Source organism: Anser cygnoides, chromosome 1 (genome assembly GCF_040182565.1).
Source record: "Anser cygnoides isolate HZ-2024a breed goose chromosome 1, Taihu_goose_T2T_genome, whole genome shotgun sequence".
Taxonomy (NCBI): domain Eukaryota; kingdom Metazoa; phylum Chordata; class Aves; order Anseriformes; family Anatidae; genus Anser; species Anser cygnoides.
Window position 1 is genome coordinate 201,223,949 of NC_089873.1, and position 144,179 is coordinate 201,368,127.

The following is a 144,179-nucleotide window of genomic DNA, read 5'->3' on the forward strand; positions in this document are numbered from 1 at the left end:
TTTAATTTCATCTCACTGTACTCATGAATGTAGGTGGACTAATAAAATCTCACAGCACGCCAGTGAGAGAGGCTTCTACAAGCACCTTCAGTTATTGAAAATGGGATTGATACATGAGTAAAATCTCGGATTAAGGTCAGCATAAGGGAAAGGGATTGCTTTGGTTGGCAGTCACAGGAACTAAGTTAGAATAGTAAAAAAACATTAATAATTTTCCATTGCCTATTCTCCCTTCCTACCTTCACAGAACCACAGAATGGTTGAGGTTGGAAGGGACCTCTGGGTCCATCTGGTCCAACTCCTGCTCAAGCAGGGACACCCAGCACGTTGCCCAGGACCACGTCCAGGCAGCTTTTGAAGGTCTCCAAGGAGAGGAGGCTCCACATCCTCTCTGGACAACCTGTGCCAGTGCTCTGTCAGAGCATTCCTTCAGGCATTATTGTTTGAGTGGTGGATAATGTGAAGATTTCTGAGCACACGCGGTGTGTGGACCCAGCACTACCTACACCATGTGAAGCAGAACAGCCCCAAACCTGACCTTCAGAGGTTCCTTCCAACAGGAACCAAAAAGGAACGGAACCTGAATCAGTGCCTATGCACTGACAAACAGGAGTGTGCATGCAAGGAGAAGAAGTGGTGGCTATTCTTGATTGTATCGCAGTGGTGCAGATGGCCTATTGCTTGCTCGCAGATTTAATACATTATGCAGGCAGAAACAGGTCATCAATCATTTTCTGAATTACTCACACCGGGTCTGGCTATAAAGACAATGTGTGTGATTGATTTTTACCCTGTTTAATAGAAAAGAAATTTAATAGAAATTCTGTGGATAGAAGGACAGCTTCTAAATGCTTCCTGATGTGTTGCTGAACCTGAATTTCTAAAATAAATGCCAAAGGGTAGACTTTTTAGTTTTCATTGAACATTAAATAAATCTAAGAGCAGATGAAAAAGAGTTGGATCACCATGTTCGCTGAACAAATCAGTGCTACTGCAAGTCTTGTGCATACAGACCAATTTCAGAACAGGGAATACTGATCCTGGAAAAATTCTATAGATGTGCTCACTGCAGTGCTCAGTTGTCTGATTATAGATTTCCTAGGATCTTCCTGGCTCTTTCCAGGATGCACTAAATAGTTTTTTGATTGTTTTGTTGTTTGATTGGATTAATTTCTTCCTCTGAATTAAATGGAAATGATATACATAACCTTTTTTTTTTTTTTTTGAATTTCTACTATTTACGTTTCCTGTAGCTTTAAAAATATTTCCATTAACATCTTTTAATCACTAACAGGCTATGATTTTACGGTGTCCTCCAACTAGTTTTACTTCAGGAAGCTCAATAAGGCAGATAATCCTCTCTCCCTTCACACTCCACTTTGAACGCTACTTCAGAGGAATATAAGGGCCATGAAAGCTGAAGGGAGAATTCCCACAAGACGCATGAAAGGAGTCCCCGCAGTGCACGTGGCGGTGTGGATTTTCAGTTGCTCTGAGCTGTAGTTCTCTGGAGGTTTTCTTAAATTAGAGCAGACTCTAAGAGAAATGTTTCGTGCCATAGGCTATGCTAGTTCTCAAAGCAGACACGAATCATAGGAGCACGAGGGTGGCTGACAGCCACCCTGGGGCTCTGCTGCTGGACCACGTCTCCTTGTGATATCACAGCCGGTGCCTACAAAAGAGTTCTGGGCTTATGTATTGTCTAGCTGTGAAAACTAGGAATAGTGGAATTCCCTTTTAAAAAGGGAGAGATTTGTCTTACAACACCGTGATTCCTTTTCTTTCTTCTGTCATCTATTTTCCATTCCTGTATATGTATTAAATGCTCAGGGAACACTGCATGAAGACGTGTGGGCTGCTTGAAAGTGCAAAGGCTGCTGGAGTAGTGCTGGGGGACTGTGGAAACAGGGATTCTTGTCCACAGTGCTTTTTCGGAGCAGTCTTTAAGGGAACTGTCCCTTGAACAGTCCCTGGCCGTAGTCTTGCAGAACTCTGATTAGAGGTCCAGAACAGGGCCACAGAATAAGACCGTCCTGACCACTTTTATTAAGGAGCATGGATGCTCCCAAGATTAGAGTAGTACAAGACACAACCTACCATAAGTTGGAGACCGATGTCAAGGCCTAAAGCATCTCTGGCTATGTGCAAGATTTTAGACACCTAGGTAATTTCACAAGCATTAAGGTAGGTCCATACAGATGTTCAGACTAAACAGTGTTATACTTCTGGACACCTGCAGAGTTCAAGCACTGCTCTTCAGATTGTAAAAAAGGTAAAGGTAGTAGGATAGTGTGGAAAAGCGTTACAAATCTGAGAAATTACCCCAAATTATCACATGATCTCCTTTAGCGTGACTTAGTAAGTTTGTCATGCACTATATCTGGTTATCTTTATTTTAAATAGTTAAGATGAATGATATAAGAACTTACAAAGATTCACAAGCATCTAAACATCTATGGTATTTTCCCAAGTGACCTACTTTCTTCTCAGAAAGAGCAGTCAGGCGTCGGGACGGGTTGCCCAGGGAGGTGGTGGGGTCACCGTCCCTGGGGGTGTTCAAGGAAAGGTTGGACGTGGTGCTTAGGGACATGGTTTGGTGGGTGACACTGGTGGTAGGGGGATGGTTGGACCAGATGATCTTGGCAGTCTTTTCCTACCTTAATGATTCTATGATTCTATGATACTTATTGAAGGGATGCTGCACTTTGACTTTGACCTGTACTGAAAAGAAATTGACAGTGGCAGCCCACTAAGTTAAAAAACAAAAGAGAACCTTGACGTTGGCAATGCTTGACTGATAAGTCTCAGTATATACAGATACATATGAAAATATAGATCTTTTATTTTCATTAAGTGACAGAAAAATATGTTACTTAGGCCACATGATGATGATTCACATTGGGATAAATCCTGGTGGCTTTCTCATATGTTTCTGATATTTGAACTGTGCTGAGAGTTTCTATTTGAAGTGTGAACCACCAACAGCACTTTTGACAGCTGCAGCATCTTCTGTAATCATATTTATTCTTCATCAAAGCTTAAAGAGAATCAACACACACCAGGCTTTTAACAGGCTTTTTGTTAATCAACAGCTGTATTTTACAGTGGGCTCCATCTAAAACGTTGTGTTCATCTCAGCTGTAGCAATCAAACGTGAACAGCAGTTTGGGAGTTTTAAGCATAGCTGTTGACCACAATGGTCCTTTTAAGATTTGTGTTCTTAACTGGTGACATTGACAACATGACTGCAATCTTCAGCCACAAAGTACTTCTTGTACTACTCCTCAGTACAAGAGAGACCTGGACATGATGGACAGAATCCATCAGATGGCAACCAAGATGATGAAGGGCCTGGAGCACCTCTGCTGTGAGGAGAGGCTGAGGGAGCTGGGACTGCTCAGCCTGGAGAAGAGGAGGCTCAGGGGATCTCATCTCAATGTCTATAAACACCTGAAGGAGGGTGCACAGAGGCTGGAGCCAGGCTCTTGTCAGTGGTGCCCAGTGCCAGGATAAGAGGTAGTGGGCACCAACTGGAGCACAAGAGGTTCTGTCTGAATATCAGGACACTTTTTTACTGTGAGGGTGATCAAGCATTGGCACAGGCTGCCCAGGGAGGTTGTGGAGTCTCCCTCCTAGGACATACTCAAACGCAGTCTAGATGTAGTCCTGGGAAATTGGCTCCAAGTGGCCCTGCTTGTGCAGGGTGGTTGGACCAGATGACCCCAGAGGTCCCTTCCCACCTCAACCACTCTGTGATTCCATGAATCTATTAAATGCAATGGAAAATCAACCTCCAGACTTTCTTTCAAAAATCTTTTCATGTTGAAGGAAGGCAAGCTGTTCCATGCATAGCATGAAACTTCATAGCAAGAAGGTGTAACAAAGTAGTCCCTGAGACAACACACATCAAACTAACTCCCCCTAAAAACTTTAGTCTGCTATCTATTACTTTTTTTTTGAGTAATACTGACCTTTAAGATGCTGACATTTTCAGACAGTTTAGGATTTTCAGTGCTTGATATTTGTACTGAGAAAAAGCAAAAATAGGAATCCTTGGAAATGGGCCTTCACAGACCAGAACAAAGAAAGTAAGGAATTTATATGAAAGGAAGCTCACGTTTGTGACCAGGGAATTTGAAAAAGGTAAATATATATATGTATATATATCTTTTTTCAGGTCAGTGATAAAATGACCAGAGATACTGGTTTTTGAGACATGGGTAAGCAATAGGCTATTTGGGATCTAGTGAAATGGGGACGCAGTATTCGTATTCAAGGTGATTTCAAAGTGTGCTCTTAAATATGAAACAGTGATATGAACCTTGGAGCAATGCCAACCATTTGCCAGTCAGACAGGATTATAGTCCACTGGCAAACAGATGGCAACATAACAGAAGGCTACCAATGGGTCATTAAAATATCATGCAAAGTAATCGCCTTGTAACTTAGTACCTGAATAAAAGTTAAAATGTGAACTGTCATAAAAAGAAGTAAGAAACAGTCAGATGTAGGTGGAAAGCTTTTTAGTCTGTTTGTATGTTTGCGCTTTTGACGTCCCCAAATGAAAATGAACACAGAAGATCTAGAAAAGACAGAAGAAAGGGACAAGAATAATCAAAAACACTGAATGGCTTCTCTGTGAGAGGAGGTTAAATAGACTAGGAGTCTGTCTGAAAAAGATAGGAGAGAGTACATAACAGTTATCTGTAAACCAAGAATGACTTGGAGAATGTAAACAAATAATTATTTTTTACATTACTAAACTACAGGTTAGCAGTTAAATATCAGGTAGCAGGCTCAAAAGGACACACATTTTTGCACAATGCATAATTAAACTTTGGAACTTACTGCCATAGGGGTTCTCAAAAAAAGATTCCATGAAGAAATGGGAGAACAATCCAAGACTTAAGAAGTCCCTAACCTAAAGCTAGCTGAGATCTGTGTGGAGGCATAAAAAAATAATATATTTCTGTCTATTTGTTCTGTTCTTATATTTTTTTTTCCCCTAAAAAAGTTTGGAATTTCAGCCAAAAATTAAATGTGGGTTTAGAAAGACATAGCAGAGCAACTATTCTAATAAAGAGCATTTAGTAGTCACAATTCTTCCTGAAAACATACTTTGAGGATTTCAGGGTTAACTTTGAATAAAAAATTTAAAACCCCAAGAAGCTGCATATCCTACTCCACCCAGCCTTGTTCTGAACCAACAAAAACAACATGAACAGAATCCGTGATTTCTAATAGGCAAATTTTATAAGCTATTCAGAATATGAACTTAGGGTAAATAAGCATTTGGTGACTGCAATATTCACATCATGAAGTAAATTTGCATTGATGGATGAATGACTAGAAATAAACCAGATGTTTGCATTAAAGCAAATCTTCCTGTCCTTGTTAAAGAGAAACAAGACAAATATTACAAATTCACGAATATCCATCACAGCATAGACTCGTGAATTTTCTGAACATTTATTGATCACCACTGGCTGCTCAGGTACTTGATACATTTATTGGAGCATACTACAAAAATCTCCCTGAACAGATCATAAACCTCTTCCCTGAGGAATGATCTCTGATGCAAATAGTGGCAAGTAGTAGAAACAAATGGTTTTCCTCTGGATAGGATGTGAAATAATGATGTATTATGTCCTTAAATCTTTTCAACACATATGAAGGATTTATTGTGTGCTAAGTCCTGAAATGCAATGACAAAGTAGAAGGAATGAACATTCTTAGCTGAATACACATTTTTAATATAAATTAATGATCGGATACACTTTTCTGCAGGCAACAAACTTTGGTGGTGTTAGAAACAGCAGAGAATATAGAATGTCCATGAATATAAACAAAAAAAATATATACTAAGTAAGTGATTGACTCAAAAATTGTAATTAGTAAGTCAGTTCCTTAAATCAATAACATGCAATCACAGACTGCCTATGGAGACCCCTTTCCAAAATAAATTTGAGGAAGCCAACAGCTCACATGCACAGTTCATTTTTGTAATGAAACTTTGGAGAAGCATGATACTATGAAATAAACATAAAACTGAAAAAAAAAAGAAAGTCAATGTTTTTCCTACTGGAAGTTATACTTTGTAGATAATTGAATTAATGATGCTTGTATGAAGATAATTGAAGCTTCTTGGAAACTTCAGAAGATTCTTGCATTTCTCCTAGGTAGGAAAGAAAAAACTAATTATTTCATTGTACACTCCCATTGCAAAAAATAGTGCTCTGATTTAGGAAACTGACAACTGGAAACTTTATTACTTAAATCATATCAGGCATAGATACAGGCAAAAAGTTGTGATAAAAAAATACCAATGGGTTATTCTGGGAGCAACTAGCACAAATGCTAGTTAAAGTATGGGAGCCAAATTAGTGGGAGATCAGTCTCCAAGTGTTGAAAAGTGTCAATAGAGTAAGCTTGACTGGAGAAGGTTTTATCAAAGGCTGTTCCTGTTAGGCTAGACAGCATAATTTCAGCTGAAAATCATTGGAGCTTTGTGTGTTTCTTTTAGGTAAAATACCATACCTTCCATTCCCTTCTTCTCTTACTTCTGTATCCTCAAATAGCATTATATTAAGGTCTTCAAACCATGGAAATAAAAATTCATGGAATTATAGAAGCTTTTATTGTACACTGCTTAAAATGCTTAATTTCAGAGTAAAGGTTCAGGGAGCAAGGATTCTGAATATTACTTCAGAGTGACCTGGAGTTCTGATTACATCTTTGATTACAGACTATAGTTGAAATTTGTTTTAACACCTTGAAAGACTTGATTTCCAAAGATTAATAAATAAATAAATAAATAAATAATGCTAGTTTGTTTGGACAATGATAAATATTACAGAAAATACTTTTTTTTTCTTCCCCCCCCCCCCTAATATGGATAGAAACATTTGCTAATAAGCACAAGTTTTCCTAAAGTGCGCTGCTTCAAACTGTTTCACTTTCTGTTTCCCTGAAGTTTATTTTGCTTATTGGTGAAGCTCTTAGGAAATCATACTTGTATCTACAGGAGAGCACAGAGAAAATGCAGTATTGCTGTGGAAGTTCAGAAAGTGAGGAACTTCATAAGAAACAACTGCTTATAAATAACGTATCATATCAGAAACTCTTTTCTTGTTCCAGCTGTTGATGCATAATTAACTGTGATTATTCCAAATATCCTTTTTTTTTTTTGAATAGTTTTTTGTTTTCATATAGGGAAAACAATTTGAAATTGTTGGAGCTGGTGTGCTTTCAGGAAGCCAAATCGCAAATCACCAACAGATCTGTTAAGCATTACCGAATTCTTGACTCCCACCTTGTGTTCAGTCTTTGCTTATTAATTACGGCTTTGTCACGGCAGTGCCTTGCCTGAAGCTGGGCTCCCCACCCTCACAGAGGGTGGCAGATGTCACCGTCCCTGGGGGCGTTCAAGGAAAGGTTGGACGTGGTGCTTACAGACATGGTTTAGTGGGTGACATTGGTGGCAGGGTGACGATTGGACCAGGTGATCTTGCAGGTCTTTTCCAACCTTAATGATTTTATGATTCTATGCCAGCGGGACTTTATGGGGTCACCAGACCTGGGACTGCAGCAGACACAAGAACCATCAGGCAGCCTGTGCTGGCTTAAGAGCAGCTGCTCCTGAAAGATATAAGGAGATTAAAGTGGATGCCAAGTTAATTCCGGTAGCAATGGAAGGCAAAAGTGTACTAGGCATTGCGTACACAAGGGGCGAGCTTTGCCTTGGGCTACGCGACCCTGAGGGCTGATTACAAGGTGGAGGCAGGAGCTCCCTCACCACAGGGTGCTGTGGGGAAGCCACGGGGAAGCTGTGCACAGCCACCACAGGTGGCCACCCTGAGAGGCCCGGGAGGCTGAGGGAAAGGCTGGGCCAGCTCTGAGAGCCATGAGGGGAGGCCTCCAGCAGCACTGACCCTGACCTGCAGCACAGCCCAAGCAGGGACAAGCCCCACTTGTGCAAATTGGAGAAACTCGAGTATTTGAAAGGGCAGGAGCTTAGCAGGGCAGTCAGTGACAGGACCTCATCAATGTATATAAATATCTGAGGGGAGGGCGTCGAAAGGATGAAGCCAGTCTCTTTTCAGTTGTGCCCAGTGACAGGATGCGAGGCAACAGGCACAACCTGAAGCACAGGAGGTTCTGGCTCAGTATGAGGGGACACTTCTGTACTGTGAGGGTGACAGAGCACTGTGACAGGCTGCCCAGGGAGGTTGTGGAGTCTCCTTCTCTGGAGATATCCCAAACCCGCCTGGATGCCATCCTGCGCAATGTGCTCTAGGTGATTCTGCTCGGCAGGGGGTTGGACTGGGGGATCTCCAGAGGTCCCTTCCAACCTCGGCCATTGTGTGATTCTCTGACTGGTGCTGTTTGGGACACAGGGCACTCAGTGAAAGGAAGGTGTTGTGTTGGGGCACAGACACAAACTCCAGGCTGAGGAGGCGCCATCCCCCTCTCCCCCCCTCAGCTCTCTCCCTTCCGCCGGCTCTCTGCGACTCGCCCCCGCTTGCCAAGCGCATGCGCAGCGGCTGTGGGCGCCGGCCGCCTCCACCGTGGCGGAAGGAGAGGAGGCCGGCACGGAGATGGACGCCGCCGGCAAGGAGGAGCTGGGTGAGCCGCGCCGCGCCGCCCGCCGACAGGGCCAGCCTCGGGGCAGCGGGGCGGCAGCGGGCCGCGGGACGGAGCGGGGAGGGCTGCGAGGAGCCGCCGGCCGCTTTCCTCCTCCCTCCCCCCGGAGGCGGAATGGTTCGGCCCGCGGGGGGCTGCGCTCGGCGCGGCGGGGCGGGCGGGTCGAACCATCCCACCCGCGGCGGGGGGGGGGGGGGGGGCGTCGCTGCTGGGTGGCGGGTTGCGGGAAGGGGCTGAGGGGAGGGGAGCGGGGCTCGGGGGGCTTTGGGGGCTCGAAGGACTTTGGGGGCTCGGTTCCCGCAGCCAACAGCCGGGCTGAGCCGGTGGGAAGGAGCCTGCGGGGGTGTTAGGGGAGCAGGCGAAGGGGTTGGGAACCACTGCAGGGGTGTGAAGACCCCCAGAGCCTCCCCTGCCCTAAAGACCCCGTCCCCAAAGCCTCCCCCCCACCAAAGCCTCCCCCCGCAAAGCCCGACTCCCCCCCTAAACCTTCCCCAGCTGGTTTTGGAGTTCGTTAAGAGGTTACGATCTTGGCTAAAAGTTTATGGAAACCCTTTCCGTTCACTGCTTTAATTTTTCATGGCAAAATCCGTGTCTCGTGTGTCCGTGTGTGGGTATTTTAGCTGTATTTCTTGCAGACTGCTCCTCAGACCTACTCTCAGTGTGCGTGGGTACCTGTATGTTCACCTCTTTACTTGTATGTTCGTCGATGGAGCTGGTTTAGTGCCCGGTATTGCTGAGTTTTGGCTGGAGTGGGGGTCTCGCCTCAAGTGTTTCACTGTAATCCGAAGAGTTCCTCCTGTCCAGGGCTGCTGGTGGAAGCAGGAGGCTGACCGGATTTTATGTTCCCTCAGGCTGATCCGTCTTGCAGCGAGCGATTGCTACCTAGGGACTAAAGCGAAAGGAGGAAATTTTAGCTTCCCTGTCAGCTGCTCAGGTTCACAGACCTGCCGGAGGTCGTGGAATACCTAGAACCAGATTATTTTTATTTTACAGGATTACCTGTTTAAAAATGCAGATAAAGACCTGATAAGATTTCAGAAGCTTTTTACATGGTTCTGTCGTATTGACGACTTAAATTAAGTTCCTACTGATAAACTATCAGTGAACACGCTATCAATCAGACCGTCAATTAGCAATTGGCAGTGTGTTAATCATGTAGAAATGTGTAGTTTGTTCTGGACAGGACAGTGGATTATTTAAGACTAATCTTTTTCCACATAAATGATCCATTGTTGGTTGGGGTAGAAATGTTTCTCTGAGAGAGAAGCAAGTATAACAAGCTAGGAAGACCTTTGGTTTTATAATTCAAGTGTCTTGTTCTATTAGTCTTCTGGATTTGGGGGGTTATGATGCAAAAGCAGACAGCTCTTCCTGCTTACTGAGTGACATTATTGACTTCTCAACATTTATTAATGTTGATAACTTTTAGTCATAAACGAATGCTATCATAAAGTTGGATAAATTGACTTTATTACATTGCAGTCTGCCATAATAAAACATTGCAATAGCTTTAGAGTTCATGGCAAAGAAACAAAGCCAACGAAAGGTAATGTGAAACAGTATTTTTCTGGAAAATATATCTAGTGGTACTTTATAGCAACTAAAAAAAACCCACATTTATTTTAAAACAGATGAGATTTCCTTTTTAATTTTCGTTCCGGAAAATGCATTTATTTTATTTTATTTTTATTTTATTTTTTTTATTTCTCTTGCATCCAGTAGGAGTTAGAGTTGTGGAAAATAAGAGGGAGATGACTTGTGTGTGGTTGAATGGGATTATCTGTTAGCTGCCCCTTGAACTAGAAATAGACTCAAAATACTTCCAATCCAGGCAGTCCTGCCCCTGGCACTTCTGTTCACTGTCACTTCATGTTGATCAGGAGTTTCTGCGTCCGCTGTGGGAGCACATGACTGAGTAACTGGGTACATCCCATGGGAGTCCAGTGTTTGGAGAGTACTTTACAGTTTGGCTTCTGCAAAAAGTGTTGTGAAGGTTCTTCACAGGCTGAAGTTTGGGGAGTGGAGGAACGTATTTGTGGTTAAAGGATTAACTGAGGGTTGTGTTGTGAGTTGCTTACTGAACCAGCTGCAGATTCTGGAAATAATGAGTGTTTCTTTGGAACTAAATTTTTAGAGCCTCGGTTCAGACTGCTGAATCGAAGACCTCTTCCACAGCTTTAAGATGATAAATTTACCACCTGTAAACTGAACGGGGTTGCTGAGCAAGCCAAGTGCTTGTCATGATGGTGGCTGTTGCCTGATGTGGGTGTGTTTTCTGTGTTAAAGACCAGGGGAGCTCACTGCAGGGCATCAGCTGCTCAGAGACTTAGTCACGAATCTTGTCCCGTAGGAGAAGCCTGCAGGTTTGGTTAGGTGACAGCACCTCTAGGCATGCTTGTAAGTTATGAATATGGCACTCTACCCTGCGAGAAAATACCAGCATAAAACCCTGTTGGGGCTAATATAAAGATTAAGTGGGTCTAATTTTCACTTCTGTGCAGCAGTCAAGGCAACAGCAAATTAAATTGGGTCTGTGTCCCTCTTACAGAGAGAGGTAATAAAGCTTTCACGGGACTGAATCTTCTGCCCTGTTTTTGGCCATGTTAGCATGTTCTTGTGTAGAAACTGTGACTAACTGAATTATCTACAAGCCCCCCTTTGGTTAATGCTTTAGCAAAGCATTTTGCACGTTCAAAGTGCTGCTCCAGCAAGATCTGTCTTCCTTCTCCCATAAACGGAGCAAAACCAGCTGGTGTAAGTGATGATAAGCTATATCCTGTCCCCCAAGCACTTTATACTTACATGTCAAATCCAGTTCTTTGTAAGATTGTACTGACTTCAAAAGCCCTCAAGGAAAAAAAGAAAACAAATTGTTAAATTGGATTTAGAAAACAGGTTTTAGACAGGAATTTGCTTAGGAGGTGACCTTCTCAGAAGGAACAATGGCAGATTGTATTTGACTGTTTTTAGTATTTCCTTTGTCTTTAACTTGTGAGGCAGCTGTGGTGAACTGCTTCATCCTTTTGTCTCCGTTTCAGCCCGAAATGACCAAGCTTAGTTCTGTCTTGTGTGGTGATAATAGGTTCAGATAATTTTTGAAATGCTAATTGCTTGAGCAGTACAGAAAAGCTGAAGTTCTCAGTGAAAATTAATTTGCTTGCAGAGCTTTCCAACCAAAGGGTTACTTGAGTATGCTATAGCCAGCTTTAGAAGTAAGTACGTTTAGTTACAGTTCAACAATTTCTTTGTCAGTATGTCCATAAATGTTGGCAAGATGCTGTCAAATATACTTGAAGATATGAAACTGGAAATGTTGGTCAGAACAATTTAAACACTATAATTTAATCCCCCACTATATAACGAGTGATTGACTTGTGACTGAAGTTCCACAAGACGTCTTTGAGGGTAGAGCGTTGTGTGATTGTAGTGTGACACGTATTTGTAATGGATCAGTGATTTCTCCAGTGCGTTAAGGAGTCAGTGTAACGTTGCAGTGCTAATTCTTGGAGAAGATAAGCATTTTGTGTCGCCTCACTGATAGTAGTGGTACTTGTAGAGCTTTTTTAGCATCCTTCTTAGGTGGGTGTTCACAGAAGAAAGCAGAAACAATGACAGATATTCAAATAACTGGTAAAGACAGTCTGGATGGGGTATGTTGTCTGAAAAGAATTTTGTGGTAGCACAAGGAGAAGAGAGATTTGTATGGGGTGATGGAGAGATGGGGTTGAAAATCGCTTGGTGCTTTGGCTAAGTAAAAACAAAAGCATGCATGTGAGTGAGTTGCCTCATTCTGAATTGTGGTGAATCATGAAAGATGATGCAAATCATGGAATCATAAAATGATTTGGATTGGAGGGGACCTTAAAGATCATTTATATCCACTGCCATGGGCAGGGACACCTCCCACCAGACCAGGTTACCCAAAGCTTCATCCAGCCTGGCCTTGAATGCCTCCAGGGATGGTCCACAACTTCCCTGGGCAAAATTTTCGGTGAATACCGTAACTGGACTGGATCTTTAATAGTGCTATTTGTATACGTTTGGGACAGCTTGGTGGAGCACGGACCTAAGGTAGGCTAAGGTGTGTGCTTTGTGAGACAGCAGTCAGCCAGCCTCACCTCCGATTCAGGTATGGCATGCTTGTGCTGCTCCTGTGGCTGGAGTGTCATACCCTATTTATGCACACGGGACCTTTCTAGGAAGAAACCTACGTGAATGTGTGTATTCCATGCTGGTTTTCTGTCCATGGCTGTGGACTTCACAGAACAGAAAGTTTCAGGCTAGATCCAAGGATGCAAAGCACTTGCTCTTCTACTTTGTGGGTACGTACCTCCTTTATGGGGCAGAGAAGCCTTCAGCTTTCTTGGCTGGCATGCTCTGGACCACAAGGTTGAATCCGTTAAATCTGGATGTTATGCAAATCTGGATGTTATGCAAATCTGGATGTCAGTGGGAGTACAGATTGTGCAGCTGGGACACAGCTGCAGTACCCAACAGTTGAAATCTATTAGCAAATGAAACCCATGCTTAGAAGTTGCATGATTCAAAATTTATATAATGTCTCACTACTGTTACTGTTAACTGGTTCACATATTTTAGGGCCGGGTATATGCTAGCCATGGGATAAAGGAATAATGATGGGGAGAAGTAGTAATTCAGGAACGTTTTTATTGTCTAGAACAGTAGCCAAATATTGTTGGAGTGCTTTACGTAACATAATATTCGAGGGAAACCTGTAATAGATGTCATCATCACAATGTGAGTTGGTGTTACTTGCCATTACCTGGGTTTTAAATCTCTTCTAGTGGAATTTATTCTCGAAGGAGTTACTATATTAGAAGAGGACATGAACTGTCAGCTTGGGTGTACAGATAAGAAACAGATGTTGAGAGTTCTCATTTTAGCTATTTCTGAGAACGTGGATGAATAACTGACTGGATGTACTGCAGTTCTCTCAGTATCTGTTGCCCAGGAGTGGTATGCTAAGGGGTGGTTGAAGACACTTCAGTGTACTGTTATCATGGTTATGCATGGGTCCCATGAGACAAAAAATATACATAAATGTACATAAATAGATGTAGATTGGAAAGTGCTAATTGTTCTAATTGTGAGTTTTACAAACAATGTTTTAGTGGGTGCTTACTCTACAATCTGATTCTTCCACTCGAGAATTTTTCAGAGGTTAACCTGTATGTTCTGGATCTTTATTTATTTTTTTCCTCTCACATGTAAATATATGGGAGATTTTTGTGGCTGTACACAATTTCTCCAGACTTCCCACAAGCTATATGCATAAAGGACATACAACTTCAATGTCTGTTGTATGGGGAAGGACATTTAATGTTAGTAACATTTTTCTTGGTTGTCTACGTTGCCAATATCAAAGTTGTTACTTTTGACTTCTTTTTAAGAAAAAATTCTCTGTTTCCAGGCATGTGCTTAGGCTAATAAATGTCTGCATAATAATAACTGGGTTAAAATGTCTCGCCTCTGGTAAAGGGAGGCCAGTCATAGAGGGTAATTAGTTAAAGCCTCCTACTGTGCTCTAGTTGTGTGCAATCTTCCTGTTCTTGTGACCAGCTACCAGTGGCCGTGGAGCTTTGGAAAGCCTAGTTTTATTTTTGAGATGCGTTAGATGAACTATTTCTTCTTTTTAGGATTATCTGTTTAATCAGCATTTAAGAAGTTTTGTTTAGTACAGCAGTGTGGCAAACTAATATCCAAATTAGTTACGCAATGCAAATAGTATGAAGTGAACATCAGCAGATACTATCTGCAGGAAAGAAACATATACAGATGTTTGTTTGATTTTAATAAAGCTTTACATTTGTTTTAGTGGGATATTTGGGAGAATATCGTCTTCTTTCTGTGGTCAAATAAACCTATTTTCAGTGTTCAAGGTGAAATCTCCTCCTTTCTCTAGAACAGCTGGTGCTATATTCTTCAGGTAAAGAAAATCTGCATAAGAATACTACTCTGACATGTATCAGCTTGGAACGTGAATGTTGGCTGGCTTTTGGTGTTTGGATGTGTTTGGAAGAAGCGCGTTTAAAGAAATGTCTAACACCCCATCATTCTGTTAACTTCTATTGACATTCAAGCCTTCCTTCATTTCATCTTCTATAATTCTTCAGTGATGATGGACAACTTAGCATGAGGTATACTGAAAGCAGAGTGTAGGTGATGTATTATGCAGCAGAACGTGCTACGTATGCAGAAGAAGTTTGGTTTGTTTGGCATCTTGCGACTGCAGAAGAGCAACCTCTCCTTGCAAACCAGGTTCCGTGCTATTGGGACTCAAGTTTTATGTGAAACTTGTTGCGCATCAAGACACTTTGTAAATAAAACTTTAATGTGGTTTTCAAAGTAAATATTTTTTTTTATGATGCGTATCTTTTCTGTTATCAGCAGTAGTTCACAGCCTTCTCTTGAGAATGCGATGGACTATGAAATTGGGGTGTTCTGTTGCGTAAGTGACGTGAATAAAATAGCACAATAATGCGGGAGAACAGGTTCTAAAAAAACCTGTTGTTTATACCTCCACAGGATTTGGAAATAAATATTGAAGTCACCATGATAAACGTATTTACACATGTTTACACACCGCGTTTTCCCTGAAAGGATGGTCACGTTCTTTCCCCAGGTAGTTAAAATCTGGGGGCCGTATTAATTTCAGTGTTGCCTTCCTTTTGGGTTCAGATGATTGTGTACTGTGGAAGACTCTGCAGTGATGAAGGAGCGCAAACTCGAAGCAGTCTATAAAGTTGGAATAAGCTAATATGCTGAGACCACATGCTTACAGTCGTTTGTTTTGCTTATGAGGTTGTGTGCTGTAGTTTAGAGAATTCAGCTGTGAATGTTGGCAGTTTGATGGGTCTCGAATCTCATCAAAGAATCTTGAAATGGCAGATTGGCTGGAGAAGTAGGCTCAAGTACAGAACGTGTACTAAAAGGCATAGGGAGAACTTACAGAGCAGATCTTAAACACATTTGTAGGGTATACAGTACAAATTCAGGAAAAAAAAAGTATTCAGAAAAAAAAATAGTACTTTTGAAGCTGAGGAGAAATACGTTGTCTTGGAGGGAAGTGCACAAAGGTGAAAATAATCTAGGGACTGGCATGGAGCTGGGATAGGGGAGGGTCAGGCTGGGTGTTAGGAGAAGGTTCTGCACCCAGAGGGTGGTCGGGCACTGGGACAGGCTCCCCAGGGCAGTGGTCACGGCACTGAGCCTGAGAGAGTTCAAGAAGCATTTGGACAGCGCTCTGAGACACAGGGTCTGATTTTTGGGTGGTGCTGATTGGAGCCAGGCGTTGGACTTAATGATACTTGTGGATCTCTTCCAAGTTGGGATATTGTATGATCCTATGAATCAAACCTGAAGTATTTGTGTTGTTTTGACTTGGAGATAATTTAATGGATCCAGAAGAGAATGTCTGCAAGAGAAAAAGAACATGTTGTCAAAGTTGTCCATGCTTGAAGATCAATAATATGGAAAATCTTTTAATGAAAAGATTAGGAAATAGCATGATGAGAAAATAATCCATAGCAAAAATTCAGCCCCAGAGGCTCTCTCCTGCATCATCCCCAAGACAAGGGCTGTACGGTCACATCTCTCCTTTTTGGACAACGCGACACCTCCACCTCGCCTGCCCTGCCTGTCCCTCCTGAACAGCACTCCAGTTGTGGGACTCATCCCACCAAGTCCCACTGACAGCAATGGTATCATAGCTCTGGGAAAGGACCAAAGCTTCCAGTTTGTCCCATTCATTCCTCATACTGTGTGTGTTGGTATACAAGCGTTTTGGATGTGCCCCTGAACCCTCAGCGCTCCCTGGAGCATCATAAATGCTCCTGTTAGCCTTGCCACCCTCAGGCAGTGCTGCACCAGCCCTTGGCTTAACCTCGTTTTTCCTAATGGCATCCCCTTCCATCTATCCTAGTTTCAAGCTCTCTCAATCAGTCCTGCCAGGTTACGAGCCAAGAAACCTTTCCCTGTTGAGACAGGTGGGTCCCCTCGGGCCCCAGCAGGCCTGATGTCTTGAAGACTCTTCCATGATTATAAAACCCCAAATTCTGATGGAGGCACTGGTCTTGGAGCCAGGCATTGATGACCTGAGCTCACCCGTTTATTTCCTGTCTCTCCCCATTACCGGGAGGGTTGAGGAAAACCCTCTCTGTGCTCCTGAACCCTTTAGTCATCTTCCCATGGCTCCAAAATTTCTAGATAGACCCCAGGCTTCCTGTAGCTGCCTCCTTGGTACCGACACAAAAGAGGAGAAGTGGGTGATACTCCAAGGGATGTTGCTTGCTAACAAGTTTCCTGGTAACATCCCTGATCCGAGGCAGCAGGCTCTGTAAAGAGGCCAGACCTCCTGCAGGTCCAAATAGCAAAGATTTTTTTTTTCCCCCTTAGAATTACTATATTGGGGGTGGTGGTGCATGAACAGACTTAAACGTTTAAGTACGTGAGGGCAATGTGAATGGTGTGAAGGATGGAGAGGCAGGAACAGGATCATCAGCTGGGAGAGGCTGATGTTTCGGAGTGGGTCATTGGTGTAAACTTTACAGTGTGAGCTTTCTCCCTGCCTCTTTCAGAACGCTCATCTTCTTGTTGCTGCCATAGTACCAGTCCTGAATGAAGGTAAGGTAACCCAGACAAAGAACAGATGAATCATTCTGGAGAGTCAGCACCTCCATTTCACAGATTATCTGTCGTCCTGTTCTTCTGGGGCTTCCATGGCAAATGCAGTGAATTTAAATAAAAGGAGACAGTATATTTTGTATGACCTGCATATATCTTCCTTCTGTTCCATTAATTCTTACATCTAAAAAAGCTTTGCTCGTTGTCAATATCAGTCAACGGCGGTGTGGGACAGATGGGTTTGTGAACAAACCTGGGGAATAGAAAGGTGGCTGGGACACAGGAGCTTAAGGCTCGAGCAGAGGTAAGGTCGGCCAGGGGAACAGAAGGGTTGGTGTCCGCTACAGACCACCAAGAGAAGAAGAAGAGGTGGATGAAGCTGTCTTTAAACAGCTGGGAGAAGCCTTCTGCTCGTAGGTCCTGGTTATCGTGGGGGACGTAACCACCTAAGACCTGCCAGGGAGGCAATTTGGCAGGGCCCAAGGAACTGGAATTGCTTGTATTGCTTGTTGATAGAGATTTTGATACTGAAATCTTACTCTGCGGTACTTTAAAAATGTTTTAAGATGTTCCTGGTGTGAATTAAATTACCAGTTGTTGCAAATATATGTATCTTGCTTTGGGCTTATTTTGTATGATATTTCCTGTTTTTGTGGAATGTACTGAAATAATCATGATTTTTTTTTTGTTTTTTACATAGATGATGAAATAAAATGTAAAAAAATCAAGGATTTTTTTCTTTATTTTTGGACCATCCTTCAGTAAGCTACGTAACTGCATCACACAAAAAGTTAATGATGGTTAAGAAAAAAATCCTAGCTAGACTGAAGGTAATTAGATTCTAAACTCTTTAAGGCAAAGGCTTTTTTCTTTGTGTTTCTGTGGAGCGGTTGCTGGCCCACAGTTAGCAGTCAGTTACGCAGTTATCAGAGCTTTGATAGTGGTAACATCGACTCTGAGATTGCTTTAGGCACGGACAAACGAATTTTCGAGGGAAAAGCTTGTTTTAGAAAAATTCTCATTTAAAAAATGAGGGGAACACTGGCGTATGTCTAAATCTGTTCTTAGTTAACTGTGTTTGCAACCAGAAAAAATAGTAAATTGGGAGAAAAGTGAAATGGGATGTTTATAAAACTTGCAGTCTTCTGAGAGGGATCCCAGAGAAAGTTACGTGGTGAGCACTGTGTGTGCTCATCTCTGAAGTTTCGGTGTCAGACTGGAATGGAAGAAGAGAAATTCACTTTTCTCCCTTGACCGAGCAGTTCCTGACATTCAGCTGTGCTGCTGGTCCTGAAAGTCATGCTGGCATCTGGAAGGTAGAGAGGCAGAGCTGCTTACACCAAGGGTTTGAAAGATGCTTGACAATACCTGAGCCTAATACGTATATATATATATATATATATTTTTTTTTATTGGCATACAATACAGTGTGTAGCCAAAGGTTAAAAATACAACTATAATTCATGCAGATTGAAGTGTTCCTAGCTGCAAGGGGATATCCAAGAGTTTTGTGTTGTCTCAACACCAAGATGAAAACATTGCTTTGTGCTGCTCTTCTGCCTTACTCGTGGGTGATCCCTTTACCGTAGCGTGGCAGGCACAGTGGATGTAAATTAGCTTTTGGTTGCCAGAGGTGTTTCTTTCAGGATTACTGCGAAGGAGTGGGCTTCTGAAAGTACAAAAATACTGTTAGTTAATTACAAGTCAGGTGAGCTTCCTATCGACTAGATGTGTTTCCTCAAGAAGGGTGATTGTGGCAGCATTGTTCCTGAGAAAATAAGCGTTAATGGAAGTTGGTTTGAAGAGGAGCATCTAGCAACAGTCTAGGAACAGAGGTGGGGAACCCAGATTGTGGACTTCAGAGGAACAAACATCCTGTCCAGCCTCCTCCCAGGGCTGTCTCAGGAGAACCTCCAGTGCCCTGATCCAGATGTGAAGCCAGTCAAGATGTCAATGGGAGTGGCTCAGAGGCTCACCTTTTGGATGTGTGTGCACGAGAAGCACCTCCAGGCTCTGGTTACTGGAGAACCAGGGGATCAAGGGCAACTCCTTGAGAGAGAGACCCCCATGAGGCCTGGGGGTCAGGTGCCTTGGAGGCTTTTGTGCTTGGTTATCAGTGACTGGGAAGACTGGGATGAAGGGGCAGCCGCTGGGTAGGCCGTCTGAAGCCAATTCTGGAGAGATCCACATTGAATAACCACGTATTTCCCACTAGTGGACCTTCATCCCGCTCAGCCAGAGAGGGGAGCGGGATGAGACTGGTGCTTTTTGTATTTCTGCCTGTGTAGTCAGCCATGTGCACGTGAATATGTGTACAGTCTCCATTTTTCCACAGCGCTGGTTGTGGAATCACATCCTCAGCATTGCCACATCCTCCTAGGAAACGTGGAACCTGCACCAGAACTACCCAAATCCTGGTATTACTAGTGATCAATAGCAGCAGTGTTCCCCATCAGTAGTTTTGCTAGATTTCCTCCAGGCGTCTGCTTTAATTGTATCGTACAGGAGCACGATACAGGCTGTTAGGCACCTTTAAAGTGATGTAGCAGGGCAGCACTGGGGGGCTGCTGTTTGCATCCTCCCTTCCCGCAGTGCTTGGAGGAGCAGTCCTAAGGGAGGCTACCCCCAAAACGGGCAGGCGGTGGAGGGGGAGAGGCAAAAGAGACGCGGCAAGACGATGGCATTGCAGCAGAGGCTTCTTGATGAAAGCAGGTATTCAGCCGGGCCAAAGAGATGATCAAAAGCAAGAAATTCTTGCAGGAGATCCCAGGGGTGATGACAGAGTTTGATGCCATCTGGAGCTGCTAGAAAGAAAGTGAAAAAAGGCTTTACAAACGCTTTTATCATTTTTGGTTTTATCCAACCAATTCTTAGTTATATCTCTTTTAAGAAGCAAAGTAGCAAAGCGTTCTCGTGATCCTGGCTTGTGAGTTGAAGAAGTCTTCCCTGTCTTTCTGGGGTGCTTGATTTGAAGAAGAAAATTAAAGCAATTCTATCTCAACACTGTTGGGTCCATCATACTCCTAGATAGGAACCTTACTTGCTGCACACGCTGTCACTATTGCTTAACTTTGCAAACACTGCTACAAAATGTAAGTCAAAACAGGAGAAGTAAATTAATGATGATTTCTTCTGTATATTGTTGAATCTCATGTTGTCACAGACTTTGCACACTTTTAGTTTGTTCTGTTCCGTGTCAAAACATTTAATCTATCTCAATTTGTATAATTGGAATATTGCTGAGTGTAAACTTGATTTACGCTGGCCTTGCCAGTTGGGTCTCTGACCTCTGATGTTGTATTCCACTGGGCACCTTTTGCTTTTGTCAAGTGCTTTCATTATTGGCTTTCAGCTTTATCGAAACTTAATTCAGATGACCTGTTGCTGTCTTTAGTATACTTTGATCTATCTACTGGATAAGCCTTCTTCTGTTTTATAGGATATATAATGCTTGTTTTGTGGTTGTTCTTTGAAGTTCCTATTGCTTACGATTGTATTCAGTGCCTTGCTGCTGCGTTAGACATCGTTAAGGTTTCATAAAGACCTTAAGGATTTGTTGAACACCCTATTTTCAGCGTGTTCTGCATTTCTGATCAGGTTTCGTGCACATAACTTGTTTCCACAATAAGTAGTAACTTTATTAGTTTGAGTATAAAAAGTCCCCAAATAAGCATTGTATCTGCTGCTTTCTTTTAAATGCTTCTGCAGTCTCACTGGTGTTAAAAATTTCACGCATGTGAAGTGAGCATCCCTATTTTTCTTATGAAGTGAATAAGCTTAGCATGGCTAAGGTATTTAAAGTTCACTCAAACTGTGTTGTTTCTTTTTTTTTGCTTTCTTAAGTGAAGCATGTTTTAATATAATTAATGCTTATTTAATGTGTTCAGAGTTCTGTAATTAATGCGGTAAATTAGTAAGATGTGCTGTTGCATTCTTAGAAATACTCAGTAATTTTTAAAAATAAGTAGAAAAAGGCAGCGTAAAATCACGTAAGAATAGGATTTTCTTGTGTGTGTGAAAACCGCAGAGGTTGAGATTTATTCAACCGATTTTATGAATGGGTACTGCAGAAGGCAGGTAATCTTTTTGGTTTTGGCGAGATTTGTTTTACAGAACTGTAGTCATTTAAAAATGGTTATAATTTAATCAACATTAAATTGCAAAAGCTGCAAGGTTTGCCTGAAAGCCAGTTTTGTTCATTGCTTGCTGTTGCTTAGCTCTTTTATTTAGCTGGATAGCAAGGCTGCATTTGTTGACGGCAGTGGCAGTTTATGCTACTTAAAAAAGTTCATGAAATTGCAGCTCAAGCATGTAGTATAAATCAGTTATCTTGGTTTTCTTACCAGTGTTTGGAGACATCTTCTGTTGTACCTCTCAGTTTTAGGATGGGATGGCTCTGGGGGGTGCCCTTGCTCTCCACTAGTAATAGGCTAAGTGCTTAGCATTGAAACAGCTAACAGCACCTAAGATGAATCTCATCCTTTCCTAACACTGGATGACTTTTCCGTTTGGCTGTATGTTGTATTAGCTTGCAAAATGGTCTAAACCATCAACATTTTGATGATACAAAGTTGTTTTCCTTAATGGCAAGCTTTAGTGTTTGACCGTAAACCAGCCTGTTTTGAATAATGTGAATGTGTGCCCCTGGAAAGCGAGGCAGAATTTCTTGTGCAGACTTGTGCTGTAACTGTGTTTAAATCAGCTTTATATTTAGTAACGCAAATAAATCTCATGAAATGGCAAATTATTTCAAAATCACCTTTTACTTCTAAACTGTACGTTTGTTTCTAACACTAAGTTGTGTTAATTCCGTTGTATAGATTTGGAAGTAATGAAGCCTTTAATTGATGAACAGAATTCAGACGAAGTCTCAGATGAGGAGCATGAAAATGACATCCTGCCAGTTGAGAAGCATTACCAACTTGAGAATGAAGAAGGCATTACGTATGTATTACTCCTAAGTATCAGCTTGTTAAAAGTCCTTGCCTCCAACTTGTTTTTCATGAGTAGTTTACTGAACTCTCAGGGGGGTTACTTGCTACCATGGTATGGTGTTGTAGGGCTTTGCATAGTTCTAATTTAGGGCTTTGCATGCGTCTACCAAAAAACAGCACATTTTGAGTAGGTTCTTTGGTTTTTGGAAGCTTGACAATATACTGGCTGTAAAATATTCCAAGGTGACCATTTATAAAGTGATTGGGTCGCTCAGAATCCAGGCATTGTTTACAAAGGGGTTTGATTGATTTTATTTTTTAATAAAGGAACTTAAGACTTTGGAAATAGATTATTTGTTACAGTTGTATTTGAAAGAGTTGGTTTTTTTTTGGGGGGGGCTAAAGCTGTAGCTGTCAGAATTGTGTTTTGTAACTGGTAATTATTTTGAATGTTATTGATTCTAAAATAGCATTGATGAAACTTTGACACTTTCTGAGGCAAAAAAAACGATAAAATTGCACAGAAAGTAGCCTTTCACAAGCTGGGAAAAGGAGATGAAGATCAATCAGACTTGTACGTTCCATTTGATGGAACTCATATCTAGAGATTAATAAGAATGTCCTTTGAATGTGCGGGACCAGTTCAAAGTAGTTACTGCTCACAAATTGTTCCTGTATGTTAGTGAATTATAGAGGGTGTGCTTTTAATGGGTCTTTTTCTGTTTTTTTCATCAGGTTTATACAAACACTTACCCACCTCCTCAAAGGAAACATTGGAACTGGGCTTCTTGGTCTTCCACTTGCAATAAAAAATGCTGGCATTGTGGTAAGAATGCAGTTGTTTTTCTTAGATTAGAAATGTTATCTAGAAAGATATACAGATATGTGACTGAGCCTGAAAAACTAAATTCTTGATGCCTGCTGGTTGTACCTACCTACTTTGAATTGTGTTGTATTTTTTCTTTTCAGTCTGGTGAAGTTATTGCTGAAGGTTGAGACAAACTAAAACAAAAACAAAAACAACAACCAAACCTTTTTTTCTTTTTTAACTATGTCATTCTGAAGACTTTATAGAATGTTTTGTATTTTTGCTTAGCCAGAGCATTTTTCTGTGGAAAACTTTTTTTTCTGAAAAAAGAAAGTTTTTGATTCAGTCAGACTCCTATGATGGCTCATAGGATTCTTTTTTGGGTTTATTTTATCTTTGCCCAGACGTCACTATAGCTGGATAATGTCATAGGATGCACTGTCATCTTTTTAAATCAGTCTTTTGTTTCTGGGGCAACAGTCTAGTTTATACAGGCATATAAACAAAGCATTTCCTAAGGCAATGTAAGTTTCATTAAAAGAATTTTTAAATTTAAGACTAAATAAATTTAATTCTTTATTACAGGATGTTTAGTTTAAGGATGAAAGTTACAATGTAAAAAGCAAGTACTTTCTATGAAAACTTTTGGTTTAACTTCTGTTCTAAAACAAATGATTTAATTCAAAAGATTATCTGTAACTTGTAAAAGTTGTCAGGGTAGTGATTGTGGCTTTTTTTTCTTTTTTTTTTTTTTTTTTTTTTTTTTTTTTTACTATACTGAACATCATCAAATGCTCTAATGTAATGGAAAGAAGCTTTTAAAATGACAGTGTTGATGACAATGAAATGGTCCAAACCATTGCTTAGAAATGTGCGGTCTTCTCTCATGACAATTTTTTGGCAAATATCTTAATGAAGATGCTCTGAGAGTGAAGTTGTGCATGTCCACTTGCTATTTACTGCTTGATCACCCTTGAGAAACCTTCAGTCGAGCCATCAATTAGAAGTAAGGAATGCAGCAGAAATCTGTAGTGAATCCTCCTCTGAGGGGAAAAAAGTTGCATAAAATTTTAATTCCTATAATTTATGTATGTGCTAAAATATGAAACTTTTGCATGTAAAGATTTTTCCCCGGAATGTTTTCATGAAAAAATCTGTTTACGTGACTTCAGTTGCTTATATCCTTTGTTCTCCCTTTTTTCTCCACACCAGATTGGACCAATCAGCCTTGTGTTCATAGGAATTATATCTGTCCATTGTATGCACATCTTGGTACGTTGCAGCCACAGTCTATGTCAGAGGTAAATGTGGAACTACTCATTTTGTTGCTGAGATTTTTTTTTCTGAGTTTTGGCCTACAGAATGACCCACCCAGTGCTGTAGCAGTTGCTTCAGGTCAGAATCTTGTACTTCAAAGAAGGAATACATGTTCTTATGGAGCAGCTACAAATGATAGCTGTGGTTTGAGTAACAGTATGTTAATACATTGAAAAAGTATTTCTTTTCTGGTTCTACACAAAAATAAGTTGGTTTAATTTGTATTGTCCAATGTCCTATTCCCTGTCGTAACTGGGAAATAATCAGATCTTTCTCAGTGCAGTTTTAATTGCTTAGCTTCAGTCCTTAAGTCCTTTTATATCTTCATAACTTTTGAATCTTCATAGCTTTGAAAAACATTCAGTTTATAAATTGCCAGTTTGTAAGTACTTTATAGGACTACAGAAACAACCAAGAATTGCTGTTAATGTCTTTTGTGATTGTCTCTTTGGATTGTGACAACTTGGTTCTTAAAAAATGTGGTGCTAAGGAATGTGGTAAGATGATAATAGTGAGCAGATTCATGTTAGATAGTCTTTCAAGTGAGACGTACAATAAAAGTGCAATAAAAGTTCTTTAAAAGTGCAATAAAGTTGCTGAACTGAACAGTAACATGAAGCTGTTAGTGTCCCTGTAGCTGGAAAAGCTATTATTAAGAAAAAAAAAAAAAACAAAACCCAAACCAGACCTGATTTAGTACTGTTGAATTAGTGGGAAGCAATTGTGGTTTACATGCTTATAGAGTGCTTCCCTCCAAGTGCCCTTCCTCCAAGAAAGAAGCCCAAGAAGCCTAAACTATACTTCTAAAATTCAGCAGCTGCGGAATGGTGTCACAGATGATTCTGTATAAGCCTGTGTAAGCATGTAAGCCTGTATAAGCATTTTCAGGGTAGAGATGTAGGCTCTGATAGTTTCTAGTAACTCTATTCTTTCTTCGCGCTTTGATTTCAGGTTGAAAAAGTCCTCGCTGGGGTATAGTGATACAGTTAGTTATGCCATGGAAGTGGGGCCTCTGACTGCTCTTCAGAAAAAATCTTCCTGGGGAAGGTAAGTTTGCAGTCCAGTTTTGCAGTTAATTATTAAAATTGATGTCTACACTTGGAATGGTTAGGACATTTACTTTTTACTAAGATGTTACTAGTTTCCAGAGTATATTCTCTGTGCTTGAAATAACAAATAGCACCGCATAAAAATGTTTCCTGGGGTCAACTTGTGACACTGGGGAGGACTAGGGAGTGTGTGTGTCTGTCAGGAACTTCAATTTTCAGGTCTACAGGAGCTGTGAAGAAAAGAATTCTCTTCTATAATATAGGAAGAGATGTTGTATAACCAGAAGTGCAGTCTGTGTTGTGTAGTATAAGTTTTTGTCAGCTTTTACTACAAACACATCTCACTGCATCAGAGTTCACTCTCTAAGCTGACTGATACTGCAAACACAAATGACTTTATTTTTTTCTGAAAGGAAACAAAGCATTCTTTGATTTGTTGAAATACCAAGTATAGATCATGGAGAAATATTTACTAGATTTTTGCAATAATGACCTGCAGATATTAATAGCTTGTTGTAGCTCTTAAGTGCTTTATCCATCTTTTAAAAAAGACCATTATGTGTTTTTTGCCATCCGTTGCTGTATAGCTGTTTATGGAGCTTACAGTATGACTACATAGTGATGAAACTGAAAACCTGAGATGTTGTTCAATGTTAACTTTAAAGTGTTTTTTTTTTTCCCTCTCTTGAGGAAGAGAATATTTTTGCCCTGTTATTTTCAAGGATACAGCATCTTGTGTCGTTTGTGGTTATCACTTGGTCTCAGATAAGAAAAAGATGAGCTAATATTTTAAGATATTTTCTGATGACTTCGTAGGAATGGACTGGAGCTGTACTAGAGGGAAATTTTTTTGTTTGTAGGGAAGTAGAATGAAAATACTGTAATGCACCAAAGAGTTATAAGCCACAAATGACAATTCTATTTCCCGAGGCATCGTGCTGCAGCAAGATTGTTCTCTGGGGCAGTTCTCTGTTGTATGTTGGACTATCGAGAGAGTTTCATTATGGTGCATCTTCAGGTCACCATCATGTGTATTATTTTTCAAAAACAGTATGAACCATACTTCAGAATTTTTTTTCCAAGAGATACAGTGTCTGAATGTGTATTTGGATACATTCACATAGAGCCAGTTAGCTGTGAAAATGTTTGTTGTCTTGAATTGCTGAAACTTAACTGTGTGAGACATTTCATCTCTGGTCTCAGTGGAAAATGGCTATGCTAAAGTGCTAAATTATTTCAGCAGAAGTTATTTGCACATTGAGTATATATGTCCATTGTTTATAGTTGTACCATATTGCTGTCTTCGAATTTCATTTTATGCCACTTTAAATGTGATATACCTTTTTTCTGAGAAACTTTCATACCTATTTACTGTTACCTTAAACAAAACACCAACCAACAAAAAACATAAAATCACCTTATTTTGACAGGAGAGCAACTTGCATTCCAGTGTTCATGAGATTAATGTGATATTTGAATCTAACATTACGACTAGTATGACAAGGAGTTGTAATTGTGTATTAGGTAGAAATGGATTAATAATTTGTATCCTAAGTATAATGTATGTTTGTTTATTTTTTCTTCCTCAGGTATATTGTGGACTTTTTCCTAGTGATAACGCAGCTGGGATTTTGTAGTGTTTATGTTGTGTTCTTGGCAGAAAATGTGAAACAAGTGAGTAAAGATATTGTATGGAGAGTTACGGTTTTAGATTTGTTTTTCCTTACTTTTTTGTTTCCTTGTAAAGTGCAAAAGAACTTGTAGAACATGAAGCTGAGAGATGCACAGAATAGGTTCTGCCATGATTTACACAACAGAGCTCTTGGAAAAAGGAGCAATGTGCAAGGTGATCTAAACTCACATCTTGCGGAAGTGCTTATAGTTTCATTGCCTTCTCATTTGTTTGTTGAACTTAAAAATTAATTGCAGAAATTATAGGAAACAAGGTTGAAACTGGTCTGGGATCCAGTTGTCAACGAACATTTCTTTTTGCCAGGACTTGCTGCTGACTTTTTTATTCCCTGACCTTCTGAGAGTATTTTACCCTTTTTGTGTCATGGGAATCTTTCTTTTGAATATGTTCTTGTTTAACCTCTGCCACTTTACAGAATTGTCTCACAGTTACTCATCAGTGATGGGTCTCTCGGACCCCCAGAGTACTGTGTGCAGTTTTGGGTGCCACAGAATAAAAAGAACGTAAAACCATTAGAGAGTGTCCAAAAGAGGGCTACAAAGATGGTGAAGGGTCTAAAGGGGGGCATGTATGAGGAGCAGCTGAGGTCCCTTGGTTTGTTCAGCCCAGAGCAGAGCAGGCCGAGGGGAGGCCTCATGGCGGCCTGCAGCTCCCTCACGAGGGGAGCGGAGGGGCAGGCGCCGAGCTCTGCTCTCTGGAGACAGCGACAGGACCTGAGGGGATGTCATGGAGCTGGGACAGGGGAGGGTCAGGCTGGGTGCTAGGAAAAGGTTCTGCGCCCAGAGGGTGGTCGGGCGCTGGGACAGGCTCCCCAGGGACGAGGTCATGGCACTGAGCCTGCTGGTGTTCAAGAAGTGTTTGTACAGTGCTGTCAAATATACGGTCTGATTTTTGGGTGGTGTGTGGACCCAGGAGTTGGACTCGATGATCCTTGTGGGTCCCTTCTGACTCAAGATAATCTGTGCTGTTCTTTTCTGTTTTGACAATGAATATGGATCTTTGTCTGAAAACGTGTCTCTGTAATTAGTGAGGCAGGTGAGGAATAAGGTATGGCATGTTGCCAAGCATTAATCATCCATATGGACTTCTACCCGAAAGGTAGAATAAAGGTGTCTTTGAATAGCTTAATTTATGTTATTGAGGAAGAAGTGTCCCCATTGTCAGTTAGTATATAGTAAGCACATTTTTTTTTGCTCCCTGTGAGGTATTTGTATTATATTTAAAAAGTATTCCAAGTTACAAAAACGTCAAGGTGAGAAGAATCCGTGTGTAGAGAAGCCGGACACTCTGTAATTTGTGTACTGGGAGGTTATGACAGTCCCATTGTCTATCTCAGTATCTGAAAATCCTAATTTATATATGATGTCCTTTTGCTGGCCTTCTGAAGCAGGAATTTTTATGGCATCCTTTGTAATAAAAGTTTGAATTGAAACCTTTCCCATTGAACAAATATATGACCAACTAGTCATTATATATATGTTTCGACCTTAAGCAAAAGCAAAGACTTATTTGCCCTGACTTTTATAAATTTTGGAAAAAAATGAAACCTTTTCAGAAAACCCACTGTTGCTGTCTTGAAGAATTGAAAGCAGGGAGCAGAACTTACAGAGAAAACAACCTCTACAAAAGCAGTAGCTGCAGAAACCCATGGCATGTACCCTGTGAATGAATTGAAGTCATTAGCAATTCAGAAGAGAAGTCCTATTTGCAAGTGTATTTGATTTACATTGCCCTGTGCTCTTTCCTCTGGGAGGTAGGTTCTTTCCATCTGGGCAACCTTATATTGCAGGAATCTGTCCCGTAGAGGGCACCAAAGAACACAAGTTGGTACAGCTTTAAATCTGTTTTGGGTAGTGGAAGGATGAGGCATATGAACAGAGGGAATGAGGGAGTGGAGAAGTAAGATAAAGGAAAATCATGGTAATAATGTTAGTAAGCTTTTCTAAAGGAATACTTCCCTGGCTCACCGAAGAAACTCAGGTTTGTGTAGTTCTGGATATGGGGTCTTATTTACAAAAAAAAAAAAAGGGGGGGGCGGGTCTTACAGGTAAAAAAGACTAGAATTGGAGAAGAATGAAGTTGGCACAAAGATCTGCAGTTTGGCTGCAACAAGATTGGAGCAGGATCACAGTGGGGTGGACAAAGGAACCTGCCCAGAAGATGGTCCCCTTTCATGTCATAATTACCTGACTTTTGCTTCCTGAGGAGTAGGAGATCTTAAGTCAAGAGCCTTGGCAGCTGTCTACTTGTTCATGAATATTTGCTGAGTTCTCTGAAAATGCATCTTTTTCTCATTGTTTGCTGGTAAAGCTAAAATATGAAAACATGTTCTTGCTGTGTGGGAGCACTTTATTACGTCTTTGACACTTTGAATGACCCATCAATAGGATGCTACATAATGGAATTTTTATTTTTCTAGGTTTTTTTATTCTGTAAATTCTGAATTTTTTTTATTCTGTAAAAAGCAGGGGGAGGGGGAACCACCCCTAAAAAAAACCAAACCCGCCACTTAGGCAGTCGTACTCAGACACGGAAGTGTTTGTAGTTTGCAAAGTTGAGTAATAATGAAATACCAGAACTAAATGAAGGGCGAAACGTGCTTTGACCTTTTCCTTCATAATTACAGGATTACAGTATAGTCCCATATACAACATACACCTGATTACACACTGTTTTGGTGCTCGATTGGGCCCTGTGTTGTATGTTGCTCTGAGTTGAATAAGGAAGGAGTTACAGGAACCAATCAGCTCCAGGACTGCTATTTTGATCCTACTAGATAAAAAGTTTGAAAAGTTTGCAGACTATGACAGAAAGAGTAGGGTTTGAGATGTAGGCAAGAGTGGACTTGGCTGAAGGGACTAAGGAAACTATTCTTTGTTGCTTCTGATGTAGTTCTTGAATGAAACAATTTTCTGTGTGCCTGATATCAGGAATCTGATAACCAGATTTACACAAATGTGTTGTCTTCATGGATACAGCTGAGGGCAGTGGATGCTGTGCTTGGGGTATATAAATGAGACATTAAGTGAAGCACTCCTGTAAAGGAAGCTGTTTCAGACACCACACCATCATGTGAATTAATGCTTGAATGACTTCTGATGAAGTCACTCTGTGAATTCACTAGTCTTTGTAGTCAATATGCAAGTAGTAGTCACTACTTGCTTTCTGAAACTGTAGTGATATTTCCTTGTGGTTTAGGGAAATGTTTGTGGAACTCCCAGGTACAGTTATGGTAGTCACAGAACAAAATGCATATAATGTATTCAGATTAGAAGTTGCTCAACGTACACTGAGCTCTGTGACACAAAGAAAAAAGTACTGCGTAGCAGCTCATGAAGTCCTGCACAGACTTTATTACATCTTGGTTTTTGTCTCTTTTGTAGTCAGAGTGAGTATAGGCACAGTAAAATTTAATGACTGTTCTCTACAAATCAGAATTACTTTTATAGGAAGACATTCTCCGTTATGGTTAAGAGAGGAAGCCGTGATTCTTAAATGGCAAATGTACATTTCCATGTCTCAGATCTTTAGTGGGAGGATCTGAATTATGATTGTTTATAGAATGTGTTTTTCAAGCACAGATGTATTGATTGAATAAGTGAAAACATTTGTCTAAGTTGTCTGATATTCAGATAGTATTTCAGACTGCTTTGCTTTCGTTAGAGGAGAGAGAAACAGCATAAGAAACGGCTTTTTATTTTTTTATTTTTGAAGACACTTCTGCTGCTTTACATTGTTACTTGTTAGAATGGTTTTCAACCTGATAAAACTTTTTTAAACCTAATAAAATACTTCAAAAGTGATAGTAATGTTAGCTTGCATCTGAACAAATGAGTATAATTTAATCTTCATTAGATTTTTCCATTGCTGCTCTTTAGCATCATACCTCACACAATCTACTCACAGGCAGAATTGTATTTTGGGGGGGTTAATTTTTGTATTTTACGTTCAGACTTACTTTTCTTCCACTCATCAGTCTCTCTTGCCTGTTTTTTAGCTCTCCCATAAGATCATCTGAGATACTTCTTCTGAGCCAATGTACAGAATCACTCTTCTGTCATGCCTCAAAATCCACCTGTGTGGAAGTTCCCCGTGGCCTTGCCTAAACCCTTAAGTGGTGCTGCCCTGCCTGACACGGTGGTTAAAATAGAAACCTGTGCATAATGAACATAATAAAAATGGCTTGCCAGTCAACAGTTGAACTGAAATGTTCAAAAGTTTTTTTTGTTTTCTTTTTTTTTTGTTCCCCCCCAAAAATCTTAGAACACCTTGGGTTGGAAGGGCTCTTAAAGATCATCTAGTTCCAACTCCCAATTATATGTTTCTTAAATAACACAGCAATTTCAGACCTGAGACAAAGCAAAACTTGAAGACAGTCAAGTATTGAAACAGGTTGCCCATAGAGGTTGTGCAGTTTCCATTCTTAGAGGTTTTCAAGAGAAGCAGCCTGGTTTGACTTCATATTGATGGAGCTTTGGGTAAGCAGCTGGACTATGTCATGAGGTCGCTTCTAGCCTGAATTATTCTATGGTTCAGTGAATCCAAACTTCCATTTTTGGATAATGTAATGGAGAATATATCAGGAATATAATGTTTCTCTTAGATAAGAGATGACAAGGTAAAGTGACTCAAATGAGAAATGGTGTGGAAGAGGAGCTTTTCAGTTAAAAACATACCAGAAATAGGTGCTTTTTGTAACTGGGACTAAGACAGCTGTGACTGCAAATCTGTTTACTCAAAATATAAATCTGAGTGGAGCAGGTTCAGAATTGCCTTTTTATTTTTTTGGGTCTTCCAGCTGGAATGTTTTTGCCCTGGCTTCTGCCTTTCAACTGTATTTCACAAAACAGGACCTGATGAGACTCTTGCACATAATAACATTTTAGAGAATTTGTTTAGCTTCTATTTCCTTTCCCTGGTGAATACTGGGCCAGGGAAGAGTGTGGCAAGAAAGGGTACCATGCTCACTCTGTTGTAAAGTGGACTACAGTGTTGTAGTTTGTTATAGGAATATAACTCATGTTTGAAGCATGCAAGTGGAAGGTAAGAACCTAGGGTAGGGGAGTCACATTTTGATAATTTTAGCTGACTGTTTTTTACAGACGTCTGTCACCTGATGATGGTTGTGGAGAGTTTATGAGCAGGCATAGTATGTTCTGTCTCAGTGCCTTCCTCAGTATTTTTGTGAAAATAAAACATAATTTTAAAGGCTACGTATGACCACTCTTTACTTAACACAACCTGGAGGTGTGAGGTGATCATCCTGGCAGCTGTAGAGATCACAGTAGATCTGAACTCAAATAGAATTCTGACCACAGAACTTTTTAAATAACTCCCTCTACCTTCTGGAAGTCTCACAATACAAATGATCGCTTGGTTGCCTACTATATCTCCAACTTGTCCTCTTCTCTTCTTCCTCAAGCTGGAAAATTAATACCCTGAGTTATTGTGACGTATAAAATTAAATAGATGTCATAAGGTATTGGTAATTGTGCTGTTTGCTCAGGACTCTTGTGACTACATTTAAATTTGCATGTAATAGTAATACTTGGCCTTTTTATTGTAGCAGCTTCATGTGTTTGACTTTTTAAAAGAGGATCTATGATCTTGTTATTTTCACTTGCACAGATAACAATGGACATTTTGGAGAGCAAACCACATTGAAATAATTGCCCATAAATTAATCGGTGTCAGTATTTAGGGGTCAGAATATCATCTTAACTTGCTTTGATATATATTGATTTCCCATTTTTATTTAACCACTTTATACTGCAAAGAAGCAATTTTTTCCCACTGTCTAGGTATCTTTTCTCATCATGCCAAAGGCTTTCTGTAGCGTGAACAAATTAAACGCAGTCATATACTGATTTATAAGATGGCAAATACAATCAAAGGGAAAAAGAGTACACCTTCCTAGGGAAAAGGCATAAGATTTAAACAAGTGGATCTGAACTGTTTTCATTTTGCAGCAAGCAGAATAACCACGAGCTCTTGATGTTTTGGTCATGGTGTACACACAGCACAGAATATGTTTGCTTAAAATAGTTTTCAGCAGTTATCATAGAACCAGAGAATATCCCGAGTTGGAAGGGACCCACAAGGATCATTGAGTCCAACTCCTGGGTCCCCAAAGGACCACCCAAAATATCAGACCCTACGTCCGAGAGCGTTGTCCAAACGCTTCTTGAACTCCGGCAGGCTCGGTGCTGTGACCACTGCCCTGGGGAGGCAGTCCCAGTGCCCAACCAATTATAACCACATTAACATTCTTCCAAAAGATCCAGTGAGAGCTGTGAATAGTCCCAAGCTCAGTCTTCTGAACTGCACTATGGGCAATTATGGTAATAATATGTACAAGATATTTAATACTTTTACACATTGTGTACTACTATTTATCTACCAGTATGAATTTATATTGATTTAATGTATACAGCTCTATGTTTTATTTATTTTTATTTTATTTTATTGTTGTTTTTATTATTTGCACAACTTTTACAGTTGAGTTAAAGTTGATTAATGGAAAAGTGAAGTTAAGAATAAAATAATTTGAATTAAAATAAAGACAGATGAATATTCTACCATCATTCTGTGTGTATGCTGACATGATGTGGATTGCCAAGGCATAAGGTTATTAGGCACTGAACCTTCAGACAATTAATAGTACTTGGTCATATGAACCCATTCCTTACTTTAGGAAAATTCACGCTCCAGTGTTTAGGCCTAAATCCATCTTGCCCACATTTGTTTGACTGAACGCTTGCTTTCTAAAAGGCAGGCATCTGATCTAAACTGATCATGTGGATTTCCTCCTTAGTCGGTGGATTAAAGACAAGGTCTTTTAGGGCCTGATTTCATCATTTCACAAGGATGAAACACTTGCTCAGTGCCTTGTTTTCCTCTCTGCATTGAGAGTATAGATAAACCAAAATGCCTGACATTCAGCAGGTAAAGTGAAGAGGTGAATTCCACCCTAGAGAAACAGCAGTGTGTCCATGTACAGACACTCAGTGCTACCAGTATTTATTTATTTTTCTACAGGTCCATGAAGGATTCTTGGAAATCAAGTCTGCTTCTATAAATGTCAGTGCCGCCAGCAATTCTTCTGAGAAAAGGAGTATGGATTTACGAGTGTACATGCTGTGTTTCCTGCCGTTTATGATCCTCCTGGTCTTTATTCGTGACCTTAAGAGCCTGTCCTTGCTTTCACTGCTTGCCAATCTGTCCATGGCTGTCAGCCTTGTGATCATTTACCAGTATATTGTTAGAGTGAGTATAGCAAGTTTATAATTTGTTTTAATGTGATGTCTTAGTGGTTGCTTGGGGTAGTTGGTCTCTGAAACATACTGATTGACAATGGCTGAAAGTCAGAATTATCTTCTAATTTGAGGTAAGGAGATGTCTTAATAGTTGAGACATGCTTTAGAGAGACCTTTATGGTATTTTTGAAAGAAATGGCAATATTACTGCACTTAAGATACGGAGCATACAAATTTTGAAGTCTCTGAATCCTTGAGTAAGTAGAAATCGCTCCCACAAGTTCAAAGGCTTCATCTGTGGCCAGTCATTTCATTGCAACAGAAGAACAGTTTCAACAACAATGTTTGTTTATAGCATTTTTCCAGTACAATCAGGGAAAAAAAAAGATTTATCTTACATATTTAAGAATAGATATTGCATACTTCTGTCTCCTGAGAAGTTGAATAGTTTTTACGTTTTCTGGGTTGCTGCTGTTTTTAACAGTTGGAGGCATTTCAGAACAGAACAAATTGAACTGAAGGCTGAAAAAAAAATCACACCCAGGAACTTCTACATTTTTTCATTCTTACAGCTTTTGAAAAGTATAAATGGCAAACTCTGCTGCATGCACAGTATCTAGATATATGGTCTGCACTGATATTATTTAGAGGTCTCGGCTATGGGAGGAGGTAGAAGTTACACAAAAGATATTGTGGGAGTTGAAGAGCAATTAATTGTTCTGCAGGAATTCAGCTTGTGTTAAAAATACTTTTTTTTTTTTTAACTATCCCTTATGGTTATGAAGAATACTTGTAAAGTATGAAGAATAAGAAAATTGCATGTTCTCAGGAGAGCCTAATTTTTTAGAAAGTTAAGCCTGAGTCTTTCATTTTAATTGATGCTCACTTATATATGCCAGAGTAACACTTTAAATATGAAAACTTCTAATGTCAGTAACAAGAACCTAGAATAAATACATCTGCAAGTGTCTGTGAGTGAGTGGGAAGGAAGCTATAGTTGCGTGTAAAGGACTATAAGCTTGTGGGGAAAACAATGGAGTATAACTAGCAGTGTATACTTCGTTGTCAACACCTACAGATTTTTCTTTCCTAGACAGCAATTAAAATTGTAGGAACAGCTGACATTCTTTAAATAGCACTGTTTTGCTTTGATTTCTTTAGGATATAGCAGATCCTCAAAAACTGCCTCCTGTGGTTGGCTGGAAGAAATATCCTCTGTTTTTTGGGACAGCAATATTTGCTTTTGAAGGAATCGGTGTGGTAAGTCTTTATCATTGACTCTTCAGAATACCTGGGTTTGTGACAGATGATGAAATATAGGCAGTTTTTAGTTTGTTGATACTTAGTTTTTTCTTGTTGAAGCACTAATCTCCCAGTCATGAAATGTGTTACTTTATCTAAGGCAAAAGTTGAGGACAGAACATCCTTGTCAAAGGGTATTCTAGTGAATACTGATTGCTACTTGAACACTTAGCACCTTCCCAATTACAAGGATGTCAGTAGTTCATCGAAACAGATTAAAAATAGTTTTAAAATAGATTAAAATCATAATTCACTATTCAGCTAATAATATGATGTTTCTGTAATTATGATGATTCAGCAGCTCAGTCTGAAGTGATGAGTGAAGAAAAAAGAAACATATTCAGCATCTTTCTTTTCCTTTGGGATCACAGAGGACAGAAGTGATTTATCAAAAAAGTATTATTCTTTCTGCCTCAAACTTGTCTATAGACATGGCTTCATAGCAATGGTGATAAGAAAAAGGCTTGAAATTCCAGAATATTGTTTTGATTCATAGACTTCTGACAATGAATTTCAGTTCCTCATTGTTTCCTGAAATGTCAGTTATTTATCACTCCTAAAGTGTTTTTTTTTTTTAATGAATCTTTTTTTAATCTCTTTTTAATCTCTTATATTCACATCCTACTGCATCTAAGGACTTTCTGATTGCGTCTCATAGTAGCAAAGTTTGCAAGTTAGTTAGCACTTTTGTTTCGACGTTACAATTTTAAAAACAGCCAAAGAAGCATCTGGGAATGGTAGGTTATAATGTCTTTAAACTTTTGGGAAATTACTATATGCACTTTACTTTTTACTAATATAACCACATACTTCAGCAGGTGTTATTATGTGCTTAAAACTAAAGCTAAAGCAACACAACAAAACCAAACAAATAAACCAAAACAATGCAACCCTTCCCCTGCCCCCCAAAATGTTATACACCCAAACCAGCATGCACTTTGTCTGAAATGATTACTGTCTTTCATTGGCATAACATGTTTTGAGATTTCAAATATCTTTTCATTTCTGGAACTGTCAGCTCTGAATCAAGGCACTGTATTTGATCCAGCTGCTGTATTACTGCCAGAAGAGCTGAAAAGCAGAAGTCCTAACTCCTAGTATGTTACAAAAGTGTTTTCACAAACAGGATGTGTGGGTCTAGTGACAGTGAATCTCCATTTCTCAAACTGTTTTCAGTGGTTTCTCAGACTGTGAACTGACGGATGTAGTGGTTTAGCTACCGTATATTTAGTAGTCGTCTGAAAGTGTGTGTGTGTGTATATATATACACACACACATAAATATGTATATTTATATATATATACACACATATATATGGAAGAATATTTGGTCATCTGGAAGTTCTTTCACAGGAAAATGGCTTGGGCTCTTTGATGCCTGTAGCTCTTGGGCAAAAAAAAAACAACCAAACAAAAAACAAACCCAAACCATGGTCAGTGAATCTGACAGGTTGGGATGTGTTAAACTTGTTGCTCTTAAGTTGTATGGTCTGTCTGTATACACAGTTTTCCCAGACTGCACTTACTGTGTGTGGCTAAATGCAAGGCATATACAGTAGGTCTGATACATTTATAGTTGTATTGGATTTGTTGTTGATGATCTGCGTAGGATGTGGGTATGTAATTGTAGTCAGGAAATGTGTGAGTCCCTGCAAATCTCAGAAAAATGTGGAAGGCTTATTATTTGGTAGCTGTAGCTTACAGAATTACAGATAGTGAATGGATTTATAATAATTATTTTTTGGCAAGTTAGACCCCACATTAGTCAATTCCTTAAATTTACATCAATAGTAATAACGCTGACTACTAATGTAAACCTTTAAGGAGCTGCCTGGAACGTTGTGCTTGATTGAATCCCTGGTTGTTACCAATGACGTTCTTAAGAGCTGTGGACCTTTTTCCTTTGTTTATTCAAGAGTGTGGTTCATTCTTACTGTATTTCTAAAACATGAAAATATTGCTCAATATTATTAGATATTAGCATTGCATAGTTTTTGAGTATATTTCTGTATGGTCTGTCTCACTTGATCATAATTTATTTTTCAATGCAAACAAATGGTGCATTTTAGTTCTTTCACTTTGTTACTGATATTTAGAAACCAATGTTCATGTTCAGTATAGTTTGACATACTGTGTGTGTGCCTACATCACACACAAGAACATTCAAACAACATGGCTGTCTTTACAAATTAAAGTTAATGTCAAGGTCCCTCTCGATGGCAACATGGCCTGCTGATTCACCAAAGGGCCATGCTGCCTTCCAGAGGGACCTTGACAGGCTGGAGAGGTGGGCTGACAAGAATTTCTTGAAGTTCAGCAATGAGAAGTCCAAAGTCTTGCACCTGGGGAGGAACAACCCAGGCACCAGGGCATGCTGGAGAGCAGCTCTGCAGAAAAGGCCCTGGGGGTCCTGGTGGATACCAAGTTGAAGACGAGTCAGCAACGTGCCCTTGCTGCTAAGAAGACTAACTTTGATTAAGAACCTGGATGCCTTAGGCCAAGTATCACCAGCAGGTCGACAGAGGTGATCCTTCCCCTCTGCTCAGCATCAGTGAAGCTGCACCTGGAGTCCTCTGTCCGGTTCTGGGCCACGCAGTTCAAGAGAGACCTGAACATACTGGAAAAAGTCCAATGGAAGGCTACCAAGATGATTGTGAGACTGGAGCACCTCTCCTCTGAGGAAAGGCTGAGAGAGCTGGAACTGTTCAGCCTAGAGAAGAGAAGGCTCGGTGGGGATCTCATCAATGTCTGTAAATACCTGAAGTGAGGCTGCAATGAAGACAGAGCTGGGCTCTTTTCAGTGGTGCCCAGTGACAGGACAAGCAGCAGTTGGCACAAAGTGGAACACAAGAGGTTCTGTCTAAACATGAGGAAGCACTTTACTGTTCAGGTGACAGCACTGGCAAAAGTTGTCCAGAGGGGTTGTGGAGTCTTCCCTCCTTGGAGGTTTTCAAAAGCCACCTGAACGTGGTGATGGGTAACCTCCTCTGTCCCTGCCTGAGCAAGGGCTGGATCCAGATTACCTCCAGAGGTCCCATCCAACCTCAACCATTCTGTGGGTGTTTGGATGTAAAACTGAAAATCTAGAGTGTAAGGTATTTATTTCTTATATGCAGAATGATATTAATATGTCTGTGTTTCTCAGCATTTTGAATGTGCATAATGTGTACTGTACATTCCTATACTGTAGTTGCATGCACCATAGTGAAGATCTGAAAAAAAAGAAAGAAAGATTTTATGTATTTGAAGAGCTAGCACTTCATTTAGTGCTGGTAAAGTTGTTTAAGCATGAAATAAAAAAGATGAGCAAAGCAAATTGACACATTTCCACTTAACATAGTTAATATTTCATACAATTCTTGGTCATTGATATAATTAGTAATTTGTTATTACAGCTCAATAAATTACCATCAGAGACTGAACTGCGATTTGTATGCATGTTTGTGACCTCTTGCATATGCGAAGTGAAAAATGTTAGTTTAAAATTCTTTCACTGAGATCTAAGCTAATGAATTTTGCTCCAGCTTGCAGTGGATTAAGAATACTCACATAGTCAGTTGCTGTAGTATAGTTGATGTGTGATAACCTGTTACTCTGTGTCTTAATTACTTAATTGGCCTTCTGATACTCATATGGTTGGATTGTTCTGTTAAGGAAAAAGCAAAAAACAACCCAAAACATTTATTAAATTGTCTTTTCTGATTGCAGGCAATCAAGATTCCTTAATCTTGGTTTTTATTTTAGAGACATGATATTAGATTTTATTCTGGAATGTCTTGAAAGTAACATTTACTTCTGTGAAGTTACCTGAACGTTGCATTATAAACAGAAGCCTTAATGTCTTAGTTTTATCAGATAACTTTATTATGGTTGATTCCTGTTGTGCAATAAATTAGCCTTAAACAGTTCGGAGGCCATAACTTTTTTTCTTTTTTTGGCTTGAAACATGCATGACACTAGTTTTCACTGTATTCATCTGAGAACAGCCAGATTGTTTAATGTTATGAATATGGAAGCAAAAGAAATTTAGATTTTTTTTTGGCAAGTTCAGTTATCTTATGTAGAATCTGACAGGAGAGGAAATATGCCCTCAGTGTGGTTTCTCTACCACTGTCGTTCCATGTAGAATGGTCTTCCTTCTAGGAATACATAACTTTTGAATAGAGGAATAAATAATCTGTACGGTGCAGTACAAAATACTGTACCTCAGCTAATACAGTTAAGACGGTTTATTTTTAAAGAGACTTAATTGATTCTGCTGTTAGTAGCAGGGAAGTGGCTAATGTAGAAAGAGAATAGTCGTGAATTCATAATGACAGTACACAGTGTGGAAAGGTTGGTTGCGTGGTTTCTTTGAACCAAATAATAGACTGTAGGGGAAATATTCTAACACTGATTTTTTTGAGATGAGGGTCACATCAAGCTGTCAGCCATTCACTAGTGGGCTTCTGCAGAGCTTCATTTTAGGGCCAGTTCTTTTCAATGTTTTCATAAATTACTTGGACACAGGTCATGGTATACTAAGTAAGTTTGTGGATGACGCTAAATTGGTAGGAGCTGTTGACTCTGCTGGGGGTGGAGAGGCCTTGCAGAGAGATCTAGACAAATTAGAGAGCTGGGCAATCACCAACAATACAAAGTTTAAAAAGAGCAAGTGTCAGATTCTGCACCTGGGAAGGGGCAGCCCTACCTATACATACAGACTGGGGGACGAGATGTTGGAGAGCAGCCCCGCAGAAAGGGCTCTGGGGGTTTTAATTGACAGCAAGCTGAACATGAGCCAGCAGCGTGCCCTGGCAGCCAGGAGGGCCAACCATACCCTGGGGTGCATCAAGCACAGCATTGCTACCTGGGTGAGGGAAGGGATTGTCCTGCTCTGCACTGGTGCGGCCTCACCTCAAGTACTTTGTGCAGGTTTGGGTGCCACAGTATAAGAAGGACATAAAACCATTAGAGTGTGTCCAAAGGAGGGCTACGAAGATGGTGAAGGGTCTGAGGGGGGAGATGTATGACGAGCAGCTGAAGCCACTTGGTTTGTTCAGCCCAGAGCAGAGCAGGCCGAGGGGAGGCCTCATGGCGGCCTGCAGCTCCCTCACGAGGGGAGCGGAGGGGCAGGCGCTGAGCTCTGCTCTCTGGGGACAGCGACAGGACCCGAGGGGACGGCATGGAGCTGGGACAGGGGAGGGTCAGGCTGGGTGTTAGGAAAAGGTTCTGCACCCAGAGGGTGGTCGGGCACTGGGACAGGCTCCCCAGGGACGAGGTCATGGCACCGAGCCTGCTGGTGTTCAAGAAGTGTTTGGACTACACTCTCAGAAATAGGGTCTGATTTTCTGGGTGGTCCTGCGTGGAGCCAGGAGTTGGACTCGATGATCTTTGTGGGTCCCTTCCAGCTTGGGATATTCTATGGTTCTAACCCTCAGTGGACCTCTTTGAGGACAATGTGCTGCTGGGTATGGGAGAACATTCTCCTGCTGCCTTCCATCTATGCTTTAGCTTCTCTCTGGCTGTGGTTCCCTGTGCTGGATAAAGCTACCTGAGAAGTCACAGGGTTGGTATGCAGACCACAGAAGAGAAGAGGGTACCAACCGTACATTTTAAATACCGGAGCTGCAAGAAATACATACAATGAAAGTGTTCACAGAATGTGTAAAGTTGTTTTTAAAGAACCATGTTTGAGAGCCACTTTCATATCCCACTGGTGAATAGGTCTGTTTTTATAAAGAATGTGAAATTTTTGTGACTGAATTAAAAAGTAGCTTCAGGTTGTGCTGCCGAGTGGGCCTAAGATGCAGTTAAAACTTTTGGACATACTTTTCAGAAGGGTAAAACACTGGAGGCTTCAGACTTGGATATGTCTGTAGCATGACTGTGTGCATGTGATAACTTTGCATGATGTTTTATCTGCACAATCATGGTTATAATTAATGAATATTTTGCTGTGAAATTCCATTTGACTTTCTTCTTCGAGGTATAAAAACAGATCCAAACGTGGAAGTGATATTTTAATACAAGCTTTGGGGGTAGGAGGATAAATTAGATTCATAAAGTTTAAACAAGGTGTATAATTTGGCTTCTGTATTGCATATAACTATGCTCAGTTAAGTAAAATCATAGGATTCAGTGCATTCTTTTTTTCTTGTTGAGTGCTGCAGACTGATTAGCCTAGCAGAGAGAAAATGTTACTTAACATTAATTTCAAGTTTGTAATGTAAGGCTTCTGATATTTTAGCCTTTTTCTTGAAGACGTCTATTAAAACCACTTTTAAACTTGGATATCAGAGCTTTGCAGTAGGAGGTAGGGTTGTGTTTGTATGCCAGAAGACAGGCTCTGGAATCCAATTAAGCACCATCTAACCAGTTCCAGGAGTGAGAAAAACTAAGTGGATTACCATTTAAAAAATGTCAGTATTTGGACTTTGAAAGGCCTGGGGCCTGCTGCTGCAGGGGCTCTCCAGGGGCCGCAGCCTCCTCCAGGCCACATCCACCTGCTCCACCGGGGGCTCCTCCACGGGCTGCAGCGTGGAGATCTGCTCCGTGTGGGACCCGTGGGCTGCAGGGGGACAGCCTGCTCCACCAGGGGCCTCTCCACGGGCCGCAGGGGAACTTGTGCTGCGTGCCTGGAGCACCTCCTGCCCTCCTGCTGCACTCACCTTGGGGGCTGCAGGGCTGCTTCTCTCTCAGCTCTCACCCCTCTCTCCCAGCTGCTGTAGCACAGCAGATTTCCCCTTCCTTCAATCTGCTCTCCCAGAGGCCCACCCAGCATCTCTCATGGCTCGGCTCTGGCCAGCGGCGGGTCCCTTTTGGAGCCGTCTGGAGCTGGCTCTGATCTGACCTGGGGCAGCTGCTGGGCTCTGCTCACAGAGGCCACCCCCTCTCCCCATGCCAGCCTTGCCACATAAGCCCAATGCACATCTTTATCAAGTTAAATATTCCTTACCTATATCCTGCACCTCATACGTATGGAGGAATTTCCTTTTACCCTGCAAAACTATTTGTTTGCCTCCAGCCAGTATCTTGTTCATACTGTAACATTAATACTTCTTACATTTATGGCGTATCTGATTAATAGAAACAGAAGACTCCAGAATATAGCTTTTTAGGCAGCATCCCATACCTGATGCATGCAATATTCAAATGTTTCTTTTCCTTTAGAAAACCCAAGACACCCATGCATTTGCACAAATAAGAAAATAAAGGCATTTAAATATACTGCTTGCTTACCTTAAACATTTCTCAGGCCTTGAGTGATACTGTGACTTCTGAGAAATGGGAAGAGAGGAAGAGTAACAGAGTGCCAAGCCATCGTGTTCTGCTTTGCCAGCTCGTGGCAAGCAGATTTAGTGGTGTGATGATACACGACTTCCAGACACAAAAGCTCATTCTTCTGTTTGGGTGTGACCCTGTCTCAGATGGAAGACTCCTCTGTATTAAGTATGTGTGCAGTAAAGATGGAGAAAGACTTATACACATAATTAGGCAGCATAAGAACTACTTTCAGGTAGAAGCATTTTCTGTGGCTTATTTTGCTTTTTTTTTTTTTGTCAGATTTTTTCATCCTCGCTGCCCATTCTCCAGTAATTGTGCTGAGCTGCTGCTATTTTGCACTTATTTGTAATTGTCTTAGCTAAGGTATCTTCCTCCTTTCTAGTATCTTATGAGTGAGGACTGATCTGCAGTGGATTGAATTATCTAACTGGTATTTAAATATGAGTCTTCATTGTATGACTATTCTTTTAAATATAGCTGTGAAGCCTCAAAACTGTTAGTAACATTTCCTGGAGTAAGCAACTAATTAGAATAAATGTTTGCTTTCTTAGTCTTAGATTTTGGTAGCTTTTGTGTAATTGATCTCATTGTAACTTCACCAGCTGTAATCGTTCCCCCCCATCTGAACAGTGTTTTGCATTGCTTTGTGTGCTTGCATGTATATATAACAATAAATAAAAATGAAGTTCTAGTTTACCTCTTAAATACTTTGCCAATGTATCTACTTTGTAAATTAAATCTATTACATGTCCTGAAACCATTTACATTTATCAGATCAAGCATGATATAAACAACAGCTAAAAAGAAAAAAGTATGTGATTTTACTATATGGCTTAAAACATGCGGTTTTGTCAAAGTACTTCTAAATTCAGTAATCTTCTTGAACGTTCCCTGAAGAATAGAGTTCCTAAATCCAGAACTTTTTGTTAATACATGTTTTGCTGGAATACGAAAGAGCCCTAGTCATCCACTGTTGAAGCGTGACAGTGTTCAGTATTGGCTCTCTTATAAACTTTATGCCTTACAAGTTGCACACTGGGAGAGGAGATTTGTCAAGAGCAGTAGAAGAAAATTGTAAGGGAAATAGAAGACGTAGAAAAGAAAAGTGTCATAATGATGAAGGCATTTGAAGATTATACTAGAAAGCTGAGTGTTGTGTATTCCTAAACTTGTATTTGAGCTGTTTTAGTGCTTCACAGGAAAAAAAACAGCTAAATAGTTCAGATGTCAAGGTGCTGTGCCATCATTTCAAATGGAGGCGTATGATGCTTTCTCTTCTTCTGAGAAAAAAAAAAAGGGTCAGTGTCTTCTCTTCCTTCTCCTATTTCAGGTGGATTAATTTTTCAGAATAGGATCATTACTCCTTTTGATGATTATGATGTTAAAATGTCAGATGTGAATCACAAAAACCTTTATATTGCTAGGGCTTCTGAGCTGGGGTCCTGTCAGTTTTTAACTGTCTCAGTCCTGGAGCCTGCACAGCTGTTTTCCATGCTCCTTAACCCTTTTTACCTGAAATACTTATTCAAAAAATATAAAGGAGGAAGATTGCTTCATTCTTGTCATTTTAGTGGCAATTTGTGAAAGAAGAGAAGATGAGCATATATATTTAAACATTAAACACGTCTGTTACTGAGTTATCCATTAAAAGATTAGTTTTCAGTGGCAGTGACAATTAAATCAATCTGATTATCTGCAGGCTGAATTATCTTGTGCTTGTTATTTTGGGTCTGGTAATAAAAAAAATGTATGGTAGAGATTTCTAATTAGAATGAGACAGTCCCCTGGAGCTTACATCTAAAAAGCAGTCTAATTGTAACCAGGGTATTCAAGGCAAGTAATGAGGAGACAGCGTTGTTACTGGGGGGTGGTTCCAGGTACTGCAAGCAGCTTGAGATGAAAGGGGTGATACTTCAAATGATGTGTGGTGGTAGATTAGCCAGGTTGTTTCAAAGATTAGCTGATGCTGCTTTGCCAGTAAATTACAGGTAGTTTTGAGTTAATCGTTTGGTGGATTAAGGGGAGATGGATTTCTTCTAAACTTACTTTCCGTTAAATTCAGAAACCAAACGTCGATGGTTACTGAAGGAATCAAGTCTTAAGGTCTAAGGAAGATGATAGTAGCAGCATGTGCCCATGTCTCAGAAATTATAGGAATATCTCACTGAAACAGGTGACAGGAAAAGATGGAAAATTTATCAGCTGAGGAGAGAGAAAAATGATGGAAAAAAAACATTTTTGAAAATGATCAGGTTTTGGTTTAAAAACTAATTTCATAGGTGTTTAGAGCTATGACAGAGGACTAGTGTGGACTGGGGGAGAAAGACCGTGAAGGAAAGAGACAGAGCATGGAAATCATAAGCAGAGAAAAATCCACTCAAAATAAATCCCCCAGACTCTGAAACTTAACTCTTCTTCTGGATCTCATGGTTTTGTGTTCTGCCTCTGGTGACCTTGCTTGGGAGGGAAGATTATTCACCACAGTTTTCCCTCAACGTAGTATTTCACATCACTAGGTTGTGCAATGGTAATATATTTGGTGATTTTTTTATAGGTCTGAAGAGTGTGGAAGGCATTGGACTAGGCTGATAATGCTGCCTGCTAGACCAGAGGTGGTTGTTTGAATAGCATAGAGCAGCATCGAAGTCTCGGTGTGAGATACTGAATTAATGCAACGTCTCTCCTGAGAGAATATGTTCCGATGCCAGTATTGGACAGATAGAGAAAACAGGAGGTGTGTTTGTGTTCTTTCAAAGCCATTCAATCATCTAATTAGGGTTTTAGCTTTTTAAGAAAATAATTTAAAATAATATGAGAATGAAATTAATTTCTGGCTCCCGAAAAAAGGACAAGAAAAGTGTTCAGCTTTGGTGTTCCAAAAGAAAGCAAAAAAACCCTAGAAAGCATTTGCAAAAAGAGCTTTACCTCTACGGCTGTCAGTTAAAAATATTAGGCTACGTGAAGTCATTGCAACTGGGACTATACAGGCACTGAAGGAAATTCAGAATGAGAAATCTCTCCAGCAGCTGCCCAGCAGTGGTATAGAAAGAACAAGCCCTAGCTCATGTCACACCTTCTTGAACTTCTGTCTTGTTTTCTGGACAGGGAGTGGAAGATATTCTACAATAAGCATTATATATATGTGAAATGTTATTACTGATCATACTTATTTAATAAAATCTGTTGTCTTGGACTGCTCAGTCATGTAAATGTCTTTTTTCTTTGAATGTTCTTTAGAATGGCCATAGCCATCGTTTGTCATAAATATACGATATTGTGCTATTTAATTGAAGGTGTAGCCAAAAAGGAAGCAGTTTCTTTCTTTCTTGTTTTTTTTTTTTTTTTTTTTTTTTTTTTTTATGAGTAGCCTGCCAAAAAATCAGCACGGCTTTTTTTTTTTTTTTTGTCTGAAAGAAGGCATCATAATGAACAGTCCAGTGGTGCCAGTAAAAGGTCTTAGATTTGAGCTCCCTCTGACAGTGAAGTCACAGGATTTTTTTTTTCCCCATTAGTAGTCTCCTACAGATTGCTTTTGCTGCCCTTCAGAGGGGCAGACAATCCTCAGGATCTCTTTCCTGCCAGCAGTCCTGGTGGGAAACCCCCAGGTTTTTCATGCCTGGTATATGTGTCTGAGTTCAGTGCCCTCCTGCCAGGAACATAGGAAACGAATGCTGAAGACTCTGGAAATCAAATCTCAGGGCCTGAGAACTTATTAAGAGTCTCCTCATATCTGTAAGCTGAGCAAGGAGTTGCCATGAAAGCTCTGCAGGGATGATGGAGCTTGGAATAAGGTCTTACTGTAACAATTTATGCTTATTGGGACTCCTGGAAGCTGTAGAACGTGGCAGAACTTAGTCAGAAAATATTTATAAATTGCATTTATAACCATCAGAGTGTATGCACCAAATGAGTATATCTATTACTTGTTCAGGCCCAAATGCTACCCGTTGATTCTTTGTTTCAGAATGTTTTGTAGCAAGTCAAGAATGGGAAATTTCCAAATTAAGGGGAAATTAAATGGAATTTGCATTCTTCAAGGTTCTTAATAAGGTGTTATGTTAAAACAATCTAATCCCAGCTGAGGACAAAAGAATCTGTCCGTCCTACCTGGCAGTAAATTTAATACTTGTAGCCATGTGTCTGCATACCTTCAGTCTGCGTCTTCATTAAGACATCAAAGGCTCTGTTACACCGATGAAACTCAAGGTGAGAGCAGCAGCACTATTTGCCACTTAATGTGATCTTGTTGCTTGGATTTCCTGCCCTGACTTGAAATTCTGTGTTGGTGACTACAAGGTTATGTTGGAGCTTGCTAAACACATTTTTCTGTACTCTATATAATATATGTAAAAGGAATTTCTCCAACAGGCTGCAGGCAGTAATGGTTGCAGTGCCTATTTCCTCGCTTTGAAGTGATGGCAAGCCCAGCAAGCTCTCTTGGCTACAGTTCAGGCTCAGAGCACCCATGCTACATTTAGGAAAAGCACTGCTTAGTATGCCTGGCCACACCCGTGTCAGCAAAATGAATACGAGCACTAAGAGCACAGTTCCATATTCGTGGAGTTCATGGGCTCAGCTTCCCCTCCAGGGAGAGCTAACTGCTCAGCTTGCGTGTTAACCACCTGCGTGATAGGTTTGTCTGTGATGGAGACTGACAGTGCAGACCTTCCTCATAAAAACTGGGGAATTACTCTGGGATTCTGAGCATAATCCTTTGCAAAAAATTAATGGTACTCACGTTGCATATGCGTTTTCATCCAGGCACCATAATTTTCTCTTGTTAGTTTTCCTAACCTATGAATACGGCTTCATATTTTCAGAATGATGCTGTTTTCCAACCATTTCTTGGTTGGTGCTCTTCAGTAATTGACTGAGCATTTCTGTATGGTATATAAAACACTGTGATCTTCCAGGCTGTAAAGCATTATTGTAGAGTAGTCTTATTTATTAATAACAACCCCTAAAATTTCAGAAATTATCTTTGAAAGGAAGAAGAAAAACATTCTTATTCTGTACCGTGAGGACATAAAATGTAACTGCTCTCCCTCTGTTTCCAGGTACTGCCATTGGAAAACAGAATGAAGGACACCACGCGGTTCCCACAGGCACTGAACATCGGCATGGGGATAGTTATGACCTTGTATATCTCACTAGCCACCCTGGGGTATCTGCGCTTTGGGGATGAAATCAAAGGCAGCATCACTTTAAACCTGCCACAAGATAAGTGGTAAGTGAGAATGTGACTTTAAAATCCTTAATCTAGAAGGCCAAAAAAAAAAAAAGATTGCATGTGGTGAAGTGTTGTTCAATGCATCTCTGCTTCCCTGCTTACAATTGATAGGTGCTCAGACTTTTAAAATTACACTGTACATACTATCTGTGTGCCTTCTAAGGCTTAACAGTGACCCTAGTCAGCAACTGCTTGCACATTAGAAGGAATTGAGCATGATCAGATCAATGATTGTTGTAGTAGAGCATTCCATCTCCAGCAGGAGCTAGTTCCCCAGGGTATAGAAGGATGATACCTACAGTTTGCATATACAGTATATTATATTTCTGAAACCAGCTAGTTTTAAAGTGGATATCCTGATATAGTGACCTTTTTTTAGAGTAATGACTGAGTTTAGAAGGTAAACAACTGGAATAGAAGACATCAAAGCTGAATAGGTTCATAGTTTAGACACAAGTTTGTGTATAATGTATTAAAATGGCTTCCTATCAGGAAATTGAAGCTTATACTTGCCAGTGTCTTGGGGTTATAATTTTTATTTAGCTTTTTTTTTTTTAAATGCTATGGGAGCTCCACATGTCACATGCTGAAGTGCTAAAGACTTCCATCTGGTTAGCATTTTTTGTTCTGTATCCATCTACGGATGCATGCATATGGTAGGTATTAAAGTCACTGTGCTGTTTTAATATTTTTCAAAAGTTTTGTTCAATTGCCTGACTGATTTCAGTGAAAAATACATGAAATGATAATAAAATGTCTTGAAAGATTAATGTTTTTTTTTTCTGTTTGCTAGGATTCCCATTAATCGTTTGTTTTTTTTTTTAGTTGGTTGGGTTTTTGCTTTATTTTGTTTGAGTTGTTCTGTTTTTTGAGGCATATTGCTTATGATATATATTCAATTGTGAACTTTAATTCAGCAGACATATACATTAAAAAAAAAACAGAAGTCTTCAAACACTTACTGCATCCCTTTATGTCTATGTGATGCATCTGAAAGGGAAAATACTTCCATTTATGATATTACACGGTATTGTTCATAATTGATAAAATTAGTGGAAAGTTTGTTTTAAATGGTAGCTCTGGATTTCTGTGTCAAAGCCCGAGGCAGCAGGCAGGTCCCTTCGATAGCTCAGCTGGTAGAGCGGAGGACTGTAGAGGCACCACCCGTGGGAATCCTTAGGTCGCTGGTTCGATTCCGGCTCGAAGGAGACACCATCCTTTTAAAGGTTGGACGTGGTGCTTAGGGACATGGTTTAGTGGGTGACGTTGGCGGTAGGGGGATGGTTGGACCAGATGATCATGGAAGTCTTTTCCGACCCTCATGATTCAATGGTACGATTCAATGATGATATATGCTGCTAAAAGAGAAGAAGAGGAAGGTAGAATAAAGTCGCTCACTGTCTTTCTCTGTTGCATTTTGTTGAGCTCATGCAAACAGGATGAGGTTTATTAGCTGCTGTCTAAGTTCAAATATGAATTTTCAAAGAGCTGTTGGCTACGGTGCAGATGTGATGATAAGATGACATTTATCCTGATGCCTTTGTAGACCTAATGCAAAGAAAGAAATAATAAAAGAGATGGAAACTGGTGCTCTGTAAGGTGGGGAATTGGCATTATAAGTTAATAACCTCAGAGCAGTTGCTCAGAGCACATATGTAGAGATAACAAATAGTCTGTTTTCCTCTCGCCCTGGATGGTACCCCAGAGCACCACCCAGAATTAGGAGAAGCAGCTCAGTGGTACACCCGTGGATTATGATGCACGATGCCATCTATAGCTTTGCGGTACTGAGGGTCTACTTGAAACAGTATTGCTGAGCAAATACGTGCAATTAGCTGTGCTATCAAAACAAATTTCCAGTCATCCATAGGTCAGTATTTTGTTATTTGGTCCTCACATAAAAAGCCAGTAAATGGCGGGATTGGACTAAAGAGATGCAAGGAGCAGACAAGTTTTCACAAGAAAGTAATTGTACAAAAGAGCCTGGGATGTAGCTAAGCAATGAAATTTGGCTTATGTGTTTAACATTCCAGCTGGGCAATCCCTGTTCTACAAATAAGTCTTTCCTGATAAATAAAAATAAAATTCTGCTGCTGTTTTGTTTTTTTTTTTTCATAAAAGAATTGATCAGAAGGCATATACAGACCCTAGACCAGTTAAGTCCTTAAGTTTAACTTAAACAGAGGACTGCTCCTACTGCAAAAATAATAAAGTCAGAGCCTTGGGATAAGAGACTTGCTCCAGTTCTAATTTAGAAAGTGTTTTGGAGAACAAACTGTTGGTCAGCATAATGTCTTAATTAGAATATGTTGAAAATTGGCTTTATGAGAGAGTAGTTTTCAGCTCTTTTTTTTTTTTCCTTAACAACAACAACTTTATAAAAACATTCTATTTTACTACATCAAATATTTTTTCTTTCTTGCATCCAGTTATTTATCTGGTTTGGAATACATTTGTAATGGTGTTGCATATCCTTAGAATTATGCAGAAGAACTAGTTTCCAATTTTCACATTAAGAGGTTCAACAAAATCTAAAATGTAGACTTAGGAGAGGCAGACCTTTTTTTAACTTCTTCTAGCACATATAAATGATTTAACATTTTTAAGGGAGCTATCTTTTCCTGATTGGAATATAGTAGCAAATTATCAGTGAAGTTAATTTAATAATATGAACAAATATTTCCTAATTTGAACAATTTGAATCCTTGTAGAGCTAAAAAATTTGTGTCTTGGAGACACTTGCTTTGAACTACGGTGCTTTAAAGCTTTGAATCCTGTTTTTGAATTTCTATTATTATTATTATTGTTGTAAAGTTTTGGGGTGATGTGAAACCTGAGGATTAAAGGCTAATTGGGGTTAGCTGATAAGTTTCTTTTTATTGTTAACTGGCTAATATGCATCCAAGCTTATGGAATCTGGACAGTGAGGCAGGGCTGATAGAAATGGGCCACTCTGTTTGGTCCTCTGAATTACTGCGCTGCTGAGCAACCAAAAAGAAGTGAATTACAAAAGCAGTGGCTCCTAAATTATCTATATTGCTTTACATGGGGACTTAATGGTGCAGTAGTTTTTTCAATCCCATTAAATATGCCTTTAGGACTTTATGGAGCTCTGTGCAGTGATGGTCAAATTTTTGATACAAATAGTTCAGGACCTGTTAGCCAAAATACAGTGTATTTTTCTTCTTTCCTCATATATACACTTTTAATTACTTCTGTATTTGTTCAGCTAATGAATTCTTTTTTTCTTGTAAGCAGTCTTTTGGTATTGTCAAAAATCAGAAGAAAACCCGAACTCTCCTGTAGATGTGAGGGGAGAAGCACAGAAATTTGGGCCATCAGGGCTATTAAAGCTCAGCTGCATTCCTTGCTCAAAACCATGCCAGTGTACCAAAACCATTACTGTGTTTAGCACATCCGTCAAAATGCTGAATGATGGAGACTGTAACCTCGCAGGTAGTCATCTGTGACAGCATTTCACTGTTCTCTTCTCTTTGAAGGCCATTTCCAATACTGAACTAAGCCTCACTTGCAGCTGTTTAATCCTGCTATTATTTCTTTTGTTTGGACATGGAGGACAGCGTGCCAACCTTGTACAGCAATCTTTTAAGTATCCGAAGATCTTTGTTATAACTTCCATCAGCGTTATCTTTTCTAGACTACACAGTCCTCATCTACAAACTTTCCCAATAGGTCATGTTCTCTAAACCTCTAATTAGTCACATTATTGTTCTCAAATAACCTACATATTTTTTAAGTGCAGTTTTATCAAACCAGGGCTTACTTAGTGCTGAACACTTCACGTGTGTTTTGGGTATTCTTCCTTACAAACATGAGATATTGTGAATAAGGTAAATATAACAGCAGTGCTGTTTGTTACCCACCCACTATTTCTGAAGGTTTCATTTCAATTTAAGTGTAAAGACTTATACGTCTCCTTATGGAATCATAACCTATTTTTTTTCCAAATATTTTTTCCAGTTTTTGAAGGTCATTCTGAATTTGAAGCCCATCTGTTCATATGCTTGCTGACAGCTGTGTATGGTTACTACCCAGAGCTGTGTGATAAATATTCTTTATCAGGGCTTTCCTTAATAAAAGCATTGATTTGTAAGAACTGCAATGCAGATTTGGGAGGAAGAACATTGCAGTTTTCCACTTCTGATGCTGAACCTCATATTATAGCTTAGAACAAGCTCTAATTGCATCAAGGAGATGTAATTACCTTGCTTAGGGCTCACTGTATATGTATAAGCTGTTGTTTGCCATTCCCAGTCAAGTTTATTTTATTAATGCTTGCAAGGCTCCTGATTAGTTATTAGGTTTACAGACAGGTTAGAATACAAGAATAGAAATGTCAAGGTCATAAGCTACCTCAGAAGGTTTTTATTTAAAAAAAATAAATTAAAACATTTACTTTGATCAAACTAATTTTCTTTTCCGTAGTAACATATGCTGTCAATCCACTACTGGCATATGTTTGGCACAGCTTGGAACAGTAGAACTTGGTACCCCTTTGTGTTGCTATAAACCCTATGAAATCCTGTGACAGATGATACTCTGATACAAAACAGAGTTTTTTTCCTACATTATTGACTCTCAATATCAGGGCCATTACTTACACTTCCACCAGCTCATAATATATGACACAATACTAAGCCAAACTTCCTCACTGTTATTTCTCTTTTCTGACATGGCACGATAATTTAATAGTGTTCTGTATCTAGTGAGTCTGAAGAGGAGGTTGTAGACAGCAAGAAAATTTCATTTACGGATATTTTCCAGCCTTAGGAGGTATTTTTTCAAATCTTAATAAATAACATTTCCTGAGATGTCCTCTCCCCAGCATGAAAATTCTTTTTAGGAACACTCTGTCTACAACTTCCAGTTATTGTACTTGTCGTGTATTTTTTTGATATACACTTTTAGAAAAAAACCACTGTCATTAACCAAGAATAGCCCTGGGGAGGTAAATTATAGCCACTTTACCAGTGCATTTAGTTGACAACTTAACAACTGTGGAGATTTTTTTGGTAAAACTTACAATGAAGAGAAAAAAATACATTGAAGAGAAAATGCATATATTTTGTTAGGCCTCAAAGCTTGTTAAATATGGTGAACTTAGATATGAGATAAGGAATCTGGATGTAATTAAAAGTATGAGGGTTTACTTACTTAACTATTAATGAATTCTCAAATTCATACGTTAGAAAATTACTTAAAAGGAAAAAAAGAGATATTTTTAATGAAGAATTTGCAACTTACCTGAATGTGCGTAAATGTTTTGAACAGGTTGTATCAGTCTGTAAAAATTCTGTACTCCTTTGGGATTTTTGTGACCTATTCGATCCAGTACTACGTTCCTGCAGAGATCCTCATTCCAGCTGTTACCTCCAAAGTGGAGCAGAAGTGGAAGTTACCCTGTGAACTTGTGGTGAGAACACTATTAGTCTGCTCGACCTGTAAGTATGTACAGAATACCCATAAAAACCTTGTGCTTGTGTGTTGCTGAGGCCTGCTTATTTTGTTACATATTTGCTGGAGGCTAGCAAATCTGATTTTTTTTTTTTCAACGATTCAGTATGTTTTGATTTTCATGAACATGTGAATCTAATGCTGTATTATATTTTAAGTGCACCTTTCTTAGTAGGTGTGACCAACAATTTGACAACCAAGTATCTTCCAACAACAACACTCTGCCAATAATAAGCTGCCAATGTGAAAGTATTTTTTTTAGAATAACTTTTCAAAGAAATACACACGGCTATTTGATGTCAACATTTCTCTATGTGATCTGCAGTACGTGCTGCTCACAGAGAAATCCTTCCTCTGCTTTGTCAGCCTCAGAATTAAGCCTACGGTGTGCCACCCTGTGTCCATTAAATATCCCTGGCAAATATAGATGTTTGATCAGAGTTCATGGAGGGCCACTTAACTTTCATAGATAGTGCTCTAAAGTAGTTTTGCATCTCTGCCCTCGGTGTCTGTAATATTTTTTGCCCCCTACTCTTCCCATCCTTCCTATTGCATCTGTGCTTCTGTCACATCTAGTCTAAGTACTGGAGACAGCAGTAGTCATCAGCAGTGCTCACTGAATGGTGAGCCTGGTCTCATTCATGTCAACCTTCCTGAACTGAGGAGGAAGTTAGTTCTTTCTTACAGCTTCCATCAAAAGTGCTGAATAACGTTTGAAGCTTTTCTCAGAAGTGTTATAAAAAATTGTTTCCAGTAAAAGTTCATGACTCCACCATTTTTACTAAAACCAGATGCTTACTTCAAAAAGAACCAAAAGCTCCAGTTAATCAAAAAATGCTAAACCTTGTTTTTTAGAGGAGAAAATGTTGATAGAAAAGGCAAATTCAGGCTTTCATTCTGTTCTCTTGGTGAACACTAAGCAGTGGTTAATGTACTGGGCAGCATCTAATAATTCTGTTGTCTAAGGAACCTGAACGTCCAGTGAGACCTTCTTAAAGTCAAGCCTGTTGAGAGAAGCTGTTTAATGTTGGTGCAATTTAATTACTGCAATAAGCAAAGGGAAATGCCATCGTTCTAATAACGTGTTGCTCTGAAAACACATCTGCTATGTGAAATACATTAAAAAAATGTGAAAACTTTCTTGAATAAGGAGCTGCGGATTTCCTGAAGCATGATATAGCCTATGTCATACTTACTGTTCATGGTGTGTAGTGGAACTTTTAAGATTTTAAGATTGAGGATAGATGAATAGCTCCTGTAATACTTGAGAGACACCTTGATCAAAATGCTTCAAGCTCCAAAATGTTTTTTAGTGTCTTTCCACCCCAATAAACTCCCTGGTCTTAACTATATCTTGGTGTCCTGTAGCCCTCAACTTCCACTCATTACCTATTGCTCTTTATGTGTCCCTTACAGCTTTCCCTGATAAAGATAGCACAATGTATTTGAAAAGCTAAAACACTTGCAGATCTAAACAGTTGTTTACAGATGTAGGTTTTGAGAGTTTGTAGGTAAAGGATGCTTTCAGAGGTGCAAGCAAAGCGTGTGGTGAATAGGTTTAAAAGTACATGTGTCTATTTGACTTGGGGAAAATTGTGAATGACTCCATGATATTCAGCCCTAGGTTTTTTGTTTGTTTGTTCGTGTTGTTGTTTTTTTTTTTCTTTTCAAGTTTATTATTGAGCTCTGTTATTAATGAGTAATCTGGGAAGGCAAAACTGGGGAACAATCTTAAAGAAAAGGAAGTAAAAAAAAGAAAATGAATTAACTTTAAAATCTGGAAGAGGATTCTGTGAAAGGTGAGAAGAAATAGGAGCAAATAAGCATGGGGTAATCTTATGAGCTAGACTTGGAAATGGAGTGGTTGTCTTTGGGTATAATTAACTACAGTTGGGTAAATTGGGACAGGAAGAATCCAATGGATGGTGGTGGGTCCCTTTCTCCCAGAAGTATGTAGGCATCTATTCTTTTTCTCTTCTTATTTTTATTTTCAGACAGTTGTCCGTTGTGATTTTTTCAGGTACTTGATTGTTTCATTACAAGGAAGCAGCTAATAGTCTTTCTTTTTTGAAGACAAAATAAATACTTTAAAATGATTAAATATAATGTGGGTGCTGTATCTTTATTTCGTTTAGAAAATATGCAAAATTGGACCTAATTTTTGTCAATGAATCTTATCTGCAATGCCATTCTGTAAAATGGACCCGCTACAGTTGTTACTGGGATATCTGAAAGTATTGAATTGTTTACTGCAAGGCACAGAAATGTACAACTGAAAACTTACTCTTACATGTTTAATATTTACCAGCCTGTTGTAGGGTCTGTTGTGTTTATCCTAGCTGGCATTTCATTTTTTACCAAGTGGCTTGTACAGATTCTGTGCAGGCTACTGCCTATAATTCTGTTTCCACCAACAATATTGTGTGTAAGCTCCCATGCTTACACTCCCCTTCTACTTCCCATCCTTCACTGAATTTCACTTTCATTGAGTTCTGATTTTAAACCAAAACTGACTTAAATAATGCTTCACTTTCACTAAATGCAGAAAATGGTTCCTAAAAAGGTTCATGAAGTGTTTATTTAAAAAACAAACAAACAAAAAACCCTTTGAAATTGAATTTTAGAAGAGAATTCAGTGATACATGAGTCTCATGTCGGTGACAGAAGCTGTTGTAATGTCTGGACCACTCAGAGGTTATGCACTGATGAAAGGGACTCTGCCTGCTTAAAAATATATATGTATATGTATATATATATCTAAACAGAGAAACTTCAGCTGTGTTACTAATAACACACTAGCCTCTTAAGAGAAGATTTGAAAAATCAGTCAGCCTTTCATTATTGTTAATTTTAGGCGGGAGAGGGGGCTGAATTTCTCAAATAAAAATCAGTGAGGTCATGGTTTTATTATTGCAGTATATCATAAAATTTGCTAGGGAAAATCATACTCTGAAGGTTTTTTTCTTTGGTCTGGTGAGGTTTGTTAGAAAGGAAGAACTTGACAAATTACTAGAGAGGCAGCGTGCATCCAAAAAATTTCCTTTTGCTTATGGTTTTTCATTATTTAGTTGATCACTTTGTGACACCTACTACTGCAGGAGGATGGTCACAAACATGCTTTGTGTTTTTAGATTCATTTGTTCTATTTCCTCTGCTCATGCTTCACAAAAGAGACCTTATCTGAAGTGTGCAACATACACTTCACCCCTGATGTGGCCCATCTGAACCAAACCTTCAAGCTTGGGACAGGGAAGGAATGCACCCAGCTGCTGGGAAGTGCATGGCTGGTTGGATATCGGTCACTCTGGGAGCAGGTCAGTCTTTCCTCCTTGCAAACTGAGCAGCTCCTGATGAACAGTGAGATCACCTTGACTCTCTTTCTAGACAGAATTGGTAATTAAAGCTGTTTAATAAAAGTCTTTTTTTTTTTTTTTAAACCATATCAGAAAGGAAGTTATAAATTGATTTAAAAACAATTTTAGCTGTAGCTATCTGAAATTTCAGATCTGTTCTTAGAAGCATGTTTGAGACAGACACTATTATTCAAGATAAAAGCAAATACTAAGGAGTATTTTTGCTGGGAGAGTGTCAAAGGCATACTTTTCCTTTGGTTAAAATACTTGCTTTTGCTTTTTGAAAGATGACACAGTGAGTGCAAGTGACTTGGCAGGCTTTGTTCCCTACTGCTTTTCTCCTTTCTTCCAACTTAGTTTAGTGTGAAAATAGTATCTTTAGAATTGCATGGGTAAAAATGCAAGTCAGATACTCTTGAATTTAGATAATTTAAAGATTTCCACTTCATTTGATATTGAACTCTTCTCTCCATTTCATTTGCAAGAGATGTACATCTCCTCACTTAGATGAGCACCTTGTGCACTGGCAGGCTCTGGAGGGATGAGCTGGACTTCAGGTGAAAGTCCTGAGTGGAGTTGGAAACTAGATTTGGTCGCTGTTGAAAGCAGGTGGGCGCTGGTCGTGTGGATAGGTAGGCAGAAATATGACTGAAAGCTGGGCTAAGCATCACTGCAGTGGGGTGAAGATAGGAATTAAGAACAAATACAGAGGTAGTGGGATGAGAGCCCACACAGGACTGGAAAGCACTGAGAGCAAATATGAGGGCACAGTGTTGTGTGGATTGCCCTCACCTCATGCCTGGAAGGTCATCATGTGCCTAAGGATCTCCAGAAGCTGCCTGCATTGCAGCCCCTGCCTGGAGACTTGCCAGCTGTTGTCCTTTGGTGAGTCAGTTCAGCTCACCCCTGATAGTTCAGGGACACTTCTTGTAAGACATAAGAGGACAGAAAATCTATCTGATCGTGTTCAGATTGTACAACTGCACCCATCTAGTTTCAGGAGGTTCTGTTGCTGTTTCATTTGTATTTTTGCTTGAAGTGTAAATGTTTTTCATTTATTTTTCTCTTTGAAATATTTGCTGCGGTGGAATTTTTATAATGTGAAAGTGTTCCTGGTGATTTTACATCTTTAAAATGCATCACGAAGATAGCTTGGGTCTGTGTTTGCTGTATCTGCTTGGATAAAAGTTGGGCTCCCTGCCCAAATCTTGCCATGGTTTGGCTGAGCTTCTTACTTGATGGGATTGCTGCTACTGGACATTGGGACTGACCATATGAGTGTGAAGTCTTTTCGTTTGTTTCTGAAAAATCTGGACTATCCTGGCTGAATTTTAAAAAGCTCTGTAATTCTTTTTAGTATCTCTACATAGAGCTGTGTAACTTTTGAGAGACCAGTTTGTCTGGAAGAACAAGACAAAAACCTTCTACCCATATGAGTCCTGTGTAGTGAATGGCTTGAAATGAGTTGCTGTTGTATCATGAAAGTATTTTACTCTTCCATTCTTACCTGGTGCTAAAATCATGGTAATTCTGGAAGGGGGCAGTCTGGAGAAGTTTTGTTGAGCCTAACCATTTCTTTCTCTTGTATTAGTAACTTGAAAATAAGCTGAGCTCACAGATAGGAGACCTTGAGATCATCTGCTTCAACTGCCAAGCATTAGTCAATATTGACGCTAACTAGCATCAAACTTATTAACTTCTTTTGATACCTCTCTGTTGCAATTGTGATTAATAAATTTAGGATAGAGCAAATATACACGTTTTTTGATGAATGTAAAGGTAAATTTGTTGCCTAATGTCTAGCAAAGTCTTAATCCTGTGTTACCTTGGAAGAGTATTAAAGATTAAACTGTGCTTGCTGGAGGTGCTGGAAGAATTGCAAGAAAGTGAAGTATTGAGAAAACAGTTTTCATCTGGGTCATAGTATTACAGAATATCCTGAGTTGGAAGAGACCCACAAAGATCATGGAGTCCAACTCCTGGCTCTACACAGCACCACCCAAAAATCAGACCCTATATCTCAGAGCGTTGTCCAAATGCTTCTTGAACTCTCTCAGGCTCAGTGCCATGACCACTGCCCTGGGGAGCCTGTCCCAGTGCCCGACAACCCTCTGGATGAAGAACCTTTTCCTAACATTGAGCCTGAACCTCCCTTGTCGTAGCTTCATGCTGGTCCCTTGGTCAATGGTGGCAGCAAATCCATGAAGTGAAGGAATAAAATAGAGAAGAAAATTTAAGCAGTACTTAGTTTTTAAAGAATAAGTTGCTCTTGATTTATTTATTTCTAGACAGTAGTAAAATATTTTTTTTTTGTGAATTGATAAAAGCTGCTGAAGAGCATCAGCAAATAGAATGGATAAAGCTGGAGTTGAGAGGGAATATCTTTCATCCATATAAGAAATAAAGATATATATTTGTATGTATGGCTTAATTTAAGGCTATATTCCAGAAGCCATGGTGCACCTATAAAAATGACAATGAAGAAATACTGCATGTGAATATGGATGTGGAGATATTGGTGGAATTGTCAGCTGTTTTGATTGTTAGCTTGAAATGAAACAAATTTGAATGGCTGATCCAGCTGAGCATAAACTGAGCTGTTAGAGAGCTTTGTCCATTAAAAAATTAGCCTGAGCTTGCTGTGTAATTTTACTAAGAATATAAATTAATTATTCAGTTGAATTTATCAGTTGTGCTTGTCTAAATATTTCCCAATTTTAACTCTACTTGGTTTTAAAAAAGAGCAGTTCTCAGTGCAAAACAGCTAGGCAAAAGATAACATGATGTTCAGCAGATCTGTTACACCATTTAATGGCATGGTGCCAATAAAATATTTAGAGTAGCTGAAGCATAAGTAAAATGGAAGAATTTTAAGATCTATATATACATATTAATGTAAAATACTTTAGTTACTTAAGCTACAGTAACACTTAGTGTGAAGTGCAGGTTGAAAATCCGTGATGTCATCTACATCATAAAACTAAGTGATGGTCCGTGCTCTAAAGGTTTTAGGTGATACATGGCATAAGGTGCAAGGTGTGACATGAGTTGAGTCATCTTTTTTAACATAAAATAATAAAATGGTCTGGCTTGCAAGGGACCCTTAAAGATCATCTTGTTCCAGCCCCGCTGCCACGGGCAAGGACATCGTTTACTATCTCAGGTTGCCCAAAGCCCCATCCAACCTGGCCTTGAACACCTCCAGGGATAGGGGCATCCACAGCTTCTCTGGGCAGCCTGGGCCAGGGCCTCACATCTGTTCTGTAGACCTCTGCACCTGAAATGGTCATCCTAGCTAGACTCCTTATAAGCACGGAAGAACACAATTCATTTGATCTATTTTAGATATTTCCTTTTGGATGAGTTGAATTGGGCCAAAGAAGTGATTCTTTCTTTCTTTGGTCTGTTGAAAGGTGAGAAATGTATCCAGCATTCGTTGTGATGAATCTTTCTCAGGAAGACGAAGAAACAACGCTGAATATCGTGCTCAGTTACTGGCAGTTCAATCCTGTCTTCCTTATCTAGCAATAATTTTAAAAAGCATCGAGCCTACTTTTGTCTTTTGTTCCACTTCATATTTCCCATCTGTGTGTTTACAAATAAAATGAAATGGTGATATGTCCTAATAACAAATATATATATATATATATATATATATAAAGTTCTTTAGCAGGAACTGCCGATCAAAACTCAACTTTTTTAACATATTCATTACTTTGTTATTTTGGCCCATTGGTTTATATGCATAGTATGATTCAGAAGGGAATTTAATTTATGAGGTGCCTTCTTTAACAGGAGCCAGTGATTTTCTGTCACGTTCATTGAGTGGAGTGGCTATTTCTCCATGTATTCCTTGCCCGTTTCACATCTGTCCAGCAGGACTTGAAATCTCTGTAAGATACAAGAATTCCACAGGGTGAAATCAGGGAAAAGGCAGGTGGAAAAGCACCCCTTTCCTAGCACTTAGTTCAGAGGCAACAGGTAATGGTGCTTGACATTGTCAAAAATCTCCCCATTATTTTCAGGAAAGTGACATATGTTTTTCTTCCCCCATTTTGATATGCAACAACACAGAGTTGAAAAGGTGTATTGTGTTAATCGGAATACCAAAAGTGATAGGATATCATGATATGCTTACTTTGTTGATCTGAATGCAGTATTACTGAATATTTATCTGCACTTTTTCACTTGCTAGGGTCCCACAGTGTGGAGATAGTGATAACAAGCCACATTCATGTACAGTTTAAGAGCTGTATCACAAGTGATATCCCATTTACTTTTTAATCCTTCTGTTTTCAAAATGATGTTCAAGGATTCATCTGTTTGATGTTCTTTCCTGTTGCTGTGCATCAAAAAAAAATAAATCTAAATAATCCCTAATGTAGGAGTATAGAGCTGCAGAGTTTGGGAGACGCTTGAACATGGAAGAATGGTAATGAATAATTTGGAGTCATTGCTTTATCATTATTGTTAATCGCTTATTGGCTTTGAGGCAGTATGTACGTCTGCAATGACTTGTAGCAGACTTGAAGGGTTGTGAACTTACTTGCTCACGGAGCTGAACTTGTGAATCAGTAGGAAAGCTAACACCCATGAGGCTGCTGATTGACAAGTTATTTCCTTAACTGCAAGTGCACTGTATGGATTCCTCCCTGCTTATACCTATAGTTGGCATATCCATTGGCAGTGTTGTTGCTTTGCTGGCGTAATTGCTCATGGGATCATGCTGTGAAATAGCTCAGGGAACTGATCTGGCCTAAAAGCGTCCTCATTTTTTTTCCCCTTTCTCTGCATTTTTTTTTCTCTTTAATCTGGAACTTTTCCTACACCTGATGTGCATTGTGGCACTCAGACCTTTATGCAGGTACAATCAGAGGAGTGGTATTCTACAGCGTGGGAGATGGAGGGAAGAACAGGAGTATTGTTATGGTATGATTTTATGATACGAGTCAAATTAACAGCTTACTACTTACAAACACAGGATATCTTACTCTTTTCTCCATCCTACTGTGGCATGAAGTGCTTCCATCTTCTTCCTTGTGCTGGCTTTGGCATTTCATCAGAAAAGAGCAGATTGGATTCAGTGATCAGCACAAAACCACACATTTTGTATTTAAATATTTTGCATATTTTGTGTTTCAGCAAATGACGGAGTGTATTGTGTTTTGACTTGCAGTAATTACTGATCATAGCTATTCTGCAACACATCAAAATATAAATTCTGTGTCTGTTCTGCAAAGTTAAATTACTTTTTCATGTTATGTAGGCTTTTCTGGTAAGGTTCTCGAGGCTGTATTTCTTACTGAAGTGAAAAATACGTTGACTCACGTTACTGTTTTGTAAACTGGTAACTCATTAGCAAGTCATTTCTCTGGAAGAATAAAGTGTGCATAACTAATGATTAACCCATAATTATACAACATTAGGCAGTCCATTCTTAATTGTATGCTTGAAAATTGCAAACAGGCTCCTTTTGAAGTTTAATATATTCCACAGTATTTCAGTTGAACATTCTACCTACTGATACCCCGTGTTATCAGAGGGCAGTTTTGATGAAATGTCTAAGAACAGACCACCTGCAGATTGGGTGCCTGAAGCACTAGAGGGTTCCAAAAGATGCTTTTCTGTAAATTCCTGACTGGAGCTGTTGATTAATATTAACAATTTGCCTCATCTGGCCTTCATGCTGTTTGGTAGATATACTGAGTGCTTCAATTCTGCATTGAGGTTCAGGTACCTTAAATTTTGTACCATTTTGGCTGATTTTGAGGGTAATATTTCACAGAGACTCTAGTAAAGGAGCTTAAATGAAAGCCACGTCAGAAGGCGGGCGGTGCTCTATGTAATCACAGAATCAGAGAATCACAGAATTGTAGGGGTTGGAAGGGACCTCCAGAGATCATCGGGTCCAACCCCCTGCCAAAGCAGGTTCCCTAGAGCAGGCTGCCCAGGTAGGCGTCCAGACGGGCCTTGAATATCTCCAGAGAAGGAGACTCCACAACCTCCCTGGGCAGCCTGTCCCAGTGCTCTGTCACCCTCACCATGAAGAAGTTCTTTCGCATGTTGGTGCAGAACTTCCTGGGCTCCATTTTGTGGCCATTGCCCCTTGTCCTGTCCCCACAAACCACTGAAAAGAGGTTGGCCAAATCCTCCTCTCTCCCACACTTAAGATATTTGTAAACATCAGTAAGATCCCCTCTCAGTCTTCTCTTCTCGAGGCTGAACAGACCCAGGTCTCTCAGCCTTTCCTCATAGGGAAGATGCTCCAGGCCCCGTTTCATCTTTGTTGCCCTCCGCTGGACTCTTCCCAGAAGATCCCTGAATGGGATGGGGGCTGGACCGTACGGAGCCTGCAGTTGGCAGTGACATGGTTGGGAGCCTCTGTGTAAAGATTAAGGGACAAGCAAATATAGAGGATATCATTGTGGGAGTCTATTACAGGCCACCCAGACAGGGTGATGACACCGACGAATTATTCTTAAAGGAACTAAGAGATACCTCTAGATCAACTGTCCTTGTCCTTATGGGTGACTTCAGCTTGCCAGATGTTAACAGAACAGCACACAGCTGGTACAAACAGGTCCAGGAGATTCCTAAAGTACCTTGAGGATAACTTCTTGGTACAGGTATGAAGGGAGCCAACTAGGACAGGTGCCCTCCTGTTGCTAGCAAACATGGGTGAAGTGGTGACTGGTGACCATCTTGGCCATAGAGACCATGAAGTAGTCAAATTTAAAATCTTTGGTGACAGAAAGAAAACTTTGACCCTGGATATGGTGAGAGCAGACTTCAGGCTGCTTAGGGAACTAGTTAGGAAAGTCCCCTTGGAAAACTACTTTTGAAGGTGTTGGGGTCCATCAGTGCTGGTTACTTTTTAAGTACCACCTCTTAAAAGCCCAGGAACAGGCAATTCCAAAATACTGGAGCTCAAGTGAGTGGGGCAGAAGGCTGGCTTGGCTGAGCAGGGTTCTTCTACTAGAGCTCAGGTGGAAACAAAATGTGTATGGATGTTGGAAGCAAGGCACAGGAGGACTACAGAGATGCTGTTTGCCACTGTAGGGAGAAAGTTGACGTGGCCAAAGCTCAGTTAGAGTTGAAGCTTGCCAGTACCATGGAGGATGACAAAAAGGGCATGTTTAAGTGCGTTAGCAGCAAAAGGAGGACCAGAGGTGACATTGGTCTGTTATTTGATGAAGTTGGTCAGTTTACAAACAGGAACATAAAGCAGAGACATTTAATGCCTTCTTTGCCTCTGTCTTTTAACGCTGATGATGGGCCCTGGGACCCCTGGAGCCCTGAGTTGGAGGACCGTGACTGTGGGAACAATAAACTCCCAGCCAGTTCCAAACTTGTGCAGGATTTGCTGCTCCATCTGGATGCACATAAGTCTATGGTGCCCAATGGAATTCAACTCAGGGTGCTCAGAGAGCTGGCTGATGTCATCACGAGACCTCTCTCAATTATTTTTCAATGGTCTTGGGAAACTGGAGAGGTCCCAGTAGACTGGAAGTTGGCAAATGTTGTTCCAATTTTCCGGAAGGCTGAGAAAGAAGACTGTGGTAGCTACAGGCCTGTCAGTCTCACTTCAATGCCTGGTAAAATTGTGGAGAAGATTATTCTGGGAGTTATGGAAAAACACTTGAAAGATGATTCAGCCATTGGTCACAGCCAATATGGGTTCGCGAGGGGTAGTTCATGTTTAAAAAAATTAATTTACTTCTGTGACAAGGCCACGCACCTAGTTGATTAAGGAAACCAGTTGATGTAATCTTTTAGGATTTCAGCCAAACTTTTGATATTGTCACTCACGGTATCCTTCTGGACAAAATGTCCAACATACATGTCCAAAACATGACACAATGGGTGAACAATTGGCTGATGGGTTGGGCTCAAAGGGTTATGAATTTTAAGAACCTCTTCCATCTGAATCAGTATAGATGTAATGATAATGTTTTTTAGATGTAATGGTAATGTTTTTAAGGAATTTTAAGGAGTAATTCGTTACAGGCGAAGAGGTGAAAGTTCCATATAAAATAAATGTTATTTATTGCGTATAATCCAATACCTGTGTAAAATTAGAGATGAAAAGGTGTGCTGTATGTATTATTTCTCTTGAATTATTTCAGCTGTCTGCTGTCCTTTTCAGTTGCATGTGCACATGTGCATTATTGTACCACTGCAATGCAATTAATAGATGAATTGGTACATTTGTATAAATATTCTCTTTCTGGATAATAAAATCTTTCATTACAATGCTATGCACTGGAAATACAAGAAATTATGCTATGATTACCATGATTCCATGAAATATTTGTTGGTATTACCCACCTTGAATTTTTGAAATAAAATTGGAGACATTTAATTTCACAATGTCTTAAGAATTTTGTAGGTGTCACTTGGTTTCTTTTGTATGACTGTGGAGTGGCTTTTTTCTAAACACTACACAATTTCTGTGTATCAGCTTACTACTTTCTTTGACATGCTATAAAGAAGAAAATTCAACTTGTTCAGGGATAGAAAAGGAAACATTCTTGGAAGAATTACAGAATCGTAGAATATCCCGAGTTGGAAGGGACCCACAAGGATCATTGAGTCCAACTCCTGGCTCCACACAGCACCACCCAAAAATGAGAATTCAGACCATATGATGGATTTTTTGTTTGGTTTCATGATTTTGTGGAACTTGACAACCAGTTAAGATATTTACAGTAACATGACAATTGTGGGAGGTAAAAGACTGACAGGAGTTGTATATCTAGATCTGTAAATACTTGTGTTTAAGTTTTGAGAGGGTAACCAGCTTTTTTCGTGTTAGAATTGGTATCTTAATTTTTCTTATCACACTAACTCTTTTCCATTTAGCTTTTTTTTTTTTCTTGAATTCTGAACTTTGTAATATTGTAAATGTGAATGATTTGCAGAGGTGATGACTTCCTGCCAGTTGCATTCAACTTAAAGTGTCAGATAATATGTTCCTGCTTATTAGTAGCTTATAAAAATAATGGAGAAGTAGAAGGATGTATTAAATGCCAAGGTTGTTTTGTATTGTAAAGAAGAATTCAGGGCAGATAAACTGTTAAGCAGTTATTTGCTGTAGAATCACTTGCCTCAATTCTAACGAGCTATTTCTATTTTAGTTTGCTTCACTCTGTGAAACAATTTAATAAAAAATAATCATATTTTTTCAAGGAAAATATGTCAAATAAGATTTAGCTACAGGTATGGACTGATTAGTTTGAGACATAATTTCACGCTGTTGAAGACTAGTGGGTGTAAAGTTAGGTTTCCTAAGGAATTAAGTCTATACAGTTGTTCCACCTATGTACCCCTTATAAGCAGCACTTAAAATCATAGATTAATAGATAAAATTAAGGTTAGAAGGGACCATTGAAAGTCACATAGTCCAGCCTTGTGCTCAAAGTTAGTCTAATTTCAAACTTTTCAGCCACTTCTGAAAGAAGGATGCTGGTCTGAATAATGAATGAATTAATGCAAATTTTTCATAAAATTTGCCTTAAGGCTGGAGAAACAGGTGCTTCCAGTGCAGGAAAGACAAGTGGAATTTGATACTGTGTGCTATGTTCAGCATTAGCAGTTCAGCCTAAATGCTTAATTTTGGACAACCAACAAAACATGAGGTTTTTCTGCGTGTGGCAGTAGGGACATGTGGAAGAGAAATCAAGGGAGGCAATTTGGGGGAGTAAAGAGGGAATACATGAGAAGGTTTAGGGCAACGCACAGAATCTTCTTTGAGGAAAATAGTGAGACAGCTTGTTTCATGTTGGACTACTTCTGCATATATCTCCTATAAGGAAAACTCAGCTCATAATTTATACGTTAAAGAGGAATTATAGTGTGTTGTTTTTTGGAAGTCTGATGAAAAGTGCTGTAAGCATGCTAAATCATACTATTAGACTGTCAACAACAAAATATTCTATGCTGTTCTCCTATGCAAATGCAATTATTTCCGTAAAATGGACTTAATACCAGCGTCAAGTAAATCAGTGAGAGTTATTGTTGAACAAAGACATCTGAGAAGGGAAGAAGTTATAGAAAGTGACTTATTTGTTCAGAATTTGTCATTTAGGCCTTTTTTTTTTTTAATGTAAGTAGCTCCATTCCAATGGTTTCAAATGGTTAGTAAAGTATATGGAAGATAATTCATTGCTTTAGAGCAGTGTACGCTTGTGTACTACAGACAGTACTACATCCTAGAAAGGTTGTTGGATCTGCATATATGCAATAGATTTGGAACCTATGTGATGTAGTAGCGTTAACTATGCATATGGTTGGCAAGCTTTCAGCAGGTGGATTTCACCATATCTTGTTGAATCCGAAGACCCTCTGATGTAAATTGTGCTTCAGAATGGCTCATGCATGCTGGGGGAAGGGAGCGTCCGAGAAATGGGAGGCTGGGGACGTTTTTTTTTTCTTCTCTGGGTAAGTCTTAATGATGTGATTAATGTGATGCTTACTTCTGTGATACTATATTCTGAATCAGGGTATTTCAATAGACAGAGATGGTGCCTCATTAACAGAGAAGTATTGCATATAGGCTGCTTACTGCAGCTGCCATTTCTGAGATCAGGGAAGAGGAGGATCTTCATGCATCTTTTTGCCCTTTTGACACTTCTGTGAGTGTGGTAGGTCAGGATCACTGGCTGAATCTACAGAGCTACTCATTACCTTTTTGGTTACTCTTCCACCTGTACAATCTGTTGACAGCTGCTTCTAGTAGGAGTGCATCTTGTGCAGCTGGGACTTACTAGGTCTTTTTCTAACAGTTACAGCCTAGGGAGTGTGTGTGTATTTATATATATATATATACAAATATATATATAATGTATATGTAATGCATATATTTATGTGTTATATATAAAAATACATATTAAAATATAATATAGCCATTCACAGAATGAAAGCGATACTCTGCAATATCATAGCTAGCACATATATATGTATTATATATTGTATTATATGCATTGTGGTACGTATTCAGATTTTTGTTCTTCCATTGCCAATTTTCAGCCCCTTGTTTTGTATAGATGTGATTTTAGATATGTCACAAAAAGTCTGATTGCCCTCTTGTTAGGAATAAATACTTTTTTTTTTTATATCATAATCTCACACTGACAGCTCTTCTTCCTTGGTTCCCAATGATGCTTCTCTTGCAGTAGGTTAGCAGAAATCTTGTCTCCTTGTCATGCTTCTTCCTTTGTAGCCTCTGCTAGATCCATCAGTCTTTGCAGGTTTAAGTTCAGATGCTACATTTTTGTTCTTCCGCATATCTCAGCAGTATTTCTGTGAACTACTGCTTTTTCACTCTTCTGGTACTGCTTATGGGCTTTTTCATAGCATCCTCCTTAAGCTTTCAGATCTCTACCTACATTTTTTGCAGCTTGTTGGAAAAGCCACTCAGTCTATTCTGTGTTAATCTACTGCTCATACAGTACCTGGAATCCTTTTGTAACTTTCCTGGGTTTAATTTATTTTTTCATCTTTATTCTTATGCCTTTTCCTTTACTTTATGCTTGTCTGTACTTTAATTGTATGTCATAATTCATTGCAATATCAGACAGGGAGCCAGAGGATTATTAGTTTGAATGCATTGAATGAGCCATTATTATTATTTTGTGACATGTAGTCAGCTTGACGGAATATATTACAGCTCTGAAGTTGAGGTGGCTTGGCTAAGAGCTACAGTTACGTGGTTTGTGTTTCCTTTAATTATCCCTATTTGATAGTTGCAGAATATATTTGTTATTGGAATATGGAGGCAAAACGATTGCAAATACTTGCTGCAAGTGCACCACTGAGACTATGGTAACAGTTTAATTTTAAGACATGGTGCTTAGAAATCTAAGCTAGGCTAAAAGAATTTACTGTTCAGTTAAAGGTAAAATGGTACGTGCTAACTGTATTTGAGGTCTCATTTAAAATTTTGATCTTCTTTCTAGGTTGTAACCTAGAAGTTGGATATTCTCTGAACATGGCCAGTAGAATTAATGTACTGCTTAGAGACTTGAATGAGTTTTGATTGCATGAGTACATATTCCAGTTTTGATACTCTTAGGAAAAGAAGTGTAATCATTTTGGATATTATCGCTTAAATTCAAGTCCTGTCTGTACAGTGAAGTAATTTTTTAAACAAATCTGAAATAATATTTACTGGGCTAAAATTGGAAGGCAGCTAACTGAGGTTAAGGAGAGGTTAAAGTGTTATGAACGAAAACTAAAATAATTCAGTTTCGTGACTCTGTTGAGCTGGATGTCTTAGGTCTAATTCTTACTCAATTTTGTGCTGAATTATCTATGGAGCACTGATAAATAACCTGCCTCCCAGGGGCAGAGCAGCCTGATGTGGTAGTATTGTAGTATTGGAAACTGAATTGCTTGGCAATGTTGAGAGTTGTTCAACAGAGAAAAAGTGACCAGGGCCCTTCGTGTTTTGGCTCTTGTGCACATTTCGATGAGTCAATAAGTGTTTTGGAAAGGCCTTTTTCTCTTTATAGCTCTTTTAGTATTATTGATAGAAGGAGCCAACATCCTGTGTAAATCTGGTCTGTTTCAGAGCAGGGAAGAAGGGTTGAAGTGTCAAGCATATCAATCTCAATGATAAAGATAAAAACTCTTACTGTTTTGTTTGTATATTTAAAATTTTTTCTTTGCTTATTTTGCATTTATAGAGCTTCAACTTTTAGTCACTGTATCTGTTTATCTTTTATCTGCTAGACTTAGGGATCCTTTTTTAGTGTTTTTTCCCCACTTGTTAATGCAAGCAGACTACAATGAGTTTATACTTTTTGGTGAAGTAAATAGACTGATTGTAGGAAGCATTTTCCCCTCCTTGTTTAAGAGGATCCTTTTCTGTGCAGGCTATAAGAGAATTGAATTCTTTCTTAACACTCACACAATCTCTTTCACATCTGCCAGATCAGAAACAATTTTCAGTACAGTGCAATAACCTCCCTATTTTAATAATGTTCTCCCATGTTTATGGCCACATTATCAATTTGGGTTGTAATTTTGGCTTCATGTTCACTTGTGTAGCTGCCCTGGTTCTCAAGGCATTAAAGTCAAGCCATTCCAGCCCCACTTAGCTCGCTTATGGGTAGTATGTCTAGCACCAAAACTGTACTGCTAACCCATAACTGTGTGTTTGTCGGGAGTATTGAGCTGATGCATGTCTCACATAAATGTAGGTAAGAACTGTGCATCTCTCTCACCATGTTCTGTCCTGAGAATAAACCATTTTCTTATGTATTCCAGATATATTCTCAAATAATGCCCATTGTAAATATTTCTTAATTAATCAGTGGCATAAATAATTCTTACCGAACATCTATTGGTGACAATTACTTAAGAGTATCAGGTGTAGTTACCTATTTATAGTGTGAAGAAGAATTACTGGTGAGTTTGATGTGTTACTACTTTCCAGAAATTTCATCGTATCTTGATGATAACTCTATGATAATGATAACTCTAATTCACTCTGACTGTTGCCCTGCTGTATTGTTGTGTTTAAGACTCACGTCAAGTCTGTTTTGTCCTGTCAGATGTTCCAAACCGGTTTTATGCTGCCCCCAGGAAAATGTAAATTAGATATCGCTTCTCAGCCCTGACATCTGCTAATATATTTATAAATTAAATTCTTGCATAAAGGCCTACCTTTACAGCTCAATTTTATGAGGTATTAGGGGAGAATAATAAGAATAATACTGTTGTGTTTTAAAAAATAGTATTTTTTATTCCTCTTTTGTTCCTTTTGTTTATGATGCATTTAGTAATACATACTGCAGAATATGGATAAGATAATGTACTGCTTGCTTTCCTGTCTTGCAACTATAGCTGTGCCCTTAGCTTCCAATAAGTGAGTTAGTAAAAGCCATGCCCTGTGCCAGACTTCTGTGGTCTTTCTGGTAAGCAAACCTGGGTGAACATTTTACTTCTATTGCATGTGTAGACTCAGTCATTTCTGATTCTACATAGGTATCCTTATTTAACACAGCTACTTTTAATTTCCTTTCAGACTCCACCATACTCATCACTCTTGGAATTTTGACAGTTTTCCACAGAATTTTTCCCTCTTCTTGGGAACAATGTGGATGGTGCTTTATTAACAAGCTGCAAATCCTAATCTTATCCATTTCACATTCAAATGTAGTCTGGAAACTAAATAATTTCCAAGGTCTTTCTATTTACATTGGTTTTTAAATACATTATGATGTGTATTTGGAATTTAGTATAGGCAAAGTGAATGGTGAGAATTAAAGTGCAAAAACTGAGGACAACCATATCCTGTGGTTGTAAGTGCCCAATTTTAATCACGTAAAATATGATTTTTCAGAATACTTAGCATTGTATAGTGTAATAGAGCTCCTCTTGTAGGTTCAGAGCAGACTCCATTGGCATCAACTGTATCAGAAACCACTCTGAACTTGTGTGATCTCCCCCCTTTCTCTTAAAGCGCTTTTGTAGTTTGTTTGGCATGTAAGTTCTCATGGGCGGTGTCTGTATCATCTTGTGCATGGGTGCAACACTTATTCTCTTATGAATTAAGGCTGAGCTTAAACTCACGAGGGGAGGATCATGTATAACAGTATACATTACAATGGCACCTTGAGTACCAAGTAGAAGCATTATCTGTCCTGTTTGCCTAAGGATAGTATTGTTGTTAAGTTCCATATCCCCGCAAGTAAGATGGGCAATACTCAGCATTGTGAATTGATTTGAACTCACTCCATGAACGTTACTAGTTTTGCGGCTTTTAGATGCAAGAACCTGCAACAGCCTGCTGCACCAAGAGCCCCAGAGACCATGATAGTTTTTTTGCAAAAACATATTACATTATGTTTTATTATATGCAGTCCTTTGTTACAAATAACTTGAAGATTGATTATCTTTAGTGAATGTAAAATGCTACCCTGCACTTTTGGTAACCAAATCAGTAGCAATGTTGCTTTATTTTGCTATCAAGCACTTTGTTCATATTTAATCACAGCAATTATTTCTATTGTGCTTACCCCCTGTTATTTTGTATTATATAGGATGACAGTTATTTGCACTAAAACAATTGCTCACTATATTTTCTGTGTTTACTCTTACTGTGATTACTGTCATTCGAGCTCTCTCACTGCAAGAGCAAAGCATTCAAAAGTATTCATGTACAGACCATTTAATACCTAAGCTGTACTTTTCCTTGGGATTCAACCATCTACTTAAGAAAAAACAAACACTGTACAAAAAATGAAAAAGCAAATGAAAATGAGTTTTCTTTTCCCTCTCATACTTGCCGATAAAAATTATAGTAGGACCATGAAAAAAGTTGCCATATTCTTTATTTTTCCTTGGAAGTATTAGACTTTTTTTTTTTTTTGCCAAGGAATATCTTTTAAAGTAAGATATATTTGCCAGCATGTGTTAATAAGAAACTTAACATCACAGAGCTGAACCTGGGCTGAAATCTGCTCTTTTCTGTACTGTCTCTCACTCCAGAACATTCTTCTCAAAATACAGAGACTAGAAATGCACCAGGAATTGTGGGGAAACGAGTTTTACATGGCAGCAAAATGATGCCTTGTGCCTTGTTTCCTGACATTTTCATTGGCCTTTTTGTTGCCAGTATCCCAGTTTTTGTTGCCAGTATGGTTTCAGAAGCCTGTTGACAATGACTCCAAGATCCCTTCTCATGTTTTAAGGGGTACTTCCAAGTCCTGCACTATGTAAGTGCTACTAAATTATCTATCCCTTGATGCATTACCTAACATTTATCTAAAATGAATTTCATCTGCCAACTATTTGCCAGCTTGTCATCTTAGTAAGGTCCTTCTACCATTCCCCACCAGTGACATGGCATTCAACTACCCTCAAGGTCTGATCTCCATCTTCATCCCAGCTAGATCTTTCTATACATTCAAGTTCTACTGACAGCTGGCCAGACCAAAGACACACAAGCAGTTTGGCACTACTTTACACACACAATGAAATGGTTTTGCATTTTAGCACTAAGTTTCCTCAGGATTCTTAGGTGAATAGAGTTAATGGGGAAAGTCAGGTCTACAGAAAGTAGCTAGTTCTCCACATCCCATGGGGGAAACCTAGGCAGATACCTTCAAACAGAATTGTATCCTTCTCACCGAAATCTGGATGCCTACAAACGAGCTAGTTGTATAGACTCCATCATATAAGGTAGAGATCTAATCAACACTGTAAATTAAGCTTTGGGCTGAATTCAGCTAATCAAATATGGAATTCATCTTCAGAAAGCAAGACACAATTCCCTCATACTCCACTGGTATGATATTTACATAGTTTTTGATTGCCACCATCCTGCAACTGCTACATCACACATTGCATTCCTCACGGTTAAGACATAACTAAGCATTCTTAACGTGTTGATTACACCTTGTCAAGCATTTCAGGCTGCTCCTCTATACTTAACTAAAGTAAGTATTTTCTAAAAGTATGGGTCTCCAGCAACACCACTGAATTTCAGACTGTGATAGGTTTTATTTTATAACATCTTTGATGGTAGTATTATACAGGAAAAGATTTTCTTTAAGTTGATTTTTGCTTGCTTAGATGGAGAAATGTAATTGTTTTGGATCCTTTTCAATGTCATCTCTCAAAGGTTTCATTTTTAATGTACAATTTTATGGGCAGCTGAATAATAATGTAGAATAGACTGCCTTTTTACTTCTGGCACTATAGTACAAGCCTAACAAAATGTAAAAATGCTTAGCATTAAAGCAGGCAGTTATTTTTGTCCTGAAGTGCTACTATGGCATTTTATTTTACCTGCATATTTTGGTTATAAAAGATTCTCCATCGATTTTATCCAATGATAACATTACTAATGCAATTGGCTCTTTCTTGCAGTCCTTCCATGTTTCTCAGATATCTATTTACAAGCAAATTGTTCTGAAGTCAAAAGGGAGATTCTCATTCACCTCAAGGCACAAGAGATTTGCTGAAAGGAAATAGTCTGTATGAAATAAAATCAATTGTGTTTTTATCTGGCACTTAGCACGGCAAGTTCCTGCCATAGTTAATATTATAGATGTCCAAATATTAATCATCACAGCGTCTTACCTTACTATTGCATTCATTATTACTCTGATATTTCCTTTTCCTGAGAATCATTACTTTTTCTTTTGTTTCACCTCTTTCCATCTCCATTTCTTTTACTGCAGCTAATTCAGGGCTTCCAGAAAAGCTGTATTACAGCCAAGAACCAGAATCAGTCAGCGCGGTTGTTTTCAACTACTCATAGTGAAATAGCTTCGTATCTCTTTGATTTAGTACATTGAACTGAGAGTGAGAAGTTTGTAAGTATTAAAAGTTGTGTCAATTCAGATGAAAAAGTGAAATAATGCCTCTCTACTAGCACTGAGGAAAATTTGAGCAGAAAGCTATTTAAACTGCAATAGAGCTGTATGATTCAGTGCTCGACTGGCTCTCTGGGTGCATCATCTTTCTGCCTCTGTAACTCCCCCTCAGATTTTTTCTCCTTGCATCTTCTTTTGATTGCATATTGCCTAGGGAGGACATTCAACCATGGCTTTTATCACATTCCCTTAAATTTTCTTCTGAGAATTTAAGCTGGCTGGTCAAAGACATATTGTTGCCCACCTGCAGCTTAAGTGGATGTGCTTGGTTTTGGAAATTTGGCTGCTGTGTTAGAAGCCTAGTGCAACTTTTATGGCCTATTTAAAGATTTAAGTTGTCAGTGATTTAGTTTGTAAGAGTAACTCTTTTATCTGTGTTTCCCATTGAAAAGTTGTAATTTTGTTTGCAGTGTGACAACTAAGAATAAGATGTTCAGTCACTTTGAATAAGTATCTGACATAAACTGCTGTTGACGTTCCTGCTTGAGACCCAAGCCTTCTTTATTAAGAACCTCTGAACTCTTCCCTTGACATAGCTTTTGAGTAGTTGTGTGCTTCATTATTTCCTTTATTAAAGCCTGGGCCAGTAGGTCACAGTTTGCGTCACCTGTATGTACTTCTCAGGGTCACTGCTCTCCTGCACTGTGTCATTCTTCTAGAGGTGTTCTGGGTTTTGGAGTTGAATATTTGGGCTTTTCTAAGAACAGAAAGAAGTAGGTTTAAAAAAAAAAAAAAAAGTGTGGAAAAAATATATAGGATCTGTAGGGTTTTTTTTTTTTGTTTATCTTTTAAGTCTACCAGAGTTATAAGTTGGTAATTGTACAGCAGTAAGTTGTCATTAATTAGAAGAAATAAATATTGTAGCAAGAGTTAAAGCCATTCTGGGGCAAAAACTTGTTTTGTCATGTTTAGCAGAGCTAAAGCACGTGGCTCAGGGGGAAGTTGTGCTGAACTGTTTTTGGTGTGGGCATTAAAGACGAAAATGAAAGACTTTAGTTTTCTAATGCAGAGGTCTTGAAGAAATGCTAAGATTTGGAGAAAATTAAACTATCGTTAATAAGGATAAAAATACCATAATAATGGGGAAAAAAAAGCCAATGAAAGAAGTGTAATCTGAATATAAAGATATCATTGTGGTAATATGTCTTACATAGTAATACCTTACGTTTAGTATTTGAGCAGCAGCCAGCTAAAACGATAACTTGTCCATGACAGAAGTCCTCCTTTAAATTTTGTTTTGTTCTGCTTTGTTACCCATTTCCAGCTGCTTCATTATCCTTTTGGTGGAAGTTTACATTTCAAAAATTCTTAAAAATTCATTTGCCTTTGACTGAAAATAGATTTTCACAGAATGTGCCCCTTTCTTTGTAGAAGCCAGTTTACAGCAAATGAACAAACGAGCCTGTTCTGTTGTCTATAAGATGATTTCTCTGTTTTAGAGCAGTAAATGAAATAAGCCTACCTTTTTAAAAGGTGTCTTGTTAAAGAAAACATACTTTTTTATCTTTTCTCTGCATAGCAGAAAAGTTTGAAGAATTTGTTTCCTAAAATTCCAGGAATTTTAGGGATAAATACCCTGCCTAGGTGTGGTTTATCTCATCTATCTTTACCCTTTCTGACTTGTGCTGCTGAGTTAAGCTGTGGTTCTTGCAGTATCCCCTTACAAGAATGGCTTAAGGAAAGGGAAACACAACTTTTATGTCGTTCCCTCGTTCCATTGGGATTTATCATATTTTCTTCCCTTAATTATGAAGTTATGTCTGCATCCTGAACAGCATCCAGTCAGTCTGCTGAAAAATATTCAGCAAAACCAGCCACCCAGTATTTGCTCAAATAAATTCCTCTGACTAATTGACAATGAAGTATAGCAAGACTCAGCAGGGACTCTTAAGATGTTATTTAATATACTTTTGAAGGTCACTTAGGTACAATTCCAAGTTGTTTTCTGATGCATGCTATAAATAAGACCCAGCAAGCATGCTACTAAGCAAGGGAAGTAATATGACTGGGGAGCAAAGTAATTCTATGTGGAAAGGAAACTGAAATGTACTACCAAAACCACGGAAACTATTTATGTTTCCCCTCAGGAATCTATAAAATGTGGGGCAAAATGCTAAGAGATACCGTTGCTACCAGTCTTTGCACTTATATACAAAAAACATTTCTGCTTTGGAGTAGTGCTAATTCAAACAAGGAAAAAAAGAGGAAAAGGGACCGGTAAAGAACCTGTTGTCTATGGGGTTTCGTTCCTCTTTGGATGTGCTGTCCTCACAATAGGCTTGTGGAAGAAAATGAACAGTAGAGCTAATGGATGAGTGAAATGCTTCAAGCAATGATGTTCAGCACATGGAACAAATTTACTGCAAGGCAAGAAGAAGCTGACTCTGCTCAACATACCTAGATTCATCTTTGGTTTACAAATTATTGACAGTTTGTTTTAGCTTAGTGGTACTTATTTTTCCAACGTATAAGAAGACCTGCAAGATACTCAGCTGCAGTTCCAGCAGGGGCAGTGTGGTCCAGTGAATTGCCTGCAATGGACTCTACACAGAGCTAACTGAAGAACTGACACTCATCTATGCGTTACAAGCATGTGCCATTCTGTATATCACTCAAATGACAACGGGCATTTAAGTAAGGTCTTATCCAAATGGAAGAGTGGCAGGGGGTCAGAGTGATTACCCTCCCTTAGCAACACTACTTTGTACAGAGCAAGCACATTCACAATCAGCATCACAAAATGATTGCAGTCTTGTGTGAGTTCATGTAAAAAGGAGTGTAAACTCTTCTTACCCATCCATATTGCTAGGTTAACGGAGCATTTAAAACTTAAATAGCAAAATACCACATTTAATAAATACTGAATTAAAAAAAAATCAGAAATTGATTGTCAATCTCTTAAAATGAGCCCCAGCATGACATCTGTTGCTAAGGATGGGGTGGTTTTAGCATGACAGTTGCAACTAGCAGGAGGTCCTGAATGCAGACTTCTAATGAGAAAAGCCCTTTATTTTCAAAATAATTTCCTAATTTAGAGATAAGGAAAAAGCATTTATATGCCAAAAGTGTGGAGTTTTTCTTTCAAACTTCCAGAAATTATAGGCAGATAGAAGGTAAGCCTTTGAAGACTGTAAAAGATACAGGTAGCAACAGTGTATCTTGAAAATATTTGAGAGCTTTTTCACTTTGTATTGAAAACAATTAGCAATAAAGAAAATACTCAAGGCCATCAAACTACAGCTTTTCTGCCACTTTGTGTACTGGCATCCTAGTGCTGCTTTTTCTTTTCAATAAAAGTGAAACATTGCTTTGAATTCTTTGCTTTCAAATTATTTCTTAAATTTTTTTTCATAGTTGGAATTAGTCACTCCAGGCATCTTCTTTGCTGGTGCTTCAAATAAGCATAAAAGCTAAAATATTAATGGTGCCTCAATGTTATTCATGATTAGTGGCTTGATAAGCTGATCCTCGCAACAGGCTTTCAAATGTCTTTCTAATGTTTTTTAAAGGTTTGGAGAGGAAATGGCTTGGTGGTGGTAGTTTGTTGTTTCTTCTGAACTGCTGTAGGTCAAAATTAGCAGTCGTATAAGTTTTATTTGTTTCATTTCCTCTGCCCCCACCATGTACAATGAGAAGCAAAATTAACTTTGAGTCTTGAGATCCATATGGAACCGTATGAGAACGAAGTCCTCCGTGGCTTAATTATAATGTCTTCAGTAGCCTGCAGGAGATTTAGGACTTTGAAGATCTGTTGTCATAATGAAGTTGTATTGCTTTAACACATCAGAGTAACCAGCATGAAACTACTGTTTGTTAATAAAATTATGAAAAAATGTATAGCATGTTTTAACCTACTACATCCCTGTAATGTTACTTTTTCACATGAATATTTTATTTTCGTTTTACATGATTTTCCTTTCTCTAACTTATTGAAATATTGCAGCTCACTCTGAAAAGGAAGATGCTCATGAGTGACTGTATGATCTGCTCATGTGGATGTACTTGATAAATTCATGCCATAAATGGAAGGGATGGATAAGACTTTGTCATTTAATTAACTGGTTGAAGCTGTGCTCCAAGTACTGTGCCATGACTGAGGAAAGGGCATACTCATTATGCTTTTCAGGCAGAGGAATGTTCATCTTAATAACAATATACAATATAAGAAAATGATGAAAAATATCTTTGATAGAAGGAGGATTATGAAGTTCAGTGTGTTATCTGTAGTGAATAGTTAGGGGACTTCTAGTGGTTAGAGCTTTGATCATCAAAAACAGATACCAAGTGTTACTTGTCTTTAAGCTGAAATCACACTAATTCATATTAGAATATTGGAAAATACAAATTTTCATTGATGAGGGTAATTGAGCTGGCTCACCTGTGGAGGCAGCACATCCTCTCAGCAGGGATAGCGTTCAGCTCTGTGTGAGCCTCTTAAGTTCTCGCTGAATCAAGTGTAGGTGCTCACACACACAGTTTTGCATGAATGAGTGTGTAGTGTAATTCCATTTGTGCTGCATCTGCCAGTGCCATGTCAGCATCCAACACGCAGCCTCGGACGTCAGGGGACTCACCTGGGAAATCACTTCGATCTTATGCCCTTTGTATTTCATATTTTCATGACATGTATAAAAAGAAGGAAGATGATACTTCTTTCTCAGTCTGGCTTGATGATTGTCAGTCTCCTGGGGTATGGGAGCTGGCAAGCTTGACTTCTCTGAGACGTGGATATTGTGCTGGACTCAGCAATATAGAAAAACATTAAGCACCATCAAAATAGATCTTTCTTTCAGAGTCTGGAAAGGGCATAAACATGGAGATGACTGAATTCAGGATCCCAAATCCCCATGAGAAACCAGATTGTAGGTGCTCAGGTCAGTTACACGTGTGGCTGCGTGTGGCAGAACACCAGCTCCTCTTTTGGGATTTTGTCCCAGCTTGCCAGGACTTCACAATGAGCGGTGCTGTCCCTTGGTATCACCATCACACAACTTTTGGGTAACAGTACTTTACGCGATGAAAAGCAAAGTCCTATTGTCCTTAATCATCTGTTTATTTCTTCATTATGCAACTAAGTAAAAACATGCTACCAGATTTTAAGTTTATTTAATTATTTCATCTGAAATTTTGCTTCCTTTTGATGCCTATTTTTTGAGAACAAAAGGAAGATTGACCCAACAGTAACAGGTGGGGAAAAATAATTTATTATTTTTTTTTTTCCCCTGTGGGAAGTTAGATAATGATTAGACATCAGTACCATGCTTAACTCTCATCTCGGATAAGCTATAACTGAAGGCATGCTCGCTAGACTTCCCAGGTTTTCACATCTTTATTTGGAATGCCACCAGCAGGCACCATTTCTACTTTGTGTAATTGATACTTTCAAGGATGATGGCAGCAGAGATTGCAATACCTGCAGATTAAAAGATGGCGTTGTAATACAGTAATATCTTAGTATTGCCTTTTATCCTGTGGGAATCCGTACTGCTTTACAAAGCGTATTTACTCACAGCTGTTTCATTGTCCACATAAAAGCATTACAAGAGCATTATGGTACAGTTTGGAAAATACAATCCCTAAAATCAAAGGCAAAGCATCTGAGGATAGCCAAGAGAGGTGTCTGATTCACGTAACAGGAGCTCAGTTCCTCATATACCATGTAGGCACATGGACAAATAAGAGTAATTCTCTTTGATATTAGAGTTCCAGGGGAGGTATTAAAGCTCTAATAGCTACTGCAGTGATATTAAAGTTTATTACTTTCATATTGTTTTTTATCTGTCACTGTCAGGGTGCCTTACAAAGGAGCTCACTATCCTTATTGCCATCCTGCAGATAAGGAAGCTGAGCATGAGAGGGGAAGGGGTATGCCCAAAGCTACTAAACAGACCTGTGCAAGTGAAATATGCTAAAAACAAGTTTGCTAAGCACAGATTTAAAGCTTTATTTCTAGGGCTACAGTGCCTTCCTTTTTGCTTATGGAGACACAAAATTCCAGGAGGTACAATCCCAAGCCATGGGGGATTTAGAAGCTGTTTGAGAGATTATGTTCTGGTACTTTTATAGCATTGAAAATCACTTTCATTGACCATTTCTTTAGACCAGTTGCATTCCTTGTCTCCTCAGAGACTAAGAGAATATTCATTTTCCTGTCTAGGTGCTTTCTGGTTCTTTGCTGTCTTTTCTCTTCAGATAACAGAGCACCAAACAAGCCCTTATTTCTGAACAACCCGACCATATCTTATGCAGATCTGTCACATCACTGGCTCTTACAAGTACCTTCTTCAGGAAGGATATTTAACTCATCACGGGACAATTTATGGCAGAAGGGACAGTAAGGAAATTAGGGATGGTTTAAATTTTAAAACTAAAAAAAAAAAATCTCATTTAAACTATCTTTTTTTGACAAACATGATACTATTTTTGAAACCTGCACTATTTCTTAAATGAATAAATGATAAAGGAACAGTTATCTTGAATACTGTTGCTTAGCTTAGGACCAATTCTACCCCAATATAAATTCTGTAAAATTTGTCATTAAAGTAAAATGGGATTTTTTTCATCAGCCTTAGTGAACTTATATTTTCCCTAACTTTCTTAAGTTCCAAACCTGAGTTAATGGATAATTTTCTTTGAAAAGTTGTGGCATTTAACAGCCACAACACATGTTTTTCATAAGAAATGATGGAAGTTGCCATAAAAAGAAATAATTCAGTATTAAAATGTTGTGTTGATGCATTCAATTCACTTTCACGAAATACACAGCTAAAGGAAAATACATTTTTTTGGAAAAATGTAGATAATGAGAACGTTATGCTTCTGTGACCTTGCTGCTTGTTTGTTTCCAAGTGTAAATAAAGTGGTCCAGTTACAGGATAGGTGTATGTATTTGAGGTGCATTTAAGTAATATAACTGAATATTTTCAGAGTAACCCCTTAGATTTTTTAATGAAATTAAATACTTGATATTCACTTTCATGCAAATAATTAAGTGATTATAGACTTCAAAAGAAATTACCTAAATTAAGATGACATAGCAATGATATTGTACCTGTTAGCTGTTTGTCACATGATAGGTATTGTCATTGTTAGTTTAGTAGGCATCTTCTTCTTAGATACTGATGATACTGTGAAAAAATGGATGAGTTTCTGTGCCTGGCTTTTGAAGTAAATAAGAAGAGATAATTTTGTGAGAAAGACAGTGGCTATTAAAGTGGAATGTTGATAATATATTCAAAGATTTATATATATATATTTATCTTTTATTTAGTAGGAAACATTCTATCTTTTTGTATTCTTCTGTTTTAATGCTAGAATTTCTATCTGTGAAATTTTGAACTGAGGAAATACAAGTACTTAAAAGGTCAGTAGTCCTGAATTAGACACTGATTATTAAAAAGCAAACAAACAAAAACAGCGAAGAAACCACAAAACAAAACAACGAAGCAGACACACAGAACATGTGGAAACTCTGTTTGCTTGTTTTCTGTTCTGATGATGGTAACTGGAATATGCTGAAGATAGGGGAGGGAGGAATCATAAAAAAAAATCCAAAAGAAGCAACAAATCTTGGGAAGTTATAAATGCTGATAGGTTACTCTGATGCCAGTGCATTTCTTAAGGGTCATGTGTCCAAGGCTTCCGACGTCTGTGAAGAGTAACGTTTGTATTTCCATGGAGAAAGGAATAATTATATTCCTAAATGCATATGAAATAGTTCTAGGTTAGACTTTTGTTACTGCGATTTTCTATTCAGGTCCTAACAGATCATGCCGTTTTCTTGAAGAAATTTCTAACTATTACTAAATATGAGTCACTTAAGGCAGCTATCTGGAAACTTATCGTGAAACAGAAATGAAGCTTACCTCTCTTTACATGACAAAACTATAGAGCTTTGTACAGCCTCTGTGCCGGAAGGGCAGAGTCTGGGAACAGCAAACTCCTTTTGCCTTACTAAGATCAGGAACCTGTGGTGGTCCTTTGTGCAGTCCCTTACCTGTTGGAGGTTTGAATATATGAATTAGCTGCATGTGCAGTGAGAAGAGATGTATTGTAAGGCCCTTAACATGCAGGTGTACTGCTCTGGCCATGCCTGTGCAGGGATTGCTTGATTCAGAGGTGTTTGCTCAAACACAGCAGTGCCAGTTGGCCAGTTTTACAATGGGTAGGTGATCAGAGTGTAAGGTGATGATAATTTTGATTTTTCTTTGAATTGCCATTGTATTATTATTGAAAATCCTACTGTGAACTCCAAATGAGACCATAAAGGTGTAATTCATCTCACCAAACCTCAACCATCTGAAATTCAGGTACCAGATCCAACTACCTTCAAGCATCTGGTCATCCTTCCTTAACTCTGGAGGAGGACGGAGCTGCAGGCACACGGCCATGCCTGGTCTGGGGACAGCTATACATTTGGCAGCCAGGTTTCCCCACATGATGAAGCAAGCTGTTCTCTGAACTTCACCTTGTGAGGTGAAATGCCAACAAATTAGGATTAAAAACATCTGTAGACGACTGCATTATGGCCTGCAAGCCATAATTTAGTACTTCATCTGCCTAAGCCTGTGATCACAGTGAGATGAACCTGCACGTGGTTCTCTCTGTGAGGCCGGGGCATTTGGCAGCTTGGTCTTTCTATATCATTATCCATCAACACAGCAGGCTGTAACTGGCTTTTGCCTGCAATGCCAGCTGTTGCAAAGCATTGTTTTGAAAATACATTGGTCAGTATGATGGTTGTCTTTTTATGGCCACAATTTCTGAATTTAGTTTTAATATGTGGCAGTGAATTCACAAGCTATTTATTTGCATGTCAGGGATAATACAGTGCACTCATGCACAGTGGCTATTGATTGTACCAAAACAAATCTCAGTTTTCGTACCCCCAAAATAAGCAGGCAAATTTGGATACTTAAAAACAACATGAAAATCCGATCATTTGCTTCATTACTGCAGCACCGCTGACATCCACAGCACTAAGTGAACACATTTTCTTCCCTGTGGAAATCAGCTGAAGTGATATAACAATTCCACAGAAGCTCTACATGAGGAAAGACAGCCGTGTCCATTCCCATGATGTCATTCCCAAATCCTACTCAGTGTCAGAGGTTACCACAAAGAACTGTATTTCATGAAAGTTTTAAGGGTTTGATCTAGAGTTTTAGTCTGTATTGGAATGGAACAGATACCTCTGAAGCTGGGGGGAAGGAGAAAGAAAAAAGAGGAGAGTGAACGTTTTCTGCCTGAGATCTCTGTGATCTCTTTTGCCATCCTTAGTACGAACTCCTCATTCAGCCTTTCTGGACATACTTTCTGGCATCGTATGTGTTTGGTCTCACACGTGTCCTGTTATCATCACTGAAAACTGGGTTCTGAAGACAGGTATCAGAAACTTGAAAGCAAATACCAGCTTTTGCTCAGTTCATATAGTAATCAGGAGGTATATAGTGAATTTTTTATTTCCAAGGGTGAAGGCAAGAAAAGCTGCTTTTTATGCAAAAAGACTTTAACTTCCCAGGTCTTGTTTTTGGCATGAGACGGCAAAGTAGCCATGTGTCACAGCCCACCTGCAGGGAGGGGGGCAGTGACCCCGATTCACAAATCCCCTTGATATATACATAGTGCAGCCAAGGAAAAAAATGGGGAATATAGAGTGATGGCAGTGAGGGGAGGGAAATACAACTTTCCAGCACCACTGGAAGCAGCATGAGTGATTCTTCAAGGCTTTGCTGCTGCTCCCAACTCTCTTCTTTACCTCTGCTTCCCATGACAAAAACATGTCTTGTCCTTGAATGAGCAACATTCATTTTTGCTTGCACTGCTGGGAGCCCTTCAGCTGTCTCAGAGTAGCAATTTATTTTAAGAGACTGAAGTAGAGGGGACAGTTTAACAGCAAATTTATTTCTAGTGGATCTATAAGATCAGATGCCTGAAAGAGACTGATCGGCAGTGGGAGCAGTGTCAGTACTGTAATTGTATCAGATCATCCATTTGGAGCTCAATATTGGTATTCTGCTGCATACTTTACACTCATTTGTTGAATCTAGCTGCACATTATACTTGCTTAAACTGTTGTGCTAAAGTACATCTGAAGAGATTTGTAAGTACCAGCAGCAAAGCTGAACTAAATTTACTGCAGAGACCAATGAATAAATGCAACATCTCAGATCTAGCAGTCTAGCCAGGTGTCGTTTGTGAGCCCACGGGTTATCCTTCACTGAACATTGAAATACCTTTGCAGATAATTCAGTGTGCTGTGCCAAGCACCTCTGCACGTTAGCTTCAGGAAGGCCGCTTGGTGTTGCAGTTCCATGCGAACTGCAGCACGAGGGATTTCGTAGGGCCTCACGGCCTGGTTTGCCTTCCATGCTGGCATCCAAAAGGGGTGCTCAAGTGAAAACATAAACTTTGAAGATCTGATGAAGGGCAGACATTACCCCTGTGTGAACGGGGTGAGGAGGCTGAGAAATGTATTTACTACTACTTTGGCATTTTACTAGGTGTAAGCAAGTTGCTCTAAGTGGTCCTAAGGAAGTGAGTCAGGGGCAGAATTGCCTTATAGGCACATCGCTGCCACTCCTCCCCTGCCCCTGTAAATCTATGCCTCCTCCTGCATGTGATTGTTGTGACACTAAATTTTGCTTAAAATTGCTTGCAGGTCCTGGAAACTGCAGTTATCTCCGATATCATTCTTTAAGCTTCTTTCTGCATAAGGAATAAAGAGAATATAAGTTACTACGCTCTTGTAAACAGCTTTGAAGCCTGTGCTGCAAAGTGCTCTAAAAGATGAATTCCGCATCTTTGAGATATGAATGTGGAGGGCTGGGGGAAGGAATAGAGCCCCTGGAATGGAGCAGGTGGTTAGGGCTCTGCTCTTTGCCGAGACAGTGTCCTTTATTACCTCTCGTTGTGAAGGGCACGGTTATTCAACCCATCCTCTGTTGGATGACTCTAGGGCTTCCAAGTAGCATGAGGAAAGCAATCATAAACAGGGAATTGTAGTGAGAGGGCAAATGGAAGGTTAGATGAGAAGGACCTTCTCATTAGGGATAGTGATCGTGTTTTTCACTCTACAGGGACCAAAGCCCAACCACACGATGTGTGTGGTTCTCCTGCACGTGAGCTGCCTCCTTTTTTCTCTCCAGTGTGAAAATAGAATTTGACACTTTGTAGTAGAACTACAATTCATTTTCTCCTTTGTTTTGTTTCATTTTGGTTTTGAGATTGAACTGCTGTTTAGAAGCATGCATTTAAAGAACTTGTGTTAAGAAAATGATTTTTTTTTTGGTGAAAATGCAATCAACGTTTTTAAAAAAATCATTTTCTGTATGCCTCATAGTCTTTTGATGTCTCAAAGAACAGCTAAAACAAAGAGCACCTCAAACTCTATGTTAATTAGCTTTTTTAGCCAGAAAAAAAAAGAAAAATTCTAATTCACAATTATGTAATACCAGGATCTTTATCTAAATCCTTTTTTCTTAAACTTCACCCACCGATGTGTACATTTTTGCTAAGTGTGTGCAAAGCTCTGAAAATTATTCACAAAAGCTTTAATTATTTGCATTAGACAGTTTCTCTTCAGATTAATAACAGGTTTCTACTTGGTTTTGTGTTCCTTTGTATATACGTATCAAAACAGTTTCATTTCCATTGCGGAGCTCTCAAGGAAGGCATTCTTTATATGAGGGGGGAGCACAGGCTGGGATATTAAAATAGTAAGGAGGATTCAGGCTGGTATTTTAAAGTGCCATTTTGCCTGCAGACAGAATTCTTTGGCAGACATTTAATTGTAGGCATTTTTTTTCCTCCTGAAAGGGACTCATTCCTTGCCATATCATAGGCAGCTGTCTTGTTAAAAAACAGTTTTGTTTTATACTTTTAAGACAATTTATTTTTGGACAATTGTCCTGAAAATGTATGTCAAGCACCCATTTCTAATATATCAATGCTCGTGGAAAAGCGATAGTAAAGAGGTGGTGAAACTTTTTGTTCCCCACAGAGATCTCACTGAAATTAGTTCAGCATGCAAGTCTGGCTAGTAGTATACTGATTCTGTAATGGGGAGAGAAATTAGTAAAAGAAGAAGTGCTTTAAAATGAACAGAATAAACTTAATGCTATCTTTCCACCGGCTTGATATGTCCCTTAAGAAAATAGAAACATTCTGCTATATTTCCCCTGGGTCCCCCAAAGCCCCAGCTGACACAAATGTGTTACTACATGATTGAGACAGGCTAGGGAATTTATTAATACTAGTTTTTGAGATTAGACAGCAGAGTTTAAAGTAGAAGTAATGTGTTAAAATCCTTTATATCTTTGTGAGATGCTGTGTACGTATGGCTCTTGCTCTTTCATTAGAGCTGTCTTTCATTCAACATTTTAACTGTTGGCCAAAACCCAAGTCTGACATTAATATTGTAGGGCTTCTGTTTTCAGTTGGGATTCCCAGAGCTTCCAAACCAGAAAGTTTCATGACTGTTGATAAATGTTCAGAATTTCTTCTTGACTTGGTATTTTGAAACCTATGTATGGCTGGGAAAATCAGTCTCTGTGCCTGTCGAAATGCCCCTTGTATACTTCTCCTGGAAACTGGGAGAAGAAACTGGCCCCATTCTTAACTGTTGAGGACATTCTTTGGTAGATAATAAATAGGACTTGCATTTCCCTTGGATTGTTAGAGAATACATAAGACCTTGAAACATGTTTCCAAACTTCCTCCCACAGCAATACCCAGATTCATACAAATACATATAAGTCAAACATTTGACAAGATCCAAACCAACACACAACATTTTGCTTTCCATAATCTGAAGCAATTATAAACTGTAGTTTTTCTTTTTTTCCAGTTAAAAAGTATGAAAAATATTCTCATTATTTGTAATAAAGCAGAATGTTTCAAAGCAAACAACTATAAATTAATCAGTACCTTCTGAATTCTGGACACATGTAGACGTCAAAGAGGTCTATTACAAAAATTGAAAATCTATGCTTGATGAATACACCAGCAACTCAAATTTGCAAGATAATAAATGTGTAGCCCTCCCCTATGCCTCAGAAGATCACATTAAGCATATTCATTAGCTGAGAGTCATTGCAAATGTACTTCAACTGCAGTTTTCAGTTACTTACCTGTTGTGCTTTGCTGTGCAAGTATCGGTGCAGCAGAGTGATGGCCTGAGCAGAATTATGGCCACAAAAGTTATAGAGGTGGGTATTGTGTTAACTTTGATGTAATTCCTTTGTCATTCTATTCAGCTTTGTCCTAGATAATGTGTAAACATTTGATGTTTCCAGTCTGTTAGTGTCATACTCATGCAGTGGAAGAAACTGTTTGTCATTGAGTAGGTCTATCATAACAGTGGGATAAAAATTTTGGCTCATCAATTTTTGAGTGTCATGGTGTTCTTAAGGGTTCCCAAAGGATACCTCCGTCTCTACCCAAGCTTCCTCTGGCCTCATTGTGTCTCTCATATCTCTGTGGAATCACAAAGAGTTCATGAACTACAGTCATGGCAAACAAGAACAAGTTAACAGTGTTTTCTTGCCAGATCTGTGCATTATGTAGTTCTTTCAAATAGGATGGGTTGGAGAATCCTTTATCCCTCTGTGGTCTTGTACCTTCAGCCATACCTCTTTTTTATGTGGTATCTCTGTAGCAAGGGTTTTTATTAAAATGTGTAGCAAATGGTGCCTTGTGGCAGCTACCTGGTAGCAGCAGGTAGCTGTTGTGCTGTGCAAGTGAATTTGATTATATCTTCACCAGACAGGACTGAACTCCTTTGGCTCATGGTCATTTCAAAATTGGAAGTGCAGAGAAGTTTAGTACAGCAAAGGAAGAGCTCATAGCAAAATAGGTGGGATGATGTGTTGTACCACATCGGGAGCCAAAATATTTGCTACTGCACTGCGGTACGAGCATTTGCTAAACCGTGTTTCTGTTTTCACGAGCGTATTTGCCAGTGCAGATTTCCTCAAGTTGGATATTCTCAATGGAGAGCATTAGCAATAACATAATTTGGCTATGTTGCCTTTCATAATCAGATTTGTCAGAATTTGAGGCAGTCAGTGGCAATCGGCCCCCAGCAAAGATGTTCTGCAAATGGAAAATTCAGCCTGAGAAATTATGAAGCCAATACACACTTTCTAGTTTTCATCCTTGCGTGTTATGTGAGGATTTCCTTCCTGCTTAGGCCATTTGCTTATCACCATAAATGTTATTTCCAAAATATTTAGTTAGTGGAGGAGTTGCTCTAAAGCCAAACATGTTTTTGGTATGGCTTAAGAGTTAAGAAAGGAAGGTACGGAAGAACCAAAATATATTATATGCTAATTTTGGTATTCTGGTGTTTACAGCAGTTTTCCCCATTCCCTTTCTTTCCAATTGCTTCCTTCTCTTGATCATACTGGGGTCTGTGCTCAGCTGGCCTTTGAAATCTATTTTCTAACAGAGAAATGAAAACGTTACATGACTCACTGGCATATCTAAGTTAATACTAGGGTGTCTTGCCCAGGGTTGCCAGCCAAAGGGGTTAAAACCAGAAGTGGTTCTGCTCCTCCTGTAAGGATGGGCTGTTTCCAAGAAGGGTCTGGCTTCAGGAGGTGAGGCTGGCCATGCCGTGCCACCAGGCTTAGTGGGCCTTGTTTTCAGACTTGTATCTTGGCAGAACTAAGTTCTCATTCAGCTAACCAACTAGTACAGTGACATTTCTTACATTGAATGCAATTGTATAGACCAAGAGTTTTCCAGAGACAAGTCTGTAGATAAGTGATGGAAATGTTTGAGGCTGCCGAGTGGCCAGTAGGTTTTGTGTCCATTTTGAAGACCTGTATGTCATTTCATGTTATTAATAGTGATGTATTTTTTATCAGTATCTCCTGAGCAGCATTCACCATCTCCTTCCACTGTTCTGCCTGAACTTTATTCTTTTGGCTTACAAAAAAAAAAACATAAAAAAGTAAAAAATGTCTCTGTACAATTTCATATTTCTCTGTAATTTGCGGGCCAAGTTTATTTACCATGTAAGTACTAGAAAACTTTAACTTAGAGCTATGTCAGCTCATACAGAAATTAAAAATTAAAACTGGGTATCTCACATGAGCATGAAAATGTACCTTACTCACAAATAAATACATACATCTATGCAGTGTGTATAATCTATACCACTTGTATCTGGATAAATAGTGAATGATAAGTTATGTATTTGTCACAGTTTTGTTTTTCATGAGGATGTTGAATGTGCAGCCAATATTGCTCTTCTTGTGTTTTAGGTGCTGTAGCAGTTCTGATCCCTCGCCTGGACCTGGTGATTTCTTTCGTTGGAGCTGTCAGCAGCAGCACTCTGGCACTGATTCTGCCACCTCTGGTTGAAATCCTCACTTTCTACAAGGAAAACTTAAGTTTGTGGACGATATTCAAAGACCTTTTCATAGCTGTCATTGGAGTCGTTGGCTTTTTAACAGGGACGTATGTGACGGTTGAAGAAATCATTTACCCTGCATCCGTGGTTTTAACTAACACAACTGAGAGCATCTCTGCTGATTTAAATGCTACAGACTTGGTGGTTGGCTAAAAGTAACAACCAGACGCCATGAACTATTTTGTTCCTTAACGAGAATCCAAGATGGATGGCAGACCTGCACGTGGGACAAATTACAGTGGATTTTAAGTGAATTCTTGAAAAATTGCATGCAGCCTTTTCTCACTCTGTTGTTTGTTCTTTCTCTCATTACTTCAGATCTGCTACCTGAATTAACCCCTTTGCTCTCAATCTTCTGCGCTCATCTAGTGAAAAACTGAATTGGTGTCAGGATTTAAAATACATACAATGATACAGGAAGGTAATACGATCTTAGATTATTTGCAAAACAGAGGAAGGATTTTCCTAAGGAAGTCAAGATGCTTTCCTCCTCAGAAAAGGTGGAAGTCAGTCCATCCATCATATCTCTACACAAAGTCTAGGCACTACTGTTTTCCCTCTAGCTCTGTTTTAAGGGCTCCTGTGGGAGTTCAGTGATGCACAGACCTTCTCTTGGCTGTCTCTAGTGGGATGCACCCCAGTGAACCAAAGACAATGGTTTTAGAAATGAAAACCTTTGTTTTTTATTTCCATTCTGGGGACTTTGATGTTTGCCTTGGAAAAACTTCCGGGTGGTTGCAGTTGTGTAGCTCTGGTCCCTGGGAGCTGGTTTGTCTGGAATCACGGTGCGTTGTGCAGAATGACAGTCACTCTTGCTCAGTCTTTTCACGTTGGCTCCAAGGGGAGCTCTTCAAGCAACTGGAAGCACCAAACCCTCCTAGTACAGGCTAGCGTAACAGACCACTTTAGTTGGTGGGTTACATGACAGTAAGCATAAAGGCACTTTTTCATGCTCACAGTCTGAACATTTAAGCTGAAAAATGTACGAGACTGACAGAGGGGCAAGGCTTAGAGGTAAAGACTGGATCCTTTATTAGAGCAAAAGAGAGCCAGGTAGGAGTGGTTTTGCCATCTTGCTTGATCTGTTAGTATCTGTTTCTGTACCATGAGCTGCTCAGCATGGCCAGACCCTTGCTCCAGGGAAATGGCATCCATGGAGCTCTGCAGAGCCATGGGGGTAGGGCTGTCCCAAGCAGCTTCGGGTTTCATGATGGCAACTTCTGCTTGAGAAAGAAAAGGATGAAACACTACTTTCTAGAATGGAGCTTACGCCATACTTTCACACATAAGCTGTGGGTTATCTGTGAAGAAACTTATAATTCACAGCACTGTAAGTTGCAAGGGGGCACAGAGGGTGTCTGCTTTGAAGCCTATTTTCCCTAGAGTGCCCCACCTGCCTGCAGGCTGTCTGAAGGTGTGGATTGTCTCAGGACTTGCTTTCGATTACTGGTACTGTGTAGAGAGGTACAGCTTACATGAGATATAGGGCATACATGTGAAAATGATATTTTTTTAGCAAGTAATTATTTATCTCCTTTGGATTTTGAAGGAAATGTTACAAAATGTTGTTTATTAGAGCAATATTACTTTCTTTAATGAAGCAAAAAACATTCAACACCACAAAAGATAATATAAGTAGTTTATTTTTGTACATTTTGGTAACTGCTGCCCTAACCCATTTTTTACACTATTACTTTATCCTTAATTTCAACTGTACAAATGTATAAAATGGTATTTTTTCCTTTACATATTGCTATGTACATATCGCTAAGTCTGTAGACTAACTATATTTCTACTGAAGCATATAACAATTATTTTTGCATGCTTATGTTCTGCCTTAAATGGGATCTAACATGCCCTTTGCTAATTTTTGCTTCTTTTGTCCATTTTGGAAGGAAAAAAGAACATGTTGATAAGTTGGTAATTGGGTAGAAACGAGGTCTGTTCAGCAAGCCTGCGTGCTGAGTCCCCAGCCAGAATCCTGATTTTCAGGGCTCATATTTGACTTTTTGGCTCACACTGCAAAGATGATTTTCACTCCAAATGCCAAAGCTATATTTTTGGTCTTGTTTCCTAAAAACACTCTATATTTTGTAAAATAATAGAACTGTATTTATCATAGTCCTTTCTGTTATGAAGAAATTCCTTTTTCTAAGGAATATATTTAATTATAATGTTCCTCCAAGACATATGGTATGCCAAAACCTCTTTATTATATTCATACAAATGAAGATAAGAATATATATAATATTTTGGTTGCTTTCTGTATATTCCTCAGAAATTTACCCTTTGGTAATCTACCATTTTGCATTACAGTGCTAAAATAATACAGAGCTAGATATATCTATATTTATATTTTCTCTTCAGAGTATTTCTCCAGTCATCTACCATGTGGTGACTGTATATGAGCACTTTCATCTCCACTGAAGGCATTTCTGATAGGGATTTGTTACAGCATGTAGTTTGAACTGCGTGTCCTTGTTCAAGCAGTAGTTCTGAGCAATGTTCTTATTTTTATTTTAGCGTGGACGAAGTTAAATACTTCACAGGCACTTTGAAGGGCTGAGTCTCAGCTGGTTTAATGCTATGGTATTAACCTGTTGTATGAAAGTGTCACTGAGGAGCCAACACAGGTAATTATCAGAGAGACAAAAGGTAACTTCAGCTTTTTGTCTTCAAGGCTTTTTAGTCTTTAAGCTGTTTTGAAACACATTGAAGATAAATGTTTCAGTCTGCTTGGTAATAAACCTGCTGTGTTCCTAAACCATACACTACACACTGATAGACTGTGTTTCTGTGCAACGTATTTCACTTGATACTAAATATTTCTACATGGAACATTTTTAATGGGACCAATAGGATTTAAATTAAAGCTATTTTTCCCGATTTGCATCTGTCTACCCACGTGTGTTTGGAAAATAAAGGATTGTCAAGTCCATTCATATCATCTGTTCTTCAGTGATTGTGTCCTAGTGAACACCTCTGAGAAAATCCTTCTGCCTGGGTGCAGAAGAAGTTGACCAGCTCAGAGTTTGGTGGTAATTTTTGACAGGTGCAAGGGAATAATGACGTGAAGATTTGCTGAGATGGGTCCCTATAGCATAGGTGAATGCAGCGGTTTTTTGAAATTCAGGCCACCTGTTTAGAAGCTTGATAGGTTTGAGGAATCTCATCTGAGCCATCAAACTTTGGATAAGCTGGCCCAAATACGAAGCCTTACAGATCTTACTACCATGTCTGACTGGGGAGCAGCCTGTCAAGGAGCAGATTTTCAGACAGATGTATTGCCATTGATTGACCAGGTATGAAGTAGTGTTTTTATGCAGTGGGTCACTGTTGCCATATTTAATGGTGTATCTTTTGCATCTTTAAAATGTTTATTAATATATTTTATACAATGTTGATTTTCTCCTACAGTGTAGGATTTTCGTTACTTTAACACTCATGCAGGGCTTTGTGTGGCCTGCTCTTTCAAATAGAAAGAGTGAGGAATCAGAATATCTTGCTCTGGATGCAACTAAAATGTCACTAATAGAACTAGAGAAGAACTACTACATCTGAATAATAAGAGTGTTCCTGTGAAACATTGCCAAAGATTTAAAAGATGGGAAATCTGACAGAAACCTCTTCTGAATAATAAGAGTGTTCAATCAGCTTTTAAAGTACTGTAATATAAAGTTCAAGATAAGATGCAAGGGGTGAAACTCCAGATTTAATGGGTATGGTTTACATTAATATATATTTAATAAGGAAATGTACTTTAGCACAAGGTAAATTAAACTGAAGAATGTGATTGGCTTATGTTCTTGACAAGGAACAGAAAGCTATTGTATTTATATACTGAACATGCACTTATATTTTACAGCATGATATTGTTAACCATTTTAATGTAATCATTAGCTGCGCTATAAGTAACTGGATCATTTTCTTGTCTGTAACTGTTCATCTTCAAATATCGGGCGAGGAAGAGGGTGGGTTCACCTAATGTTCTGTAAATTAAATCTTCTGTATCAATAAAGACAACAATAATAATCCTCTGGTAACTTACTCTTTTCCTGGATATCACCATATTACATCACTAGAAGAAATAGCTGCTTTAATTCAAAATTTACCTTTGTTTTTATTTTGAAGTTATCCAAGGAAAGGCAAGCAATTGACATGGGACTGTCAGACAGGCTCAAGAGGTGAAGGTTCATTGATAATAAATCTCACTTCAAAGTCACAGGGGCACTCCTTAATAATCTCACTTCCACTCCAGGGTTGTTCATGAAAGCACACTTAGCATCTTCATGTACATTTCTGCATCTTTTCAGAAGTGCTTTAGTAAATGAGATAATTCCTAACTGGAGAAAGGCAGCCAGGAGTTTCCACTGAAATTCTAGTTCACTTCTGAAAACTGCAAAGAAAAAGCCTTTTTTTTTAAAATTAAAAAAAAAAAAATAGGACAAACCCTTATCATACTTGGGTATGTACTTGGCCTTCACTGAAGTATTAACCTTGCTTAAGTATTGAGTTTTGGATAATTAGGTATGGAAGAGATCAATGTGAAAGTTCTGAACTTTCTAACTAAAATTGAAATTACTGGTTGGAAACAAAATCAGAAGTATAAGCTTTCGTGTGCTCTCCAATTGTCAGTCACAAATTTGCAGTTCTCACTTTGCAAATATACTTATGCTCCCCATTATAATACAAGGCATTTCAAAGGTGTGTTCAGTTAGGCATCCAGAATCATTCAACCTATTACCGACTTGCCTGAATAAACACAATTTAGACAGAAACTGTGTACAAATGTCCCTGGGAGTCATCCACCAAAAAATCCCCACAACTGTTTTATGAGTAAGACACCTAGAATATTCTGAAGCTCCCTTCACACCAGCAGAGAGACTGGAAAGATGGATTTCAGACTCCCTGCAGTGAGGAAGAATTTGAATCCCAGTTTCCCTAAAGGATAAGCAAAAGCAGACATATGCTCAAATTATCTCTTGGGTCTAGCTGTTAATGATGTGTATTTCTAGAAGCTGACTTTCAGCAACACTCCCACTTCTGAAAGTCCAGAACTTTAGTTCAGGACTAGTCAGAACTTTAGCCTGAGTTTTTGGTTAAGTTTTATAAGCACTTACAATAATTGTGTCTGTTTATTTCTTTAAAACATTGGCCCTAGATGACTAGTTATCAAGAACACTAAATTCCATTATTCTCCTCTAAGATGTGGAGAACAAGCAATTTCTAAGAAATGCACATTACAGCCATCAACTCATATTTTGGATTATTTTGTATGTCTCAGATATGTGAGACAAAACCGCTGCTTCACAAGTGTAAAACATGAAGTGAATCCAAGAATGCAGATTTCCTTTTTCAAGATTTATTTATTAAGATGAAAATTAATATTTACTAAACGTAGTACATTGGAGGGAAGTTAAGGAATAAAATCATTTAATAATTTTCCTCTCTCTCCAGTTTGAGGCCCTAATCTTGCAATGAGCTTGATGCATATAGACAAAGTAGTGTAGAATTGTTGAACAGAATTTAAGAAGTATCAATACGAGTATTCAAGCATAGGATCTTTTGCCCACACATGGCACGGCCCATTTTTTCCAGGACAGATGCCAATAGTGAATCTCCTCTAATGCTCACACAGGGGTAGTGTCAAGGTACTGCACACATACCTGTTCTTGTGCTCAGCAAGGAGGGCAAGCACAATCTTTAACTCCTGGTTTGATTAATCCGTTTATGAGGGCATGAATTCAAATTACTGAAGCCAATTAACTCCTTTCAGCTCTGTTATAGCACATGCACACAGAAACAAAGTGTTGTTTTGGGAGCACCCCTATATATATTTGCCTTTTTTAATGCTTGCTGCACAGATGCTTAGGGAAAATTGATTGTTCTGCATTCTAGCAGCTTTCCAAAATGGTACTGCAAGCACCTCAAAGTTCAAATAAAACATATTTTAAAAGTATCTTTTCCACTGAATGTTGGCATAAAAACACATTGGAATGTTCAGAGTTTATTGATCCTTTTACCACTTTCGTATCTAATATATTTGTTTTGCAGAACAGAACTGTTTTTGTTGTTGTTTCCAACTGCCAGACCTGAGAAACCAGAGTTCTGGGAAGCCAAGGGCAGTTCTCTGCTTTTCAAACTTCATCACGGTTAATAAACTTGTTGTGAGGATTAGGTAGTCTCTTAGCACTGTTTGTGCTACACCATCTTCTTCAAAGCCCATGACACTATTGCTGTTAATGAGTTCATGTTAATGCAAATTAGTGGAGCAACTCTCTTGGTTCATGAGGGTGAGGATCAGCCCGTTCCCATAACTGGGCAGGCTCTGGAGGACATCAGCCTGGCCTCAGCAGACTTATTGTCAGTGAAGTGATTAAATATAATGCAGCTGTATGTAGGGAATAAGTCTGCCAAGGAAGAGCTTGACCTCCTTCATCTCATCAGTCTTACAAACCACACTTGAAAGGGTACCCGGTATGTGGGTTTTCCTGTGTATGCATTAGGTTTTACAACACAGGCACTACTTTACTTTCATCTCTATAACTTCTCTCAGACTTCTCAAAATATTTGCATGGATAGTTGGATCAGATTCAGATACTTGCTTTTCTCTCTCACTTGTCAGCTCTTTGCTGTCCCAAGCTTCTATCAGAGCAGGTGGTGCATATGCTATCACTGCAGGGTTATTGCATATGAGCGCTTGCACGCCTGAGTCCCATGAGTCCACAGATACTTTCGTGATTTCCCAGCACAATGCTTCAACTGTCAATTAGCAATCCCTTACTTTATTAATTTTTAGCTTGAATGAATTCTCTTCTTTTCAAAGTTCCATATTTCTATTGTTATTGCTGAACTACTGTTGGCTTGGATGAAAGGTTAAGCCAACATGGGTTCACTAGGGGAAAGTCCTGTTTAAAGAACTTAATTTGCTTTTATGACAAGGCCACTCACCTAGTTGACCAAGGAAGCCAGTTGATGTAATCTTTTTGGATTTTAGTAAAGCTTTCAGTACTATTTCTCAAAGTATCCGTCTGGACAAAATGTCCAGCATACAGCTAGACAGATACAAAGTATGATGGGTGAACAATTGGCTAATGGGTCAGGCTGAAAGGGTTATGGTAAATGGGGTCACATCAAGCTGTCAGCTTGGTGCAGCTGTCACTGGTGCAGCTCCTCAGGGCTCCATTTTAGGTCCAGTTCTTTTTAATGTTTTCATAAATGACTTGGACGTAGGTCTTGAAGGTTTACAAAGTAAGTTTGCAGACAACACTAAATTAGGAGGAGCTGTTGACTCTGCCAAGGGTAAAGAGGCCTTGTGGAGAGATCTTGAAAAACTAGAAAGCTGGACAATCACCAATATCATGAAGCTGAACAAGAGCAACTGCCAGATTATGCACCTCGCATGGGGCAACACTGGTTGTATGTACAGACTGGGGGACAAGAGGTTGGAGAACAGCCCCACAGAAAGGGATCTGGAGATCCTGGACAATGGCAAGTTGAAAATGAGTCAACGTTGTGCCCTGGCAGCCAGGAGGACCAACCATATTCTGGGGTGCATCTAGCACGGTGTTGCTAGCTGGTCAAGGGAAGGAACTGTCCTGCTCTGCTCTGCACTGGTGCAAGCTCACCTCAAGCACCGTGTGTAGTTTTGGGTGCCACAATATGAGAAAGACATAAAACTATTAAAGAGTGTCCAAAGAAGGGCTACAAAGATGGTGAAAGGTCTGGAGGGTGAGATGTATGAGGAGCAGCTGAGGTCCCTTGGTTTGTTCAGCCCAGAGCAGAGCAGGCTGAGGGGAGGCCTCATGGCGGCCTGCAGCTCCCTCACGAGGGGAGCGGAGGGGCAGGCGCTGAGCTCTGCTCTCTGGGGACAGCGACAGGACCCGAGGGGACGACGGCATGGAGCTGGGACAGGGGAGGGTCAGGCTGGGTGCTAGGAAAGGTTCTGCACCCAGAGGGTGGTCGGGCACTGGGACAGGCTCCCCAGGGACGAGGTCATGGCACCGAGCCTGTCAGAGTTCACGAAGTGTTTGGACAGTGCTCTCAGACACAGGGTCTGATTTTTGGGTGGTGCTGTGTGGAGACAGGAGTTGACTTGATGATCCTTGTGGGTCCCTTCCAACTTGGGATATTCTCTGGTTCTCAGAGTTTAATTTACATATGCTTTTATATATATATATGTATATGTATCTTTCATATGTATTTATTAAATTTCTACATTATCTTCCTGTCAAAGCAATTTTCTTGCAAGTCACTGCTATGCCTGCATCCAGTGCTATTTCCTGATTTAAAATGCAAGGCTTGCTCTGTCCCTGGCTCTCAATTTTAAACTGTCATGCTGGTTGTCATCCTGCTGTGTGCTGTTATTTATGCTCTGCTTTGTTCATTCAAAACACCTATATATCATAAGTCCATATCTGAATTAAATGTCTTCCAGAATCTCAAATTTCTGTGTATTTTGTTGAACTCAGTTAGCACAGCTGATTTTAGAAGATGAGAATCAGAGGAAGTTCAAGGACTCATTTGGCAGTGATGCTAATAAGAGAACGTGCTCACATTTGATGGAGCTATCTAAGAAACAGGGTATATACAATTGTTGTTGTGGTCCTGAACCACATGTACCCTTTCTGTTACAGTGGTGCCAAAGATTATACTAACAATGGTGTTGCAAAAATCATGAGAACAGCATCTCATTGGTCAGTGCTCACAGTCTCGGGCATTAATGGCTGAGGTCCCGAAGCATTCCCCAGTGTTTGTCTCCCTGCATTTACTCCATCTTCAGGATTTTCCCCACTTTCAGGATCCTTTCTCCTGCCAGGGTCTTCACCTTCTTCTGTTATCTTATCTGTTATCGAGATTTACATCCGGCCAACTTGCAGCAATCAAGTTGCAGGCTTCTGCTTCAGAGCTCAGAAGCTCAGTTTTGTATATGCGTCCCCCCCCCCCCCCCCCCCATACATGCCTAATTATCTTTTCCCTGTATTCACAACTAAGCTATTTTTGCCAACAGCATGGGTACTAAATGTCCTACCAAGTCCTGAAGTGTTGCATAAGGCACTGGACAGGAAAGATAACATCCTGGCAAGCCCTGAAATAGACTAAACTGAGACACTAATAGAAAGTTTGGCTTAGACAGCCTGGAGATCTTTAGCTGAGGACTCCGTGAGAGATGAGCAATCGCCCAAGGAGTGTCTCAGGTGCACTCACCATAAACTCTCCTTAGAATACCAAACTGGACCATGCCTCTGTACTGGAAAACACACCATTTGGTTCTGGGGAGGTAGGAGAATAGGAGTGGCATGGGCCATATTGTGGTGGTTTTACCCAGCTGGGCAGCTGAGCTCCATCACAACCACTCTGTCACTCCCCCTCCTCAAAGAAAAAGGGGAGAAAATATGATGAAAAGGGCTCACGGGTTGAGATAAGGACAAAGAGAACACTCAGTAATTACTGTCATTGGCAAAACAGACTCAGCATAAGGGAGATTAATACACTGTATTGCCTATTACTAACAGACTAGAGCAGTGAGAAACTAAAAGCAAACTAAAAACACCTTCCCCCCATCCACCTTCTTCCACCTCCCCCTCGAACAGGGAATGGGGGCTGCGGTCAGTCCCTGACGCTTCATCTCCGCCGCTCCTTCTCGGTCCCTCTCTGCCCCTGCTCCCCGTGGGGTCCCTCCCACGGGATGCCGTCCTTCCCGAACTGAGCCTGGGGGGCTGCCCACAGGCCGCAGCTCTTCCAGAACTGCTCCCACACGGCTCCGTACCACGGGGTCCATCCCCCAGGAGCAAACTGCTCCAGCACGGGTCCCCCACGGGCGGCAGCTCCCCCCAGACCCCCTGCTCCTGCGTGGGCTCCTCTCCACGGGCTGCAGCTCCGGCCCGGGGCCTGCTCCTGCGGGGGCTCTCCATGGGCCGCAGCCTCCTCCAGGCCACATCCACCTGCTCCACCGGGGGCTCCTCCACGGGCTGCAGCGTGGAGATCTGCTCCGTGTGGGACCCGTGGGCTGCAGGGGGACAGCCTGCTCCACCAGGGGCCTCTCCACGGGCCGCAGGGGAACTTCCCAATACACATATCACAGCCAAAATGCAGCTGAGAAAGCAGAGAGAAGTCCTGGGCTAGAAGCTGAAAAGCTCTTCTGGATCCCATTTTTTGGATGTAGTTAAAATGCATGGTGACAGTGCATAGCGACTGTACGTTGCAAGACCTGATTTGCTGCTGAGAATACCCTACAACAATAAGGAGGTGCCCCAGTGCTTCCCTAAAGTGTTTACAAGCTGTTTTTGGACTCCCTTTCTTTCCAACCTATATTTTCTTTTGCAGCCTCAGAATACACAGTTTTGCTGCTGCAAACTCATTTTCCCTTTTTGTTAAGCATTTTATGGATCTTGCTTCATCCACAAAAATCTGTATTGAGCAGTTAAGCTCTTGTTCTTCCTGTGATTTCCTTCCCTATCTATTCAGCACACATCTTATGTTTTCATCAGTTTTAGCCAGTTCAGCTGATTATCTTTTCTCTTTATAAATGTATTTCTGCCATGTTACATTTTGTTTATGTAACATGCCTTGCCTTGGACTATCGCATGAAATGCCAGATGATATCTACAGCCACTATGCTTTTGTCTTATAAATGCTGGCATTTTCTTATTTTGGAGGAAATATTGTAGTTAGTAAGAAGCTTGTCAAACGTTTTATTAGAGTCCTGGACCTTCACATTGGAGATGTTTTATTCATAATATGGAACTATTTTCCATTGTTAAATTGTAAGTGCTACATTTCTTAATTAAAATACAGCAGGGTGACCTTTCTCAATGTCCTGAATTATAATGCTCTTCATTTTTTTGTACAGAACAGAGGTATGAATTTTGGAACTGCTGGAGACAGCCATGTTGTCCAACTCAATAAGAAATGAACCCTTACAGATATTGCAATGCCAGCAAAAGTTGTTCATATTTGTACCTCCTCTAAAGTCTTCACTGTTCTCACCTATAAACAGCTTTAGTTCCCTGTGAATTATCTTGAAAGCACCTCTGTAAAATGGATCTCCAGGATGCTGTGATTGCAGGAAATGATTCAGATTTGTACTTGCTTCAGTGATGGTTTGGCTTACTGTGGCAGTTAAGTAGTTAAGAATAACCAATATCTTTCCCCTTCCTTCTCTCCTTTGCTGCTGAAGGAAGACACTTAAGAATAATCATACAATATATTCCTATCAGAAGATCAAGGGTAAAGGGCAATTACCCAGAACTGTCTGAAACAGAGGCTCTTTTTTTGCAAAATCTCAAGTCAGGCACCCAAGCAACATGTTCAAGTCCTCTAGTTACTTTTGAAAATTTTGTCTCATGCTGACACAGTTTTAATTAGGAAGGGATCATCCAGAACATAATTATGGCAGATGTTCAGTGCTCTACGTACATAGATGTAGATATGTGTAGCTCACTTCAGGCAATCTTTACTGTAAACTATAGGCTTTTCCTTTTACAACAAATTTTCCCTGTGAATTAGTACATGAGCAGTTAAGTGGGCTTACTGTCTACTTAACTCATGAATAATCAGTGTTCTCTTCAGCCATATAAAGAGCTCTGGCTTAACTATAGTTTTGAAATGTCTAGGAATGCTTCAACTTGTGCTGCAAAAACAGTGCATTACAACACCATGGGCTCCAAGCATATATGGACCAAATACCTGCAGAGCTCAGTCTGTCCTTTTCTCTTTCTTTCCCTCTGTACAACACACATGGCAGGTGCAAATACATGTATTAGGAAACAAAACTTCCAGCTAGATCATCCTGAGGAACCATCACCTGATGTTTCCATGTGTCAAACATTCCCTTCTGCTGGCTTGATTATTCTTCATAATCCCTGCTAGGACTCAGAACTTTTCACCTCATTTTATTGCAATGAACAGAGGTAATGCAAGAAGGGCACTGTGTCTTTCTAAGGTACTTGTGTCTTTTACAGGTACTTGGGTAAGTAGGTGCTTTGTTTAGTACAGTTGTGCTTTAAAACATTTTAAATCAAGAAGGCTCTCCTGCAGCATATTGCAGGACACTCCACACCGTGAAGTATTGGTCAAATGCTGGAAGAATGAAAAATCTTCTAGTCTATGTAATATATCATTTCTTGGCTATGTGGGCTTTCTGTTCTGGGGAGACATGGAGAGAAGACTCTGGAATCGAAAGGTAATATCTGAAGGGTAGAAAAGGGTAACAACTCACAAGCAGTTATATTGTTCATTATCCATTACTGCCAAAGAACAAATTACAAATTTTCCTTGTTCTCTTTTCTATTTTCCTTTCTCCTTCCTCATAAATATGTATGGCCTCCTAAGCTATTAATTTTGAGCAAAGTAAATTTATTACTTATGGGTGAGCTAAATTTTCTTTTATTTTGTGATTATCTATGAATAACAGCTGTTTAGATGCATTCACTGGGTTCTCAAATACTGTCTTTCCATGCGGCTATTCTTGGCCTTGTTTGGCAAGAAGTCTACACCTTTGTGGTTTATTCAACTATTTAGGATACGGCTGCTTCAGAACTGTAGTGTTTTCAGCATAATGTCTACATAGGATATTACAAAATCCTTAGCAGAAAGGTGGCTCCATGATGCATTGATGGCTTTTTTTGCCTTATGTTCCTGGCAAGAAGTAGTTCCCGTGTGAAAAAAAAAAATATGGTGTAAATACAGGAGAAAGAAATTATGGAGGAAGAAATGGGGTACCCAACAAGCACAGTTTCTGGGCCTGGATTGTGCCGGCAAAAATTAGGTGCAGACACGGGTGCCCGATGATGTCACTAGTATGCTGCCCTCCACCTGTGCTATGTGCTCTGCAGAGGTTTTGTGTTCTTCGGTTTTCTCCACCTAGGCAGGATTGCTTCTTGCTTCAGATCCAATGCAAAGCCTGCACATTAAATTAAATCTTATTTTTAGGGCTTAATTCTTAGCAAGAACACAGGTTGTTTGGGGACACTGCACTGTGTTTTGGCAATGCCTCACTTCACGTTACTTCACCACAGAGAGATCTTCTCTGTTTAGTGTGGTCATTTTTCTGGACTCTGCTGTCACCTTGGAGACATTTGAAGGCTTTTGTGGAGCTTTTTCCTGCCCCAGCTGAAGAAAGTATTGGACATAAGTTTATGACTGTATGCAATCCCATGTCTTCAACAAGATCTAGTAATCTCTGGTCCTGAGATGCTGTTTTTCCCTCCTCAGATCTCCTTCTTTCCTGTTCTCACCAAATGAACTAGTAATGTCACATGTGTATCCAAATATTGTTTGAAAGAAGAAAGAGAAGGGACATAAGGTATCTAGCTTAACTGTGCCAGCAGTTAAACGTTGCTTGTATTTACCCCCACTTTGACTAGTTTAGGATTAAATATCTGGAAGCTGAAAGTTCGGAAGCTCTTATTCCGTCCTATACCTTTTTCTGTCAGCTGCTCCTGATTAGGGTTGGTTGAGTTGATTGTTGGGAATATATTCTGCTTTTGAGCTAAACCTTCTTTTTCCACCTCCCTGATCGTGAATCTTCCAGCACCTCACTGAGCACTGCTGCTATAAATCTGCCTTTTAAATCATGTCTTTAACTGGAGCTTGAGAAAGAGAAATATATTCAGATTCCCCTGTAATAACTGTATTACCTTCAGCTTGCAAATTTAAACTTTTATTTTATTTTATTTTATTTTATTTTATTTTATTTTATTTTATTTTATTTTATTTTATTTTATTTTAATGCTTCTGTTAAGTCTATTTTGATTGGTATTATAATACCTTTACATACAAATACCTGCAAGAAATAAGGCAGTTCAGGATAATGACATGCTGCTGTAAAGCCTCCCAGGCAATATAAAAACAAACAAACAAACAAACAACAACAACAAAAATTTTGGAATATATTTGTGAAAATTCTGTATAAATATACAAAATAAACTTCTGTTTATTTGATTTCACTATTTCACTTCATACTTTGTAGACTTTAAGCGGTATTTGAAAAAAATATGGAAAAGTGTATAGCCCAGGAGTAGAATTAAGGAACTAAGCCTTTTGTTCATTACCGTAGAATTTGACTGTTGCAGCAGAAATTGATGTATATTAATAAAATAAGCACTGCTCATAGTAAGGCTGGGCAAAAGGTATTGGATTTCTCAGTTTGGCTAGTGACTGAAACAAGAAAAGGAGCAGCTACATAAGTGTAAAGGCAACAATATTCACATATTCATAAAACTTAGAGATGAAAAATGAATCAGATCAGCATACCTGAGGCTCATGCATTACAGAGTGTTACTTGACACCCAGTAACCTCAGCCCTTAAATAAAAAGGCATCAGTTATTACGTGAGAACATCAAAAGGATGAAAATTCAATATTTCCTGCAGCATTTTGTTCAAGAGCTTAGTCTCCCTCACTGCTAGGATTTTGGCAGTAGCTTTATATTTTTGTTTGTCTCCTTTGTGCTTTCAGCCATCTTTTTGTTATTGTTTTGTTTTTGCTTTCTTATTCCCTGCTATATTAAAGAGCCATTCAGGAATTAAGACATTGTATTTTCTCCTAGAGCAGTATTACTACATTTGAATCAAATGGTTTATTGATTATTTTTGAAAACAGATTGAACTCTTAAGTCTCTCGATGAAGAATAACCTTTTGTGATCTTTTATTTACGCAGCTTTTCACAACAGATCTGCGGTGTGTGCTCGCATTGAACTGCCTGTCCTCTCTAACCCTTACAGATTGTACCGTTTCCCTTTGGTGCATTGTTGCATTTCCTTTTCTCAGACATACGGGTTTGCACTTACCTCACAGAGTTACAGAATGGCTGAGGTTGGAAGGGACCTTTGGAGGAAGCCTTCTGGTCTAACACCCTGATAAAGCAGGGACACCCAGAGCAGATTGCCCAGCACAATGTCCATACGGCTTTTCGTTTGAATGAAATCACCTCCCTGACACCAGCTTGCTCTGAGTGATGCCATGTCTCCACTACTATTCTCCACTCTGCTGTGTTTTTTGGTTTGTTTGTTTGTTTGTTTTATACCATCAACTTCACAAAAATTATCTGCGGTGATTTGATATTTACTTTTAGATCGTTGTTGAAAATGTTGAGTAGTGTCAGGTCTAATATTGATCGCCAGCTGTGACAGCTAAAGCACTTTTATGCTGACAAGGCAGTGAGAAGCTCTGGATTGTTTGCAATAAGGCCCAAGTCAGGAGACTTTTGGGGTATATGTGAGAAAGCCAGTGAGAAGCAGCCTTGGGGTAGTGTTACAGGATGATACTGCTGCCAAAAACCAGGGAGTATCGCTGCATGGACATTAAGGTCTTTGGTGCTCTCCCAGAGCCACCATTAGGGAGAGAAGGTCTAAGGGATTTCCAGCAATATACTACCAGAAAAGGAGTCCAGAGAACGTGACTAATCCTCAACTCCAATACTGATCTGTGGGGGAACTTTGGATAAATTTCCTATATCCCTTGTTCCTTAGGTTCCTTGTAGGAAAAAGAAGAGGATATCCAAGTGCTTTGAGTTCGTATTTAGAGTGCCTTTGACTATGGCCACCGCAGGAGAATTTTGAACCATTGTAAGGTCAAAGTAGGGTAAACTGGCTTTGTGTTGGCACCGTTTAAAGCCTTGGATGTTTACATGGACAAGTGCAATGACACAGAATCCCTTGTGAATATGAGCTCTTAGAGAGAAATAAATTGTATTTCTGTTTTTTGTATTTCTAGATGTGAAGGCCAAAATACAGCCTTACTACAGTCAAAATGAGCTTTTAGGATAACATGGAAGGTCGTGCATACCCAGTAATTCCCACAACTGGCCTTGGGAACAGTAATGATTCTTGGTTTAAAGCTATGTTAGAGAATTTGCCTTCTCAGCACTGCATCTGCTCTGAGTGTTATGTCAATTGCTGTTTTTAAGTTATTTATCACTGCTTAAAAGCTGCATTTTATTTCCAACATAATAGTCCTAGCTTCAGTCCATAACCTTTGTGTCTTGCTACAGTGTTCATCAGTCACAGAGAGAATGCTTTGCATCCATTCCTCAAGGAGGTGTGAAATAATCATGTCTGGATTATCACTTCATTTTCTTTGATACATAAATATGTAAGATTTCTGCTCTCTTTCTGTAGATTATATATAGGCTGAACTATTTACTCTCTGGTCAAATTTTCCTCTGCAAATTTTGAGATTTTTAGCCTGTTATGCCAAGGCAATGACTTACACAGTTGCACACGTGGATGTTTGCTTGCCTTGTCACTTTTGACTAACCTTGACACCTTCTGGCTAATTCACCAGTCTGGCAGAGGGCATAGCCATCACTAATTTGACAGACTAAATTGTTGTCAAAACTCTGACTCTGGGAAGGGGACTCAAATGAATCCTGTGTGGGTATGGTTATCATCCGCTCTGACAATCCCACTTCCCCGTGAAGTGTGATGGTCCAATGGCTCTGCTCCCAAACCTTGTAAGCAGCTACAGCTTAAGGCATCTTTTGCTTCTTCAGTTTTGGGAGATGAATGGGGACTTTTGCTAAAGAAAGAAGGAAGCAAGAGGCCGTGAGTGTCATTAAGCACAGACCTGAGTTATATCAGGATTCCTTAGATGTGGTCTCCATGAAGCAACCTGTTCACATGGCAAACACCAGCTGTGATCAACTAAGAGGATGAGGTGAATTGTTCGTTTACTAATTAGTTTAGTTGTTTTTTATTGTTCTCACATCTCACTCCAGAGTCTATCTGCATTTATAGTCTTTCATTTGGAAAGAGGGAACGGATATTCTATAAAATAGAAAAGTGTTTTTTCAGAGAAAAAAGATATGCCTGGAAGAACATGAAGGCACCTCATTATTTTTAATCTGGTTTTGAAAATAAAAGGACTACTCATGTTGGTAACGTCTCAGGGCTTTGATCTTATTACCACAAAACCAGAAGAGAAATGTGGAGAAATTTGTCAGAGAACTCTCTGGGCTGCAGCTTTTGAAGTAAAAATGACTGGTTTATGCCATTAATTTCACACAGACAGAACAGAGTGGTGGTGGTCTTTCTTCTGCTGATTGATATAAAGTCTAGAAAGCCCTCTGCAAGTCTAGTGATGTTTGCAGAACAAACTGCTGGACTGCCTTTGGAACGTTGCTCTTGATGGGTAGGCCAGAGGCTGGCAAGCCTGGAAAGCTAGACATTAGTTCATTACAGAGCAGGCTTCATGTTCATTGATTGGTTTTCTGAGAATTAGGGTTATTTTTCAAATGATGCATGGGGATAAAGTATATTCCACAATGTGACTTGATGGCAAGAAGTATCAACTCATAAATGTAAACTCCATGGCATAAACATTAAAATTTTATGGACAGACAAAATTAAACTTAAAATATATGTATATATTTTTAGCATCTGTTTTAGCAGCTTAAAAGTCATATACTTGATTTAGTTTATGGCTGTGTGTGTCATCTCTGGATATCTGCTCTTCTGGATAAAAACTCTCCTCTCAGAAGGGGCTTGGAAGGTTCAGAGTAGTTTCTTCTTCCTGAGCTGAGGTCATCCGTCCGGTCACCTTTTGAAGTATTTATGCAAATATCAGATGAAGAAGAGAGCTTTTGTTCTGAGATTAATGTACAGCTCCCAAAAGGTGTGTTTTGCATCAAAGCAATTATAGCTTAATTTACTGAAACACATCTAGTCTGGATTTGATTCAAGTTTGGAAGATTTTTGTATTTTTGGAGTCCAAGGGTAATTGACGATTTGAAGACGAGGATTTAGAAGACCTGCAATAGCTGGTTAAAATGGAAGAAAAAGCACCAGAAAAAAGCACACAAGCTTCTTATCCTATCAAGTATAAACTAAAAATCACAACTGTTACAGTGGGTGTATTTTGCAGTCGTACATGACCTACATGGCACAAAGGGGTAGATTGTATTTTGAGTCAGGCTTGTATTGCCTAAATGTTATCTTCTTCGTGTTTCTTATTTCAGTGATTTATTCTGAGATAACAGACCATCCTGAGTCTGTGAAGGGCAAAACGTAGAATGATGAAAAGTGGCATTTTGTGTGTTAACAACAGTAATATAACCACAGCTGAAGTATAATAATTTTCAATAGGGTAATAGAAGGGAGGAATAAATAAATTATGTCTATGAGGCTGTCTACTAGTATGTTCTTCACTAGCACTCTATCTGAGATTTTAATTTACAGTAACATATTTTTCCTTATAATATACCTTCATGATAGCAAAGCTGTTTTGTATTTCAGGACAGTGAGTTTACACAGGAAGGAGGAAAGTTTGTATTTTAAAAAAATTGTTAGTTCTTCTGTGTATCTACCGCAAGTGTCAATATTCTTGCAAAAGAGATCCAAGATGTCTCAAAATGTGTAGCCAAACTCCAAAACAAGGAAATGTCAAGGTGGAAAATAATGGAAAAAAATGGTTAAGGTCATATAAAGAATCTTTGACACAGATGAATATCGCATCTAGAACTTCTTGGCTATAAAGAAGAAGAAACTTTGATAAAATTTTTCATGCAAAGTTGGCATAATGATATTTACTTTGATGGAAGTATTCCAGCCTAATAGAGGAATAGGTAACTAGCCTAACAGAGAAAATGTTTTGGTCTCCAGAAGCATGAGGCAGAAAATGAGTATGTTTATAAAGAGTAAATCTTGCTGGATTATTTTTTTTTCTCCCCGCAGGATTTCTGTAATAATAATTGAAAACAAAGCAGTTGATCTAGCTTATTACCCCATTGAGTTATGGCAAATCCTTTCATTAAACACTGAGCATGAAATACAGTGTCTCAAAATCCCACACTCAAAAGAATTCAGATAAGCCTGAATGTGAGCTCTCCTGGGATTGAAAATGAAACGAAGAACATAAAAGGTTAGGACTAAGGGTGATAGTTTTAGCAGAGCGAGATGATAAGCCAGTTTCTGTTGTAATGTCTTCCTTAAGATGCAGAAGGAAAAGAAGAACGTGTATTAATGCGATTGAACGTCCTACACTGAGAGGAGCTGGGTGAAGACAGAGATGCTGAAGATGGAGATTGGAGCGAGAGAGCAGAAGTAAAAGTTATTGTGGACATATTGTGGAGGAGGAGGAAAGGGAGAAAGTATAATAATGGAAATAAAAACTGCTGAAGGCTAAAGATTCAGTCTGAGGTGGTTTGTGGCAGTTAGAGGCTGACAGACTATGTATCAGGGCACCAGTAAATGTTGTGAGATGTTAGGCAAAGAAAAGATGGTCCCTGTGTTCTGAATCCAGCTACTGAAATACTCAGAAAATACAAAGAATGGACCCAAGGAAGATACATGCATCAAAAGATTAGCTGGCAGGGAAGAAGACTAGCCTGCCTGAACAGAGAGCTGTGGCTACAGCTCAGAAAGAAAAAGAGAGTTTATGACCTTTGGAAGAAGGAGCAGGCCACTCAAGAAGACTACTGTCTTAGTGGCTGTCCCCAAAGAGTTGTGGTGAATGGAGTTAAATCTAGTGGGAGGCTGGTCACAAGTGGGTCCCCCTGGGATCAGTACTGGGGCCAGTTCTCTGTAATATCTTTATCAGTGATCTGGATGGCAAGGTCAAGTACACCCTCAGTACGTTTGCAGACAACACCAAGTTAGGTGCGTGTGTCGATCTGCTTGAGGGTAGGAAGGCTCTGCAGAGGGATCTGGATAGGCTGGATCAATGGGTCAAGGCCCACTCTGTGAGGTTCAACGAGCTGAAGTGCACTTGGGGCACAACAACCCCATGCAACACTACGGGCTGGGTGATGAGTGGTTAGAAAGCTGCCTGGCAGAAAGGGACCTGGGAGTATTGGTTGATAGTTGGCTGAATATGAGCCAGCAGTGTGCTCAGGTGGCCAAGAAGGCCAACAGCATCTTGGCTCATATCAGCGATAGTGTGGCCAGCAGGACTAAGGAAGCGATCTTCCCTCTGTTCTCTTCCACAAGCTGAATACAGGAAGAAAGAAATGGGTGTCATAATTTCTGTACCAGCCACACCAAGTTTCAAAGGGGAAACACAAAATATCCACCTCCCAAAACTGCAGAGTGCTTCATAAAGGGATGAAATATTTTACCAGGAGTGAGTGTGTAACTTAAAACAGTAAACATATTTGATCTTTTTACAACCTTCTAATGAATTGCTTAAAAAAAAAAAAAAAAAGAAAAAAAAAAAGAGAGAGAGAAACACAAACAATAAATAAACCAGTACAGTTGCCTTTGCTCCTCTCCTTGTGTGTGTGAGCAGCCCGGAAGGAGTATTTTCTTCCATTATTACAGTCAGTGTTAAGAGGATAGTATACAAGTCAAAAGATGGAGACCTTTGATAGACAGCTAGAAAAGAGAATCATGTGAGGCCTCTCTCAAGTTTATATTTTTTTCTCTCTTTTGGTATTAACATAATATCATAGAATCATAGAATCTCCCAAGTTGGAAGGGACCCACAAGGATCATTGAGTCCAACTCCTGGGTCCCCAGAGCACCACCCAAAAATCAGACCCTATTCTGAGAAAGTTGTCCAAACACTTCTTGAACTTCATCAGGCTCAGTGCCGTGACCACTGCCCTGGTGAGCCTTTCCCTGGGCCCGACCACCCTGTGGGTGCAGAACCTTTCCCTAACACCCAGCCTGACCCTCCCCTGTCCCAGCTCCATGCCGTCCCCTCGGGTCCTGTCGCTGTCCCCAGAGAGCAGAGCTCAGCACCTGCCCCTCCGCTCCCCTCGTGAGGGAGCTGCAGGCCGCCATGAGGCCTCCCCTCAGCCTGCTCTTCTCCAGGCACACATACGTGCACACATACATCCCTCCCAAGCTGCCCCATATTCTGACCAGAGTACTCATAAAACCTCCCAAAAATACTGTTGTAATCATTCCTACATATTCCTCCCTTCTTCCTCCTTATTTTTTTTTTTTTTTGTTTTTTTCTTTCTTTTTATCATGGGCTTAATGGGTGGAGCCGCCTGAGATCCACATATTTTTTAAAATCACGTCTCAGACGGAAGCATTTTCTTTTTGTCATTTCAAAGGTACAGTGCATAAAATATCTTAGGTGTTATCCTGAAAGAAGTACTGTGTATTTGTGTACTAACGTCTCAGTAAACCTCTAAAGGCCCTTTAGAAGATGTGAAGTGCAATAAGGTTTGTGTGATGCTTTCAAGGGACAGCTTCTGGCAGAACTTCCCAAGTCACAGAATCACAGAATGGTTGAGGTTGGAAGGGACCTCCAACCTCATCTAGTCCAACCCTCCTTCTGAATGGCAGCACAGCTCTCTGGGGTGTCAGCCACTCCTCCCATTTTTGTGTCATCCACAAACCTGCTGAGGGTGCACTCTATTCCATCATCCAGGTCACTGATGAATAAGTTGAACAGAATGGGACCCTGTACTGACCCCTGCGGGACACCACTAGCTAGAGACCTCCATCTAGACTGTGCCACTGAGCACAACCCTCTTGAGCTCAGCCATTCAGCCAGTTTCTCAATCCACCTTGCTGTCCTTTCATCTAGGCCGCACTTCTTGAGCTTGTCTATGAGGACGTTATGGGAGACAGTGTCAAAAGCCTTGCTGAATTCAAGGTAGACAACTTCCACTGCTCTCCCCATATCTGCCCAGCCAGTCATCCTATTATAGAAGTCTATCATATTGGTTAAGCATGATTTCCCTTTGGTGAATCCATGCTGACTACTCCTGATCAACTTAGCCTCCACGTGCTTGGAGATGACCTCCAGAACAAGCTGTTCAATCACCTTTCTAGGGATGGAAGCTGACTGGCCTGTAGTTGCCTGGATCCTCCTTCTTGTCCTTTTTGAAGACTGGAGTGACATCGACGTATTCTTCAAATCATTTACTCTCTCCCTGGTCTGTTCACTTATTGTTGGTCTTAGAAAAGTGGACTATGCAGGACTAGCAGCATGTAGAGTCATGGAGTTTGGCTCCAGTTGTGCAAATGCACAATAACTGGTTGCCAGTAAGAATTAGGTGCAAAGATGTTAATGAGTTCCCTCCCAGAAAAAAAAAAAAAAAAAAAAAAAAGTAGTGGGAGTCATTCTCTTTCTCCAAAAATTGCTGCCATTCAGTTTGTCTGAAATATTCCCTCCTACACCATGCATGATGTCCAACCAAGTAGGAGTTAATAGTATTTCACTGATACAAGGTATTAAAGTAATTCTTACTGGTGGTGACACAGCACACTTGACAAACTTTTTTCCCACTTTCATTTTTTCCTATTTTTCCAATGTGATTCACCTTCCTACATCTTTTTTTTTTTTTTTTTCCATTGTCTCGAATAATTTCTCTTCAAATGCATCAACGAAATGTAATGCTGTATAAAAGCTGGAAACTGCTGCTTTTGTATTGTAGTTGCTATTAGTAAGACTGGTGCAAGCAGTCCTCTTATCAATGCAACCTAATTTTTCCCTTGTGAAATATAATGTTCAGTTTGTAAAAATTGGAAAAGATACAGGTCATGCATTAACAGTGTCTCATAACTTGAGCAGGGTCTCTGATATTCCCTCTACTCTAGTCTGTCATTAATATAAGTAGGTTCCACATGAATACCCTTTTTGAGGTAAATATCATTCCTACTCTGCAGTGATATTGTCAGCCACATAGTAGAAGCAGTATGAGAAGGTACACCAATCCATGTGGCATTATATTTTCTCCCCAGTCTGGGCAATGGAATGGAACAAGAAAGTGCAGCAGCCTGGGATCATTACAAGGACAAGTTAGTCAAGTTATGTTCAATAAAGTCTAGCAATGTCCCGGCAGTGATATAGAAAAGGGAAGCCACTTATGGGCTCATTTATTTCAGCTCGTTTAATGGCAGCCATCTGAAAATAAATCACTAGTCTCCCTTTGCTATCAGCAGAGACAAAGGCACCTTAAAAAGCCATTAATGCCACCCCTAGGTGAGACAACCCTGTGGAGGTGTCTGTTTCTCTCCATTCAGTGAAGGAAAGTGCAGACAACTGTGAGCAGATGCACAAAATGCAGGCAAAATTCTACTCTGCATTGTACAAAACTGAGAAATGTCAATGGGAATTTCTGGACCCTCAAATCTTACAAAAGGAAGAGCTAATCTGGTATCCAGTTTAAATAAATGCTGTACTATTGCTGGACTAACTGAATGAGCTTTTGAACTCCAGCAGCTTAGAGGGGAATACTATTACCATGATTTTTCCCTTTTAACCAATACTGATTGGAGAAAGGGAGACCTGACCGATGTACACAGCTCGTAATACACAAAAATTTACATAATAGCCGAGTGCCTAGGATGGTGTAATTTTGATCAAATGTATAGGACCAAAACAGAACAAAGGCCTTCGTTGATGGGAAGGAACATTTAATCAATGTAAAAATTAATAAATAAATATATTTAAATTTATGATTCCAAGAGTTTTGTACTGAGAGAGCAGAGTGAGAGGTCAAGTCAGAAGAGTAACTCAACAGTTTCCATTCCCTGTTACTGCTAAACCCTCACACTAAGCTGTTCTTGCAAGGCACTGAACAACTTCTATGAGTTACCTTAACTACTGCCACAGTTCCTAGCACTGCTCATAAACTTTCTTCAGAAAGTGTCAAATTCTTGCAAAGTTCAGCCAACCAGTTCTGAGCAGAAGTCAATGGAAAGACTGCTATTGACATTGGTGATTGCTGTAGCAGATTTGGCATTTACCCTCACCTAACTCACCTAGTTGAAAACAACCATCAGGTTTGAGCAAGATGCCCAAACCCCTTGTGCAGCCAATGGTGAGAGAAAAAAATCATCAGAGATGAAGGATTCATCTCACCTCTCCTACTCCCAACTCTTAGAATATAAAGAGATGCCCTCCAAAAGTCTTTCCACACTTGTTCTCTCTATTTGGCATGAAGAGCAGGAAAAAAGGTGCTATGTGCCTCTTTTAAACTCTTTTCACTGACTTGAAGATGACTATCTTCAAAAACAGCCCCTGTTGCCTCTCCGAGAGGAAGTCTAGGACAGCAGTCTCTGAGAAAAGCCAGCTGTTTTTGTACCAGTAAGAGAAGTACTCAATGCTGTATGTTGCACGGGCAGGAAAGAAGCATAGCTCCAGCATGCTTGTAATTCAGGTCCTTTGCAGAGAATTAGCAATGACTATGTTGCTGCTGTAATGTCCTTGGAAACAAAAACTAAATTGCATTGCAGAAGGTGATTACCATGGTATTGAAAATAAATACAACAAAAAGACTATAATTGTATGTCATAATAACAGTTGTAAATGTCAGGCTGGTGGAATGGGTTATTTGGAGGAATGAAACAACTTCGTAAGCCTTAGATTTTTCTGCTTTGGACTTAACAGTGTTACTGAAACAACTTTGGAGATATTGAAGGTTCACCAATAAATTGTTATGCTATGGAAAAGCCATCTGCTGCTGGAAAATGCAGATCGTCCTTCCAAAGCTACAAGGAAAATGATTTTTATTTATTGCTCTGGACAGTTTTCAAAAGAACTCAGCCTGTGTCTCCCAAACTAGATATGGGATGTATGAAATGACCACTGTGACAGAATGCTACTTCTGCTATGTATTTTATCTTCTGATTTCTCTTAATTTTAGTCTATTGAAGTCCTGGTGACATTCCTAACCTTTAAAAATGAATCTAACAAAAGTTACATAGACACGGAATTCCTAACTTGTTTCCTTCTGATGAGCAATGATTTCTTACTGTGAGTAACCACTTCCCCTCTTTGAAAGACAGCAGCTCATTTTTACCTTGAGAAGGGTATGCACATGCAATCTACTTTTACTGTTTGTCTCAGCTTTTTACATCATATCTATCTTTTGGGGAATCTGGACATCTCAGTGCTATATTAGCACTGGTGATGCAACATTTTGATGCGAAACCCTAAAATATCTGAATCTATTATTTTAATATAAGGTAGTCTTTTCCATCAGGATACTGAAGTCATTCAGGTACTGAAAGATAGATTTTTAATTTCTCTTTCCATGCATATATCTCTTTGTACTTTAAAGACCTGTTGCAAAGCAACAGCAGAGTTAACCTTAAGAACTTGACCTGGATGGAGGTGTTAGTAAATGGCATTAGCTCCAATGAGGATGCTAATACAGATGGAGTGCCTGATTGGTGATGAGAGATTGAATGTCAAATGGCACTGTAATAAACAGCTGATGCTGCTGTCACTCAGATTTAGTCATCACTTCCCTAAGAGCCTTAATCAAAACAAGGCAAATTCAAACTTAGACTGACAGGATGGGTCAAAAGCAGGAGCAAGAGTTGCAGTCTCAGTAGCTTTAAATAGGTGCACAAATTTGAAAAATTATGATGGAGTTTGAAATCTTCAAGACCTAGTTTGCTTCAATTTTCATGAAAAGAATGAATTGTGACTAGATCCTTAACGTGGCATCAACAAAACAAAGTTAAGACTAGAAACCAAACTAGCAAAAGAGAAGGCTGAAGGGTAATGAGACAGGTTAAACATACCAAAGCAGTCAGTAAAATGTGCTAGACAAATCAGTCTGGTGAAATTTGTTGTTTGCTGATTGCTGAAGCAATCTCAGAATCTCAACTGATTAGTTCAGAGAAGTTGTGGAGGGCAGACAGGGCCAAAAAAGAGAAAGAGAAAAGGATTTGGGGAATAAATTTGAGGTAGCCTCATTTCAAATCCAGAAAGACAAATCCAGAAAATACAAATAATGAAATTATAAATTTGTCAATCTCTGAGGCGAGAAGGGAGATAAGAGAGGGACAACACAGTTTTGTCAATGACAATTTGAGTCAAATGAAGTTAATTTCCTGTCTTTCCATGTAATAGGCCTAGTGGACAGGAAGGAAGTCATTGTAATTAAATCTTCTGGCTTTGGAAAGAATTTTGGCACTCCCCTATTACAGAAGGCAATACAGCCACCTTATCTTATTATAGGGTGGATAAACTGTAGTTGACATTAACAAGAGTCCAGAAACTTGAAAGACTTCCAGGTAAGGTTTCCCTGTGATTTTAATCATCTTTTTCAATGGCCTAAGGATTTAATTTGAATTTGCAGATAACACTTGCCCAGGAATGGCTGCAGGCACTATTGGAAACATGGTTGGAATTCCTAGGTCTTTTTTATTAGAAAAAATAGCCTGAAATCACCTGAAATCAATGATACAAAATGAAATTAACCAAAAAAAAAAAAAAAAAAAAGACTGCTTAGGGAAGTGAATGGACAAATAGAAAATATAATGCACAGAAAAGAATTGGGAAAATAGTGAAGCACTAGGCCAGAAGGAAAGGATCTGGGACAGCATGAGACAAGTTATCACAAGCAGCTGGTGTGACAGCTGTGCAGAGATGTGCTCTCCCAGACACCATATGCAAGGTCTGGCAGCTGAGCAGTCTTTTCTTTTTCTTATTCTTATCTTCATCCATGCTGGTTTGGCCTCAGGCCAAATTTGACATCATGTTTTTAATGTACAGATGTGCATTTTTAAAAGAAACACACAGTATTGAAAGCCAATACGACAATGATAACAATGATGAGAGATGTAGAAAGCAGAAGTGAAGGCTAAGCATTTTGCCTTGCTGATTCCAAGAAAAGAAAAGACATGACAATTGCATTTGATTAAGGTTTTTATAAGGAAGGCCTGTCTCAGCAATATTTCAGTGGAAAGCATTTTGCACTACTTCTACACCTTGTGCTGGATTCAAGGCTGTCAGAGTGAACTCAGCTTCTAAGGAAATTCACTGGTTAAAATTTGATACAGATTTTTGAGATTGCATCCTTCAGTTTAGGTGCCTACCTACATTTTACCAGGGGTTTAAAAGAAGTGCCTCAATACTTTGGATCACAGACTGACTTCTGATATTCAAATACCCAGTGTCCAGAAAGCATAGGATTCCAGTTAAAGTTCAGGCAGTGTCTTACAAATAAATACAACAGGAAGATGCTGGTCAACAGGAAAGCATTTTTTTTTGCTTTTGCATAGCTGCTCAAATGGGTAGTGGGGTGAAGTGGGGCTCCAGGGCCATGTTGAAGGTAGGTGTGAGATTCATGAGCAAGCCTTCCTCCTTCCAGCTCCCTGCCCTGATACTGAGCAGCTGCATGAAATGAAGAGTGCCGTACTGGAGGGGTGGCAATGTTAGGTAGGATGTCTTGGGTAGGTGTGCTTGGCGAACACCCACAAGAAAAGGCGAAGAGGCTTCGCCAGGTAAGAGAGCTAAACAGTCTGTCTGGGATTGGGTGGGAGCTTGGGCTGTCAGTGTTAATCTATTATTATTATTATTATTATTATTATTATTATTATTTATTTATTTATTTATTTATTTAATGCCCACATGCTGAAAATGAGCTGCAGGAGAGTGCAGCCAGCAGCAGGAGAAGGCAGTTGCTGCAAGAGGGTTTAGTCAGGACCTCAGTTCCAGACACAGGCACTTGTGTGCTTTTCTATAGCAGGCTCCAAGTGCATAAATGCACAGATGATAATAAAGCCCTTGATCTTCTTTAGCAGTGATCTAAGAGTACTCTTGACATATTGTTTTATCATTTTAGAAAATACTTGAGCCCATTTTTGACAGAGATATAGTTGCTGGAAAAACAGGAGGTTCTTTGTTCTTCTCGCATCAATGCCATCAATGGGCCGCAACTTAAGGCCATATTTTCTACTGCATAGTGCAGCTCCCTGGTTAGGGAAAGATGAGGTGGTGCCAAGTGAGCTAGGGTATCTTCGTGGCAAAACTCAGCGTCTGCATGTATGCCAGAAGCAGCAGAGCTCTGCTGACTCATGCATGCACCTTTCTGAAGTTAGCCTGGGGATCTTTCACAGTCTGTGGGGTGGAGATCTCCCCACAGGCCCTGTGTCCAAGTCTCTACCTTTAATTAGTCAGGAGCAATCTTGTCCTGCATTCTGTACCCCATACACAGAACTAATAATTGTTTATAACCCCACTGGTTATGAAACATATTTCCATGCTTCATAAAGTCTTGCAGCTGGTTTGCAAGCGTTAGATCAGGTGGATCTCTGTACTTGTCCTGGTTTTGGCTGGAATAGAGTTAATTTCCTTCCTAGTAGCCGGTATGGTGTGGTGTTTTGGATTTAGGATGAGAATAATGCTGATAACATAATGATGTTTAGCAGTTGCAGAGCGGTGCTCGCACAGAGCCAAGGGCTGCTCAGCTCCTGGTGCTGCCCTGCCAGCGAGGTACCTGGGGGTGCACAAGAAGCTGGGAGGGGACACAGCCAGGAGCTGACCCCGACTGGCCAAAGGGATGTCCCACACTGTGTGGTGTCACGCTCAGCAATAAATATAGGGTGGATGGCTGGGGGATAGGGGGCCATTGCTTGGGGTGGGAGGGGGGGTAACATTGGTCAGTGGGTGGTGAGCAATTATATCGTGCACCACTTAATTTCTATATGCTGTTATTATTATTATTATCCCCCCTTCCTTTTCTGTCCTGTTAAATGTCTCTATCTCAACTCAACCCATGAGATTTTACCTTTTTTTTTTTTTTTTTTTCCCTGATTCTCTCCCCCATCCCACTGTGGGGTTGGGGGGAATGAGCAAACGGCTATGTGATGATGATCCACCTACTGGGTTAAACCACAACACTGCTTTAACTGGAGAGAGGCTAAAGAAGGTGGGTTTGATTTCTAAGAGCTTTGAGTTGCTGAGCTGAGCTGTATCACCAAAAAAAAAAAAAAATAAAAATAGAAGGAAGTGTGACTATGAGTGAAGAAATAAAAGTTAAGTGATAGAGTGTTAAGGAATGGTCATTTATTTTCCCTTTGGGGTGTGTACTTTTCAGAAAGGTTTTACCTTTCCATGTGAGATGGTCTGAATGTAAAGGATTTTCTGCTTTAAGTGTATGTGATGTCTATGATTCTGTTTAGAAGGGAAATGCATATTGACACACTTAATTGGTGATTTGTAGAAGAAGAACAATAAATATGATTTTTCTATTCCAAGGCTTTTGGAAAAGTATAGGTTTAAGGAACAGATAAAAAAAAGGATAGTTGATAAAAACAATAAATAATGAGATTACATGAAAGCAATAAGAAAATGGGGACAGAAAACATGATCTCAATGAAGATATGTCTCTGAAAAAGGTAAAGGGAAACATAACGAGAATGAGGAGGCAAATAAATTGAAATTAAAAAAGAAAAAAGAAAATTGAAACTTCAGGAAAAATATATCAAAAAGAGCAGTGAATTTGATACAACTATAATGAGTGCAATAGGGAGAAAACATCTTCTGGCAGAAGGGCCTGGATCTCGTGGCATGGCTAAAGGACGCTGCTCATCTCAGGTGTGAAATGCTGCAGTGCAATGTGTCTTTTCAGGACTGAAGTCTCCAAAACTAGTTAACCCTATCAGAACAAAATGTTAACCTCTCATTCAGAGTCTGCTAAATCAATACAAAGACTGAGGGAATGTAATTTACTGGACCAGACCTAGATACCCACATCTGACAGGTCATGTGAGGCTGTCTCTATACCCCCTAGAGAGAAATGGGCCCCGATGCACCTCATGCTAAAGCAGTTGGCTGAAATTGGCCAGAGGAACTCTGACCTAAAAGGGTTTCACTCCACATATTAAAAGTGCTGGCTGAAAAGCTAGATTTAGGTAAAACAGATTTAGTGGGACAGATTAACTGGCATAGTGTGGTGGTGAAGTATGGTTTGTTAACTTCAGCACAGCACAGGGATTACTCTCATCTGATCTATGCCCTGCTCTGAGTTTTCATAGCTGTGTGTACCTGAGGTCTTGCTAGCTTTTGTTTTTCCTTGGTTCCTCTCTATCACTCTGCTTTCAGAGGGTGAACAAAGCCCTTAAGTGTGACTGGGGACAGCTATCACAGTCCCTGTCACATCATGTTGGGTGGGCAATGCATTTTGTATATGAAGTTGTGCCTATAATCTGGGATGCTTAACCTCTATTACAAAACTAGAGACTAGTAGCAGAAATTATTGAAAATAAGAATGAATGGTATTTATTTGGCTAAGGAGTACTGTGCCATCACAAAGCAAGTGGTATTTTCAGCTCTGCTTCTGCAGCTATCAGGCTGCTGACTGCTGTCAAAGCAGCAGCAGCAAGGGAGCCAGCAGTGACTCGAGGTTTACAAAAAGTGGGCAATTAGCAAGCAGTTTTAGACCATCTTTTCATGCAATCAATAGCGTTTGATGGTCATTGATTTTTGTAAAGCCAGCAGAAGGCATGTTGTCGCTATTTGCAGCGATCTCCTAGCATTTAATTTAAAATGTGACAGAAACTAGGGCCATGCCTCAGCAGTCATTGATGGCTTCTACAAGGGCTGCTGAATCCTCGTCCTGGGAGCAAGGTTGTCCCAAGCACAGGTGGCAAACACGATTTTCAGGTAGAAAATAGGCAAGGCTCAAAGAAAAACAGCCTAAGCTACCCTAAAATCAGAGTACTTCAGTCCATACTTTCTCTCTTATGATGGATTGCTTCCTACCCTCATAGAAGAGTAAGTTTGAGACTTACCCTCCAAGCAATCACTACCTAAGTTTTTCACTTCTCTTGTATGTATGCTATTAAAGAGCTTAGACTATTAAAGAATTAGGTACTGGGTTTGTAGCACATAGGTTAAATAGACCCTTATTTTTTTGTGGGTATAGCACTGCAAAGGTCCTTAGTGAGGTTCTGTTAAAAAGAAGATGAGAAGAAAGCACAAGAACTGCATTTCAAGTAGTTGTGAGTATGTAAGAAGCCAAAAGTGACTCCCACTTAGTATTGTCACAGATCTAGTTTGGTACTTCTAAAGCAATGAGGATTCTGGCTTTTTTGCAGGCTTTCTCTATAGCCTTGTGTGACTTCTCCCAGCCAGACCTGCAGAGAGAGGCCTGAGGTGCTCCTGCACCACCGAGCATCCCTGTCCCTGGGAGGAATTCACAGAGCAGAGGGAGGTGTAACACAGAGAGAAAAATGTGCTTGCTATCCCAGTTATACCCTGATGACTAGTTCTTTTGAATGTATCCCTGCATCTCAGGGAGACTGAATGTATCCTGTATTGTCTTGGGGTCTAGGCACCTATCATCCTTTTAATTACAGACATTTTACCATCTTCCTTTCAGGAAAGTAAGGGCAGTATTTATACTACCCAGCTTTTACATAACAGCTTAGTAAAACACTTATTCAGATATAAGGGATTTTTACTTAATAACACCAGGTCCTGGCAAAGCCCCATGGTACGATGAAAAAGCTATTCACTGGAGAAAAAGAAAGAAAAATAAAAAGGAATAAAAATCAAATTAGCTTAGATATAGCATCTGAACAAAATTGCTTATTTATTTATTTATTTATTTATTTTTATTTTTTGCATTTGTCTGCCTAATTTTCTCATCAGAGTTCCACAGATTTTTTTTTAGGCAGCATAGACTTTGTTTCAGATCTTATCTCATATTTATTTGCAGATATCATATAAGTGCATTAAGGAAATCATTTGTTTTTTTGCTCATATGTTGAAAAAGAAAATTTAACAGAGTTGTAATTTTCTCTACAGCCTTTTTTTTAATGAGAAACACTTCAGGAATAGGCAAATTTAAAAACCATGATGTGTTTCTCCCTCTAGCCAAAAGCCTGCAGCCACTGATGTAAGGGCCTTTCTGCTCTGCAGTGCTAATGGACAGGCAGCAGAGCGCACATCTCCAGCTAACCAGGCAGGGGGCTGTCGATTCATGCCAAATATTCTGGTACTCTTTCTTTACCTGCTTGGGAAAGGAACAGCTGCAATAGAACAACTGCTGTTTCCCTCCCTGAAGGTCTGAACTCCTTCTCTTGGTGGGAGTGGCATCACAGTCTGTGAGCCAGATGCTGGGGCCAGTCCTAAACTCTTTATCCCTGCAGGTGATCTATGGAGATGGGAACCATTCACTGGAGACATCCCCCTGTTGGGGGGGAACAAGAGTTATCAGCCCTTATTCGCTCTGCAAGAGAGAAGTGGTACTTCTGCTTTGTTATTAGGTTTTGTTACTTTATGTTGCTTTGAGGTCATAAGGGCATAAAGGAAGAAAAGATTGCAAATTGTCACAGAGCTTTTTGTTGTCACATAGAGTAAAGACCTAGACGTGAATCAGTCATTCCCCTGAAAAGAGATGTCAAAAAAGGCTTCCAAAAGCCTTCCCAGCCTTCTGCTACATCTCTGAGTTGGAGCCCTATTGGCAATTGTTGTGAATAATGTTTCTATTGTTGTTGGTTTTTTTTTATTTTTTTGTTTGTTTGTTTGCTTTTTTGTTTTGTTTTCGTGTGAAGAAGGGTACAAGAATTTTTTTTTTTTTTTTTTACTAAAAAGAGGTGCTGCATCCTTTCTCTTATTATCAGTCTTTCTGATCTATCACAAACCCTCCCCATTAGCATTTCTGACCCTCCTTTAGACCTTCTTCTCTCTCTTTCAGTTTTGCAGTCCAGTGGAAATAGGTTGTCTCACTTAAATTTATTGGCACTGTACTGCAACCTTTTTTTTTTTTTTTTTTTTCTTTCTGAAATTTGCATCACTTTGAGCAATGTTCAGTTGCCAACCTGTTGTCTTTTTTCTCTGGCCCAATTAATTTAGACGTGGTCCATTTCATCCTTGGATGGCTTGCACAGACGATTGCATTGTTGCGTCTCCTGTACCTCTTTCCCTGGAAGTTTATCTGTTGGTGTTACCAGCTGCCTGTCAGCCCATGTTGCACATTCAGATGTACCATTCTTCCACAGAGCTCATGCCAGCATCTCAGACAGCAAATAAGGATGCTCTTCATTCATGCAAACCTAAGCCAGAGTTACATTCAGCCTCTCCCACAGGGCTGACATAAGACTTGCATGACACCAAAGCAACTGCTTTTGTTCTGTGAAAATAATTTTGTTTACAGAATGGCCATAAATAATTTTGTAAAAACATTGCCTTTATGTAGGATTAAAGTGAATATGGACCTTGCATGAATAGATCACACTGAATGCAGTATGTGGCTGAACGTGAGGTGGTATAAAAGATGTCTTTATTTTCTTTCCTGCACAGGATCAGAAACTCATTCTTGATATGCAAATACAAGTTCAGAAGATCAGGCCCGTCCTTAGCTGGTGCACACAAGCCACGTCTGGTTTCTGTAGCAGAAATATGCAATGCTTTCTGTGTCTGGATGGATGATTTATTCTGCACCTTCGCAGATACGATGAGGAGATGTTATTTGTACTTTTCTGCAGCACTTGTGTGGAATTTTGAGTAGGCCTAGAACAGGGCTTTCTACACATCTGTTTGTTTGCCTTAACCATTTTGGAGAGAGGAGGAAAAGAGCCAAGACAGTCTTTTCCTTGAGCCATTTAAAAAATTGTGAGGCATTTCATCAAGGAAAGTTAGTGACCTTCTGTAATCTACAGCAGTGCTTATGAAGGTATGATCCTGCTGTCGGTAGTAAAATGAATAGCATTTTCCAGATTAACTTTTCAAAAGGAGTTTTAAAATAATTGTGCCAGAGCCAAAAGCTGAGCAGAAGGAAAGGAAAAGAGCCGTAGAGCAAAAAGCAACCAGTAGCAGGAGGTTCAGTAGTGGGTAGCACTGTGGGTAGCATTTAAAATGGTGACATCTATGTGGCACTGCCACGTAAAAGCTGTAGTCAGAGGAAATGTCCCTATAGCCCCTTTAGAATATGCTTACAGGGAGGTAGGTGACAAGAAGAAAGCAATGTGGGACACGTGGAGCAGTAGAAAGCTGATTTTGATTTTCTGCCCAGTTATAGCCAACCCAACCTTGACATTCCCGTGATTTCTATGGAGGTGTGAAGTCTTGAATAAAATATCAGTGTTCCCACAGCAGTGCTAGCATTTTAGTAGCAGGCTGGGTATTTGAAGGGTTACGGCAACCTCTGTCCTGTGCTTGGATCCCGTCCTTTGAAATCCTGTCCATTCACAGAGCCACGTAAATTGGAAGGGACTTCCAGAGACTGGGTAGTCTTCAAAGCAGGGCCAGTTTGGGCAGGTTACCTTGATAGGTTGAGTTTTGGATATCTCCAGGGATAAAGACTCCTCAGCCTATTCCAGCGTTTGGCCATCCTCATGGGGAAGGCATTCTTTTTATTTTTACTCTTTTCCTTTGTCTAGCTATTTGGAATTTCTCATGCTCCAACTTGTCAGTTGCTTCTTGTTTTATCACTCTTAACCTCCTAAAGAGCCTGGATATTTCTTCTCTGTATTTCTTATTAGATAGTCTGGACAGAAGTATCCTGCCCCTGTGTTAGATTTCTCTTTTTAAGGCCAAGTAAACCCAGTTCTCTTGGTGTCTCTTTTCATGCCATGTCCTCCTGTCCACTAACCACTGTTGTGGCCTCAGCTGGACACAAGCCTGTATGTCAGAGAATTTTTAGCATAAAGAAGCCAAAACCTGGAAGTGGAATTCCAGATCTAGTGTAACAATTACTTTTTGCAGAGATTGTTTATTAATCCCACAGCCAAACAGTATCCTCTTTCCTTGTCAATGTTCTAACACATGAAGTCATTAATTTTTTAAAATTCATTAGAACATTTATTGAGTCTTTTTTCCTTGTGGGAACAAAAGAAAAAAAAAGTATTTTTTTTTTTCTTTTTTTTTTTTCTAGAGCTCCAAGAGAAAATTTATTAACAGACAGTAAACTGTTTAAACAAATGGGAAGGTCTATAGATTGGAGTTAAGCACAGCATAAGTGCTTAAACCCAATGACATATTTATCATACTATTATTTTCCCTTTTGTTTAGAGTCCTACATGTTAGGAGGTAGAACTGATACTGAAAACAAATATTTAATCACTTCAACCTCATTTATTAGCAAAGACTGTTCATGCCCCTGTCTCCCAGAATATTCAAGTTTCAAACAAAGGAAAACATTTTCTTAAAGTCCCAATGGTCTTTTCAGGTAGATTTTCCTAAAGAGCTTGCTTTCTTCTTCATTTTCATTTTCATTTCATTTTCAGCTGTTATGCTCCCTCACTTCTACGTTTACTCTGAGTAAACAAAAGCTGCTGTATTCACTGGCTGCAGTAAAAATTTGACACAGCTTATATTATTTACCATCTGTGTTGATCATAAGCCTAATAACTCAAAGCCTTGGCCCAATACAATAATGGACAGTGGACAAATGTTCAGTGTAGTTCTTTCATCCTAATAGAGACAAGGAACAAAAAAGTCCTGTAATCTGAAGAGACATATCACTTATAATGTGGGATCAAAAGAGTTATGAAAGATGATGGACTAGAGGGCAGGTATTAATAGCTGGATTTTCAGAAGATTGTGAATTATCTCTCAGGGACCTGAACAAAATGGCAGGTCTACTTAAAACTGCTGAAGACTGATGGCCTCTAAAATAAAGTTTTAAGTGGCATACTAGCATCAAGCCAAAAAATCAGCAGTAAAGTAAGGAACTGAATTCAGATTTTCTGACTCCTAGGGAAGTACCTACCTAGAAACTCTCTGGGTAGAATTGAAGTCTTTGGCAAAGCCTTTGGCAAAACCCCATTACTCATAGGAAGGATTTCATTCTCAGTTTTTCCCTGTCTGTCATAAAATACTTCACAAATATCCCATCTATAATATATAGAAGAAAATAAAAAGAATCACTCTTGCAAGGTGGTAAACAACTCGCATCCATCTTAATGCAATGTTAACTTTAAAGCTGCTCTCTGCCTCCCTGTCGGTGTTTCTTCCTCCTGTGGGTCCATCAGGAAGCCAGGGTGAGCACACAGGTAGCATTCTCAACAAAAGCAATATACCAAGCTATGTTTAATCTTATAGCTTTTGCTTACCTCCGTCGTGGAATGCATTTTGTTCTGTATAGTAGCTTTGTCATCTGTCAGAAAGCTGAAAAATTTCTTTTGATGGAGAATAAAATTGATCTGCTGGCAAAAAGCAATTTTACTTCTCCAGCCCAGAAAACTGCAAAATGTCATATTTTGCTGAGAGAAGAAAAACATGAGAAACTGGAAAACTGAATAGAAAACAAATATAGGATGTCTTTGTCTTGAAGATCAGGAAGAAAAAGAAGAACTGGCCTTAAAGAGAAAGCAGGGAAACATTTTCCTTCCCAACAGGTATCAGACATTTAGAAAAAAATGAAAGCAGCAGCACAGAGCCCAGGAACTGGTGGACTTAACCCAACATAGATGCAGGAAAGAGCTGCCACCTGTGCTGGGGGTTCAGCAGGACTTACTATGGGTCAGCCCAAACTGCTACTTCTGCAAAAGTTATGGGTGTTGCTGTCATGAGCAAAAACGCCTCTGAGAGGTTCAGTAAGAATTCATGCATTTATAAAAGTAACCCATGGCATGTGTCCTGCAGCAAAGTCATGGGTCATGGCTTTTGGTATCAGGCTGTAAGTTCATTGAAGGGTCTGGGAGTGCTTTGCAAGCAGTTCTACAGGGGGACACAGGAGGTAGACTTGCTGTGGATCTCCCTTGCTTAAGCATCATTTTCAAGGCTGCCAGTGATGGGAGGTGGGTGACATTGGTGACCCTATCCTCCCTGGTGCTGAGGGGACAAGCAAGACAGTGATTGCCCCTGGCTGAAGGCTCATAGGCAAAATATCAAGTGACATATGGCTGCAGCCTGGAGATGAGAGGCTCAGAGGAATAACAAAATTGGTATAGTGTGGTGAGCAGAGTCAAAAAAAAACAGCTTCGTGATTGTTCTGCATAATTTAAAACAAAACGAAACAAAACACAACTTTCTTACTGTCCAAGAGGACTCTTTTAATCAAAACTTTAGTAGAATTGCACATCCTACCATTAGCTTAAAAAAAAGTGTTGCGTGCCTTTCCATCCTAGGTTAAGAGTTATGTGAGCCCCCAAACAACCTCTCTTTGTTTTTGGTCTTAAGACATTTTAAAAACTCTTCCTTAAATCACCATTGCTGTCAAAATTAATTTTGATTTCATATAGGGAGGTCAGATAAGCACGAAGTGTGATTCTCAGTGTGGATTGGTATGATTTAGTGATGTCAGCGTGCTGATACAAACTCTTTGTCTCTAAAATTTTAGCCTTCATTGTGACAAATTTTCTTCCCAGTAAAAGCATTCTGTGACAGCCAACACAGCCTTTGTTGCCAATCCAGTCAGTAATAAGAAATACTTGAACACTATTATTTCATTTGCCTTTGGTGACCTGTATTTTATTTTTGAGGGTTTATTGATAAGTTGCAGTCATGTCTCTTAAAAAAAATCATGTTTTTAAATCAAATGGCACTTTACTCTTGGCAAAGTGATAACCCTAACAATATTTTTACTTGTCTTTGGACATGAAATCTTGCTGGCATGATCATTTTCTGTTATAGTCTAATGAATCTCTTTCTGATAAATTATTCTTATTTTTCAAATTAGTTAATCCACAATAAAAAATAACTAAGATGGCTAAAATTGAAAATAAGGAAACATTAAAGAGGGAATTTTTAAAAAGCAATTATCAATGTAACTGTGCTTAACCATCGTAATATGAGCTGCAGTCTCTCTTGAGATGTCTCAGACCTGACTTGTGCATCATCTGAGATTCTTCTGTTTGTAGCTAAACATCTGGAGCTAACAGAAGGGAGACAGAATTGTGACCTGCAAGAAAAGAGCTTGTACTACTCTCGTTTTGGAAGTTTGTACAAATCAGCTGCACCAATGTCCTTCCAATCTGATTAGCTGAAACGGGTGCCTGGGGAACCTACAGTGCCCTCGGCATCTTCAGGGTGTCCTTCTGGCAGGAGCCAATCTCACTGGTAGATAATAAGAACCAGTGGAAATGAGGCGCAGTTGTGTACCATGAACTAGGACTTGCAGGAAGTGGTTGAGTGCCTTTCTGCTGACTTTGAGCAGCAAAGACCTATTTTTGTAGGGCATTTGTTATAGTAGGTTTTGCCAGTGGAGAAACCGAGGTTATAGTTTCCAATCTGACTAGCACTGGTGTCCCAAGATGCCAAAACCCTGCGGATTCAGCAAGGTGGAATATGCTGTTGTGTGGCTGATAGCAGCACATACCATGCTGACTGCTGTATTCTTCCATCAGCTCTCTGCTATTTCTGTGGGTTTCTCCACTTGGCTGCCTCCTCTTTTTTCTGCTTCCTTTTTTTTTTTTTTTTTTCCGGCAGTGCTTTTGTTCAACAACCCTTCCAGAAGTTACCAAGAGACACTCAAGCACTAGAATCCTCAAGAGTCTGTAGTAATTTTTTATTGTCGTACATAATATACACGTAATTATACATCATGATATAGATAAGGATTTAATTATGCCTTATTAAATTGATTTGCCATATAAACCTGAGCTATAGTATAATGAAAATTAAGCAGGAAAAATATTTGCTTTTGAATAATCTAAAGGGGATTTCAGGACAAACTGAAAGAAATTCAAGCACACAGAAGTATGCAACACACCTCACAGCTTCCCATATGGGCCGTGCAGATGTCTACACTGAAGCTAGTCACCTTGGGCCCTCTTTTTAAATCGATATGTAAAAGATGTTTCAAAATCAAGGCTCATCTTTTCCGGTCTAGAGGTCTAATTTAGGAGGAATTGAAGTGTTTCATACTGGTGCTCATTTCTGTTTATCAGTTACAAAGTGAACACAAGGTGATTTACTTAAACACGGGCACTACACTTTCAGATTGCTCTCCAATCTAAGCTTCTCAAGCCAGCTGTAGGCATTAGAGACAAAAAATGGCTAGAAAAATGGGTTTGGCATTTGACTTTCTTGCCTAGCCCAATTTCTTATTACTCAACAGTGCTTGCGTTTAAAACTTTCCAGTCACAAACACAAGGCTTTGACACTGTTCCCATTCTCCTTCTCCCTAACAGAAGTCGCCTATGTCCTGTTTCACGAGGGGGAGATGTGAACTGCTGACAATAGCTCAGCCATTGGCGGATGCGTGGTAAACATCACAAGAATCGCTTTCTGCTGCTGTATGTGAGAGCGTGAACCAAAGCCAAGTGAGATGTGAATGGAAGTGCTCCTAACAGCTTCACTAAGTTTTAAATCAGGCTCTTGAAAAAAAAATGCATTTGTCCTGATGTGAGGTTGATAAACCTAATATATTCTTTTCATTTTGAAAGATATCTTTTTATTAGAAAATGCCATTGTACATCAAGGACAAGGAGTTGCTTTTTTAAAATGAGACTTACAAAATCATTAACCCCCTTACATCTTTGTTGCAGCTTAAATATTAGCATATCTTCATTACAGATTCAGTTAGACAACAATAAGTTTCCCAAAGAAAGGCTTAAAAATATCATACTGCCAAGGTAATTGTTGGGCTAAATACAGGAAAAAGATGGACAAACCAAGTAATTATCCTAGGATAACTGGTCCCAAAGAAAGCTCTGTCTTACAGGGACCTGCATCTTCCAAAAGTAATTTGCAAATGTTTCTACTGTGCATTGCAATGGAAAATAAAATGTTTCTAAGTGACTTTCCACAAATACGAGTCTTAAAAAGTTGACAAGCACTATAAACTCCATCTGTTTGCTGTTTGAGATGTGCCCTGTGTACAGTGATAATGCTGGAAACTTCTAGAAAGTTCTAAAATCCTAAACATTAATCCCAGATGAAAAGATCTCCTGTTGCAGAACTCTTTATTTTTCTCCACTCAGAATGTGTTAGTGTCATTTTTTTTTTTTTTTCCTAATTAAATAGTACTGGAGAGAACACAGAATTAACAAGACAATTGGCACACACCCCGGTGTGAGCAGCAGAATAGGGATTCAATTGACTAACCAGCCCATCACAGTTTTCTGCAGGGGTTTAGGAAGTAAATTATTGTTTCCAACTAAGTTCTGATTTTTTTTTTTTATTTTTATTTTTTTGCAGATCTCACCTGTGGAAAAACTGCACCAAGAATGCACAACACCTTTTCATGCATTTGGAATCCAGATAACTCTCCCATACTTATTTCTCTTAATATATAAGGCTGGACTTGTAGCTTGGGTACGAAGAGTGATAGGCTAAGCTTGAGCAACTTTCTTAAATATTCCTGGCTCTCCCTAGTCTTACAAAACTATGTCATTGCTAAAGCTGAAAAAAACTTTTGTGTTCCTCTTCTTTCCCTTCCAAGCACCTAGGTGGTCTTTATTCTGCAGATCTTACCATGGAAACAGAATATATGAAGGACATAAGAAAGCAAAGCTGTGCAAAAAGCTGAAGTGGTGGCAGAGCAGAAATGGTACCAGGGTGGACAACAGCTGCCAGGAGCTGTGCTTGCTGCTCCACTCCGCTGGCTCTGGCTGGCTCCTGCTTCATGCCTTTAATGACACACGTTCATCTGTCATCTCTAGTTTGTCTGTTACACACAAAAACCAAGTCAGAGGTCCAGGGGTGGGGTTTCAATTGAAACTAGGCCAAGCATAATACTTTGTTTAGGAGAAAGTAGCTCAGTTTTTGTCACCAAAAGCTAATTCCTCTTTGTAAAATTTTTGTGGGGTTGAAGCAGGTCTGAATTTTAGTAATATTCCCAACGAGATTTGAGTTAAAAATGTGATGTGAGCATTTCTATGGAATGGGCAGATTTAAGAGCAAAAATTTGATCTTCTGTCTTCAGTGGCATTAGGGAAGGAAAAATCTTTTGCGTGCGAGGGATTTAGCATAGGTTCTAAATTGTCAGGGCAAAAGGGATCTGTAGTTATTTTAACAGAGAAATAGCTCTCAAGTGTGAAAATTCAACTCTGAACATCCACAGCAATGCTTTGTGTGTTGCACTGACACTGGCCTAGCACCGTGAATTTTTATTTTTGTGTGAACAGGAAGCAATTTCCATGATATTCAAAAAGCAACATACTCCATGGGCAAAAGGAGGTCAGTGCTTAGTCTGGAGAAGGGCGTCGGAACTTTTATGGCAAATGGGGTTGACTGGGAAATGTTTCACAGTTTTCCAAGAAAACTTTAGATTCAGACACACAAAAAGATTAATCTCTATTGTCATTTTTCTTAGAAATGTTTTAGCATTTCATTAAAGATAAGAAATATTTTGTCAGTGTAGCATGTCTGGAGACATTTTTTGTTGAAAAGACTTTGACAGGAGATTTTTGACTAGGTCTGTGTCTAATCCCTTGTCACAGAACTGAAGCCTCTGAAGAGTAGGAAATGTCTGCATAAAAACATTTGTAGATTTTTTTTGCAGAAATAAAATAAGTAAAAAGGGAGAGTTAGATTGAGGTATTTTTGTGAATCTCTTCTATTTTCACAGATGTGGAGGAATGTCTGTGAGAAGTAAAATATTTGTTTGACATGCAAACAGGATGCAAGTATTTATGTTTTGTGACGAATTGCATGAATCCACACACCTAGCCTGCTGCAGGATAGAAAACCTGAGATTTGGAGTGTTTTAGAGCATGATCTTGACAGTCTCACATATTCAAGGAATCCTGTTGAAACCAAAAGAAATATCAAGAAATGGACTGTCTACAGGTGCCTTGCCTAAAGTAGCAAGGAACAAACCTAATGACTTCTGATTTTTTGGCCTCAAGACCACACGCTCTGCTGGCTGCCTACTCCTGTGAGGCCTGAGCAGTATTTTTAGCAAAACAGTTCAGTGCAGTGTATAGGACAACACTGTTTTATTTATTAATGTACTCGTCATATAAAAGGATAAAGCTAAAGAGATAAAGTATTCTCTAGGTTTGACCTGAAAAATCCAAATCAAAAGGAAAAAAAAAAAGTCCTCAAAATAAATTGAAAGAGCATAAAACATAAAACAAGAGTAATAAAGTACTCTAGGGAATGAGTTCATAGATCCATTACTACCATTGCCATACATTCTTCAAGGCCTTAAAGGGAACAAGGCCTTGCTGATGTGCATAGAATTGCTAAAGAAAACATGCCCACTTGTGCCATATTGCTTAATTAAACGCTATATAAATTATTGATGTACCATGATGGCACACAAGAGAATATAAAAAAGAGTATTATAGGAAAACATCAGTTCAAACCAGCTGTCTTTTTCTAGAGATTAGCTGATGTTTTCAGCACCTAAAAGGAAACTAAATGATGTATGAATGAGAGAAGGAGCAGACAGCCAAAAGCAATACAATTAGTAAACTGTCACTATGTTTTTAAAGCATAAAATTGCTGTAGATAGTACTGCCTGGGGGAAAAAAGTTTATTTTCAAAGCTCAGCTTCAGTGAGAAGATATTTTGCGGGTGACAGTGGTACTTTTTGGCTGAAGTTCTACAAATAGTAATAAAGATGAATGGGGTATCCCTATTTAAGCCTTTAATAAGTCTCATTAACTCAGTTTAAATGAGTGTATAAGCAAAATGCTAACTCAGGATTTGGAAGAGATATATTTTTTATAATTAATTAAGAACTATGGAGTGGTTCCAGCAATGTCTGGTCCAAGATAATCTGAGTCAGAACTGAGCCGGCCAAGCAAAATAGAGACACTCCATTTAAGTCATTAAAAAAAAAAAAAAAAAAAAAGGAGGCAACTGGTCTATAGATATATGACTGTCTTATCCACAAGAAAATGAAAAATGTGGCAGAATAACCATCAAGAACCACCAGAGCCCACAATTTCATTGTTATAATCAAATGATCTTGATTTATTCTGATAATGTTGAATTTGAATTCTGGGCTTTCCAGCACAAAGATCTACATCCACTCTGAGTTCTTATTGGCAAGTCAGGTCTGAAATAAAAGTTTTATCAAAGGGAGAAGAATATGGAACAGGAGTTTGAGCCATGGATCAGATTGCAGCAGGGTGAAGCTTCAGAGCCCTTGAGACAGGATATTTTACTCTTTTGTTCTTATTTTGCCTTCTTTGCCTCTATTGCCTATGGGATAAATGCTTCTTAATGTTGAGCTCCAGAAAAGCAGTAGGAATGGGGCTGGGAACAAAGCTCACTGTTGCAGTTATTAAAATGTAACTCATCAAGGACACATTAGTTAAGAAGAGTCCATAACCTTGGGTCCAAGAAAGAACACAGCACAGAAGAAGAGTCCATAACCTTGGGTCCAAGAAAGAACACAGCACAGCTTCCACTTCTACTCCAGTTCAGATGCTTGACTTCAAGTTGCCTGGATCCAATAGCAAACCAAGGAGTCCTCTTTCTTGGAAAAGCTCAGCCTGAAAAATGTCTCAGGTGCCATGGTCTTCACCTCAGTTTAGCTTTCTTTTGTCCTTCTTCTAAAAGTTATTTGACTTCTAAGAAATACAGGAGTGGGAAAGAATGAATACTCAGTCATTTGCACTCAGCTGTCATAAAGGATTTGATAACCCATCTTGCTGCCCTATGCAGCATACAACCAGAATTATCCATTTGTGATATACCAACTCTGACATTAATAGTCAAGAGATTCAGATCAAAATATGATTTTTTTTGGCCTTAATTTTGTAATAGGATAGTTTAAATTTTGATATACATTTATATATATATTCATAAAGAAATAATGAAACATTTATTTTCAGATTGCTTTTAGCCAGAAGGTTTTTCTAATGGCTAAATGAAATACATCGATAGAGTCAATATTTCTACATTCAGCTATTTCTGCATTCAGCTATTTCTACAGTCAGCTACAAGCACTTCAGTGCATTTCTCTGTAACACATTTCCTCTTGGGATCCTTTGGGTTTGGGTCTCTGAAGATTCATAGGTAGTGTTCATTTTTATCTGACTAACTATTTGATTTACTGAGGACACTGGGGCATATATATAATACAACAAAAAGCAGGGAGTCCATCTCAATGACAGATTCTATATGACAATATCTTTACAAATAGTGGTTGGTTTCTATTAAAAACTGTCAACAAAAACTGCTGATATCATACAGGTTTGAAATAGTAACGGTTAATTCAGTGGGTTATACTTTGTGTTTTTTTTTAACACTTTTTTATACTTTTTATTATACTTTTTTATATACTTTCTTTTTCTTTTTTTCCCCCTTCAGACATTTTATAAAGTTCCAATTACAGAATCACAGAATCACAGAATCGTCTAGGTTGGAAGAGACCTCCAAGATCACCTAGTCCAACCTCTGACCTAACACTAACAAGTCCTCCACTAAACCATATCACTAAGCTCTACATCTAAACGTCTCTTAAAGACCTCCAGGGCTGGTGACTCAACCACTTCCCTGGGCAGCCCATTCCAGTGCCTAACAACCCTTTCAGTAAGGAAGTTTTTCCTAATATCCAACCTAAACCTCCCCGGCGCAACTTTAGCCCATTCCCCCTCGTCCTGTCACCAGGCACGTGGGAGAATAGACCAACCCCCACCTCTCTACAGCCTCCTTTAAGGTACCTATAGAGAGCGATGAGGTCGCCCCTGAGCCTCCTCTTCTCCAGGCTGAACAATCCCAGCTCCCTCAATTTACTGGTCCCCTTCCTGACTTCACCAAGAATAAAGAACTCTACCATTTTGTAGTCACTCTGCCCAAGACAGCTCCCGACCACCACATCTCCCACCAGTCTGTCACTGTTTGTGAACAGAAGGTCTGGCGGGGCACCTCCCCTGGTAGGCTGTCTAACTAACTGCGTCAGGAAGCTATCTTCTTCCATGCTCTCCAGAAACCAATTCACTTTCAAACAATTCACTTCACCAATTCAAATTCACTGTCTCACATTTTAAGATGAGTTCCCTTGGAATCAAATGCACTTGGGATCATTGCCTTTATTGAGGAGACTGGGGAAGAGAAGATTTGATAACAAAATGTGTTTCCTTTGGAGCTCATATTATAGGGCGCTTGAAGAAATTGGTGAGCACATTTTTCAGAGGTTGTAGAACTGTGCTGTGCTTGTGCATAAAGGGAGTATAATCTTGTTCTCTGTAATAACATGAAAATAATAACTAGAAAATCACTTGTCTTTGTAAAGATATCAGATTTTAAATCTGGTGACATTTCTCATTCTCCTGTATTTTTATCATAAAATCGCATTCAAGGCAATTGTTTGCTCTCTAAGGCAAAATAAATATAAGAACCTAATTTCCAGGGCAGAGAGGAAAAATTAGAATGAAAACTTGAGCAAAACCAGCAGCACTTATTTATTGTAATTCTAACACCACTACCATCACCACCACAACTCTCCTTTTTTTTTTACAGTCTGTGATTTCAGAGAAAAGTGGGTTGATTCATTTTTTTCAGGGTGGCTGTCAATATGACCGCTGCAAAGTACCAGATGTTCAAAGCCCCAGATGGAAAGCATGAGTAAATCAATGGTGTTTCTTCTTGTTCTCAATATTCCACATCCCCCAGGATTGCTGCAGTGCTGAGCAGCTAGAGGGTTTCATGAATGAGTGGCTCATTCAATGGGTGCACAAAGAATATAACTAGAGATGAAACTGAGATAATAGTGCATTTTCCACAAGTATGCCACAAAGAAAACGAGTTGTCTAGAGATGTGTGCTGGAGAGATTTTCACTGATGATTGGGTGCAAAGGAAATAAGGTCACCAGTGTGAAAGGACAGGTAGTGGAGGGAATGTCCCATCTAGAGTCTGATCTTGCAGAAGCAGAAGTGAATGAGCCTCAGCTGCTGGATTTGGGAGACTGCAAGAAGTAAGGCTGTCTCTCTGGCTAAATGACTAAGATGACCTTTTGGCAATACCTTTGAAGGATTAGAGCCACTGGAGGATAAAATAATGACCTTGATTAAGGAGAGCTGAGTAATTGTACAGCATCAGTCCAGGCATGACCTCCTGGATGAAATGTATAGTCTTTTCCTTCCGTGAATTTGTAGTAAATATTTTGGTAGAATTTTAAATATTTGTTTTTCTTCTGGAAGGAATGATAGAACTATTTCATGACATGAACAGTAAAGGCATCCTTTTGAGGTAGTAAAATCCAGCTGGGGGCTGCCTCTTGCGATCCTCTGTGAACAATTTTCCCTGACATTAAAGCTGGCAAAAGAGGGTTGCTGTTAATAGATCCACTGGTATTTTGATAATGAAGCTCTCTGTCACTATTGGATGTTGTTTTAGTATTTGATAATGCAACACTAAATCTCACCACCATATTCTTGGGAGAAACGGTGACGGAAAACAAACACCTCTCCCCCATCCTGTGGCTTCACCCCCCCTGGTAGGCCAGGTGGTGATGAGATTTTTTGGGATTCGGGATAGGATGCCAATTAGGTTGTTCTTATACTCACCTTTTAGTTAGCATTTTGTTAACAATTACATCAGCTTTCCATCAGCATTGACTTTGTTGCAGTGTCTTTGTGCTGTCATTTTAATAGTGTAATTCATTTGGCAAAAGTTTTCAAATCTAGTGAAAGCCCTGCACCAAGAAATAAGCCAGACTGTAGTAGAGATACTGACCCAGTCAAAATCATTGTCCTATTGACCACTCCTGTAGACACACACATCTAGGACAATATTTTCTGCAGTTATAGCATAATGTTCCTGTTTTTCTTGTGCTTAGCCTTCTTCTTGTGAAAAAGTGACAAATACAAGAGCAATAATAATTTCAGAAATGATGTCATTTTGAAATCACACCTACCCAGTATATGCCAATACCTAGTACAATAGCTATTTAATCTTTTCATATTCAATATTTTCAAATGGGACAACTTGATATGTATAATTGTATGGCAACAACAACAACAAAAATAATTTCTAAGAATAAATATTTACTGAGGCTTACAACCATAACACTTGTGACATGCAGAAGATATCTTACCACTTTACATTTCCTATCAAATTTAATCTGTATTTGATTAGCAGATACCCTGGGTATAATCATTTCAGCAACATGTCATTTCCTCTGCCACGTGCCAAATAATATTTGGCAATAAGTCACTTGAATGATGTTATATTAGATTAAATTCCTGTATTGCCATTTATACTAAGCGACTATAAAATGTTACCGTTTTGTATTTTGCTGGGTTCAGAAACATCTTAATGTTAGCAATAATGATTTTGTGCTTTGGATCAGTCCATCAGGGATTTCTTTCCCAATGCTCTAGGATAAAATCAGGCTGATCTAATGTGGCCTTGTGTGGACAAAAGGCCTGAGTATTGAATTCAGAGAACCTAAGTTCCCCTTCTTTTTCTGTAGGATATAAATGATTACCCCTCTCCATGTGTAAAAAAGGACCAAAGGTACTGATTTATCCTGTAAACACTTCCAGATTTGTGGAACAGCTGCTGATAGGCAGGTTGTGGCAAAAGCCTTTTTAAAGCTCCTGAACTGCTTTCCAGGCTAGGAGAAGGAATTCCAGTATTCGCAGTTGAGGGGTACATCCTTTCTAAAGATAAAATAAAATAAAATAAAATAAAATAAAATAAAATAAAATAAAATAAAATAAAATAAAATAAAATAAAATAAAATAAAATAAAATAAAATAACATTTTTAAAAAATAATAAAAAAACACTGGAATAATGTAAAAAAAAACTGAAACAAGGTAGGAAGGGATGTGTGAAGTCAGGCAGCATCAGGCTTCACCATACTCTGTAGATAACAGAGGAATGGTATTGAGGTGACTTTTCCTTTGATTATAGAGAAGAAAGAGATGATGCACCATATTTATTACATAAAGGTATTGTCTTGTAGTCAAGCTCAGATTCCTTATTCATTTTTTTTTTCCTGGACTCTGACATGCTTCATTATTTTTCCATGAGAGATTTCATGGTATTGAGCTGTGCCTGTGGCCCCGTTTGTCAATGATCTGTCCGGTTCAAGGAGTGATCACATTGAGGTCTCCTGTGGCTCACAAGCCTGCGCAAGGCCTATGTCAAGGGCAGGAGTAGAGTGTACCCACCACATTGGGGGCTCTTTTGTATCTCTTTTCCCCAGTGAGGGTTTGTAGATAATTACTTTACACAAGATAACTCAGCTTGATAACACAAAAGCTACAAAAGGGGATTTGATACTAAAACTGTGTGGAGAGCTGTTCAACCTTTTGTGGTTGAAACTATTGAGGATTAATTTCCCCTTAGGTAACCAGTATTTAGCCAGGAAAGCAAATACAATAATGGGATCCTCTATCCTGAAGCTCCCAACTATATGTCTCTGACCTGAACAACCAACTGGTAATGGAGATATTTCAATGTTAATTAGTGACGTTTCTCTGTCTGAACAGAGTATAAATTACTGAATGCTCAATTTTTCTGATCTTATCCAAAGAGAAAGCCTTTGGTGATAGGCTATAATAGACCTATTAAGTCTCTTCCCAGAATGATCTACGACATGATTTCCCCATTAATTTAGCTGTCACATCACTTCAAAGCATAATATAAATCTAGACAGGAAAAAGGGAGAAGGGATTGCCTGGTAGAAACAAGCAGGAGAAATAACAGCCTGAAGTTGGGGCAGTAGGAAGTCTTTGTCATCATCATCCTGCTGGATGAAAGGAGAGGATGACTGGTGTGAAAAAGTGGCAAGAGAAGGAGGGAAGTGTAAAAGGCAGTCCCTGGGGAAGAGCGAGAGGGCTCTGTGAAGTGTATGGGAAATGCATATCCAGGTCTGAGTCTGACCACTTCAGATCACTTCATCCAAATCTATCACCAATAGGTGAAAAGGTTGTGTAGAGCTGAGGTTGTGTTGTCAGCATCAGCTGCCAGGGAGAGCATCAGTCTTCACTTCTTTTTCATGGTCTGTTTGTAACATTCTTTCTCTTTTTAATTTTTGGATATTGCTCCTTCCTTATCCGTGATCAATAAGCAGTATAAGTGGTTCAAGAACTGTACAGCAGTATACAAGTTACTGTAGTTTCAGTAATCTTAGGTTGAGAGTTATCCACAAAGAGCAGACCAATAAATTCTGGAGTATGAGCTCTGCAAAAGATTTTACTAAGTTTGAGCAGATGGAAATACAAGTTTGGTTGAAGGCCAAAGACTGGAAAGTCTTGTGATAAATAACCTCTAAAAATCAGCACAAAATTTGTTATACAATTTGTTATAAAATTTGTTATATATAAACAAGTAATTTGTTATAACAAGTTGATTTTGACTGCTTGTTTGCTGACTTTTGCCTTTATCTTCCTAATGTGATTTTATTGGTAAAAGTTAAAAATTAAGTGAAACAACTTTGACTCCCAGTAAGCTCTGTGTGACTGCAGAAATAAGTGGATTACGATGAAATTGTTTCTTACTGGAGAAGTACAGAAATCTTGTTTCATCCTTCTTGACAGATTAGAAAACTTAAGTCAATCCAAAATAGTTTTTTAGATGCTTAGGCTTCCTCTGACATCACTACAGGTATGCCTGGGGAGTAGAAATTAAGTGACAAGTATCTATTCAGTTCCTGACATAAAAAATTAGATGAAGTATTTCACTTCTTGTTTGGAGGTGTTTTCATACAGCCTTTTGTATTATGGCCTTCACCACATTGTCAGAAGCATCTCCTAAATATTAATAAGCTTATTACAATAATAAGGCAAAAACAGATTAAAGCTGGGAAATTCATTGTAAAAAAGTGGCGTGACACGACATGTTTTGGCAGAGAGATATTTGTGCTCTGGCCAGATCAGGTGGTCTGGGTGTGCTCCACAGCCCTACTGTTTTTGTCTTTATTTTAAAGTAACTTTTAAGAAAGTTATTTGTGTAGGTAGGTATTTTAGACATCATGTCTATTAATTCTTCTGATTAAATGAATATCCTAATGCAAATCATCTCATATGTTATTTTAATTTTGTCCTGTTAGATTTTCTACAACTTTCAGCCTTCCTTCCTATAGATGTACACTGAGAAAAGTAGTAATATATATGTATAAATTGCACGAGAATTAGCTTGTATGATCTATTGTAGAAATGTGTTGTGGGTAAGAAAAAAGTACTAAAGGATTAATTCTAGGTTTCAGCATATGTGATATTTATTCTGTGTTGCCATAAACATTGAGGTGTGAAAGTAGAAAGAATGGTAATGTTAAGAGTTTGTATTGAAAATAGAACTTTTATTTTGATCACTGTCCTGCTCAAGACTCAAACAGCATTACAACTGGAGAAACTTTTGTTTCCTTAAATATGGCTAATTTTGTAGCTAAAATAATCAGGAAAAGAACATTGGAACAAATGCATATGTATAATAAGGAGGAATAAGTAGAGTATGAAAAAACGCTGCTGCCATACTGCTGTCAGGACATAGCTATAGGGATTTTACAGGTAGTTATTACTACATTTTACTTTCTGTTGGAATGAAATAGTTTTGAAATGCTAATAATTTTCAGATAGTAAAACTGAGTAGGGTTCCGTCATTAACAAAGCAGATAGTAATCTTCCCTTCTCTCTGATTCATCTACCCTTCCAGAAAAAAAAATCACTGGAAATAACACTATGTTTTACATCAGTTCTTTCCCAGTGTGGCCACCACTCCTAAGGGTGCAAAAGATGAAGAAGAGATGGGGAGTGTGTGGGACACTGGGGGTTTTGGGGGAAACATATTCTATATATAAAACAAGAATTTATTGTTAGTATGACCAAAAACTTAAACAGTCTAATCCAAGAATCAACAATAGTCCTCATCTAATAATTACTGAAAAAGAAAGAATATTTCAAGGCAGAAAAAGCTTCAATAATAATGTAATAATGATCACTACATTGTTAATTTTTTTATTTTCACCCTGCCCAGTTTCTAGCCCTTTTCTTTCTCACACCTTCCCTGCTTCTCTGGGTCCTAAGGTCAATGGTTTCATTTTGGTGGTGGCGGTAAAATGGGGCTATGGCCAGTCGTCAACATCTGGAGTCCTTTTGCTGGGAGGAGAAGGGTGTTCACAGTGGTGGTTTCCTCTTCATCATTCCACAACCCACCTGGGGTCATGTTTATGGGTTTACTAACACCTTTATACATTGGTCTTTCTTCATTGGCCTGCAACTCCATATTGCATCCAAATTTGTTATATGTAGTGCATTTTACATATGTTGGAAATTCTTGTCACTTTTTCTCTTTGTTACCCCTAAAGGCAGTTTTGTCCAGATCCAGCTTGTACAGCTTATGGAGGTCAAGAAAAGTACAGACAGAGCAAGCCTCACCAACCTTCTACAGAGGCCTTGAAAACTCAGTACAAACTCCATGGCTTATTAGCGGTAATGGCAGTACTGTATTACAGGGTTATGAATTTTTTATTAATAAAACTTTAACATTAGGCATATTTCCAAAGAAGAAATAAAAATATTGAGAGATAATTTGACCTAAGGCTGCCTTTCTCTTTGTTTTTCAGACCTTCCAAATTAACTGTGTGCTCCATCTGTTTACTGTTGGGTTAGGGACCAACTGGGTAAAAGAAAGAAATTGAATTCACTAGGTTTTCATTGTACTGCAAACTCCATGAGACATGACAGTTTTGTCTTAATTGTCTATAATTGACTAGGAACATGAAGGGGCTCATGTGGTTGGAATCTCATCCAAATTACTTGGCAGGGGACCACTAACAAATCAGATTAGTAAAACAGGTAAGCCCACTGTTCCTGTCATTTTAAATTGAATTAGTTTTCAACCATCCCATTTCTATCTATTGAAGATATTCCAGGGTGTTCAGTGATGACTCACTCCATCTGAAACATCCACCTAAAGAAAAATGCCTGCTGCAGAAGAAAGAAGACAAAAGGCAGATGAATGGGAGCACAGCCCACAAAGGGCCTGAGAATTTTTACTGCCTTTTACATGATTATTCCTGGTGAACAGAACTTGGATTATGTTTATCTGAGACACCTATAGCTGAGATGGTCATTTGTTGTTCTCTTTATAATTAATGAACAAAGGAGGTTTCTGGTTTCTTGTTTTGCTTGTTTTTGTTTTTAGGCTACAGTTCATCTCATCTAACACAATGCTGTGAAAATCTCGCGGTGAAATCCCTGGTGTGAAAGAAAATGAACACTTCAGGAAATACCAGATCTGGCATCAGATAGCAGCATTTCACAAAGCACAGTCCTAGCTCCATTTACACAGGTTTCAAAACTCATAATAAATTTACCGTAGCACTGTTTTTCCCAATGGTATTAGCCACCTGGCCCTTGAAGTTGGGTATTTTTATAGTTCCAACCTTCCAACCCTCAGCCTGCTCATCTCCTGCTAGAAGGGGTAGAAGTGTGTCCTTTCAGCAGAATTGCATCTTCTGCTCTCCAAAGTGCATCTTTGGTTGATAAAACCATTTCAGCCTGGCTGCCAAGTATCTCAAAGCAAAGTAACAAGCTGACACCTCTTCTTTTCATAGAATTGTAGAATCATAGAATGGCTTGGGTTGGAAGGGAATTTAAAGACCATCCAGTTCCAACGCCCTGCCATAGGCAGGGACACCTTCCACTAGATCAAGGCCCAATCCAACCTGGCTTCAAACACTTCTGGGGATGTGGCATCATCCCCCTCTTCATCACCCTCTGAGTAAAGAACTTCTTTCTATCCAGCCTAAATCTACTCTGTTTTAGTTTAAAGCCATTCCCCCTTGTCCTATCACTGCACTCACTGACAGAGTCCCTTCTCAGTTTTCCTCCAGGCCCCCTTTAGGTACTGGCAGGCCGCTGTAAGGTCTCCCTGGAGCCTTCTCTTCTCCAGGCTGAACAACCCCAACTCCCTCAGCCTGTCTTCACAGAAGAGGTGCTCCAGCCCCTTGAACATCTTTGTGTGGCCCTCCTCAGGACTCATTCTAATACTTCCATGTCCTTCGTGCCCCAGAGCTGAACGCAGGGCTCTAGGTGGGGTCTCACGAGAGCAGAGCAGAGGGGGACAATCCCCTCCCTCGCCCTGCTGGCCACGCTTTTTGATGCAGCCCTGGATAAGGTTGGCTTTCTGGGCTGCAAGCACACATTGCCGGCTCATGTCAAGCTTCTCATCCACCAGTACCCCCAGGTCCTTCTCCTCAGGGCTGCTCTCAATCCATTCTCTGCCCAGCTTGTGTTTGTGCTTGGGATTGCCCTGGCCCAGCTGCAGGACCTTGCACTTGGCCTCGTTGAACCTCACGAGGTTCACTCAGGCCCAACTCTCCAGCCTGTCCAGGTCTCTCTGGATGGCATCCCTTCCCTGCAGTGTGTTGACCACACCACACAGCTTGGTTTCATTGGCAACCATGCTTAGGGTGCCCTCAATTTCACCATCCATGTCAATGACAAGGATGTTACACAGTCACACTGCAGTTGTTTGTGTTTGCCTGATAGGAAATGATGTGGAGTTAAATGAGAGGAAAGAGGCTTAACAGTCATACACATAGGCTCCTATCCGTAACCACCGTGCCTCGTGATCAAGATGCTCCTATTAGATAAGTAAAGCATAACGGCCCAGTCACAGGCAAGTTGCATGGGCTGCGCAAAAAATCAGGTAGGATTAGAATTCAAAAGTAATTCTTAGCTGACAATGTCACACAATCCTCTGGAAAGCACTGCTGAGTTAAAGCAGTATAACGTTCCGTAAGAACGTCTTTGTCTTGTACACCAGTACAAGAGTAGTGCTATGAAACTGTTCTCTAGCCCCAAGAAGCTCTTTTAACCTCACTTGCTGCAAATATTTATGACATTTCCTTCCTAGGACTATTCCTGTCTGAAAGGCAATAGTATTATTTATCCTACTACCAACACTTCTAAGTCAATATTCTTTAAGTTTCATGTTGTAGAGGTAAGCACATGATGTATGCATGAAGTTTCCTTGCAGATGGAAGCTGCTACTAGAGACAAGATGTAGCTGATGGCTAAGGAGTCATGAAAGAGTCATGTACTGGGTTGGGATAAAAATGAGGGTGAAGGAAGATAGTGGGAAGAGTCTTACAAGCAGAATGCATGGAGATGGAGCCAGGGGGGTGGGGGGGGGGGGGGGGGGGGCAGGGGGCAGAACAAGATAGACTAGAGCTGGTACTGTGAATATCTGAGCCAGAAGATCTATTTGAGCAGGGCAAGAGATGTTTTATCATGCAGTTCTTCATTTCGTCTACTACACAATTTTCAAGTCCTACAGATAGCAGCCACTGACATAGTTTGTTTCTATCCTCAAAGCATAGCTCCCTGACGCTGACTAAAGACTAATTATAAGATACATAAGAACTAATCTTGCATGGGCAACATGATTTTTTTTAACTCTTACTTAACTTTTGATCACTTGATTTTGAAACTGAATCAAGGTCCTTTGATTCAAGCCTGTGCTTTCAATATAGCAAACACAGAACACATCAAACAGTACGGTTTGATAGAATCAAGATTTTATTCCGCTCAGTTTTTGTCATTGTGAAATCCTCATACTAAAATTTCAATAGACAGTTAAAGAGCTAATTGATGCAAGCAAATGAGGTAAGTTTAACACCATTAGCATGTCTTAGTGCTAATGGCATAATAGTTACTTTTTCTAATTAATTACTGCATTTCCATCCCATTTGAGATAGCTATCAGTGCACATTTCAATTCATAGCATCAGCTAAAAAGTTTGAATTTTAAGGTTATTATGGTAGGATAATTCAACATGTTGGAAGGAATGCAAATAAAGAGAGCAGATAAAGTGACTAGGATTGACTCACAGGAGTAGATACTTTACTGGTATACAAGTTATCAGAGAAAAAAATAATTATCTTTTGTCTAGAATGAAGAAAATATCAGGCCTGATTGCACTGTCTTTATTAGCTTGGTACTCTGTGGATGGTCCCAG

At 39.4% G+C, this 144,179-nt stretch overlaps 1 protein-coding gene and 1 non-coding gene across 3 annotated transcripts; both read left to right on the forward strand.

Moving 5' to 3' along the window:
• Nucleotides 1-8,392: 8,392 nt before the first annotated feature.
• SLC36A4 (solute carrier family 36 member 4) lies at nucleotides 8,393-93,821 on the forward strand. 2 transcript variants are annotated; one of them, XM_066989895.1, is made up of 11 exons: nucleotides 8,393-8,625; nucleotides 22,107-22,230; nucleotides 22,956-23,046; nucleotides 24,241-24,329; nucleotides 25,297-25,392; nucleotides 26,984-27,068; nucleotides 34,126-34,353; nucleotides 35,505-35,603; nucleotides 47,968-48,137; nucleotides 53,433-53,602; nucleotides 89,625-93,821. In XM_066989895.1, exons 1-11 carry the CDS (start codon nucleotides 8,598-8,600, stop codon nucleotides 89,924-89,926), a joined length of 1,482 nt encoding a protein of 493 aa, XP_066845996.1. In that variant the 5' UTR covers nucleotides 8,393-8,597; the 3' UTR covers nucleotides 89,927-93,821. The 2 variants fall into 2 exon arrangements, with proteins under 2 accessions (XP_066845996.1, XP_047932451.2); XM_048076494.2 differs by lacking the exons at nucleotides 8,393-8,625; nucleotides 22,107-22,230 and having other exon boundaries at nucleotides 22,980-23,046; nucleotides 24,241-24,300.
• TRNAY-GUA (transfer RNA tyrosine (anticodon GUA)) lies at nucleotides 49,259-49,348 on the forward strand. Its single transcript is given in 2 exon segments — nucleotides 49,259-49,295; nucleotides 49,313-49,348. It is a non-coding gene; the product is annotated as a tRNA-Tyr (tRNA).
• Nucleotides 93,822-144,179: the final 50,358 nt, after the last annotated feature.

What these genes read in the sequence shown, in the direction of transcription:
- SLC36A4 (XM_066989895.1), top strand. Translation starts at nt 8,598, where the DNA reads ATGGACGCCGCCGGCAAGGAGGAGCTGG. An exon ending in TGGCAGAAAATGTGAAACAA is followed by an intron (nt 27,069 to 34,125) that starts GTGAGTAAAGAT and finishes ATTTTTCTACAG; the next exon opens with GTCCATGAAGGATTCTTGGA. An exon ending in AACCTGCCACAAGATAAGTG is followed by an intron (nt 48,138 to 53,432) that starts GTAAGTGAGAAT and finishes TGTTTTGAACAG; the next exon opens with GTTGTATCAGTCTGTAAAAA.